Genomic DNA, 144,179 nt, shown 5'->3' with positions numbered 1-144,179 from the left:
TGGCAATGCCTTGTGTTTTGATATTGTGTATATCCCGCTGAGTATGTGTAGAGTTGAAGTGTACGGCAAATGGGTATTCTTTGTTGTTATTTTTGATTGCTCGAATATGTTCTTGTAATCTCTCTTTATAGGGTCTGATTGTTCTCCCTATATATATGTGCTTGCAGATGCAGATGAGACAGTACACCACAAATATGGTATTGCAATTCATAAAATGTTTAATGTGATACGTGACACCGGTCTTGTAACAAAAGGATTTGGTTTTATCCATAGTGTATTCACAAATGTTGCAGTGACCACATTTGTAGAAACCAGGTGGTGGTTGTGGGATCCAGTTGCTCTTGGTGAGATTGGGTAGAAAGCTGTGGCATAACTTATCTCTCAGGGTGCGACCCCTGCTGTAGATAACATTTGGTCTATCCTCTAGACCACTTTTTAAGGTGTCATCAGACAATAAGATGGGCCAGTTTTTCTTTAGGACTTTAACGACATCTGAACTGATAGTGCTATGTGGGGTGATTAAGCTTAGTCCCTTTTTCTTCTTAGTGGTCTTCCTAGGTGTGGTATTGGTTAGTAGCGTATTTCTGTCAATTGTGCGGATTCACTTATGTGTTTTGACCCACAGTTGTCCTGAGTATCCTCTGTTGAGAAATCGTTGTTTCAGTATGCCAAGTTGGTTAGTAAATTCTTGCTCCTCACAGCAGTTACGTCTCACCCTTATTGCCTCCCCGTAAGGGATCGCTCTTATTTGTGAGGAGGGATGGGAACTGGTAGCATGTAAAATGGAGTTAGTCGCTGTAGGTTTTCTATACTGTTTTGTATAGATTTTATCCTTCTTGGTATAGATGGTCAGGTCTAGGAAATCTATATTATCTGTACTTGAACAACTAGTGAATTGGATGTTAAAGTCATTAGTGTTAAGGTGACTGATAAAGAGATCCAAGGTTGCATGAGCTCCAGACCAGAACAAGAGAACGTCATCGATGTATTGTCCCCAATACATGATATGTTGCGTGAGTTCTGATGCACAGTTGCGCCAGATATGTTGTTGTTTGTAGTAACCCATGTACAAGTTAGCGAGTGAGGGTGAAAACTTAGCCCCCATCGCAACTACCTGCGTCTGTTGGTACCATGTGCCTTCATGTAGGAAGACATTGTTGTTCATGACTAGATGTATGAGATCGAGTAGCATGTCCGAGTGTCGGAGACATATGGCATCCCTCTTGTCTAAAAAGTGTCTTATGGCCGTCAGGCCAGTCTTTTTGGGTATGCATGTGTAAGGTGATGTAACATCCAGGGTGGCTAGAATGTGTCCCTCTGTCCATTGGTAGTCTGATATTAAACAAAGAAGATGTTTCGTATCCCTGATATATGATGGAAGATTTTGTACAATTGGTTGTAAGTACAGATCAATGTATTCCGAGAGTCTCTCGGTTGGGGAATTAATCCCCGAAATTATGGGTCTTCCAGGAGGGAAGATAGCTGTTTTGTGTATCTTTTGGAGTGTGTAAATACATGGGAAACTAGGTGTTGGGTTTAACAGATATTTGAACTCTAGGTCTGTGAGGAGACCCATATCCCTCCATGTGGTAAGTTTAGTCTCTATGTCCCTGGCTATAGGATTGCTGGCTAGTTTGCAGTATGCCACATTGTCCTACAGTTGTCTATTGATCTCTGTGACGTAATCCTCCCGGTTCATGACCACAATGTTGCCCCCTTTATTACAATGTCTTTGTCTTATGATAGGGTTCTAAGTGCAGCGCGCTCATTAGCAGTGATGTTCTGTGGAATAGTTCTAAATCTATTCTTGTGTCGTGATTCCAAATGGTACAAATCTTTAGTTACCTGTTTATAAAAGAGATCTATAGTGTTGTCTGTCGGTAAAGTGGGAACAAAACGTGATGTGGGTTTTAATCCACTATGACATGTATCTGTGGTCCCCCAACCAAGATCTAGTAAGATCTCATCATATGTGGGTGCATCATTGGTGTCCCTTGTGTCTTCAAAGGACAATAGTGTATGTATGTCTTTTATGTCCTTGATGAGTAATGGACAAGATATTGAATCGCTGACAGCTAAATTGGTCATACTTTGTTTGTCAGTACAGTACTTAAATAGTTCGCATTTACGTACAAACTTAAATAGGTTAATGTGTAACTCCGTGTAGTCAGGCGTAGATATCGGTACGAAACCCAGTCCTTTATTAAGAATACTCAATTGGTGTGTGTCCAAGATTTTATTAGATAAATTTGTCACACAGAAATTACTTGAAACAGTTGTCACCTCCTGGACATTATGGTCTAGTTTTTGATTTGTCGTATGGTCGATCTCGTAATGACTCCTGTCTTTGCTCTGTTTGATTCCAATGCTTTGCCTTTTTCCTCTTCTGGTTCTCTTTGGTACATAGCTGGCCCTGTGCTGGTGAATATTTGGATGTGCCGTGGTTCCTTCTGCTCTATTTATCCACTGTGGACCAGTTGGCTCACAGCCTACACACCCTGTGGCTGGGTGTGGAACTACCTTGGCACTCCTGAAATCTACATGTTTCAAGTTTCAACATAATTGGCTGTCTTTTCATATTCACAATATAAGCAAAAATCTTAGAAGTGTGCACCAGCCACAATCCGCTCTTTAAGTTACATCTTGAAATTCACTATAGCCGGGTTCTGTGAATTACTTAGATTATGTCACCTAAGTACTCCCACTGGTTCATCCTGGTAGGCACTCAGTTACCATGCTAGCTCAAAGGTTTAGCAGTTTTGGTACTGCTCTGCTTCACTGTTGACTCAGGATTCATTTAAATATTATTGGCGAATCCTCCCATTTTCAGCTACACACTTCATCTTCATCTCTTCCTTGTTTGCACTACTCTCCTAGTCCAGAGACAGTTTACACTCCCCATACCTCTGAATACCACATTTGCATTCGCAGTTGATGAATGCCCTCTGTGCACACACTAGCATTGCTTGTATTGCCTTTATAAGACAGTCTAGATAACTCCCTGTATGACTACTCATCGATTGCCATATACCTTTAACCTAAATATTACCATTTGTAGGATTGGTAGGTTACAAGTTTCATCCCTTCTGCACCAAGTCTGTTGTTACTATGGCCCAGAGCGGTGTTGATTGTATCATTGAATGTAAGTGGCCTTAAACACTACATTAAGAGGAAAAAGATGTTATATTGCCTATGATCACAACAGCCCATATAAACCTGATTCAGTAAACATCTCTTGCGTAAAGAATGTGAAAACTTAAAACATGACTGGTTGGGAAAAGGTGTATTTTGCAAGAAAAACCCAGTTGCAGCCCCTGTTCAACCCCCTTGTATCTCATGTTGAAAAGGCAGGGTTGCTATATTACTCCTGAAGATCCAGTGCTTAATTTGAGCCAGTGGTTGTTGGTCAGGCCAGCTGTATGACTTTTTGAGGCCCGACCCTTATTTTCACACACCAGACATTTACAGAGAACAAGCGAAGAAAAACACATAAGGAGAAAGGAGGAAGAGAAAGACTGAAAAACGGTCACAAAGGGAGACAGCAAAATCCAGGTTAAATTAGAGCCTCAGGTCATTAGGCTGACAGAGGCATATGCTGCCTCCACTAGGTGAGAGAGCCTGAGATCTATGACCAAAGCCAAATTTGATCTTACCATGCTCCATATATCTGAAGCTGAAAATGTGCTGTCGCTTATTAAACAGAACAATTACAAAACAGCAGTGTTTTCCTTGTTCTTTAATACTGATGTGTCAGAAGAGGGACAGGCTTTTTTCTCCCTGTAAACTCAACACACCTCAGGCATGCAGGAGGGTGACATTTCTGAGAAATCAAGTGATATGGTTATTGACAACATGTCACCATAAAAAGTCCTGGGGAAGATGGCTTCCTTGTAGAATACTACAAGACTACTAAAAATGTTTTGATATTTCTTCTCTATCAGGTGTCTGAGGAGGTAATTTTGAAGGAAGATTTCCCCTTTGAATATTTTAAATCTAAGATATCACTGATTCTGAAACCAGGTAAAGTCCACTTACAATGTGCCAGACAAAGGTCTACTTCCCTGCTGAACAATGACATGAAGATATTGCAAAAGTCCAGCAAACAGGTTAACGGTGATTACATACTTAGTGGCATATTTAACAAACTTTCAAGCAGCACAGTGTTGGGGCTCCTGAGGAGGTATTCTTTCCACTTTGGGTTCAGACACTGCAAGCACTCTGGCGTGACACCATACCTTATTGTACCACTAGAAGCCGACTGGATGTTTCAGCTCAATGAAGAGTGTAGTAGTAGTCAGATTCATTTAATCACAAATCACTGACAGAAACCATAAACACTTCTAACACCATGAACAGTTTAAACACTAAATCAAACTCTAAACTGAATACATTTTCAAAGCTTTATTACAATCCTAAAATCAACGTAATGTACATAGTGTGCAAAAGTAAGTTATAAACATACATGAAAACCATTGGCTTACCAAAACGTCTAAAAAGATTTAACCTACTAAACATCAATACTGTTAAACACACAAAAAGAATAACATAAATTAGAAAAATCACAAAATTCACAATAATTCCAGATTTTGGAGCAGATTATGGTGACATCAGTAAACCATTTAAATTCAATTATTAACATTCAGATTTCAGGGCTGGGCTGTTCCTGTCACTAACAAGAATTTGGACTTGCATGTTTGGGAACGGACTAACATATGTGGGCAAGCGCAAAAAAACCTGTCAAAAATAATTTGGAAACAAATGTAACTATGGCAACCCACTATAAAAATATGCTGGTGTAATCATCTAAGCTGAAAAGGAAACAAGAAACCACATTTAGTTATACCTTTCCTCATGGGACAGCAGACAAAAAAGTTTCATCAGATAGAACATACACATTCTCCCGACATCATTGGACAGAAGCATCAGGACGGTGCAGAACACGGGTTGCACATAAAGCAGGTCAGCAGTTCAGAATTGAATGGACATATTAGTAATAGACAGCATAAACAAGTGGGGCATCTACAAGTATGACTTTATTCATCAGAAGACAGCTAAAGGGTACAGGAATTCTGAAGAAGCAGAGAGCAGCACCATGTCTGGGAGCATCAGTGCATCAAAACTAGCCCTAGCAGAATGACTAAAAGTTTCAAAGTTCCTCACTATTTAGAATCCATGGTCCTTTGATCGGTCCTTCAGGTGGCCTCATCTTACGCACAAAATCCAGCATCCAATAGTAGCCGCTGACACCATCAAGGTTGCATCTATTCTAGGTCTTCTCAGAGAAATTCATGATCATCTAGATGACTTCATACAGTTCCGCAAAAACATTACATTTTCTAGTTAATTGTTACATCAAAATCATTTTTTATGGTACACAGGATGGGCTAAACATTTCTCACATGAGAATTATGAGTTTCCTGTCTTGTTTGACAACTAGAACAAATATTGTTACATAGTTAACATTGAAACATGTTATTTTCTTCAATACAAGAGGGCATTCTATATTACGTCAGCAACCTAGGAAAAATTCAGACAGAGGGAACAGACAAGCAAGTAATTTTCCTCTACTGCTGCAAAACAAATCTCCAGGCCCAATCTAAGAAAACCTAAATAAACATTGATACAATTCATACACTAATAAATCCTATTGCTCACCTTACAATTAAAATCAAATATGAAAAACTATTTTTTACTGCAACGGTTTAAACATGCATTTAATTTAAGCACACCTATAACTCACGTTAATTAAAATCCATGTAAAACAATATAAGCACGATTAACACATATTCATTTAATACTTCACTTCTAATTTCATCTAGTAAAATACTTCTTGCATTATTTAATGTCAGTAGGCTACTCAAATATAAGTGCACTATCTCTTCATGCTAAATTATGATGTCAAAATACGAAGGGTGGCCACACTGTCCACCATAATTCAAACATGGACATTTTACATTTCCATGTTAGTTTCTCTGTTAGGCTTTTAAACTGAAGGTCTGTAAGTCACCAGATGTTAACTTCTATGCAACTAATGTTTTAGTAAAAATTGATCTCTATCAATCTATGCCATCACAAAATAACTTTGCTCATTTAAAATGAGACAAATCAAAGGGGGTCATTCTGACCCCGGCGGGAACCGCCAGAATACCGCTGGGCGGTCAAAAGACCGCCGCGTGTATTCTGGGTTTCCCATTGGGCTGGCGGGCGATCGCCAAAAGGCCGCCCGCCATCCCAGTGGGAAACACCCCTCCATGAGGATGCCGGCTCCGAATGGAGCCGGCGGAGTGGAGGATGTGCGACGGATGCAGTGGCACCCGTCGCGTATTTCAGTGTCTGCAAAGCAGACACTGAAATACAAAGTGGGGCCCTCTTACGGGGGCCCCTGCAGTGCCCATGCCATTGGCATGGGCACTGCAGGGGCCCCCAGGGGCCCCACGACACCCCTCACCGCCATCCTGTTCCTGGCGGTCGGAACTGCCAGGAACAGGATGGCGGTGAGGGGGTCGGAATCCCCAGTGGCGGCGCAGCAAGCTGCGCCGCCATGGGGGATTCCCAGGGCAGCGGAAAACCGGCGGGACACCGCCGGTTTTCCTGTTCTGACCGCAGCCAAACCGCCGCGGTCAGAATGCCCTGCGGGGCACCGCCAGCCTGTTGGTGGTGCTCCCGCCGGCCCCGGCGGTCCTTGACCGCCGGGGTCGGAATGACCCCCAAAATCTTGTAGTCTGATAGCGCATAGGTCTTGGTCTGTGATAATTGTCAATTCTCTTCATAGTCTTGTAATATCTGTTTCCCAGATTCTCCATTTCCTTTTCTTCCTTCCTCTGTTTATTATGTACTCTCTGTCTTTTCCAGAAATTGTAAGCCTTTTAAAATCTGAGTGCACAAATTATGCACAGTGTCACAGTCAATAAAGGCTTCAGGATCATTCTCACAAATCCATTTCCCAAATCTCCAAACCAAGATCCTACCTTTGAGAATCCTTCACATATTGTCTCCCAAACATTTGTCTGAATCAGTTAATTTAAGGCATTTTTCAGACTAAAAGATTAGAAAGGTACTTTCCTATCTTTTTACTTTTATCTGGTAAGTATGTGCAGAAGTGCTATGACTTAACAACTCGACCGCCTCTGCTTTCCTTTGCTAAAAGAATGTCTAACTAAAGGCAATTCTTCAAACCATAGATCTTACCGCAACTATTTCCGTATCCATTAGGAGCATTGTACCTGAAAAATGAGTCGACATCTTATCTACAATCATTGACAACATCCTTATCTTTATGTCACTCAAGATCACACCCACAGATGGAATATATAATAGCTCCAAAAATAGCTCCTGTAATCTCTGAACCACTTGCTCCTCTTTTAAATCTTTTTTGAAGTATCTCAATCCCTCCTGGATAGCCAATGTTTTCCACTTGGTAGATTTTCAGGAAAAAACTCTCCTAAATAGTATCAACCTTTCGGTAACTTGTAGTAAGCGTTCTTTCCACAGATTTAAAATACACCAGGTACAGCAGTGTCCTGTCCATCTAGCGTAAAATCCCATACACTCTTAAACAAAAACACATGTCTGCATTCACTTCTTCCTGCAAACTTATTGTCAGTTTTCGATTGTGGCCTATATATACAAAGCTTCCCTACATGTTGCCTTCTTGTGTATCAGGTGTGTTGTGAACTGATTTTCTTGGAAACTATATCCTTATCTATCTTTTTTCATTGCTTTTTTCTGTTATCAACTTGATTATTGAACTCTTTTTCTACCTGTGTAAGAAGACGTTAAATTATTCCAGTGTGCATATGCTGTGTCAAAGGATAGTATGGGTTCAGAAAACCCGCCTACTATATCTATGTTCTTAACCTATACAATGCTGCTCAAATGCTGATTAAGTGAAGCAAAAGAGAAAACTAAATCGGAAATAGAATAGAAATACTGGGTGTACTCTTGGTTGTACAAATGTGTTAATAATAGACAGCAACTAATGACATATGTTAATGGTAAGTTATCATAGGTGATTGCCTCTTGTATTTATGAAGGAATTTGTGTACACACATAACAGTCACAGACATTCATTGTGTCCACGTATTCATACAGCAAGCTATAATAAACATTGGAAGACAAATCTTACTCTGTGTCATCTAAATGAAGCACTGCCTTATCCCTCCTGAGTAGATGTTGTCATTCTCTGAACTGGAGTTGCTGTGCTGTGCTTTGCATTTCTCCTTTCACTGAAACACTCATTCCCACAATCAATAATATGCACAGAATCATACACATTATAACCAAACTAATGCACACATATTTACATTTACTGTGTTTGCCCTGTCCTCCGTTTATTGCTTCCGTAGAATCGGAGAAGAAAAGAAAAAGAAAAATATAAAAGAAAAGGCTAGCAAAAATCAAAACCAAAGTGACTTTCAAAGTCTTTTTTGCACTATTTACAACTGTTCTTGAACTTCAAGAAAGTTCTTCAAGATTCAACTAAAAGAAAAGGTTCTCAAAAATAGTTGAAAATGTTCATCTTCAATAATGTACAGTCTGATGATCACTTAAGGTCACCAATGTCTTTGTTGATCAATTGGCAAGGCTATCTCAAAATTCAGTTCAAATGTGATTTCAAGTTCCATAATGTTTATCTGAATTCTCATGGTCAAAACAAAAGGCAATAAACTTGTTTTCTCATTCATTCGTGACCAGATAGATCCATTCAGGTGAAAAGTATCTGCAGCTTGGTTTTCTTTTCCTTTTCATTCTCCTCCCAGCACCATCTTAATTTTTAATTTTGATTCAACTCTTCAACTGCTGCCATTATTGATGGGAGTTTTTCAGCAACCAGTTCATGTGCAGCTGTAGGCCAGTGATCTCCTTTTACAGTTCATTTTCTGGGTGCAACTGTATTCACAACGTTTGCTGTGTTAGTAGGAATCAGTTGGCTTTGACTTGGCCCTCCTGCACCTTTGTCAGCATTCAGATTACTTGCACCTTCTCCTTTTTGCATGAATTCTCTTTCAGTCACTTGTCCAATCCTCATAGCTTGGTCTAGCAGAACCCCCTCTTTTTAAGTATTCACTCTTAGGGAATCATATTCTGTGTTTTCAAGAGGACATGGAACTTTGCGTGTGTGGCTTGCATGAATCCAGTGCCAAAGACAAGCACACTTCACAGCTGTGGTTGTCACCAAGATAATTTGAAACTGTCCTTTCCACCTTGGCTCCAGGTGAGTCTTCCTTACATGTTTCTTTACAAGAATTCAATCTCCAGATTTCAAGCTGTGACACTGTTCTAGAGCTATATGAACTGTTGCTACTTCAGCCTGATGAGACAAAGAGTGAACAACATCAGTCAGACCTTTGAAATATTCCAGCAGTAAGTCATCTGTTATGGTCACAAGTACATTTGCAGTTACTGCCCCATAAGGATCTTATAGGGTGACAGTCCTGTCTTCCTGTCAGGGGTGCTATGCCTGCTCATCAAAGCAAGTGGCAATTCATAAGGCCATTTTAACATTGTAGATACACAAACTTTTGCCAGTCGAGCTGTCAGTGTTCCATTCATATGTTCCACCAATCTAGATGCATCTGTTCTGTAACTGCAGTGCAACTTTTGCTCAATGTTCAGTGCTGCATACAACAATTTTATGATCTCATTATTAAAATAAGTTCCTCGACCGGAGTTCAAAGAAGTCGGGAATCTAAATCTCGGGATTATTTCCCTGAGCAGTAGTTTACCTACAGTGAGACTGTCATTCCTATGTGCTGGCTAGGCCTCTAGTCAATGGGAAAACACACACACAACAACTAACACATACTTCAATCCATTGCAAGCAGGCATCTCAATAAAAAAAAGTTGCATTCTGTTAAATGGACCTCCAGATCTGCCTATATGGCTCAAATTAACCATTGTCCGTTTCCCTACATTCATTTGTTGACAGGTAACACATCTGTGACAAACTGATTTGGTAATGAATCTAAATGTGGGTTGCACCATGTCTGTTTGAATGTGTGAATATTTGCATCTCTGCCGAGATGTACCTCACCATGATAGTAGCTAGCCATCGAGTTCAACAAGCAACCTGGCAACACAACTTTGACTTCACTTGAAATCCAAACATCATCTTCCTCTCTTTGAACACAACCTGCTCTCTTCCAACCTCTGTGTTCTTCCTCTGTTGCCTCTTCCTGCAACCTCTTTATTTCATCCCACGTATCAACCAGTGACATTAGGAAACTTTGATTTGTCTCACCAGTGTCACTTCCACCACCCAACCCTTGGTTGAAGGTGACGCAATTGAGTGCCCAATATCTGGCAGTTTGGTTAGGTACTGCTTAACAATACATAATCGTTTGACTTTTGATGGACTGTACACTTCCCAACCACAATCTTCTCAGGTAACTGCAAAGCATTTAATAAACTATGAATCCTTTCTCCATTTTGAATGGATGATCCTGAAGAGGTCATAAAACCTCTCTGGAGTCCGAAGTCATGCACAACACAAAATCCGCATTGACAATCTGTGACTTTTGTAACTTTGAGCTGCTCAGATACCTAGCACACTCTTTTAAGATAAACCAATTCAACTACTTAGGCAGAAATCACTCCTTGAAGCCATGAAGCTTTGACTACTCATGAGAGGGTGCAAACTGCATAAACAGCTCTCAGAGTACCCTTGTTGCTTCTTAAACAGGAGCCATCAACAAAAACAACTTGATCATTCTCCTCTAAAGGAGTATCTGGGTTTGGTGCACTGTTCAGCAACATTGAGGCAGTCATGTCCCATTTCATTAGCATCATTTGAATAATTAACATTAACAGGCAATAAAGAAGTACAGCACATTTCTTGATGATCACATTAGTAAAACCAAGGATCAATAACTCATAACGGGTAAGACAGGCACTGTCAAATATTGGATCTTAGTTCTTGTTAAAAGAACTTCAACTGAATGTGGTATGTAAACAGTTAACGGGGTCCCATGACAATGCCTTTGTATTCAACTATGCTCATACCTGTAGCCACCACTGCCTTTAAACAGCCAGGCAATGCAGCAGTGACAGGATCCAATGTGGCAGAAAAATATGCAACAGGTCAGTTTGTTCCTCCATGCAACTATGTCAAAAAGGAAAGAGCATAACTATCACGTTCATGACAAAACAATGAAAAGCTTTTCGTGTAATTAAGCATTCCCAAGGCTGTAGCTATGCACAAACTCTCTCTCACCCCAGTGAAGGTTTCACTAAATGTCACTGGGTCTGTAACTTCTTTTTACATTAACTTCTGCAGTAGTTTGGAGATTACTGAAAAATTTGGGATCCATTGGAGACAGAAGCTCACCATGCCCAAAAACATTCTGACATCTCTCTGTGTAACTGGGGGATTCATTTACATAATAGCTGCAATTCTCTCTCGGGACACTTCCTTGCACCAGTCTCAATTTGATAACCCAAATACTTTACTTCTTTCTGGCAACACTGTAACTTGGTAGGGGAAACCATATGTTTGTTTTCTCCCAAATGATTAATCAATTCTATGGTATCTTGTCTGCATGCTTCACATGTACTAGATGCAACCATACGATTATCAATATACTGCACTAGGGCAGACTGAGATGGCATGTTCATAGACTCTAAGTTCTTCTTCAAACTCTGATTAAAAATGAATGGAGATTCTGAAAACCCCTGTGGAGTATGGCACCACAAATACACATGATTGTCGAATCTGAATCAGAAAAGGAATTGATCATCCTTGTGTAAAAGCACCAAGAAAATGCATGTGACGAGCCAATAACAGAAAACCACTCTTCTTCACAGGGAATCTGAAATAATATTACTGCTGGATTCACTACCATAGGACAACAAGATACCACAATTTTGTTCACCTTTCTCAAATCCTGAACTGTGCGCTATTTTCCACTTGGCTTTTGCAATCTCATAATTAGAGAATTACATGGGCTGCCCATCACTTCTTTCAGAACTCCGTGCTCCACAAATTCTGCAATTACTGGAGTAATTCCCTCAATCACTTCTGGAGTCATATTATACTGGGGCATCTGGGAAGGACTGCATTTGGCTTCACAGTCATCTTGACTGGTTCAACACCTTGAATGAGTCCAATATCCTTTCCAGAGAGATCCCAAATTCTCAGTGTCAGGGTGTTTTGTAATTCATCAGGCACATCTTTAACTGTCATTACAGGAAACAATTAGATGAAAGGATGCATCTCTTAAATCTGACTGGAAGTTTCATCATCACTATTTGTTTGAATTGCTATCCATTCATGAATACAAGTGATGGAGCATGTTAATGTGCATAGCAAGTCTCTTCCTAGCAAAATCACAAGACTTGAATCGCAAACTACAAATTGGTGCAGATGCTCAAATGTTCCTATTTTGGCTGGAATGAACTCTGGAATCAGGTTTACCAAATGTTGGCTTGCTACTCCTACTACAACTGTCCTTCCAGAGAGGGGCACATTAGGGACTTCTGAAGATCTGACAGTGGAACGAGTCGCTCTAGTGTCAACCAGAAATGAAACATCATGACCCATGATACTTCCATTCACATAAGGACCACGGTGATTTACATCTAGTGAGGCAGCCAACATACATTCTTCCTCTTCTGAACTTTAACTCATATATTCTTCACTCATCTCATCACTCATCACTGAAATCTATCAATGGGTATTGTGTGATTAATTGGTTTACATTTGCATTTCTTCTTTGATGCACTTTCTGCTGATGAACCATTACCTGTTGCTGTGCCATCGGAGCTCTTGGAATCTGCATTTGCAGTAGGGCTTGAATTTATTGTTGAGGAAAGTGTACTTGTTGTTGGGGACCCTGCATTTGGACTGTTCCAGTAAGAACATTTATATTTTGATTTTGGGGCCTTTAAACTCTTTGATTTTGAAAATGAATGTTGTCAACCATCTGTGCAACCCCACTACCTTGCTCCACATTATTTACGTTATTATAGGGACACTCCCGTTTCCAATGTCTGACGTTGCTGCGTGAATGACAAGGAAGAATTTTCTTGATGTTTTGAACATGGCCACATTAACACTCAAGTCTACTCGAATTCCATGACCTCTACCTTCAAACCGAGGCATCATATTGCCCTGCTGCTGTGCTCCCTGCATTCCTCCTATGTTCATCATCCCTTGCAATCCCTGCATACCTGCTGCTTGGATGGATTTCATTTTCATCACCATTGCCTTTTACCTTAGTCACTTCCGCTTCAACTCAATTTCATCACTACAGTATTTTGCAAACTGCAATACTTCATCAATCAGCTTTCCCTGCCAGAAAATCAAATGATTCTGAATCATCATGCTAATTTTAGGATTCAATCCTTGAATGAATATGAACACAAAATGAATCATGTCGCTCGGTTCAATAATCTCTGTGCCCATGTATGGCTTGAATGCTTGCAACAATCTCTCATAGTAAGCATGAACAGGCTCAGTTATCTCCTGAGCTGTCCTGTCAATCCTTTGCCAATGAACATCACTGGGGAAACTCTAGTTTTTGAAAATGTAATCCCATTGTTATAGCTTTTTATTGCTTCTGCAGATGGCGCACCTGTTACTGCATCCTTTGGTGGCTCACGTATAGGCCAATCAACATTCTGCTTACACTCAACCCACAAGTACACAGCAACCACAATTTTAAATAATGTGTCAAAATTGTCCCACAAACACTTCACAGGCTTAATAAACCTCTATGTTTGCTGGTACCATTCCAGTGGGTTTTCCCTCAACTTTGGATAGTCATTTGTAAATGACAGGATGTCACTTCTGCTCCACGGAACATGAACAAATTTCCCTCCTGGAATTTCTCTGATTAGCATCAATTTCAAAGTTCTCTCAGCCTGCTGTACATCATTTGAAGATGCAGTCTGCTTTTTCTTCTGATCTCTTTTCTTTGCCCATCTGCCTTCCCATTTATCTAATGATCCCCATATTTGAATGCTCTGAATTAGTACTTTTCATCCCAGATGATCTCATCTTTGCAGTATCTTTTGAATCAAATTCTACTCTTTAACTCTTCTTTTGCTGTTTGGATCTATTCATTTCAATTTCATATTTCTCAACCAAATTGGATAATTTCTCATAAACCTGTCCTGCTTGAATTGTAACATTTGTTTTCTTTGTAAGAACTTAGGTGGTCCTTACAACCCTGGTGGACGGTGTTAAAGGTGCGGTAATACCGCAAACAGGCCGGCGGACAAAAAAAGGGAATCATAACCCTGGCGGAAACCGCCAACAAAGACAGCCACTTTAACACACCACCCGCCACGGCGGTACAGACAAGCAGCGTGGCGGTCACCGCCAACAGACAGGCGGAAGACAATGTACCGCCCATAGTATCACAACCCGCCAATCCGCCACCTTTTCCGGGGTGGATTCACCGTGGATAAAAACACTGCGGAAACAGTTTCTGCAATGGGAAAACGCTCACCTGAACACATCCCACGAGGAAGGAGGACACCATGGAGCCGGAATTACAAATCCTACCGGCCCTTGTATTCCTACTCATCTACGAAGACCAACGCCGGCGAAGACAACAGTGAGTACTGCACTTACGACATAGGGGAGAGGCAAAAGTCAGGGGGACACACACACGCAACACCCCCACCCCCACCCATGCATATTACAACACACACACCAATGCATTTAGAAACATCACAGTAACAACCCACAATCCCCCCCCCCCCGGAAGAATGCAAAGACAAAACGAAATCAGTTCAAACATTGTAATGTATCAATATACATGTCTCAAATATATACAGATATATTATAAAATCATTCAAAAGTATATACATTACAAGAAGTAGTGCAGATATGCACATATCAATGTCCGTGCACCACTAGTCCAAAAATGCATGGGCGAGGCCCACACAAGATACCTGTCCACAAACGGAGAGAACACTGCCAGGGCATCAGAGAGAAATACAACAGGCACCTCAGGGGGAAGGGAAGGGGGGGCACCTCAGCCGGATTACAGCACCACGCCACATCCACCACGGGGCTCCATGCCCTTTGATGTATCCTGGGGAGTGCAAAGCCACAGTCTCTCAAGTCTCTACAGTGGGTGGGTTGCCCACTGGACCATCCTGGGGAGTGCAAAGCCACAGTCTCTCAAGTCTCTACAGTGGTTGGGTTGCCCACTGGACCATCCTGGGGAATGCAAAGCCACAGTCTCTCAAGTCTCTACAGTGGGTGGGTTGCCCACTGGACCATCCTGGGGAGTGCAAAGCCACAGTCTCTCAAGTCTCTACAGTGGGTGGGTTGCCCACTGCACCATCCTGGGGAGTGCAAAGCCACAGTCTCTCAAGTCTCACAAGTGGTTGGGTTGCCCACTGGACCATCATGGGGATTGCAAAGCCACAGTCTCTCAAGTAGATCACAGCCTCCACTGGTTCTGGAGGGGTACTGGTGCCCAGAGTGCTTCATCCTGTGAAGGAGAGACAGAGTGGATGGATCTCTCCACTGGTTCTGGAGGGGGACTGGTGCCCAGTGCTTCATCCTGTGAAGGACAGACAGAGTGGATGGATCTCTCCACTGGTTCTGGAGGGGGACTGGTGCCCAGTGTGCTTCATCCTGTGAAGGACAGAGAGAGTGGATGGATCTCTCCACTGGTTCTGGAGGGGGACTGGTGCCCAGAGTGCTTCATCCTGTGAAGGACAGACAGAGTGGATGGATCTCTCCACTGGTTCTGGAGGGGGACTGGTGCCCAGACTGGATTAGTCTCCCCGTGACAGTTCCTGTCCCGTCACTGTCCCAGCTGCACATGGGATAACAATGCTTCATGTGGCGGTCTTTTCCTTCTTCAGCGGTATTTGCCCTGTTCAGCGGTGCATGCCCTGTTCAGCGGTGCTTTGCCATGGCGGTCTCTGGACTGTTCAGCGGTGCTTTGCCATGGCGGTCTCTGGACTGTTCAGCGGTGCTTTGCCATGGCGGTTCTGGACTGTTCAGCGGTGCTTTGCCATGGCGGTCTCTGGACTGTTCAGCGGTGCTTTGCCATGGCGGTTCTGGACTGTTCAGCGGTGCTTTGCCATGGCGGTTCTGGACTGGGCATTGGTGTGTGGCATGATGTTCTCTGGACTGGGCATTGGTGTGTGGCATGACGTTCTCTGGACTGGGCATTGGTGTGTGGCATGACGGTCCCTCATTGCCCAGCGGGCTGTGGCTGCCGGGGCCCTCCTGGGCAAAGACTCCGGCGATGGCGGTGGTCTCCTGACCAGTGACAATACTTGGGCCCTCCTGGGCACTGACTCCGGCGGTGGTCTCCTGACCAGTGACGATACTTGGGCCCTCCTGGGCACTGACTCCGGCGGTGGTCTCCTGACCAGTGACGATACTTGGGCCCTCCTGGGCACTGACTCCGGTGGTCTCCTGACCAGTGATGATACTTGGGCCCTCCTGGGCACTGACTATGGCAGTGGTCTCCTGACCAGTGACTATACTTGGGCCCTCCTGGGCACTGACTCCGGCGGTGGTCTCCTGACCAGTAACGATACTTGTGCCCTCCTGGGCACTGACTCCGGCGGTGGCGGTGGTCTCCTGACCAGTGACGACGGTGCTGGCGGTGGCATCCCGGCCGCCGGGAAGGATGCCGCCCTTCTCCGCCGTGAGGCTCACACTAGGCTGTGCAGACTTCTTCTGGCCCTTCCCCACCTTTAGAGGAGTAACAGCTGACTCTGCAATCCCCCTGGGACCCCTGTGAGTTGTTTTGCCTCCAGAAGTCTTCACACGGTCCCGTCAGCAACTTTCCAACTTCAGAGCCTTTACAGGGGGTGGACTGGCAGTGCCTTGGCTCCGTGTCACACTGCCTGCCCTGGTGGCCGGTGCACTCCACACACCTTGAACACGCACCACTGGTACTGGAGGCTTTTTGGCTGAGGCGCTACAACGGGACTGATGAATTGGAGGGGTGGGGGCAAAAAGATCAACTTTGCAGAGGGACAGTTTCTGACGAACACTGGGATGGGTGGAGGGGGTCTGTGAGTGGAGGAAGAGGAGGTGGTTGTAGGAGGTGTCACTTTAGGTGTTTTGGGTAAAGGTGCAGGTACTGGAGGCTGTCGTGAGGTGGATGGATGTTGGGTGTGTGGGTGCCCGCGTTTGTGTACTTTGGGAGGGGGTGTCACAGGCACACTGGAAGAGGACACAGGGGACGTGTAAATGGGAGTGGAGGTGGTGATTGCAGGTGAGCGGGGTGTGGTGCTGGGTGTTCTGGTGCGAGTCCTGGTGCCTGTAGATGTAGTGCATGCAGGTGAGAGTGTAGACGACACTAGGAGGGAGGAGGGAGACGATGAGGAGGGGGACACAGTGGAGGCAGTGGATGTTGCTGTGTCTGTATGTGGGTGATGCTTGTGTGAGTGCCGGTGGGATGTGTGGTGTCTATGTTTGCCTGAGCTACTTTTGTGTGTTGGGGTGTGTGCATGCTGGTCTGATGGTGTGCTTGGGATGGGCTGGGGTACAGGGGATTGGGTCTGGGTGGAGGAGGTTGGAGGGGGGAGGCTAGACACAGGGACAATGGCTGCCATCAGTGCTGAGGCCAGAGATTGCAGGGTTCGCTGAAGGTCAGCCTGACCAGAATGAATGTCCTCCAGGAATGCATTACCGTGTTGCAACTCCCTGTCTACACCATGGATGGCATTCACAATGGTAGACTGCCCAACAGTGAGTGACCTGAGGAGGTCAATGGCCTCCTCACTGAGGGTAGCAGGGGTGACTGGGGCAGGGCCTGAGGTGCCTGGGGCGTAGGTGATGCCCTCCCTCCTGGGTGAGCGGGCACGGGGCGAACGCTGAGGAGCTGCTGGGAGGGCGGTGCTGGTAGGTGAGGTGGCGGCTGTACCTGTAGAAGTGGGGTGCACAGATGGTGCCGCCACCACAAGGGAGCTCCCATCGGCGGACGTGTCCGTGTCGCTGGTTGGTGATCCGGTGGCCGACGTGAAGCTCCCCTCGCCCTCCGTCCCACTGGTGCCTTCTGAGTCCGTGGTGTGGCCCTCCATGGCCATGTGGGATGCAGCTCCCTCGTGCTCCGGTGCCATGTACCTCCGCCTGATGATGCTGATGCACAAAAGAACAGGGACAGCACAAAAAGGAGGGGGGGAGAGACAGAAGAAAGACAGGTTGAGTGCATGGCATACCGCTACCGTTGGCGGACAATACAGACACAGCAGCCCCCTGCACTACGCCGTGCTCCTGGCCTCTACAGATGCAATTTCTGGGATCTGGCCTACATGGCTATGGTGGACATCTGCACACATGGATGCCACAGGGCACTCTACTGTGGTGGGGTAGAGTGCCACATGGCCTGCATTACAGAGGGGCCTAGCCTACGTATTTCTGCCTGGCCTGGGTACACCCACAGCCCTCCTCCTTCACCCAGCCCCTCCACTGCGCGCCAAGTACCCAGAATTAGGTTGTACTCACCCCCTTGTGTCTGCTGTGATGCCCTCAAGCGCCCATCCAACTCCGGGTAGGCCACCGCCAGGATCCGGAACATCAGGGGGGTCATGGTGCGACGGGCACCCTCCCACGTTGGGAGGCCATCCCCAGCTGAGCCTCCGCCATCTTCTTGCTCCAGCGGCGAATGTCCTCCCATCTTTTACGGCAGTGGGTGCCCCGTCTCTGGTGGACCCCCAGGGTCCAGACGTCCTTGGCGATGGCACGCCAAATGTCCTTCTTCTGGTGGGCGCTGACCTACATGACATGCACAAGGGAAGAAGAGAAGTCATTACCAACTGCACCGTCGATGTGAGTGTCCCCCCTCCCTACCCTAGCCATGTGGCACATTCATTCACATGCATTAATGTTCCCTGAACTCTGCCCCCTTTCCTCTTACAACCAGCCCTCTCCACCCAGGCCTAGCCCATACAACGTGCTACCTGTGTACTAACCTGTTGGTCTGGAGGACCGTAGAGTAGCGTGTACTGGGGGAGGACCCCGTCTACTAGTTTCTCCAACTCCTGAACAGTGAAGGCAGGGGCCCTTTCCCCAGACGCAGCAGCCATCGTCGCTTCCAGACCGAGGTCACAGCAGCACTTGCAGTGTAGGTCCTCTCCTGTCGAAGATCAGGTATCTAGTGATTGAACAGATAGAAAATGGCGGTGACGTCCGCGGCGGTGACGTCCGCGGCGGTGCGTATCATCACCGGCGGCGCACTTGTTCATTGGCTCCTGGGACCCATAGGGTCCAATGTTAACCAATGCAGCATTGCTCCGCGGTCTACGCCCGCCTACCGCGACAGTGTGCAACGGCAGCACAGTTACCCCACAATCCCATTGTCCTAGTTTAGAGGTCAGGCAGCCGCCATTTCATGGGCCCACATGGCTTCATTTACTTCTGTGTCACACATAGCTAGGTCTACACTCAACACACATCCAGGAAGGGTTTTGTGTTTGGTGTCGTGTTCTGTGTAACTGTGGGTACATACCTAGAAAAAAATTGACTCTGTGGTCGCTGTTGTCCTTCCTAGGCACCGTCATTTGGGACAATTGAGAAGATGGCGGAATCCTCCGGTGTACCGACCGCTGGTGGACCTGTTGACAATGGAGGAGCGACATTTAATCGTCACCTATAGGTTTGACTGTGCCACTATCCAGGAACTATGTACCCAGTTGGAGCCAGACCTGATGTCACCAATCCGCCATCCCACTGGAATCCCCCCTGACGTGCAGGTGCTGTCAGTGCTCCATTTCCTTGCAAGTGGCTCTTTTCAGACAACAGTGGCCATGGCATCAAGGATGTCCCATCCTATGTTTTCCAACGTGCTGTCCAGAGTGTTGTCTGCCCTGCTGAAACACGTAAGGAGATACATAATTTTCCCTGAGGTGGAAGATTTGGCTACAGTGAAAGGTGACTTCTATGCCCTTGGACATATCCCCAACATCATAGGTGCTATTGATGGCACCCATGTAGCTCTGGTCCCCCCCCACAGGAGTGAACAGGTGTACAGGAACCGGAAGAGTTATCATTCCATGAATGTACAGATGGTATGTTTGGCAGACCAGTACATCTCTCAGGTAAATGCTATGTTTCCTGGCTCAGTGCATGACGCCTACATCCTGCGGAATAGCAGCATCCCTGATATGATGGGTCAACTCCAGAGGCACCGTGTGTGGCTATTAGGAGACTATGGTTACCCCAACCTGTCCTGGCTATTGACCCCAGTGAGGAATCCCAGGACCAGGGCAGAGGAACGCTACAATGAGGCCCATGGGCGGACTAGGAGGGTGATCGAACGCACCTTCGGCCTCCTGAAGGCCAGGTTCCGGTGCCTCCATATGACAGGTGGATCCCTATTCTACTCACCGAAGAAGGTGTGCCAGATCATCATCGCCTGCTCTATGCTTCACAATCTTGCATTGCGACGCCAGGTGCCTTTTCTGCAGGAGGATGGTCCAGATGACGGTGTTGTGGCAGCTGTGGAGCCTGTGGAGCCTGTGGACAGTGATGAGGAGGAAGCTGAGGAAGAAGACAGCGACAACAGGGAGTCAGTCATACAGCAATATTTCCAGTGACACACAGGTGAGAACATTTTCATTTTTACCATTACATTCACTGTCACACGTCTTCCTCTATTGTGTGTGTAATTTCGTAGGATTATTTGGTAACTGAGTTGTACCTTTCCATTACGGTTTCACAGGTATGCTTACCAACGCGTGTCATCTGCATGCATCCTTCAAGGACTTGTGATGTGTGACATAGGTATGTTGCCTTTACAACTAGAAACGCATTTTGACACTGTCATTGATAACACATTTTACCAAATCATAGACTGACTCCAGATTGTTTTGTGGTTCAAGGGTGTTTATTTAAGTGCTCAAAAATGGAGGGGGGTTGAAAAATTGTGAGGGGTGATGGTGGAGTAGTGTCCATGGCAGAGTCCAGTCTATTAGTCTCACAGGTGCACTAGGAAGTGGAGCTGGGGCAGTTTAAGTAGGAGCAGGGTAACAAAGTGGGACAGAGGGAGGACAATCAGGGTGGTCTCATTTCCTGGCGGGGTTCTTGCCATCTTGCTCTGTCCTGTTCCTGGATCTCAGGGACCGCTTGCGTGGTGGTTCTCAGTCTGCAGGGGGTGGGGTGCTGGTGTGGTGGTCCTGTGGCGGGGCGTCCTGTCCACTAGCGCCGGCGGAGGTGTTGGGCAGTTCATCGTCCATGCTAGTGTCAGGGGCCCCTTGGAGTGCCAGGGTGTCCCTCAAGGTCTGCTGTATGTCCTTCAGCACCCCTACGATGGTCCCAAGGCGGAGCTGATGGTCCTGAGCTCCTCCCTGAACCCCAAATACTGGTCCTGCTGCATGCGCTGGGTCTCCTGAAACTTGACCAGGACCTTCGCCATCGTCTCCTGGGAGTGGTGGTATGCTCCCATGATGGAGGAGAGGGCCTCGTGGAGAGTGGGTTCACCATGGCCTGTCCGCCTCCTGTCGCACAGCAGCCCTCCCAGTTCCCCTGTGTTCCTGTGCCTCCGTCCCCTAGACCGTGTGCCCACTACCACTGCCCCCAGGTCCCTGTTGTTGTTGGGGTGATGGGTTATCCTGGGTTCCCTGTAGTGGTGGACACACAGCTGATTGACCTGTCCTGAGTACAGAGGTTTGTGGCCGCTGGGTGGGTGCTGTGCTGGTGTTACCAGAGGGTGGAAGGTCAGTGTTGGGCTGTGCCTGTGCAAGGGGAACCGACTGTCCCGAGGCCCACGATGGTCCGGGCTGGTCATCAGGATCCAGTAGGGCAGAGCTGCTATCGTCACTGTGGGCCTCTTCTGTGGGTGGAGTGGAGTTGTCTGGACCCTCCTGTGTGGTGACGGTCCTTCGTGATCCTGAAGGGGCATAAGAGCATGATTATTGCATGTGTGTGTGTCATGGTGTGCAATGGGTGGGTGTGCGTGTACCCCAGTGCAAGCATTCCTGTGTGGGGGCTTGTGTGATGATGGTTGGGGGGGTGTTCTGGGTATGTGCAGTGAGCATGCTTTAGTGATGGGTGTCCATGCTTAGTTGTGTCATGCAGGGCTTGGTGTTGGGATGTGTGGTTTGTGTTCTTAGTACATTAGTAAGGAGTTTGGGTGATAGGGGAGGGGGTGAAGGTGGGGGTGTGTGATAGCATGCAGGTAGGGTGGGGGATATGATAGTTAAGATTTGACTTACCAGTGTCCATTCCTCCACAACTCCTCCGAGGCCCTCTGGATGCATGATGGTCAAGACTTGCTCCTCCCATGTTGTTAGTTGGGGGGGAGGAGGTGGGGGTCCGCCGCCAGTTCGCTGAACCGCGATGTTGTGCCTGGAGACCGCTGAACGCACCTTCCCCCGTAGGTCATTCCACCTCTTCCTGATGTCCTCCCGATTTCTTGGATGCTGTCCCACAGCGTTGACCCTGTCGACTATTCTGCGCCATAGCTCCATCTTACTGGCAATGGATGTGTGCTGCACCTGTGAGCCAAATAGCTGTGACTCTACCCGTAGGATTTCCTCCACCATGACCCGGAGCTCCTCCTCGGAAAACCGGGGGTGTCTTTGGCGTGACATGGGGTGGTGTGTGTGATGTGTGGGGCGGTGTCAGTGTTGATGTGTGTGGTGATGTGTAGTGGTGTGTGGTGTTTTGTGCGTGGATGTTGTGTGGGTGATGGTTTTGTGTGCCTCTGTGTGGTGGGATTGTTTATTCTGTGCTGTCTCTCTGGCCTTCATGAGTAATTTTTGGTCGTAGTTGTTTGTGGGTGATGTGGGTTTGTGTTTTATATTGTGTTGGGTGTGTGGGAGTGTTGTTTGTATGTGTATCAGGTGTGTGTTTTTGGAATTGTCCAATGTGGCGGTGTTTTGGAGATGTGTGTGTATTTTGAGCGTGGCGGTGTGTACTGCCAATGGAATACCGCGGTTGAAAGACCGCTGCGTGGATTCGTGGGTCGTAATAGCATGGGTGTGTTTCTGTTGCCGTGGAGGTTTTGGTTTCGCCAGTTTGACCTTTGGTGTGGCGGACTTGTGTTGGTGTCTGAATTTCGGCAGATTCCGTGATGTGTGTCATAATAGCTGTGGCGGAATTCCACGGCCGCAGCAGTGTATTGGCGGTATTCTGCATGGCGGTAAGTGGCTTTTACCGCCAATGTTGTAATGTCCCCCTTAGTCTGCCCAGTTCAAGCGTTCCCTCGATCATTCCGTGCTGCATATGATGCTCCATACAGATTGTCTAACCAGTCAGGTAATATTTGAGCTGTCAATCCTCATAAATTAATATTATTACTATTATCTTGGGGTTAAGGTGTGGAATATTACATGGAGCTCCTATAGCCTGCTCCTGAGCCAATCACAGATGATCCCAATGAGCATGGCGAACATGTTATATCAATCAACGGACCTACTCTATCACATGTCAGGTTTGAACCAAGCAAATTTGTAGGGGTCATGTCTGGCACCGTTGTGCTCAGTGTCTCCATCTTTGCATTAGGTCCAAAAGGGAAATTAATTACTGATATTGGATTTGGAATCTGTGAACCACGCTCAGGGCAACATTCTGTAGTGTCGTTACTGGGGAATACATAAGAATTGTATGTCTTTGGATCATAACTTATGCAGGAGTCTGTACATTGGGCATTGACTTGAACTGAGTCATTCCTGCATTCTGAATTGACTGTGGCATAACTGGAACTGTGACATTCTGGACTGTATTAAAAATTGGAACTGTTTGATAAACTGCTGGCACCTGTGCAACATTAGCAGAAGGTACATATGGAGCCATCTGAAACTGGCTTTGTGGAACTGGAGCTGTGGCCATATTTTGGACTACATTTTGATTAACTGATTCACCTGCATTGTACAGTGGAGGACGATTTTGCAACAACTGAATTATAAATTCAGCCTCGGAATCACTTCCGGTGTCTGTTACCTTTTTATTTTCACCTATGTTTGGTTCTGAACCTTCTTCTGTATTGGATTAGAGCTAACTCAGGCTGAGCAAATGCTCTCTCAACAGAGATCCTAACTGTCAGAAGAGTGCCAGGGGCAGTTTGAAAACTAAAATATTTGCCAGGGGATTGTGTAGCTATTAATTGTAGAAACCCATGGATGGTGGTTAAGCTACCTGCTGCTTTGCAACATCTGGCTGATTCCCATAGTCATATCAGGGCCGTCCTACTGAGCTTTTTCTATAATCCCCCAGAGTCTTTGAGTAGGGGGGAGAGAGGATCTCAGCAGGATAAGGTTAAGTCCATTGCCATATCCCAGGCCCCACAAATCCCTGTATGTACCCATTCCCCCCCTTAGCAACTTGCTAGAAATTGATTGACACCCATCTCTGTCTGCTTTGTGTCCACCTTTTCCTGTGTCCTAAACTGTGATTCTTCTATAAGCATGGTTGTGAATCCAGCTTAATAAGTCAATGTAAGCCCAAGTCCTTAACCAAGTTCAAATTGTGTTGACACAAATTCTAACTGATTATCTTTTAATATTGCTGGTGCTCGCTCTAACCTAGCAAACTAAGACTCATTGGGTTATATAAAGAGTTTGATCTAATCTGTTTTCGAGAGACCTAGGCTTTAGACGATTTTCACATCAATGGCTTCCTTTCATACTGCAACCCTGCTTTTCCATCAGCTTGTGAGCGGGCAAGGGGAGGTATGCATATCTTAACCTCTATTAGAATTTCTGGCATAAAGTCAAACATGTAGGATCTTCTTCTTGGTTCCAATTATTATTCCTGACCGGCAGGGCATAGCCGATTTATTCGTTGTAAACTTTTATCATAATCTCTGACCATCACTGTTTCAATATTGCGGCTAAGTTAGATGATATAATTACAAATGTGGGCTGCAAAAAACAACTTCATTGCATACTCTAGGTGGGTGATTTCAATTGTACTGTTTGTGAATTTGGTGGACTGTGGGTATGTGGTTGGAGACCATGGATGGCCAGGTGATAACACATTTCAGGTACTCTGGCTATGGGAATGCATTGAACAATAGTATATACTCTAGGAGCCTTGTGTTTGTAAAGGACTGTGCCCTGAGTACCCCAAGGTCTCGTCCAAAGTTTCACAGGAGGTAACAGGTCTAGCACTATTGATTTTATTTTAATTTCACATAAATCAACTTTTCTGATTCTTGATTTTAAAACTTCTCCAAATTGCTCCAGCATTCTTAACCCTTAATTAATCTTTCTTAAAGTGACCAAAGTGTTAACAGAACCTAAGCTGAAAGTGGCCCCTCTTACTTTCAGTTCTAACAAAGGCCTCAGATATAAATGGGAAAATGTTGAGCCGAATGGGTTTGTGGGAAACGTGATTTCTGAAACTCTAATGCAGTACATAGGTGTCTGTTATCTGATATTGCCCCTTCCTCTGTAATAGAAAGTTTTGCCATAGTCTGTCAGACAATAGCCCAAGTGTTAGCTTTGAAACATCCCTTATCCCCAACCCTTTGCCATCGAAGATTTCATGCAGCTTGCTCAAAATCAAATAATCTACTGAAGGCGACCCTGAATACCATACATAAGAAAAGGGAAACCATAATTGCTTAGCGTAAAATATATAAAGATTCTTTGAAGGCCAGGAAGGCAGACCTCAGAACTCAGGCATGGTCTCATTTACTAGTGGCTGGGAACTTGAAGAACACCAGGCAATTTTGGGAGGTCGCTAATCACCTTTTATTTAAAGAAGGGCTATCCTCTAATATAGAATGTCTGATCCCGGCTGGGTCCATGGTAGCAAATTATGTGCAAGTATTTAATCTCTCTGGTCTTGCTTGCATTTAACAGCATAACAGAATACTCCATATCAATGATATGTATTTCTCTCTGCAGCTCAGTCATTCTATCACTGTAAAGGGTGTTGCTGTAGCCATCAAGCATAGCCAGTGCAGGATGGCACTCATCCTGATGGTGACCCCATAGACCTATTTAGAGATGACACTGATCTTTGGGCTCTTTTGCTCACAAATCGCTTTAGAGCAGTCATCACTCGTCCTCTACACCCTTAGTGGAAAAAAGTCATCATAGTCCCAATCTCAAAAAAGGGCAATAGGAATAACCCCCCTCTTATCGTCCTATATGGCTACTTGACTGTACAGTGAAGATGCTGGGAAGGATTCTTTCAGCAGGATTAGAGGGTTGGGGCAATATCCTTTCCAAGGTCTACTATAGCTTTAAACAAGGGTTAGGAATGGTTAAACAGTGTCTGAATCTTTCCCTGATTATCAGTAAGTACACTAAGGCTGTGAAGGGCTCATTAGATCTAACTTTCATGTACTTGTTGTGTACTTTGAATACTGTTAACCGATCCAAATTATAAGTTATCCTGGAAAACCTGGGGTAGAAAAACCCATTATTACCCTCCTCCTCGCCTGCTTTGGGCCACCTCGGCTAAGATGTGCTTTAGTATCAAGGGCAATGTATACCATCTATTCAGTGTAATCAGGGAGTCCACAAGGGTTATATTTTAGCCCTGTATTTGTTTCCCATATACATTAATGGTCTGGAAGGCCACTTGTTACTGAAGAGGGGTGGGTACTCGTGTGCAATATTCGTTGATGCCAAAAAGGCCCATGACTGCGTAGCATAAGGGTAATTTTTTAATACCCTGCAGAGTTAGGATGAGGGACTTTATCAAGAGGTCACAAAGGCTCTATAACACGACAATGTCAGTTGTTAACTGTGCGGTCTTTAATTCAGACACCATCAACATGCTACCCTAGCTGCTTTCTCTTCACCTTGTAGTTCCTTCTAGCACTAGATAAATTGGCAGCCCGCTCAGTCAAAACACAGAGGTTCATGAAATGATTGATACTGAGGTGTATGAACCCAAAGTTATGGTATATGCTGGTGACATAATGGTAACTCAAGCAAAGCCTTCTTATGCTCCTCAACCTACCGGGTCAACTGGGGGAAGAGAGTGTCACTCTAATGAGATTTACCACTGATGGTCCTTGGTCATTGGCCCTTTTAGATGGTAGACTTTCTGTCTGAAGTATTTAGCTAAACTGGTCAATGAAGGCCTGAACTACATGATCAGGGATAATTTAACCCCATAGCTGGAGAGACTAACTGCAGACCTTCAAACCTGGTGCAAGGTGCAGCCATCTTTATGAGACCTGGTGCAGATTATTAAATGGAATTACTTACTCCAATTTAATTACATCTTTACAATGGTGCCCTTGAGGATGCCCTCTGCCTTGCTAAGCTCTTTAGGGAGGACAGTTATGGCCATCACTATGACCCTTGGGGTGAGTGATAAAGTGGCAGTAATACCAACAACAGGCTGACTGTAATTACTGCCAAAATATGACCATGAAGGTGAAAACTTCCACAGACAGTCAACACACCACACCATCCGCCAGGGTGGAAACACCACGCACGCCAGCGGTAGCTTTCAACTTATAAACAAAGTTCCACCCACCATATTAAGACCCTACAATCCACCACGTTTTCCGGGGCGGTACCAACGCCATTAAAAGCCTGGCGGAAACACATCACTGAAGAGAAAAGACTCACCATCGGAGACACAGGGAAGAACAACGCCGCCATAGAACCCGAACTGCAAGTTTTTCCGATGATCGTCTACGTTATGCTCCACCTGGAATACCAACACCGACAAAGACGACGACGGTGAGTACAGCCACCTGGCACACAAGGGAGGGAGGAGGAAAAAGAGAGTGAAAAACACATGCACAACACACACCCGACACACACACACACACCATACACACGTCCAGCTGTACACAAAAAAAATGTGCACCTGATACACGGCAGAATAATGCAAGGACAACAGGATTTCACAAAGGTGAATGTATTAATATCAACAGCTAATAAATAATCAGATTGTCCATGAAACAGATATGTACACTTGACACAAAGGGACACTGCCCAGTCCAATGTTCAAAGGGCCGGCATGGCTACAGGGCACAGTCCAAGGCCCAACTTGAATTCTGACTTCATCCGGATAGAACTCTGTAGGGACATCAGTTTGCAAGTGGGCAGGCACCTCAGGAGGATGGGGGGGAACATCAGCCAAAGTCAGGAACAAGCCCACTGGGTCTGAAGTGGCTCCATGCCCATTTCTCTGTCCTTGTGAGTGCAAGGCCACAGTCTCTGGAGTGGGTGACTTGCCCACCCGTTTTGGAGGGGGTTCCATGCCCATTTCTCTGTCCTGGGGACTGCAAGGCCACGGTATCTCAGGTGAGTGACTTGCCCACTAGTTCTGGAGGGGGCTCCATGCCCATTTCTCCATCCTGGGGAGTGCAAGGCCACAGTCTTTCAAGTGGGTTACTTGCCCACTGGTTCCTGAGGGGGCCCCTCGTACAGCCCACATGGCTTCCGCTGGTGGTGATGGCTGCAGTGTGGTGGCAGATGGAGATGCCTCCTTAGCAGCCTTTGCAGGTGGTGATGGCTGCAGTGTGGTGGCAGATGGAGTTGCCTCCTGTGCAGCCTCTGCAGGTGGTAATGGCTGCAGTGTGGTGGCAGATGAAGGTACCTCCTGGGCAGCCAATGCAGGTGATGATGGCTGCACTTCCTCAGCTGGCGGTGAGGGCCCGTGACCGCTGGTGGTGGTGTCACCCTGCCAGCCTCCACTGGAGTAGAGGGCTTCGTCTTCTCCATGACATGGGGTGTGGATTCCTTACGCTTCTTGGCAGTGTTACGACTCTGTCGTCCCATTTCTAGGGGGCGCTGTAAGGGGACTGTCGGAAGCCTGGGAATCACCTTAAACACTTATCTAGAGTCCCTTGCTGACTCCTGTTTGTTTCTCTTTTCTCCATGATACACTTGTGTAGTACTACAGTTGCTTCCTGGGACTGCAAATCCCATAATGCACAGCCTGGTAGCCAGGAAAGCCCGGATTCTGTTTCCCATTGTTTTCTATGGGAGAAGTCCAGTTGCTCCTTTTCACCGGATCCTCTGCTCCAGGACTTGCGAGTGTCTGAAACTACACACACCTGAGACCTCTCCTGTGCAGCCCAGCTTGGAACTGCTTATAAGCAGCCATTTCCTCAAGATCCCCGTTGTGCATTGGAGTTTGATTCCTTTGTGTTACAGACCCCTTGTCGGATGGTGTTCCAGTTTTGTTCCTGTGCTTTTCCAGCTTGATCCTGTTTCCTGTTTCTCTGCCCTGCTCCTGATTGTTCCAGCCAGAGTCTGCCCCCTATCTCTTAGCCTTGTACCTGTTTGTTTCTTCCAGAGCCTGCTCCCTGTTTCTCTGCCCTGCTCCTGCCTTGTTTCAGCCTGAACCTGCTCTCTTTTTCCCAGTCCTGTTTACTACTCATTCCTACTCCCTGTATTCCAGTCCTGTCCTTGCCTGTTCCAGCCAGAGCCTGCTCTCAGTTTCCCAGTCCTATCTCTGTTTGTTCCAGCCAGAAGTTTGCACCCTGTTTTCAAGTCCTAGTCCTGCCTTTACTTCAGCCTGAGCCTGTTCCCAGTTCTTGCCTCTGCCTCTTTGTTTGTTCCCTTCTGTTTCTGTTTCTTCTTGATTCTTTGTGTCTGGTAAGTGTTCTCTCAGTCTTCACCAGTGTATAAGTGTCCTCCTTTGTACTGGGGTTGGCTCCTGGTTTCCAGGAGGCAATTCAAGCGCCCATCCTTGTCTAGTGTTATACGTTGTCTTTCGTGCCTAACAGTGACAGTGTGCTATTGCTGTTTTCTCAGGAATCACCACTGTGTTTCCAGCTGGACGCACAAGAGCTTGTCCTGTGTATGTAAGTACTATCCTTGTTTGTGCTATAGGGTCTAGAGACAGAATCACTTCTGCTGCCTCCTTTCTATGGGGCTGGCAGGGTGACTATCTGTAAGAGCAAACTGCACAGAGGCATTGAGATTTCCTGTCACTGTGGAACCTTCTGCGCCTTACTCTGTGTACAACCCCAGCGTGTTTGTCCACTAGTAATCCGTTTCCTATTTGTTCACACAAGGGTTGCTCCGCTTTTACTTTCCTGTTTCCTGTGTTTGTCCATAGCTGTCCTTTCCGTGTATGCCTTTAGCTGCTCTTCTTCCCCAGTATACTACCTCTTTAGGATATTCGGTGACCTCAAGGGGTGTCCCAACCAGAGTCCTGCTCAGACCCGCCCGAAACCGTGACAGGCAGGGGATGATGGCTTCTTCCCGTTCATGGCAGGTTGGACGTGGTCCTTAGCCTTCTGGGCAGGAGTCAAGGGATTCTTCCCCTTCAAATCAGGAGGTGCAGGCTCCTTCCCCTTCTTGGCTGGAGGTGCAGGCTCCTTCTTGGCTGGAGGTGCAGGCTCCTTCCCCTTCTTGCCTGGAGGTGTGGTATGCTTCCACCAACGACCTAGGTGGTGCAACCACTGTCCCTGTGGACTATTTGGCTGAGGTGCTGGGTCGGGTCATTGGTACCCTGCTCTTACAGGCAGGACAGGAGGAGGGGAGGTCAAGTTGGGCAAGGAAAAGCTTATTAGGGACGGTGGGGTGGGAGGAGGTAGGAGTGATGGGAGTGGAGGTTGAGGGAGTGGTTGTATGAGGTGTATGTATGCTGGATTTGGGTGCAGGTGCATGGGCAGTATGCTGATGTAAAGTGGATGGCTGTTAGGTGTGTGAGTGCTTGCATTTGTGTTGTTTAGGAGGGGGGACAGACAGGGTGAGAGAGGACACAGGGGAAGAGTGCATGGATGTTGTGGAGGTGTCTGCTAGTGAGGTGTGTGTGCCGCTTGGTGTGGTGATGCTTGAGGTGGATGTTGATGTAGTGCATGCAGGTGTGAGTGTGGACGTAACTTGGAGGGAGGTGAAGGAGGAGGAGGAGGGGGAGAAAGTGAAGGCAGTGGATGTTGTCATGTCTGGTGTTTGCGTGAGTGCTTGTGGGATGAAGTGTGGTTCTTGTGTTTGCCTGTGCCGTTCTTGGGTGTTGTCTTGTGTGCATGCTTGCCAGTATGTGTGCCTAGGATGGGTTGGAGTTGAGGAGAATGGGACTTGGAAGTGGTATTTGGAGGGGGAACAGTAGAAACAGGGACAATGGCTGCCAACAGAGAGGAGGCCAGAGCCTGAATCCATCTCTGTTGGGTTGCCAATCCACCATGAATGCCGTACAGGAATGCATTGTATTGCTGCATCTGGGATGCCAGCCCCTGGAACGCATTCACAATGGTTGATTGTCCTACAGAGATGGATCTCAAGCAGTCAATAGCCTCCCCACTCAGGACAGCAGGGCTTACTGGGGCAGGGACTGAGGTGTCTAGGGTGAAGGAGATGCTCACCCTCCTGGGTGAGCAGGCACGGGCAACTCACTGAGGGTCTACTGGGAGGGCGGTGTTGTACAGGGTTGCAGCTGTACCTGCAACTGGGGTGATCACAGAGGTGTCCGCCACCACCAGGGAGCTTCCATTGGAGGAGGTATCTGAGTCTGTGTTGTCACCTCCTGTCTCTGCCGTGGTGCTCCCCTCATCCCCCCGTCCCACTGGTTCCCTCGACGTCGGTGGACTCTGCCTCCTGGGTCTTGTGGGATGCAGCTCCCTCTGTCACAGGTGCCCCTGCTCCTCTGCCAGATGATTCTAATGCACACAAGGACAGGATGACAGAACAAAAAAGGGGGGGAGAGAGACAAAGGAAACACTGGGTCAATGACTGCACCAACACTACAGTTGGCATACACAGCACCATCACACACAGGGAACAGGCTTAAGCACTATGCATTGCACTGCCAATGATATTGCTAGATGCTAAGGCAAGATGAGGGCCGCACCGCCAACTGTACCTCTCCTGGGACCCACAATACCCTGCCTGAAATGGACTACTAATGAGCTAGGTTACCTGTATTTGATATACACCCATTACCCTAAAGTTGACCCATGCTGCAATGTCCGTCCTGGCTTTAGGGGCACCCACTAACTCACATCCACCATCCAGATCCCACCACACCTCGCAAAATTTGTAATGATACCCACTGTACTCACCCCCTGATGTCTGCTGTGATTCCCTGAAGCTCCCATCGAGCTCAGGGTAGGCCATCGCCAGTATGCGGGCCATCAGGGGAGTCAGGTTCCAACAGGCACCCCTTCCTCGTTGGGAGGCCATCCCAGGCTGGGCCTCCGTGGTCTGCGATGCCCAGCATCTCAGGTCCTTCCACCGTTTCCGACAGTGGGTGCTCCGGCTGCCATAGACCCCCAGGGTTCGCACGTCCTTGGTGATGGCATGCCATAATCCCTTCTTTTGATGGGTGCTGACCTGCAGAGGCAATACAGACCATAAAACAAACAGTCCAGCCTGTCACACAAATGGCCTACCATATTCGTTTCCATCACTATTGGCACACACATTGCCTGGTGCACACCCTGTACACCACCACAAGACATTCCCACCTGGCCCCCAATGACACAATGCTTGCACACACATACCCATGCATCCTTCCCACATGCATCATGCCTAATGTGTACCCACCTGTTGATCTGGAGTCCCATACAGCAGTCTGTACTGGGGTAGGACCCCATCCACCAGTTGCTCCAAATCCTCTTTATCCGGTCACACGGGCCATGGTGGGTTCCAGACACAGGTCACAGCAGCACATGCAGTGTAGGTGTTTTCCTGTTGAAGGTCAGGAAACAAGTGAGGAATCAAATAGAAAATGGCGGTCACATCCACGCAGTGTACACCATCACCGCCGGTGCAGATCCCCATTGGCCACTGTACTCCATAGAGCCACATATTATCCAATGAGGAATTGCACGACAGTGCAAGACCGCCTTCCGCCACGAGGCCCAACATCAGCGGAATTACCTCATTTCCACCTGTCCCTACATTCAGGACAGGCAGTCACCATTTCAGAGGGGAGGAAACAGTCATATTGACATTAACTGTGTCACAGATTAGATTGGCACATACCTCGCCATTAACACTGTCCCATTACATAAGTGCACCAAGTATACTGAAGTTGTGGTCCCATGTTCCAATTATGACAGCCTACTCACTCTTGTGTCCCTTAGATACCTACTGCTGTGGATGAAGAGGAGGTGGAGACATACCCCCTGTGTACAGACCCCTTGTGCACTTAGCTACACTGGAGGACAGGCACATTATCCTCACCTATAGACTGGACAGAGCCACAATCACAGAGCTGTGTGCCCAATTGGAGCCAGGCCTGATCTCATCTATCCGTCATCCAACTGGGATCCCCCGTCTAGTGCAAGCGCTATCGGTGCTCCATTTCTTGGCAACTGGCTCTTTCCAAGTGACAGTGGGCTTGGCAGCAGAAATGTTACAGTCAATGTTCTCAATCGTACTGGCAAGAGTGTTGTCTGCCCTGGTAAAGCACAGGTTCAGCTACATTTCTTTCCCCCAGGTCGAAGAATTGGCCACTGTGAAGGCCGCATTCTATGCAATTGGACATATCCCCAATATTATTGGGGCAACTGACGGTACACATATTGTGTTTGTCCCCCCCCACCAGAATGAACAGGTGTTCAGGAATCGTAAGAGTTTCCACTCACTGAATGTGCTGATAGTGTGCCTGGTGGACCAGTACATCTCCCACGTCAATGCTAAGTATCTTGGGTTGGTGCATGATGCCTTTGTTCTGAGGTATAGGAGCATCCCAAATGTGATGGCCCAACTACAGAGGCACAGGGTGTGGCTAATAGGTGTGTCTTGGTCCCCACCCACTCTATATTAGTGTGTGCCTTCTGGAGTTAACCCCAAAGACTTGTGTGAGGCTAAATGTGCTCCCTCAATACTTGCAGGTGACTCTGGCTACCCAAACCTATCGTGGCTGCTGTTCCCTGTGAGGAATGCCAGGACAGGGGCTGAGGAACGTTATAATGAGGCACATTGGCAAACCAGACGGATCATCGAGAGGACCTTCGACCTCCTGAAGGCCAGGTTCAGGTGCCTCCATCTGACAGGTGGATCTCTGTACTACTCATCCAAGAAGGTCCGCCAAATAGCAGTGGCATGCTGCATGTTGCACAACCTGGCCCTCAGACGCAATGTACCTTTTCTGCAGGAGGAGGAGACTGGAGATGGCCCTGTGGCAGCAGTAGACCCTGAGGGCAGTGAGGATAAAGAGGCTGAGGATGATGATGAGGACAACAGAACATCCGTTATCCATCAGTACTTCCAATGACACACAGGTGAGGAACTGCAACTGCATATTCCTATGACTATTTGTGTATTCTGTGTGGCTGTAGCATGATGGCATTAACTTCCTTTGCATCTCAACTTAGAGTCACCTATGGTTTGTCATCATACAGATGTTGGTGATATAACAACTGTGTACTGATGTTCTGACTACAGAAAGCTACAGGTCATTATTTCTATGCTCTCACAGTGTACAGTTCATTTGCACTAGATATGACTGTTTCCATAAATACACATTTTCAATACATAAAACACTAGTAGTCAAGTTGTGTTCAATGGTGTTTATTGTAGTGCTCAGAAATTGAAATGCAATGGAATGGGGTGATGATGGAGGAAAGCCCAGGGTATTTTTCCAGTCTGTTTGTAGCACAGGGCAGTGTCCAAATGGCCATAGGATAGGGAGCAAAGGCAGTTCAAAGTGGACAAGGTGACTGAGTGGGACACAAGGGGGGCAATCAGGAGAGTCTCATTTCCTGGCATTGGTCTTGGCAATTGTCTCTAGCTTCTGTCTGGTTTGCAGGGAATGTTTGCGGGGTGGTTCACCTTCTGCAGGGGGAGTGGTGCCGGTGGCCTGTGGGTCCTGTGGGGGGGCTCCTGCCCACTAGCTACAGCAGAAGTGGAGGGCTGGTCAATGGACTGGCTAGTGGTAGGGGCCTGCTGGTGTGTGGTTGCCTCACTCATGATGTTAGCCATGTCTGCCAGCACCCCTGCTATGGATATCAGGGTGGTGTTAATGGCCTGCAAGTCCTACCTGATCCCCTGATACTGTCCCTCCTGCAGCCGCCTGTTCTCCTCTACGTTGTCAAGGATCTGGCCCATTGTGTCCTGGGAATGTTGGTAGGCTCTCAGGATCTCGGATAGTGCCTCCTGGAGAGTCCGTTATCTGGTCCTGTCCTCCCTCTGGCGCATAGCAGGCCTCCCAGTGTTCCGGCTGGCCTGTTCCCCTGTCCCCTGAACAGTGTGCCCACTGCCACTGACCACAGGTCCCTGATTGTCTTGTGGGCGAGGTGTGGCCTGGGGTCCCCGTATAGGTGGGCACATTGCTGATTGATGTGTCCTGGGGACAGAGGTGTGGGTACACTGGGTGGGTGCTGTTGTGTTGGATCCTGATGGGGCAGGCTCTGGGGCGGACTCTGAGTGGACTTGGGTGACCGGCTGTCCAGTGGTCCCTGATGGGCCAGGTAGGTCATCCAGATCCTGAAGGCCAGATTTACTGTCATCACTGGGGGCATCTTCCGTTGGGGGACTGGATTGTCGTGGCACCTCCTCTCTGCTGACATTGGCTGGGGTACCTGTGGGGATGTAAGTGATGTATTGTGTTTCATCTGTGTGACATATTGTACATCCCTGGATTCCCCTCTATCGTTGCTGTTGCCCTGCCACCTTTTGCTTGTGTATCGTGATGTATTGTGGCATTGTTAGTTTCCCTATGCTGTGCATGCTTTGGTGATGGGTGTCCATGCAGGCTTGGGAGGGCTGTCCATGCATTGGTATAGCATGCAGGGCTTGGCATTGTGGTTAGTCATAGGTGTAGGTGCAGTATGTGGGATGGAGTGGAGTGATGAGAGTGAGGGTGTGAGATAGCATGCAGGTATGGGAGGTGATAATTGGTAAGTGTTGACTTACCAGTGTCCAGTCCTACGGCTACTCCAGTGAGTCCCTCAGGATGCAGTATTGCCAAGATTGGCTCCTCCCATGCTGCAAACTGTGGGGGAGAAGGTGGGGGTCCAGTCCTCTGTTTGGCGAGCTAGTGCCTTGCTGCTATGGAACGTACCTTCCCCAGTAGGTCGTTCCACCTCTTCTTGATGTCGTCCCTTGTTCTTGGATGCTGTCGTACGGCATTCACCCTATCCACGAATCTCCACCACAGCTCCATCTTCCTTGCAATGGATATCTGCTGTAACTGTGCTCCAAACAGCTGTGGCTCTATCCTGACAATATCCTCCACTATGACCCTTAACTCCTCATCAGTGACACGGGTGCCTTTGTGGGGACATGGGTGTTGTGTGGTGTGTGTTGGTGGGAGTGAGTTGAGTAATGTGGTGGGGTTTGTGATGTGGGGTGTGTGAGGGATGTATGGGTGTAAGTAGTGTGTGTGTCTAGTTGTCGCAGTGGTCTTGTCAGTCTTGTGGCAATGATTTATATTGATAAAGGGTTGTGGGTAATGTGGGTGTGTGTTTTATAGTGCTGTGGATGTGTGGGTGTGGTGTGTGTATTAGTGTCAGGTGTGTGTCTTTAGTATTGGCCAATGTGGTGTTGTTTTGTATGTGGGTGTCCATTCTGAGCACTGCAGTATGTACCGCCAATGGTTTACTGCCGTTGAATGTCCGCCGTGGTGATTTGTGGGTCATAATGTGATGGCCGTTGTTTTGTTGCCGTAACAGTATGGGTTTTGTGACGTCCACTTTATCACTGACCTTTGGGCTGGCAGATTTGTGTATGTGGCTGTATTCTGTCGGATTGGTGTGTGTGTATCATATTATGGCGATCGGATATTCGCCACTGCGGCGGTATGTTGGCAGCCGTCACCGCGACAGTAAGTGGGATTTACCATCAATGTCATAATGAGGGCCTATGTCTTTTTGAGGGGGAGTTTAAGGTGGACATTTTGAAGCTACATTCATGTTCACTGTCAGAAGGCTCCTTTCTAGTATACATGGAGATTGTAAAAAAAGTGGGTTACTGGTGGAGGGGCTTGAAACCCTACTCAAGCAGTAACCACAATTTCAGTTATGCTGAGACACAAGTCAACCTAAAAATTAACCTGAGCTTGACCCTTTGATAGCTTGACATAAAAGGCTATCCTTAGAGGCAACGAGTAAAGTATTTATGCATTACTTCAAACAGTAATTGAGTGGAAACACAACACAAAAAAAGTCCCACACAAATTTAGAAAAATAGAATAAAATGTTGTAAATTATTTGAGACCAAAGCAACAAAAATCCAATCAGTAGAACCAGAGACATGCAGGTTCACATTTTTAAGTACAAAAGGTGTCTAGAAGCACAAAGCACAAGATAGGGTTATCTGGTTGCGCCAGACCCAGACAAAGTCACAAGAGCAGGCCAACCACAATGGACTGTTCACCAGACAGAGGGACCCAGTTAGGCCAGCTGAACGAAGTACCTTAGATAATGATTTGTGGAGCATTGCAAGATCCTGCATAAAGGATACATTGGGCAGGGCCCATTACAAAGAAGCTACAAGGTTGCCATGCAGAGTCCTGCATCATCATCATCAAGGATGCCATGAGAAATCCTGCTTTGAAAATGCGTTGAGCACCAGCAGTTCCAAATAAGCTGCAGTGCAAAAACCTGGAGATTTAGGAGTAGGTTTCTTGCACTCTTTGCCCTTTCTCTTTTTGGCAGGTGCCTGGGCTATTCTTCCAGTCTCCTGGCCCTCCTGACCACCCACATGGGCACACCCTCAGAGTCAAACTCAACATCTTCAAATGGGACCGTAGCTCCACCTCTATCCAGGTGGTGTGCTTCAGGTCATTACTTAGCAGACAGTCCACAGTCATGGACAAACTCACAGCTACCCTTGAGGAACCTGAGATCGCACCATTCAAAGGGGACCAGAACCGTTGAATAGTTAATCTCATGGTTGTCAGCTACTACAACCTGGTGGACTACATTAGGAGCTACCTGTTATGGGGACAGCAGACAATACCTGAAGGTCGTCATGCTGGCTCATGGGACTCTCAGATATTCCACTCTCTGCCCACTAATGGTGAGCCACTGCCTGTACTTTTTAGTGTCGCTAGGCATATGGACCCATGGCACTCCATAATCAAGGGACACTTGGGTGGCCTCTGCACTACGCCGATATTAACTGGGGAAATCTTCTTCCCGAACACTCCACTAGCCAGCACCAGTGTCTGCCCATCAGTGCGGAGCTATGTCTGCTTGGCTCACTTCTATCATCTTTGAAGTACCCAAACTGAATGATGACACTCCTAGAGCTTAGGGGTGAACGTCCCTGAGTACTTAGAGTCAGCTATCTTACTCTTCTTCTGCTCAGGTGGGGATTGCAAATCCTGCCACGTGGCACTATTTTGGGGACCTTTAGAACTCCTTGCTTTTATTTTTATCTCCCCCTTCCTTCTTCTGGTGGGGACCCTGCCCACTCTTGTGGTGATTCCCTCACCTAGATACCTTCTTATGAACCTTGGTGCAGAGCCAGTGGTCTGCCTCCCTGGCAAGCTCTTGGGGGTCAGTGAACCTGCTATCAGGTGTTGGAACAGCTCTGGAAAACAAAGAGTGAACATTTTGGGGGTCATTCTGACTCCCGCCGGGCGTGGTCACCGCGCGCCCGGCGGGAGCCGCCAAAATACCGTACCGCGGTCGGAAGACCGCGGTGGGTATTTTGAGGTTTCCCCTGGGCTGGCGGGCGGCCTCCAAAAGGCCGCCCGCCAGCCCAGGGGAAACCGTCCTTCCCACGATGAAGCCGGCTCGTAATCGAGCCGGCGGAGTGGGAAGGTGCGACGGGTGCTGTTGCACCCGTCGCGTATTTCACTGTCTGCCAAGCAGACAGTGAAATACTCGTAGGGGCCCTCTTACGGGGGCCCCTGCAGTGCCCATGACAGTGGCATGGGCACTGCAGGGGCCCCCAGGGGCCCCGCGACCCCCCCTACCGCCATCCGGTTCCCGGCGGGCGGACCGCCGGGAACTGGATGGTGGTAGGGGGGGTCGGAATCCCCTCGGCGGCGCAGCGAGCTGCGCCGCCTTGGAGGTTTCAAAGGGGCGGCGGTACACTGGCGGGAGACCGCCAGTGTTGCCGGTCTGACTGCGACCCCCTTTATCTCTTATCACCAACTTTTACGTCCACTGGTAATCATTTCCTTCACTGCCCTTTTCCCAACCATCCAGTGTCTTGCAAAAGGAATCCACACAATCTATCCAGGACTTATGGGGTAGCTTCTGACTGTCCCTAAACTTCTGGCTGTACTTTTCTGTAGTGAGGTCATACTTCATGACAACAATGTCCTTCATGGGGAGAATACCTCATCCTGTCTCCCTTCTCTAGGGCCAATAGGGCATCCCTCTCTTAACTAAGTATGTGCCTCCGGATACTGGATACCAATCCTCCTCAGGGACCCTATTTACCTCCAGAGTAACCTCACATGCTTCAAACCACTTGTCAATGTCATCTCCCCAGCCCAGTTAGGCACCAAATCCTTTGGGACATGGACTCCCTTGTCTCTAGAGTGCACTGCAGGCATGCTGCAACCATTTTTGCTGAACTTCACATTTTTAGCTCTGATGCCCAGCTCCCTGAGGCTTGGCCCATGGGCCATTCTCCTTTCTTCCATGACCAGTTTATTTTCCTCCAAGCCTGTTTCTTCGCAGCTAAGCCTCCTTCAGCCCTTCTCTCCTGTGCCTCCAACTTGAGCTTGGTCAGCTGCAGCTTGATTTCTCTCATAGCCTTCCCTGTCTTCCAGCTCCTTTGGGGATAGGCTGTTGGAAGATATGCTGCTCCATGGCCTTGGTGGGGGCACCACTCCAGTGGGTATGTTGCCCTTCCTCTGGGTGCTGCAACTCAAGGCATGTGTCAAGGTCCTTTTTCTGTCTTTCCATATCATTATCCTCAAAATCCTGGTCATCCACTGTTGCCAGTAACTGGTGAGTCTCTGCCCAGGCCCTCTAAGCTGCCTGGAGTTCCAATTTCCTGGTATCCCTCTTGACTGGAAGCCCCCTCTCCCTATAGAATTCTTTGAACTTAGCCACCGGGGAGACCTCCATATTGGCAAGCTCAAACTCCATCCTTGCAGGTGTGGTCACAGACAATCAAGTAGAATAGGAGCGAACTTGAAAAAAGCAAAAAAGCCAACCAATGAGAATTTAAAAGAAACTCAAGATGGTCCCAAAATATTTATCTGAGATTTTGGTGTAACTCAAAATCACTGCATGGTCCTGTACAAACACAAGTCCTAATCTTACCACTGAACACCAGTGTAGGAAACTAGGTTACGGATTGAGGGGGGGTAAAATCCTATTCAAGCAGCAACCAAAATTTCTGTTAGACACAAGCTAATCTCAAATTAATATGGGCTTAACCCTCTGGTACCTAGGCACAAAAATAGTCAGCCTTAATTTAGAGGCAATTTTTTAAGTATTTATGCAGAGCTCCAACCAATAATAAAATTAAAACAAAACACAAGAAAAATCCTACAGCAATTTAGATAAACAGAGTAAAATGTAATAAATTACTTCAGACTGAACCAAAAATATCCAATCAGTAAAACCGGAGAAGAACAATTTCAAAGTTTTAAGTAAAAACAGTGCCTAGAAGCGCAAAGCACCAATTGGGGTTGTTTGGTTTTGCCTGACCAGGACAAAGTCACAAGTTCAGGCTGACTGCAATGGCACATGGGGCATATACAGGGACCTATTTAGGTCCTCGGAAAGAAGAACTTTTGATTCTGGTTTGCGGGGCGTTGCGAGATCATGTGTTGAGGATGTGTCATGCAAGGCAGTTCTGAGGAAGCTGCGGGGCTATAATACAGAGTCCTCCCTTGTCGTTGAGGATGCTATCGACATGAGGCTTGCAAGGTGAAGGCTTGCATCATGCAGAGACAGTTCTGAAGCAAAGCTCAAAGGAGATACATTGATTTGCGAGCTTTTGCCCACAGAATCACAGCAACGGTGGCCCACTTCCAAGTGGGCCCACTTCCAAGGACTGAGGTGGGACTACGTGGGGGTAAGAGTTACAGCAGACAGAGCCCAGGTGCTAGGTTCAATGTTGTTGGTGCCTTTTTTAGCCCTCAGGCTTTGCTCAGAAGGACAGCCAAATAGCCCTTGCAGTCACTCTGGTGGTCCTGGGCTCAAGATGCTGGTCCAGTCCTTTCCCTTCGGCCGCAGGGCATCGTAGTAGCAGACCTCCTTGCAGAGCATCACAGCAGTCATTTTGAGTCTTCCACAGATCCACAGGTGTACTGAACAGTTGGGTCTGAGGGTCCATTATTTATTCCTGGTGTCCACTTTGAGGCAGGAGAAGGTTCTGGAAGTTTCCCCCAGAGGTGCTTAGAATTTCCTGCCTCCCTTCCCTGGGCCCAGCTTCTCTCGGGTCACAAAAACCTAGTGTCAAACCTTTTGTGAGTGTGCTCAGGCAAAGCCTTTGTAATGTGCAATTGTGGTAGGTGACAGCTCCTCCCCTTCATCAAGTCAGAGATGGCCAACCCTGCCAACACATATTTCCCTTTGTCTCACTGTATGAGAGAAATACACAAAGTTCAAATACCAGCTACACCTAGACATGTGACCCAGGAACAGGCTCCAGGCCCCAAATGGTTAAAACAAGAAAATGCTATATTCTGAAAGGGGCATTTTCAGAATTGTGGCTTAAAATACAACTTTACCATTAAAGCAGGATTTTAAGTTTCAATTCTTTAGACACCAAGCTCAAGATTCATACCTGCTCCCAATTGAAAGCTGCCACTTATTCACAATAATAAATTAACCTAATGTTATCCTATGGGAGAGGCAGGCCTTGCAGCAGTGAAAAACAAATTTAACAGATTTTTACTACCAGGACATGGAAAATGTAAAAGTACATGTCCTACTTTTTAAATACACTGCACTCTGCCGTGCTGGCTGTTTAGGGCCTACACCAGGGATGACTTATATGTATTAAAATTGAAGGTTTAGGATTGGCAAAAGGTTTATTTGGCCAGGTCAAAATGTCAGGTTTAACTGCACTCACAGGCTGCAATGGCAGGCCTGAGACATGTTTAAAAAGCTATGTAAGTGAGATGTGATGGACAAGACGTTCTGCAGCTAGTAGCAGTTAAGTTATAGGCCCTGGGTACATGTAACACCATTTTACTAGAGACCTATAAGTAAAGTATATGTGCCAATTAGGTGTAAGCCAATGTTACAATGTTTATAAGAGAAAGCACAAACACTTTAGTACTGGTTAGCAGTAGTAAAGTGTGCAGAGCTCTAAAGCCAGCAAAAACAGAAGGATGGAAGACACAAAGAGGAAAAGCCACACCAAGGATGTCAGGTCCTAAGAGGTAGACTGGCTTGCACACCAACTCTCCCAAACATGTATAAGCTTGTATAACTTGCATGTACACTGAAATACTTCACTGAGGAGCTATTAAATAATCTATTCTCAGATCTAGGGAAAGGCCAAACCTGTTTTATGCCAAAGGGCCAGAGACTATTGACTGTTGTAACCTTATTGTCCATACCTTACTATATGCTTGGAGAAAGGCCCAAGAGAAATTTGGCATGCATGATGCATTTCACAAAGCTTCTTCCATAATGGGGGAAGAACAAAGAGTTCATTGCAGGGTCGGTGATATTTTGGAAATTGTATAAGAACAAGGGCATCAATACCACTGACAATATGTTGTCAAACTGCGTCAATAAGTTATTGCCTGTCATGCAACTAAAATACAGCCCACCGTTGTCACAATTTTTGAGTCATCGGCAATGGCTGGACCCTCACCAATAACACTTCCTCCTTCATACATTCTTCATTCACAATTAAGGATTGAGGGATGCTACATTACATTTAGTTTCTCAAAGTTTTACTTTGCTGGCACTCGTTACCTCTATGATTGTAGGAGGACAAACAGTCTGCATGGTGAAGATGCACTACCACTGAATGTGATGTTGTCCACTTAGTGTGGAAGGGTGAGAAGGTTTAACAATTTTGGGATGTATGGGTTAGAGTGAGATCGGGCTTTGGCATAGGAATTCCCCTAAGTGTGCAAACCACATTATTGCATGATATCTTAGCATTACTGGAAATTACACCCCAACGTTGTAGACAGTTCTTCACGTCCATTTCAATAGCAAAGAATATGAGTTTGAGACTTTGGAATATACAGAGGGTACTGACACATGATTTCTGGTTGAAGGACATGTTTCTTATTGCATCATTTGAGAAAATTAGCTACAGAGTTACTGATCAGATGGCCAAGTTTGATAAATAAATGGGCAGATTTCTTTTAACATGAATATGTGTTTGCGGATGTTTCAAACTCATTTGTCATTGGGATATTATTGAAGGTTGAGGATGGACAGTGGGAGGGGAAAGATTCTCTTGGTACATTAGGTGGAGTGAACGATTGTTTAATTCTTGTATTTCTATACACTAAATTAATGGATGACTGCTATACTCATTCACTTTGAAAAGTCAATGGCCTCTTAAGTTAGTGATATTTTACTAAGTGGATTTATGTTAATATGATTGCCCTAAAGTAACTATAAGGTGCACCTCGATGTGCACTGTTAATTACCTCACATATTACATCACTCATGACATGTCCTGTGACATCAGTGATAACATCACTGCACCTTCTAAAATGGCATTGATAACAACACTGTGCCTGGCGGACCACAAGTTACTTTAGGACGCAAGCCATAGTTCCTTGAGATAACTATATATGGTGCATTTCAGTGGTTTTGTTCATTTAAAATTATATTCTTTAGTGGTAAGTTATAACTGGCATTTTTAACTAACTATGACATCCCTTTAACCTTTGTTTTTTCAGTGGACTTCTAGTTTTTTTTACAGTAAAGCAAGATATTATTACAATTCCCAACTATAACATCACTTTAACCTTTGTTTATATATTGTGTGTGTGTGCGTGTATTAATACTTTGCAGTTATAGTAAGTGCAGTTTCCATAGGGTGGGCATTTTTTATTTTGCTAACAACTTAGGCACCATTGTTTGAAAAGCCTACTAAAAACATTTCATAAAACATGTTCATCCGCCTTGGCTACTTCATCAAAAAGTTTCACACAGATCCATCATGCAGGGGCCAAGAAAAAAGATGTCTCAAAATGTTGATTTCCATATTAATTTCCCATAGGAAATTTTCCTCTCCAATACAGAAAAAAGAGCTGAACCTAAGAATCCAAAACTTGGCAAAAAGTTAGTACTTTACTCAGAAAGCATGCTTTTTGTCATTTATTGCAAATCTGTTCAGCCATTCATCGAGGAAGCATGCCTGGTGCCGCAGTACCAAGGGGCTGAAGCAGGAGTACCATGGTACCTGTACATATATTTAAAAAAAGATAAGGGAAGAACTTTTGGGTTTGGTGACTGTCAGGGGGTCCTGCACCTGCAGGGGGATTGTAATGTGAAGCATGTTTGTAGGGCCAGGTTCTCCAGCCAACCCCCTGCTGCGCATAGCCAACAACTGTGTGCAGTGTGGGGTTGGCTCCCCATAGTTGAGTTAGGTGCAGGGTCTGACCATAGGGTAGGCCCTACAACCAATACTTCAACTGCGCATGGCTTAAGACCTTTCGCAACAGACGGCTGGCCACCTACAACAGGGTTGGGAGGAGAGCCCGCAGTAAATTTCCTGCTGTGTACAGTGGAAGGAAAGCCATGCAAAATGAGTAGGGACGTAGTTTGTTCAGTATGATTGGAGGGGTGTGAGCTTCAGAGTGCCCAACAATCATGATAGGACATCTTGTTAAAACCCATTATAGGAGAAGCAGGATGTGTGGGGGGCTTTAGGGACAGTGAAAAAAAAGAGGAGAGCGGATTGGTAAGGGTACTTAAAATGCAACATTGTTTACATAAGCAACATTTTTAGGCCTTCAAAACAGACGAGAGAGAGTGGTTGCGTTTTTGTCAGTGTGGACAATTAACCCCTTTGCTGCAGACCTTTCCCCCTCAGGTGCCAGGCCTTTTTTTGGCTATTTGGGGAAGTTTGCGCCTAGGCCCTCATAACTTTTTCTCCACATTAGCTACCCAAGACAAATTTGCATCCTTTTTTCCAAAATCCTAGGTATTCTAGAGGTACCCAGAGTTTTTTGGGCCCCTGGCGGAGACCAAGAAATGAGCCAAAATACATGGGATAAAAGGGCTGCAGAAGAAGGCTTGTCATTTGTTCCCTGAAAATGGCATCAACAAAGGGTTTGTGGTGCTAAAATCACCATCTTCTCAGCTTTCAGGAACAGGCAGACTTGAATCAGAAAACCTAATTTTGGGCATTTTACTGGAGCATACCGCATTTTTACAATTTTTTTACAGAAATGGGTATGAAACCAATGCTGGATCCTGGGCAGATAAACATTTCTGAAAATTAGACACAATTTTGAATTCAGCAAGGGGTCATTTGTGTAGATCCTACAAGGTTTTCCTACAGAACATAACAGCTGAAATAAAAAAATACTGAAATTGAGGTTAGAAAACAGCCATTTTACTTCACGTTTTACTCTGTAACTTTTTCCTGCAATGTCAGATTTTCTAAAGCAATATACTGTTACATCTGCTGGACTCTCCTAATTGCTGGGATATATAGAGCTTGTAGGTTCATCAAGAACCCTAGGTACCCAGAGCCAATAAACAAGCTGCACCTTGCAATGGGTTTTCATTGTATACCCGGTACACAGCAATTCCTTTGGTGAAATATAGAGTGAAAAATAGGTATCAAGGAAACCTTTGTATTTACGAAATGGGGGCAAGATAAGGTGTTGAGAAGCAGTGGTTATTTGCACATCTCTGAATTCTGAGGTCCCCATACTAGCATGTGAATTACAGGGCATTTCTCAAATAGATGTCTTTTTTCACGCTGTTTTACATTTGGAAGGAAAAAATGTAGAGAAACACATTGGGCAATAATACTTGTTTTGCTATTCTGCGCTCCCCCAAGACTCCCGATAAAAATGGTACTTCACTTGTGTGGGTAGGCCTAATGCTCATGACATGGACACATCACATCTATACATTGAAATCTGATGTTTTTTTGGGAAAGTGCCTAGCTGTAGATTTTGGGCTCTAGCTCAGCCGGCACCTAGGGAAACCTACCAAACTTGTGCATTTTTCAAAACTAAACACAAAGGGGAATCCAGGATGGGGTGGCTTGTGGGGCTCCCACCAGGTTCTGTTACCCAGAATCCCTTGCAAACCTCAAAATGTGGCAAGAAAATCACTTTTTCCGCACATTTTGATGATAGAAAGTTCTGGAATCTGAGAGGAGTCACAAATTTCCTTCCACCCAGCATTTCCCCAAGTCTCATGATACAAATGGTACCCCACTTGTGTGGGTAGGCCTAGTGCCCGCGACAAGAAATACTCCAAAACACAACATGGACACAATCTGACCTGTTTTTTGCAAAGTGGCTAGCTGTGGATTTTGGCCTCTAGCTCAGCCAGCACCTAGAGACACCTACCAAACCTATACATTTTTGTAAAGTAGACACCTAGGGAAATTTAGAATGGAGTGACTTGTGGGGCTATCACCAGGTTCTGTTACCCGGTTCTGTTACCCAGAATTCTTTGCAAACCTCAAAATTTGGCAAAAAATACTTTTTCCTCACATCTCGGTGATAGAAAGTTCTGCAATCTGAGAGGAGCCACACATTTCCTTCCACCCAGCATTACCCCAAGTCTCTCAATACAAATGGTACCTCACTTGTGTGGGTAGGCTTAGTTTCCGCAAGAGGGAATGCCCCAAAACGCAACATGGACACATCATATTTTTACATTAGCAACTGGGGTGTTTTTTGGAATGTGCCTAGCTGTGGGTTTTGGTTCCTAGCTCAGCCGGGACCTAGGAAAACCTAGCAAACATGTGCATTTTTAAAAACTAGACAACTAGGAGAACCCAGGCTGGGATAACTTGTGGTGCTCTCACCAGGTTCTGTTAACTTTTGCAAACCTCAGAATTTGGCAAAAAAAACACTATTTCTCACATTTCAGTGATAGAAATTTCTGGAATCTAAGAGCAGTTACAAATTTGCTTTCCCCCAGCATTCCCCCAAGTCTCCGGATAAAAATGTTACCTCACTTGTGTGGTTAGACCTAGTGCCCGCAACAGTAAACACCCCAAAACGCAACATGAACACATTACATTTTTATATTGACAACTGATGTGTTTTTTGGAAAGTGCCTAGCTGTGGATTTTGGCCTTTAGCTCATCCGGCACCTAGGAAAACCTAGTAAACCTGGACATTTCTGAAAACTAGCCACCTAGGGGAATCCAGGATGGGGAAACGTATGGTGCTCTCACCAGGTTCTGTTACCCAGAATCCTTTGCAAACGTCAAAATTTGGCAAAAAAACACTTTTTCCTCACATTTTGGTGCTGCAAAGTTCTGGAATCTGAGGAGAGCCACAAACTTCCTTCTACTCAGCATTCCCCCACATCTCCTGATAAAATGGTACCTCACTTGTGTGGGTAGGCCTACTGCCCATGACAGGAAATCCCCAAAACTCTACGTGGACACATCAGAATGATCAAATACAAACCTACCTGTTTTTGTGGGGGGGGAACCGGCGTTTTTGGTCCTGGAGCTCAGCAGCCATCTAGGGAAACCTACCAAACCCAAACCCAAACATTTCTGAAAACTAGACACCTGAGGGAGTCCAGGGAGATGTGACTTGCGTGGATCCCCCAGTGTTTTCTTACATAGAATCTTCAGCAAACCTCATATTTAGCGAAAAAATAAACATTTTCTCAAATTTCTGTGTGGGATCACTGCACCAGCACAAATTTCCTACCACCCTTCATTCCCTCAGTCTGCCGGTAAAAATGATACCTCACTTGTGTAGGTGGGCCAAGTGCCTGTGACAGGGAAGAGCCAAAAACATTTTGAAAATGAGGGGGAACCAAAGCGGGTCCAAAAGGGCAGTTTGGAAAAGGCCGACAAGTGGGGCACACTTTTTAATGGTAAAGATGCAACAACGCTGGGTGGTAGGAATTTTGTGGATTCCTGCAGATTCTGGAAGGTTCCATCACAAAAATGTGGAAAAATATGTGATTTCAAGCAAAGTTGGAGGTTTGCAGGGCATTACGTGTGAGTAAATGGAGCACACCACCTTGGACTCACCCATATGTTTAGTTTTCAGATGTGTCTAGGTCTTGTAGATTGTTCTACCAGGCAGCGCCCCAAAGTCCAAAAAGTGCAGCCCTCACCCTTCCAAGTGGGACGATTTTGAGAGTTAGACAAGCTCTCATGGCCCAAATGTAAAACCAAAACCTCAAAAAATCAAATGTCCTCTTGCTTGCCACGGGATAAGATGTTTTAGTGTGCGGGGGACAGCTGGAAGACTGTTACCCCCTTCAGTTGGGGCTGGGGCATAACCATGCCCATACTAGTTGGTGTCCACCACCGCACTTTTTTTCATTTTTTTTTTTATTCCCTGGCATCTAGTAGGCTTATCTTGCCCAAGAGGCTGACTCCTCAGAAAAAAACCACACATACACACGCATCAATCCTAAGTGGTTTTTGGCCCCGGGGGAGATTGGCCTAATAGAACTAGGGCGATCTGCCCCCAAGGGAGGCAGAAATGGCCTAAAATAAATTTGCCCCCCACAGGAACAACCCTTGCCTCGGGAGCTGTTCCCCATCTGTAAAAAAAATAATCCCTGGTGCCTAGTGGTTTCTGCCCCCCTTAGAGGCAGATCGGCCTAATTAAAATAGGCTGATCTGCCCCCAAGAGAGGGAGAAATGGCCTGAAATAAATTTGCCCCGCAGGGGATCGACCCTAGCCTAAGAGTCCGCTCCCCTTGCGTGAAACGGATGTAAATGAAAATCCCTGGTGTCCAGTGGTTTCAGCAACCCTTAGGGGCAGATTGGTTGAGAAAAATAGGCTGGTCTGCCCCCAAGGTGGGCAGAAATGGCCTAAAATAAAATTGCCCCCCAGGGGAGCAACCCTTTCCTAAGGGGTCGCTCCCCTCCTATAAAAAATAAATAAATAAACAATCCCTGGAGTCTAGAGGTTTCTGCCCCCCCCCCCTAATTACAGTAGCTGGATCTGCCCCCAGGGGGTGCAGAAAAGGCCTTGTAATAAATAGCCCCCTTTGGGAACGACCCCTGCCAAAGGGGCCCCTCCCCCTCCCCTGATACAGAAATACAAATTTAAAAAACATCCCTGGTGTCTAGTGGGCATTTCTGCAGCCCGATTGCTTCACGATCGGGCTGCAGAAATGCTCAAAGAGACATCAAAGGAAAGGAAATGCCTCTCACCCCCCCAGTCACTGATCGGAAAGAGAAATGCAAGCATTTTTCTTTCCGATCCACGCTGGAATCACCGGGGCGGTGGTAAACGTGGGATCATGTGCTGACGTCATCTGACATCACTGGGGGGGTCGATGGTGGAAGGGGAAGCGATTCCCCTTCCATTCCTGATGGGGGTGTGGGTGGGAGGCCCATGGGGGCAGCGCTAACGCTCCCCCCATGGGCCGGATGCAGGACCAGCCGGTCTCATTCCCGGCACTCGGGAACCATGGCCGAGGACAAGGCCACCTCACCCAAGGCACCCTGGGGGTTAAAAATCCCAGGTGAAAAACACTTCACTGGAGAATACATTTTTAAGGGTGTGTAACACATCAAACATCCCCCCACTGGAGCTACACCACTGACAAAGAAAAGTTGGACAAAAGCTGTGCACAGCAGCAGAGTTGGCTAAATATTATCAAAAACTCGAGAAATTGACTGAAATAAACAAAGGTTAAAGTGACATTATAGATAGGTATGATAATAAGATAATAGCTCATATAAAACAATAGAAATTCACTAAAAAAATCATTGCTTACAATTTATAATTTACTGAGCTAACAATAAAAACCATGTTCCCAGCCATGCACTGCCTATGATTTCACATATTACATCACTCATGAAATGTTTAATGCTATAATTTTGACATCATTGTTGACATCTCAAGTGACATCATGGTAGACATCACTGATGACCTCATACAATAACTATGACATTGTCCAATAGGGCCTGAGGTAATTCAACATATGGCCCATTTTCTATTCACCTTAATGGGCTCACGTTCTTCTACACAACTTCACATAATTTTAAGTGAAGAAGTTGACAGATATTCAATTGCCTCTGAAAAGACACCTTCACACAGCCCATGTGGGAGCAGTCTGTAGTTTAGTCAAATACGCTATACAAATTCCTGAGATGGCCACAATGGCATACAACCTTAGAGCCATGCTTACAAAACCTGTATGACATAAGCCACCTCCAAGTGAGAAACAACTGCATTTTACATTATCAAAACTATGCAGTGCCTCAAAATCTTCAGGGAAGTTCTGGAAATAAACATCCACACCTTATAAATATCCACACGTCATAGAATTTATCTATACCACTATATTACAAACATTACACATGGGCAGGTGCCCAGATATGTATTGGTGGATAACTTATTGTTACATTAATTTTGGCCTTTTTCACATGTGTTTTGGAAGCGGCTTTAGCTTTACGCCACAGCCTACATTAAAACATACCTCTGCATCCCACAAGTTTTGCATAAGGGGCAATTTAGGCTGTGATATTTTTTTCTGCAGAACGATCTTGTTTCCAGAATCAGCAGCTATCATATGCTTAACTTTAACATCCACTTCTTGATTGAATATCACAGATTAAACTTTCATTGAGCCTTGATACGTTTAACAATGTAACTCACTTTGAAGCAAAAACGTGACCATGACATATTGAACCATTAACCTTTAGACTAACTGTCATCAGTGACTGTTTACTGAAATCCAGGACAATGCGACTATAAAATTCAATCTAAAAAGTGTAGTCAGTGACTGTAACATTATCTGCAGAGAGAACAAAGGTATTTTAAGATTTGGGAACTGAAATACTTAGGAGAATATGAAAAAAAAAAATATATATATGTAAATATATATATATATATATATATATATATGTATATATATATATATATATATATATAAAGCACAAAGAAGATTAACCTTTTGAGTCAATCTTGAGACTCTATTTAATGAAGCTCATTTGTGAGTAAAAACCTGACCATGGAAACAAGAAGATTTGATCAATTAACTGGCAAACTAAGAGTCCAAGACCTTAACTACTGCACCACCTACTACTCTCAATTGATGAAAGCATTTCTGTGACCTTTGTTGGAACTGACCCTCTCTACAGGGTCATCTCCAAACTTTTTGACTTCAACTAAACTGGTTTCTGAACCTGTGAAACTTTCTACTGAGTGAGCGTACAATGATGACCAAAACATCATCTTCAGAACAGAACCGAGGGATTTAAGGAGTGGAGAAGGGAGAGAGAGAGAGAAGATATTTTAGTATTAGGATTAAAATTATAAATATACATATACAAAAATACATACATATTGTTGGAAAGTGGTTTATTAGTAGCGATAAGTAGGGACCTACCACTAGTAATATGTCCACAAACACAATAAAAGGTTCAGTCAAGGTCTCAGAAAATTAATTTTTTGCTCAACCCCTGGTAGCTGGCAAGGAGTAGGAAGGCTTAACCTAGGAGACAGGGTGAAAAGCATTTCAAAACACCAAAACATTAAATCAGTCAGAAACCACACACAATTTAAATCCAACATTGATGTATACAAATAGGAAATATCCCTATCTTTAAAATGAAACTAAACCCACAAAAATCCAAAGTCGGGAATCTGAGATATGAATTTTTAAAGAATATATTAAAAAATGTGCTTTCTAGTGCTTAAAAAACAATAGCGCCAAACAGGGACATCCGATCACACTTGACTGTGACCGAGTCACAATTTATGGCCAACCATGATGGAGCCCTGCTGTGGTACACTGAGCTGGAGGCCTCAGTCAAAGTTATACCTTTGGACTTTGTCCTTTTTTTGGAGCTTTTTCTTTTGTCATCGGGTGAGGCTCCTCGTCAGGCTGGGATTTGATGCAATATCATCAGCTTGGTTCAGCGCAGGCTCCCAGTTAACTCCTGGAAGTCTTGTTGATGGGGAAAAGCTCTGGAGCTTCAGTGAGACAAAAATGAAATTCAGGCAGGGTCGCGGTTCGACATCGGCAGCTTGACTCTCGTCGATGGGTCAGTCACCTGATGGAGTTTTTCCCAAAAGTTCTACAATTTTTCCAAACTTTTGGATCTCTTTCTAAAAGTCCTCCTTTGGGTCTCATGTAGTCCTTACACCGCTCCAAGGGTCTAGAAGCTCTGAGATGGTCCTTGAGATGTTGGGACTATTCTTCAAAGAATGTATCAGGCAAACCCTCAAATGTCCAGCTGAAGGTGGTCAGGTGGGTCCTTCTTGGTGGGGATGTTGCAGGTGAACCTCTATTAACCTGCTGCTTTCAGGGAGTCCACGCCTTCACTCTCTTAAAACCAGGCAAAGTCCTTAGAGCTGTAGCTTCTCAGTGTGCAGTAGGTGCAGTCATGCAGAGTGCAGTCCTTCAGGGTGCAGACTAAGGTTTCAGCAGGGCAGCCATCCTTCTCCTTGTGGTTCAGGTAGTGATCTGAATTGCTGGGCAACTCTGTCATATTTATCCAGTGTTCTCGGGTTGGCAAGCAGGGGGCACCTGTGATAAATGGGGTACAGGGTTCCACCCTCTGGGGTGACCACTTCCTGTGAAGTGTGGCAAAAATCAATGCCAGGAATCACTATTCTTTTGAAATCCATGATGGATGAAATACCTCCTTGGAGTCTGTGACACCGCACACTACAGCGGCGTCTATTGATCAGACTGTGGTCGGGCCGGCGATCCCCATTTCGGAGCACTGGCATCGCCGGAGCCTGTTTTTCTGTCTGCATTTTTCTGCAGTGCTGCCCAGGAGGCACATTTCGTGCTCTGGGTCGCACCACAGCCCCTGCCAGCATCCCTGACTTTTCCCCTACTTACCTCCTTGTGGTTTTCCTCTTCTTTCCTCCTTTTTCTTCTGTCTTTGTTTCTTCTTTTTCTTGGTGCCCATGTTGTCTGCCTCCTTGGTGTTCTTCTTCCCAGCATGCCTTTATCCTTTTCCTTTTCTACTTGGTCTTTTTTCCTATTCTTTTCTATATGGTCTTTCCATTCCAAGATCGTGTCGTACTTTCTTCCTGTTGTGTCACTTCCTGTTTTCTGGTATATAAGCACTTCAGTTCCTTTCTTCCTTGCATTGCAAACACTTCCGCTTTGGTGGTGATCCTCGCTCCTGTTTTCCGTGTTTCCTGTATTCCTGTTTTTTCCTGCAAGATTATATTCTTTTTTTTTTCCTCTTTTTATTGTTCCTTTTTCCTCTTTTCAGGAGTTCCTGTGGTAGAGGTTTTTCCCAAATTTTTGAGTTTTTCCTCTGGGACTCCTTCTGGAGGCTACTGTCTGCCTTGGCGTCTTTTCCAGTTAGCAGCACTGGCTACTAGAAAGGGTCGCCCCTATCTTGGCCAGTCCAGAAGCAGTAAAAGACCGGATGTTCCTTCAAGTTCTTCAGCCAACGGTGGTAAGAGACTTGCAGATCATGACAGATAGCAACGCCAAAAGAATGTGTGTTGCGTGACGACCATGGAAGGACCATAGGATGATGTTGTCGAAAATGCACAATCCATGCTCCAAACTGTGCAACAACAAGCTCAAGAATTACAACAACTGCGGTCAGAGAATACTGCACTATGGCAAGCCTTGTCTTCTCGACCTGTGGATATACCTCCTGTGTCTACCTCGACACCTCGATATTCAGGAGATCCGCATAAAGTAAAGGAATTTCTGGACTCTTTGACGGTCTTATTTGTCTTTAGACTGTTAAAATTCTCATCTGACAAAGCCAAGGTGGGTTATTTGATTAGTGCCTTGTCTGGGCCCGCACTGACTTGGGTGACCCCCTTGGTCTCTGCTGAAGATCCTGTTTTTGATAATTATCCTGCCTTTCTTAAACTCTTTAAGCAGATGTTCGAGCAACCCAGGCTGGAGGCAGCTGCTGAAGAAGCATTATGTGATATGCAGCAAGGCAATCAGGATGTGTTACAACATATAACCCGGTTAAACAGCTAGCAGCTGAGACCACTTGCGTGGAACACACTTTTGTAACTCTGTTGCGCTGAGGACTTCAAGAAGAAATAAAAGATAAATTGGTGCATTCAAATCAATTTAGATCTCTGAAAGAACTGATGGATCAAGCATTGAATATAGAGTATAGATTGTGGGAATGTAAGATGGAAAGGTGAAATACTTGCTTACATTACCAGTCCGGACTACCCCGTTCCACAACCCGGCGTTCTGACGAAGTCCATCTTGAAGCAACTAAGTCTACAGAAGAAGAACCAATGCAGATTGATCTAGTCCGTGGTCCTTTATCTGACTCAGAAAGAAAGGATAGGCGGCGAAAGGGCCTTTGTCTGTATTGTGGCAAAGCTGGTCACTTCATCCAGATGTGTCCTGTCCATCCTTCAAGACCCTCGGGAAATGCCAGCTACCGCCCCCTATGAGGAGGAAACGGACGGGAGGAGTAGACTTACCTTCAATATGTTTTGCCAGAGAGAATATCTCTGCTCTGTTTATACCGTCTGTTTCAGTACAGTGTTCCCAAAGTCAAGAAGAGCAGGTCTTTGCTTTATTATATTGTGGAGCCAGCGGTATATATTTGGATGAGACCTGGGTCAAACAAAAGAGGTATTCCATGAGTTCCTAAGAAATGCTAGAACAAGTCCACACAGTTGATGGTTCTCCTTTAACCTCCGGACCAGTGGTGGATTCTACACCCACTCTCTGTCTGCGTTTTGGGAGGCACCAGAAACACATTACCTTTGATCTAATATCCTCTCCAAATCATACCATGATATTAGGAATTCCCTGGTTAAATTGGCATAGCTCACATATCAGTTGGGAGACAAGAACAATATCGTTTTCGTCACAGTTTTGCCAACAGAACTGTTATTCCACGAACTTTTATTGGTCTCCAAAACGGTTAAGTCTTTCTCCCAGAGATACAAACTGCTCTAACAATACAGTGGGTACCAAGTTGTTACCAGGAATAGGAATACTGTGATATATTCCAGAAGCTTTGCAAACCCGTTTTACCTCCTCATAGAGTCCATGACTGCACCATTCCTTTGATTCCGGGAGAAGCGGTTCCCTTTGGATAGATGTATTCGTTGACTGAACAAGAAAATAAGGTACTTAAAGAATACCTAGAGGATAATCTACAGAATGGTTTAATCGCCCCCTCTTCATCTCCTGAAAGGGCTCATCTTTTCTTCGTTCCAAAGAAAACGAAAGATCCGCGTCCCTGTGTTGACTTTCGCGGACTTAACTAAATAACCATCAAGGATCGATGTCCCTTACCCCTTATTAGGGATATACTGAATGCTGTTCAAGGTGCCAAGAGGTTTTCAACATGGGATTTGAGGGGTGTCTGTCATCTCTTATGTGTCAAAGAAAGAGATGAATGGAAAACAACCATTCGTACTCCATTTGGCCATTAGGAATACCGAGTAATGCCTTTTGGTTAAATCAAGGCACCCTCCATATTTCAACTATTCATGGATTCCGTATTTTCTGACTTATTGAATCATAGTGTGGTGATTTATCTGGATGACATCCTAGTATACTCCTGTATACCTGAACAGCATACTGAGCATGTACTTCAGGTTTTCAAAAGACTCAGACAGAATCAGTTATATTGTAAACCATAAAAATATGAATTTAACAAGACTGAAGTACAGTATCTTGGGTTCTGCATCAATCAGACTGGAATAGCCATGGATCCAGACAAGGTGCGAGCCATTTTGGATTAGCCCTCTCCGCTTCTGTTAAAGAAACCCAATGCTTCCTAGGTCTCTCAAACTTTTATCGACAATTCATACAAGACTTTGCCCATCAAACAAGTTTTACCCAGACCATCAAAGGAGAAAATCTGGAGAAAGAATTTGTCTGAACAGACAGTGCTGAAAGAACATTTCAAAATCTGAAATGGGCCTTTACCCAAGCTCCATATATTATGACACCCAGATACTAATAAGAAGTTTATAGTAGTCTCTGACACTTCTGAGAGAGCAATTGGTGCAGTCTTGCTTCAGAAACAAGAAAACGATGGTTTGGAACATCCTATCTTCTACTTATCCCACATACTCACAAGCCGAACGTAATTATTCGGTGTTAGAATGGGATTTACTTGCTCTTAAGGCTGCCTTTAAAGAATGGAGACATTTCCTAATGGGTACCAAAGAACTGTTTGAAGCAAGAACTGATCATTGTAATTTACAATTTCTCCGCAATTTACAATGTCGAAACAGCCGTCAAGCAAGACGAGCCTTCTTTTTTTTGCCAATATGACTTCTTTGTAACCTACATTCCCAGATCCCAGAACTTAGTAGCTGATGCATTATCCTGTCGCTATCCAGAAAGCACTAACACTGCCTCTTCAAATATAATCGAATCCAGTTGAATCATCTAGGTTACTCAGCCCTTTGTTGATCGTGTTAAATCAAAGTACCAGTATCTTCCACTAGAAGAATGGAATAAATTGAGTCCTCAACTACAAAAGGATCAGGACTACTTCTATTATCAAAACACCCTATTTTTGTCAGCTAAGAAAGTACAAACCGAGGCTTTACAGATGTGCCATGATTCTCCTGTAGCTGGACATCGTGGAATTAAAAAGACACAGGAGTTGCCTCTATGTTCTTTTTGGTGGCCTGCTCGGAAGAACGATGCTGAATCCTATGTAACATCATGTCCTGCATGAGCCCAACCCAAGACAACTCGGACCAGGCCAGCAGGGTTATTGATGCCCCTGCCTGTTCCCTCTGCTCCATGGCACACCCTTGCTACAGATTTCATGTGTTCATTACCGTCTTCTTCAGGGAATCATGTCATCATGGTAACTGTTGATTCTTTCACCAAGATGGCGTATTTCACAGCCTTGAAGAAATTGCCTACCGCTCAAGAAATGAGTCATATATTCATGCAAGATATTTTTCGCCTACAGGGCCTTCCACAAGGGATTATTTCAGACCGAGGACCCCAATATGTGTCACCTTTTTGGAAGGCTTTTTGTACTTTACTGCATATTGATGTCTCCCTTTCATCAGGATTTCATCCACAAACTAACAGTCAAACTGAATGCTTGAATCAGGAACTCCAACAGCATTTATGTTGTTCCTGTAATGCCACTCAAAGTAACTGGTCAGATTTCCTTTCTTTAGCTGAGTTTTCCTACAGTAATACAGTGCATAGTGCAACAGGATCAACACCTTTCTATTGCACCCATGGTTTCCATCCCAATACTTTTTCCACTATCCCTCATGTGCTGCCTTCTGTTCCTGCAGTTAAAGCATTTGCACGATGCCAAATTGAAGACTTGAGGCCAGATGTATCAAAACATTTTTGCATTCGCAAACGGTGTGAATCTCAAAATTTGGCCGCTTGCGAATGCAAAAACATGGTCTGCGATGCTTGAAAGGCATTCGCAGACCAAAAATAAGAAATCGCAAAAATTTCGATTTTTTTTGCGTTGCGACCTGGTTTTGCAAGTTGCATTTTGCGATTTGGTATTTCAAGTCAGAAATTGCAAGGCGCAAAATGCGAATCGCAAAACCAAGTCGCAATTCAATGCATCAAAAAATCTCAAATTGCGACTTTTCGTAGAGTGGCATTTTGCACATGCAAAATACCACTAAGTGAAACCAGATGGTAACCAGGTGCAACCTATATAAAGAGGCCCAGAATGCCTCAGACTCTTTTCCACAATGGCTGCATTCTACGTCATGGCGAGGAGGATGAGGGTCTTGGCAGGTTTGAGGAGAGGGAGGAGGAGACAGGAGCGCATTTTCAGAGTGTGCATTACACTTTTTGACCAGACTGAGGAGGAAATATTAGAGAGAGGTATAGGTTGAGCTCTGCCATGATACTCTATCTGATAGCTGAGCTACAACCCATACTGCAGCGCAGAACACATAGGACTCATAGCATACCCACCCATGTGCAGGTATTATGCTCCCTCCTCCTACTCGCCTCAGGTAGCTATCAAGGGGTCATAGCAGAAGCTGGAGGGGTCTCACAGAGTACCCTCTCTAGATTTTTCAATGCATTTATTAATGCCATGCTGAGCAGAATACACCAGTACATCAGATTCCCCAACACCCCACAGGAAATACAGAAGACAAAAATTTATTTTGAACAGGTAGCACAGTTCCCCCATGTCCTAGGTGCCATAGATGGGACACATGTTGCAATCTGTCCACCATCAGCCACAGAGTATGTGTACCGCAACCGTAAATAGCAACATTCAATGAATATACAGGTGATATGCAATGCCTCATACATCATAACTGATCTCGTGGCCAGGTACCCAGGGAGCACCCATGATTCATACATCTTTCGCGACAGCGGCATTCACACAAGACTGCTAGCTGGGGAGTTTGGTGAAGGATATCTACTAGGTATTGTCCCTCTGTACACTGGCGCATTGATGGCGTGCTGATGTCAGATGGCTCAGTTACTCAATATACCCTCTGTCCCTTCCAGGAGACAGTGCCTACGCAGTGCGCACCTACATGATGACGCCCTACCTAAATCCTGCAACACCAGCAGAACGGAGATACAATGCAGCACACATGGCGACCCGCAACATGGTGGAGCGCACCTTTGGCCTGCTGAAGAGTCGCTTCTGGTGCCTAAACAAAAGTGGAGGGGCACTACAGTACAGCCCAGAGACAACATGTAGAATAGTGGCTACTTGTGCAATCTTGCACAATATAGCTACCACCAGGGGCATACCTGTGGAAATATCGGATTCTGAATCAGATGAGGATGATGATCCCATACCACCCCTACAGCCAGCAGACAGGACCAGTGCAGCAGAGGGAAGGCAAAGGCGTGCTGACATCACACACAACCATTTTAGATGTAAGTATGAAAACACAAATACACTGACAAATGTACCTGTAGTGAGTAAATTTATTACCTTAATGTCAGGTAATATAAGTTCAACGAGTACCAACAAAAGTAATTGTGAAAAAAAACAATAGCAGTTCACAGTAAAGCACTATTCCTTCATAGTGTCCTCATTCCAGAAATATATACAGTCCCCTGTGGCCACTACAGTCACTTCTTTCGGCTACGCATGCCACTCGAGTGTGCAGTTGCCTCACTCACACCCCGAGTGTCTGCCTCTGTGGCAGTGCTGTGCCTGGCACTGCGACGTCTGGTGTCCATTGGGGGCACAGCTAGGCTGCTGAGGATGGATGTGTCCTCCGTGTCCCCCTGTCCAAGTTCACTAGGTGTGGCTGACCGTTTTCCCGTTATATTGTCTATCATATTAGTGATCTGTACAAGTCCTTGGGCCACATCCCTGCTGCTGTGTGCTGCCTCAACCTGTGCAGCCACAGCACGACGTGATAGTAGGGAGGTAGAATTAGCCAGCCTAGTCACAGAGCAACAAAAACCTCCAAACATGCTCATGAAGCGTCGCTCCTGCCTGCGGTGGCTTACCCTGTCGTGGCGCAGCTCCTGACATAGTTCCCTCACAGCAGTAGTCAGCTCCCTCATATCCTGCGATGCCTGGACCTGTCCCACATGCAGCTATTCAATGTTGGCATTGAGGCACTCCAGCTGGCGATGCAGGCCCCCCATGTTTGCATTATGTTGCAGCATCTGCCTTTGTAATGCCGTGATTTTTTTATTTTGCAGGTGCTGCTGCTGTAACATAGCCGATTCCAGGCCACCAGATAACGATGTTCCCTCACCTGCCTCAAAAGCCTGGGTGCCTGCATATGTAGGCATCCTGTGGGGTGCTGTGCTCTGCTGTGAACGGGGCTCCTGCATCCGAGTTCATCTGCCAGTTGGGGACAGTGTTTGTGAGTCTTCCTGCTGCTCATCAGAGTCCTGACTCAGTTCTGGCAGTGGCAGTGCCCTAGGCCTGCGTCGGAGTGTTGCAATGTTCTGAGACTCACTCGTATTGGAGTCTGAAGCAGGATGGGTGTCTGCATCCCCTGCACTGGCACATGCTGTGGCTGCTGGGCCTGGACCACCTGCAACGACAATATGCAGCATGTCAGTTATGTTTGTTACAATAAAGGTCACACAATGGTAAAAAAGGTACAGTTACTTCTCTTCACTATGTTGTGGGTGTTGTGTTCTTCTGTGTGTCGCTCTGCCTATTACATTGTATGTGCTACTTTCAGCTCTGGGTTGTGGACTACCACTCCCATAAGGCATTGTTGTGCTGCTTCTAAGATGTGGAATGGACTACTTCTCACAATGTTTTACATTACTTGCTAATTCCTACAGGGCTTTTGGGCATACACATATGGGGTTACATTCCAATATTGCACTTACCATTACTTGTACTTGGTGTGCCGGATATGTCAATGTCAGTGACCCCACTGACTGCTTCCGGGAGGAGTGTGGGCTCCACTAGGTCTTCTATTGGGGTGGAGGGTGTCTCTGTGGGTGGTCCGCCTCCTGTGCTCCTGGCCTCCTGCAGTCGTCTTGCCACCCTCTACTTGGCACGGGACCGCAGGTCTTACCACCTCTTCTTGATTTCTTCAACAGAGCGCTGCGCCACTCCAACAGCGCAGATATTTGTCTGGATATCTGCCCAGAGTCTGCGTTTTTCACTCTCAGGCACCTGGAGTGAGCTTTTGCCAAACAACCGGTCATGGCTCCTGACCACCTCCTCTGTGAGCACCTCCAGCTCTTGCTCACTAAACTTCAGCTTGCGCTTCCTTTCTCCTTTCCCTGGGCAGAGGTGTCCGTGTTTGTTCTGCTGTGCTGAACACAGCAGAGGTGTCTGTGTTTGTGCTGCTCAGTGTGGCTGGGCTGACTCTCTCTGAGTGCTGGTTTGGGTGTGGCACCTGCAAACTGCCTGGGATGACTCACTTCCTGCTTGTGATGTCATCAGGCTCCTCCAGGTGTGCATTCTCGCAATTTGCGATTTTCAATTACCGAATCGCAATTTGCGAAAATGCAAATTGCGATTCGGTATTTGGGACTCGCAAACCACAAATAGCGAATTTTAAGACATCGCTAATTCCGAATCGCAATTATGATACATGGCCTATTGCAACTCGGAAATAGCAATTTCTCAAAAATCACTATTTGCGATTCGCAAGGCCATTTAATTTTCGGCTTCCAAACAAACAATGAAAAGAAAGGCTGATTGCCAATGTCGGGTGGCACCATTTTATCAACCAGGAGACAAAGTGTGGCTTTCTTCTAAATTTCTGCCCTTTTGTTCTTCTCAAAACAAGTTAAAACCCCACTTTTAAGTACCTTTTCACATACTGCAGTTACTGAATCCTGTTGCTGTTCACTACGTTTACCACAGACTTGGAAGGTTTACCCACTTTTTCATGTCTCACCACTTAAACCTTTTGTTCCTGATGCATACCATAGGTGTTTCCAGTGTCCTCCTCCCCTTTATGTGGAAGGCTATCCTGAATATGAGGTACAAAAGATCTGTGATTCACAAATCTTTCGGAACAAACTACAATTTCTGATCAACTGGAAAGTTTATCCCCTCAGTGACTGTTCAAGGGAAGATGCTTCCTCAGTTCATGCACCCCGTTTGGTTCGCACTTCTCTCTTTTTCCTGACAAGCCTGGGGCCTCGGGAAGGGGGCCTACTGTGACGCTGCGCACTACGGCGGCGTCTCTTCATCGGACAGCGGTCGGGCCGGCGGTCCATGTTTCGGAGCCCGCAGCCCATTTTTCTGTCTGCATTTTTCTGCAGTGCAGCCCAGGAGGCACATTTCGAGCGCTGGGTCATGCCACAGTCCCTGCCAGCCTCCCTGATTGTTCCCCCTACTTACCTCCTTGGATTTTTCCGCTTCTTTCCTCCTTTTTCTTTTTCTTTTTCTTTTTCTTCTGTCTTCATTTCTTATTTTACTTGGTGTCCATGTTGTCTTCCTGCTTGTTGTTCTTTTTCACAGTATGGTTTTTTCCTTTTCTTGTTTCCTATTCTTTTCTATATGGTCTTTCCCAATCCAAGATGGTGTTGTACTTTCTTTTCCTGTTGTGTCACTTCCTGTTGTCTGGTATATAAGTACTTCAGTTCCTTTTTTCCTTGCGTAGCAAATACTTCCGCTTTGGTGGTGATTCTCACTCCTGTTTTCCATGTTTCCTGTGTTCCTGTTTTTTCCTGCAAGATTATATTCTATTTTTTCCTCTTTTTATTGTTTTTTCCCCCTCTTTTTCATGAGTTCCCAAATTTCTGGGGTTTTCCTCTGAGACTCCTTCTGGAGGGTACGGTCTGCCTTGGCGTCTTTTCCAGTCAGCAGCACTGTGGCTACTAGAAAGGGTCGCCCCTATCTGGTCAGTCCAGAACCAGTTAAAGACCGGGTGTTCCTTCAAGTTCTTCAGCCAACGGTGGTAAGAGACGTGCAGACCATGACAGAGTTAAGATCTGGCTACTCATTCCACTGGTGTGGCTTATTTCCCTTTACACTCCCCCTCTAGCCCCTCTTCTAATCTAATCCCTGGGGCTCCCATCTGGCTGGGGTGGCAGAAAGAGGGAGTGAGCCTGTGTCCTGTCCTAAGTGTCATGTTCCCTTTGAAGACTACTTTGGACACCCAGCCCCGTTTTCTGCCTTTTGCTTTGTAGCTTGCAGATTTCCCCTCACCAGATGTCCCATTGTCTCATTGCAGGCCACATACCTCATTAAGGCAGCTTGGCTCAGCTCGAAGAGGCTGGCCAATCAGAGACGAGCAGCTGGAGACATGGATTTTGTCTTAATGGAAAAGCAAGTTCTATAACTTCTTTTCTGTGATAGTTATAATAAATCTAACAGTAGCAAATTGTTTATTCTATTATTATAAGTCCAAGAGTGGAAATTGTAGCCCATTTCTAGCAAAACGTATACGTTAATAGTTTCCCAGTGTTAGCCTATGAAGCTAAACTAAACTGGCAGTTTTTCCCTCACCAAAGCATATAAAACGTCTTTCATACTGTCACTGCTTATAGTTACAAGGCAACCTACCCCCTGGGAGGATCCTAGGGGTGACTTATATGTAAAAATAAGGTTGTTGGAGACTTTGGAAGTACCTTTAATTCCAAAGTTGAATTTGCATATAACTTACTCTCAACAGCCTGCAAAGCCAGGCTGCCTTTGTAGTGACAACAGGCACCACAGCAGTGCACACCTAAGTGTATTAAATCCACTGGGCCTATAACCCCTCATGCTCTGTTATATACTAGGGACTTATGAAAGAAGAAGGACTTGTTCTGTAGCCATTTTAGCTACAGTTTTATATATGTTACTTTAGTAAACTAGGCCTGCTGCTGTGTACTTTAACTTAGATATATTTTATTTAGCTTCGCTTTATTATTATAGCCTCGTTTGCAGTCTTGTTTTATTTTCTCTATCTAGCTGTTCTTTGCCTAGGTCCGCACTATGTTCTTAAACAAGACATTTATTTCACTCTGTGCTTTTCTCAAGGCTTCCGGCAAAAGTGGTACGCTTTGTCTCCAATGTTCACGGAAACACACACACTCTTACGTGGGGATCTTTTCTTGGAACATCAGCTGTTTTATTATAAAAACACTACTTTGACCCATGTATGTTAGAGAGAGATTCCAGCCAGATGGCCACGACTGTATGCTGATTGCTGATTGCTTTGCTGCAGCTGCTTATGTAGATTAGAGGCCTTTTGCTCAGGTATGTGGGATGATGTCTTCCCAGGATGAACCTGAAGGGCAGAATTAGAGCTTTACATGCTATGCTCTAACATGGTCTAGGTAGGAACTATCTTTACAAATCCTAGTGACAATATGGTAGTGTTATTCTTCTGTTTTACTCTCCTTGTCACAATTTTAATCTTATTGTGCTTCATCATCCTAGTTATTGCAATTCATGCTTTATTATCTAAGATGCAGTTACTTCAATAAATCGCTATTGAACTTTACTGTGCCTCTTATTGTCCTTGCTTATGTGAGACTAATGTAACTGACTGAAACAGAGGATATCTGAGTGACCACGATTCCCCTGAGGAGTCATTGATGTCATGCACACGGTTGCCCTAATCATCCCTGCTCTTGGATGGAGATGAGGCACTGCTAGTTAGCTGAAACAAACCCAGATTAGGCAGACAGGTGTCACTTGGTGCAGGATCCGGATCGGTCCCCCGCAGTACAGGTGATTCTGCCACCCGAAACCAGTAGACTCATTAGGATAATGAGAACCTACACAATAGACTGTACAGCTGTTCCCTGAACCCAGCAAAGAGAGGCTGTACTAAAGACTAAATTGCACCTACTGCACCTTGGACTAGCAAAGAAAGACTATGGATGTGGTGTACCACTTGTGGAAAAATTTAATTTGTCCAAGAGCCCAAGGCAAAGAAGGTGATCCAAGAGTTAGTCAGCTCACTCTCTGTTGCAGCCACAGGGCTATTAAGGCTAAAACACCTGCACACTTGGGGCAAGAAGCCTGACCACCGTTGGACACCAAGGTGTAACCTGAGAGACAAAATCCTGGCCCTCAAATGTTTTACCTGAGTCTGCTGGACTTGGGAGATTACTTATATGCCTTGCATCAGGGCCACTCCATTGACTTCTAAGGTGGTTCTCCATTAGAACCTGGAGCTGTCCAACTAGAGTAGACTGGTCCTTGTGACTAGCTTTTTAATTGGAGTTTAACCACACAAGAGTGCCCTTATAGCTTCTTTGAAGTAGGCTGTTGTGACTAACCATAAACCCTGAGTCACAGTATACTACAGAGATTTATTGCATTTAGTGAAAGCAGTGGCTTGTGGTTTCTTTGAAAAGTCATATCTCTGGAACCCTCCAGTAGATTTTTGGTGTTGCGATGTCTCTTTAAAGATAAAATTGCAAACTATTTCTATTAATTGGTGTCACATTTTTATTGTGTGGTGTTTTCTTCTTATTTAACTGTTTTGGTACGTCTTAATGCTGTATACTTGTTCCTTTCATAAAGCCTGACTGCTCTGCATCTCACCTACCCAGGATTGAGCTAAGGTTTTACAAGCGAACCTAACTGGATCTGATAGAGGTTTGTGTCATTGTTACATGGTGAGATCAAACAACCACGCTGCATAATATTCCACATTTCCTCACAAGCTGGAATGCTGTAGAAAATAAATCTAACAGGAAGGGAACAATTCTGGAGACCAGATAAAACCTTCCAGCTGACCAAACCAAACAGCAAAGTGAAGAATAGGAGAATAAGAGATACTGGAGAATACAGTGTCCACAGAGTCCAGTGAGCGAACAATGATTTTGAAACAATTGTGATGCAACTGGACTCAAGATGGACCTCCTTTTTATAGTGCCAAACATGATGGGACACCATTAAGGTGATGGTTCAGGCAACTTGGACTGGGAAGTCAAAAGGAATATAATTCCAATACACAGTCATCAAATAATATCTAGAAGGACATAAATAAAACAAATGTAATACTGGCAATCATTCTCATAAAAAATATCTTGCCAATGTTCCATGGAAATCATATTTTTCCTGCATGTGGCCTCATCACCAAGTTGGCATGCAGGAGGATGCACCCCAGAATGCTATGCAGACAGCCAAGCAAACCAAATTGCTTCTGAAGGGAAATCAACACAGATCACTGCATGGACAGAAGGCCACAGAAATGAGAAGCCATGGCCAAAACCGTGCTTCGCCTTGGAAAAAATGTTATGGAAAAACCTAATAACGACTTCACTGTCTGACTAGGGGTAGTGGATGTATGGCTCTTGCTTCACTCCATCATTAAAGTATACACCTTCTCAGGCGCCCATAATTCCTTTTTCAGACTAGACTACTTCTTCTTGACCACAGCAGATCCTCAACTCCATCAATAATATTGCAGCCCTAGAGACATGTTTTCGTAACCTTGAACACAAGTACTGGAGCTCTTGTGATCATGAAACATTGATTGTCATAGAAGAGACCCAAATATTTTTGAACCAATACTTGACTGAAAAGGCTAGAAACAATGATTTGCATCCCAGAGCTGTACCTCCGACCCAAGGATAAAAGGGCCAAAAAATAAGGACATTTAGGCCCTCATTATGACATTTTCGGTAAATCCTGCGCACCGCCACAGTGACAGCCGTCAACATACCGCAGCGGTGGCAAATATCCATTCACCATATTATGACACACACACAGCAATCCAACAAAATACAGCCACATACACAAATCTGCCAGCCCAAAGTTCAGTGATAAAGTGGCGGACCCAACACCCATACCGTTACGCCAACAAAACAACACCCATCGCATTATGACCCACAAATCACTACGGTGGACATTCAACGGCGGTAAACCATTGGCGGTACATACCACCGTGCTCAGAATGGACACACACATACAAAACAACACCATATTGGGCAATACTAAAAACACACACCTGACACTCATACACACACCACACTCAAACGCCCATAGCACTATAAAACACCCACCCACATCACCCACCACCCTTTACAAATACAAATCATTGCCACCAGACTGACACCAAGACCACTGTGACAGCTAGACACACACACCACTTACACCCATACATCACTCATGCACACCAAATGTTTTTGAACCAATACTTGACTGACAAGGCTAGAAACAATGGTTTGCATCCCAGAGCTGTACCTCCGACCCCAAGGGTATAACAGGTATTAGCTTTTACTGCTTATGTCATCGGGATGATCTGTCTCACCATGTTTGGGAGGTACACTCAGATAATGGATCTCTCTTCATTAATGCCTTGCAGTGTCTAATGTGGTTCATCATTTGTATGGCAATGAACCACTCTTTAAAATGACCTAGATTCCTTTCTGAGTAATCTCCCACTGTCCTTACTGCACACAGAGGATTCCAAATAATGTTGCTAGGAAGTGTCCGTAGAAGATGTCAGTTAAGCCATCTCCCATCTTGCCTCTAGCAAAATCCCTTACCCTCTACCTACCAATAGAAGTTTTTACCTTTCTAAGGGTAGTCCCAATTGTGTTTGACCTGTTTTCTGGTGCAATCGAGGATCAGACCCTTCCCCTTGACTGGAGAGAAGCAGTCCATATGTTTCTCCTAAGCAGGGTAAACTATTGCATATTATTGGATTTTTTTTCTCCTGTAAGGTCATATCCCTTACCAACATAGAGGCCTATGATCCTTGACAAGGGCCTCACTAATCACCTACTTTTGTGCATTCAGTCCCTCGTATATTATGGTCAGAATGTGTTCATGCCAAGCCATTCCACTCAAATGTTTTGCTTTATCTTCTCACCTGTCAGCATCACTAGCGCTCTTACTAGATGATTGTGAGAAGGATGTTCACTCTGTGGGCTGGGTCTATCTCTTCACTCTGTGCACAAGGATGGGCATTGGGCCGCGGTTCTTATATTATTAGTGCCTTCTCTACACATGACCAAACAACAACATAAGAATGAACAGCTTGTTGTCTTTCCCATTTCCAATTGAGAAGGGTGCATGTGGGGTGTTTCCTTTGCCCTTGTTATTGAGCTTCTGGCCTGACTGCTAAGGGCCAATAATAAGATGCTGAATTTTCAGTGAGAGGCATTTATAATGGAACAGACCATAGTACATGTAGATGATCTGCTCATATATATGATTTCTGGCCCTTATGTGATGCTGTAGGTAAACCCAATTAGCATGACCTTCAGCTTACAAATCAAGTGTTTCATGTCGGTCATCTGCCCATTGTAAGGTGCTGCATGTGACGTGCTCTGGAATATGGAGCTCAAGATGGAAAAAAATAGCTTAAACTCTGTGGGCAGCCACATTGCAAATTCAGCTACTCAATGTTGGGATGGAAATATCTAGTCTATTGTTGGATTATTCTGAAGAGATCTATACCACTGGCCCTCACTCCCATTTTCCCTAATGAGGAATGTCAGCATTACAAAAATGGTTTGTGTACCAATTGGTTTATTCTATTCAGAAGTACCCCCTCCTCATGCCTTCCCTCTTTTCTGCACTCTCAATCTCTTGCTTGGAGGTTTCCTGTTGGAGGACAAAACCAATGTTTCCAATGGTATATGTTGTAAGTCTCCTTAAGATTATGGGGTTGACATGCAGTAAAAAGCCATCTATCACCGCACGTCCCATCTCTAAGTAATCAATTACTAACTTTTAGACATGCAATTAGATCTGGTTTTCCTGATTAACATATAGATTCAGGATGACTGCTCACCTCTGCATTACTTACATGTCTGTGTAAATACCCTTTGAGTTCTCTCAGCAACCAAACTATTTTTTGACTTAAGGAGAGACTCCTTAAGTATGATTCCATGGGAAGACACGATGACCAGTGGAACACACTTATGCGTGGGCCAGACAGTAGCCCATGTTCCCTCCCAGTGGAGCTTTGCAGAATGGGACCTGACAGGCATTTCTCAGCTGAGGTGCATACTTTCACATTCTAATTCTCAGTCATTATCCTAAATCCCAGTTGTTCTATTATCTTCAACAGCGCCCTACTACTTTATCTATCTAAAATATGTTGATGATATTGCAGATTTCCACCTACAAGAGACCAGGATTATGCTAGGAGCATTGTAAGGCAAGAATATTCCACAAATGTACTCATCCCTAATTTTTAACCCCCAAGACCTATTTTCTGCATTACAGGTGGCCTGGGAGAGTGATATGGGTGATCTATCAGAAGTGGGATGGTGATGTTGCTTATGTACCCACAAGAGGTAGCCATATCTGACTAATAGCACCTTATTCTATCTAAATACTTTCACAGCATGTTCTATACATTGATGATGCCGTTTTCCATAAAATTAAGGAAATAATGCATTTAACATTTATGTGCAGAATTAACATGTAGGCCTTATAAGAAAAATGAACACTTCTAAATTGAAAGAGAAAAACCATACTAGACAACCATAGTTACACATATTACACTTGAATAACTGATGCAGCATTTTCTAACAAACTGACCTAGTTCAATAATGTGAAATGTTATGTTTTCTAACATTCCCACAGACATATTTTTTTCAGAATATTCAGTGAATAAAATGTTGTTTTTAACCCTGCAAACATGTCTAACTGCACAAAGAATACTGCAGAACACTGGATATGCCGTCTATATTTTAGTGAGGTAATATAGAAGCTTATACTTTATAATGCAATTTCTAGAAGCAAACGCTTAGTGAAAATCAGAAGTTAAAAAAAAAGTTTATTAATAAATATTCGTTTTTCTACTAAGACAAGGATCGCTGTTTACAGACGAATAGAGTAGTTATTTAGAAGGTTAGACATGAGCGTCCCCACTGGCAAAATGTGTAATTCTAAATAAATGACTGATTCATGCAACATAAAAAATAAGGACATTTAGGCCCTCATTATGTCATTTTTGGTAAATCCTGCGCACCGCCACAGTGACAGCCACCAACATACCGCAGCGGTGGCAAATATCCATTCACCATATTATGACATACACACACAGCAATCCGACAGAATACAGCCACATACACAAACCTGCCAGCCCAAAGTGCAGTGATAAAGTGGCGTACCCAACACCCATACCGTTACGCTAACAAAACAACGCCCATCGCATTATGACCCACAAATCACTACGGCGGACATTCAACGGCGGTAAACCATTGGCGGTACATACCGCCGCGCCCAGAATGGACACACACATACAAAACAACACCACATTGGACAATACTAAAAACACACACCTGACACTCATACACACACCACACTCAAACACCCATAGCACTATAAAACACACACACACATTACCCACCACCCTTTACAAATACAAATCATTGCCACCAGACTGACACCAAGACCACTGCGACAGCTAGACACACACACCACTTACACCCATACATCCCTCATGCACACCACATCACACACCCCAGCACATTACTCAACACACTCTCACCAACACACACCACACAACACCCATGTCCCCACAAAGAAACCCCCGTTTCACGGTTGAGGAGTTAAGGGTCATGGCGGAGGAAATTGTCAGGGTAGAGCCACAGCTGGTTGGACACAGGTACAACAGATATCCATTGCAAAGAAGATGGAGCTATGGTGGAGAATCGTGGACAGGGTGAACGCCACGGGACAGCATCCAAGAACAAGGGACGAAATCAGGAAGAGGTGGAACGACCTATGGGGGAAGGTACGTTCCATTGCAGCAAGGCACCAGATCGCTATCCAGAGGACTGGCAGTGGACCTCCACCTCCTCCCCCACAGCTCACAGCATGGGAGAAGCAAGTCTTTGCATTACTGCATCCTGAGGGACTCACTGGAGTTGCCAGAGAACTGGACACTGGTGAGTCAGCATTTACTACTTATAACCCCCCCATATCTGCATGCCAGAACACCCCCTCACCCTCACTCCCATCACTCCACTCCATCTCATACACTGTACCTACACATATGACTAACCACAATGCCAAGCCCTGCATGCCATACCAATTTATGGACAGCCCTCCCAGCCCTGCATGGACATCCATCACAAAAGCATGCACAGCATAGGGAAACTAACAATGCCACAATACATCACAATACACAAGCAAAAGGTGGCAGGGCAACAGCAACAAAAGAGGGGAAGCCAGGGATGTACAATATGTCACACACATGAAACATAATACATCACTTACATCCCCACAGGTACCCCAGCCAATGTCAGCGTAGAGGAGGTGCCATGACCATCCAGTCCCCCAACAGAAGATGCCCCCAGTGATTACAGTAACTCTGGACTTCAGGGTCTGGATGACCCACCTGGCCCATCAGGGACCACTGGACAGCCGGTAACAGAAGCCCATTCATAGTCCACCACAGAGCCTCTCCCATCAGTATCCAACACAACAGCACCCACCAAGCGTACCAACACCTCTGTCCCCAGGACACGTCAATCAGCAGTATGCCCACCTGTACAGGGACCCCAGGCCACACCTAATACCCAAGACAATCAGGGACCTGGGGTCAGTGGCAGTGGGCACACCGTTCAGGGGACAGAGACACAGGCCAACAGGGAAACTGGGAGGACTGCAGTGCACCAGGGGGAGGACAGGACCAGAGGACCGACTCTCCAGGAGGCACTCTCCGAGATCTTCGGAGCATAGCACTGGCCCCTACCACTAGCCAGTCCATTGATCAGTCCTCCACTTCCGCTGCAGATAGTGGTCAGGAGGCCCTGCCACAGAACCCACAGGCCACCAGCACTCTTCCCTCTTAAGAAGGTGAACCACCTCGCAAACGTTCCCTGCAAACCAGACAGCCAGAGACACTTGTCAAGACCACTGCCAGGAAATGAGACTCTCCTGATTGTCCCCCTTGTGTCCCACTCAGTCACCTTGTCCACTTTGAACTGCTCTTGCTCCCCTTCCTATGGCCCCTTGGACACTGCACCTGTGCTACAAACAGACTGGAACAATACCCTGGACTTTCCTCCATCATCACCCCATTCCATTGCACTTTTCCCTCAATTTCTTAGCAATACAATAAACACCATTGAACACAACTTGACTACTAGTATTTCATGTTTTGAAAATGTGTATTTATGGAAACAGTCACATCTAGTGCAAATGAACTGTACACTGTGGGAGCATAGAAATAATGACCTGTAAATGTCTGTAGTCATCACATCAGTACACAGTTGTTATAGCACCAACATCTGTAAAATGACAAACCATAGGTGTCAGTAAGTTGAGATGCAAAGGAAGTTAATGCCATCATGGTACAGCCACACAGAATACACCTATAGTCATAGGATTGTGCAGTTGCACTGTCTCATTGGAAGTACTGACAGATAACTGATGTTCTGTTGTCCTCATCTTCAGCCTCTTCATCCTCACTGTCCTCAGGGTTTACTGCTGCCACAGGGGCATCTCCAATCTCCTCCTCCTGCAGAAAAGGTACATGGCGTCTGAGGGCCAGGTTGTGCAACATGTAGCATGCCACTCCTATCTTGCAGACCTACTCGGGTAAGTAGCACAGGGATCACCCTGTCAGATGGAGGAACCTGAAACTGGCTTTCAGAAGGCCGAAGGTCCTCTCGATTATCCATCTGGTTCGCCCATGTGCCTCATTATAATGTTCCTCAGCCCCTGTCCTGGCATTCCTCACAGGGGTCAGTAGCCATGAGAGGTTTGGGTAGCCAGAGTCACCTGCAAGTACTGAGGGAGCACATTTAGCCTCACACAATCCTATGGGGTTAACACTGGAAGGCATACACTAACACAAAGTGGGTGGGAACCAAGGCTCACCTATTAGCCACACCCTATGCCTCTGTAATTGGGCCATCATATTGAGGATGCTGCTATTCTTCAGAACAAAGGCATCATGCACCAACACAGAATACTTAGCATTGATGTGGGAGATGTACTGGGCCGCAAGGTACACCATCTGCACATTCAGTGAGTGGAAACTCTTACAATTCCTGAACACCTGTTCATTCTGGCAGGGGGGTTACAAATGCAATATGTGTACCATCAATCGCCCCAATGATATTGGGGATATGTCCCATTGCATAGAATCCAGCCTTCACAGTGGCCAATTCTTCCACCTGGGGAAAAGAAATGTAGCTGCACACCAGGGAAGACCACACTCTTGCCAGCACAATTGAGAACATTGGCTGTGACATTCCTGCTGCCAAGCCAACTGTCAGTTGGAAAGAACCAGTTGCCAAGAAATGGAGCACTTATAGCACTTGCACAAGAGGGGGGGATCCCAGTGGGATGACGGATAGATGAGATCAGGTCTGGCTCCAATCGGACACACAGCTCTGGGATTGTGGCTCTGAACAGTCTATAGGTGAGGATAATGTGCCTGTTTTTCAGTGTACCCAAGTTCACAAGGGGTCTGTACACTGGGGTGTGTCTCCACCTCCTATTTATCAGCAGCGGTAGACATCTAAGGGACACAAGAGTGAATAGACTGTCACAATTGGAACAATTGAAGCACAACTTCAGTATACTTGGTGCACTTATGTAATGGGACAGTGTTCATGGCGAGGTATGTGTGCAGTTAATGTCGATATGACTGCCCCCCGCCCGAAATGCAGACCGACTGTCCTGTATGTAGAGACAGGTGGAAGTGAGATAATTCTGCCGACTTTGGGCGTCGTGACGGAAGGCAGTTTTGCACTGCTGTGCAATTACTCATTGGAGAATATGGGGCTCTATGGAGTATAGCGGCCAATGGGGATCTGCATTGGTGGTGACGGTGTACACCGCCGCAGACGTGACAGCGATTTTCTATCTGGTTCCTCACTTGTTTCCTGACCTTCAACAGGAGAACACCTACACTGCGTGGGCTGCTGTGACTTGTGTCTGGAACCTACCATGGTCCGTGTGACTGGAAAAAGGGCCCCTGCCTTGACTTTAGAGGAGTTGGAGTGACTGGTGGAAGGGGTCCTACCCAGTACAGACTGCTGTATGGGCCTCCAGACCAACAGGCAAGAGGTGAGTACACATTGGGCATGATGCATGTGGGAAGGTTGCATGGGGATGTGTGTGCAAGCATTGTGTGCTCGGGGTGCAGGGAAATGTCTTGTTGTGGTGTACATGGTGTGCGCCGGGCGATGTGTGTGCCAATGGTGATGGAAACGGGTATGGTCGGCCATTTGTGTGACAGGCTGGACTGTTTGTTTAATGGTGTTCTCCTGTCTGTATTGCCTCTGCAGGCCAATGCCCATCAAAAGAAGGGATTATGGCGTGCCATCGCCAAGGATGTGTGGACTCTGGGGGTCTATGGCAGGCGGAGCACCCACTGTCGGAAACGGTGGGAGGACCTGAGACCCTGGGCACGGAAGACCATGGAGGCCCAGCTGGTGGATGACCTACCAACGAGGAAGGGGTGCCCGTCAGAATCTAACGCCCCCTGATGGCCCACATACTGCTGGTGGCCTACCCTGAGCTGGATGGGCGTTTGAGGGAATTACAGAAGCCACAAGGGGGTGAGTACAGTGGGTCTCATTACAAATTGTGGAAGGTGGGATCCTGGTGGTGGATGTGAGTTAGTAGGTGCCCCTAAGGCCAGGCCAGACATTGCAGCGTGGATCAACTCTAGGGTAATGGGTGTAGCCTAGCTTCCCCTGTGTCCTCCCCAACCCTGTCTGTCCCTGCTAAAGAACACAAATGCAAGCACTCACACACCCAACAGCCATTCACCTCACATCAGCATACTGCCAATGCACCTGCACCCAAATTCAGCAGATATACACCTCCTACATCCACTCCCTCAAACTCCACTCCCACCACTCCTCCCTCCTCCTGCCCCCTGTTCCTAAGAAGCTTTTCCTTGCCCAACTTGACCTCTTCCCTCCCCTTATGTCCCGTCCTGCCCGTAAGAGCAGGATACCAATGACCGAGCCCAGCACCTCACCTAAGCAGTCCACAGGGACAGTGGTGGCACCACCTAGTTGTAGTGGGAAGGATACCACACCTCGAGGCAAGAAGGGGAAGGAGCCTGCACATCTAGCCAAGAAGGGAAAGGAGCCTGCACATCCAGCCAAGTAGGGGAAGGGGCCTGCACCTCCTGATTTGAAGTGTAAGAAGCCCTCATCTCCTGCCCGGAAGGCTAAGGACCACGTAGAAGCTGCCATGAAGGGGAAGAAGCCATCAACCCTTTGCCAAGAAGGGTTAGGAATCCACGCTCCATGTCATGGAGAGGATGTAGTTCTCCACTCCAGCGGAGCCTGTCAGGGTGACACCACCACCAGCGGTCATGGGGCCACCACTGCCAGCTGAGGAGGTGCAGTCATCACCACCTGCAGAGGCTGCCCAGGAGACACCTTCATCTGCCAACACACTGCAGCCATCACCATCTGCAGAGGCTGCCCAGGAGGCACCTCTATCTGCCACCACACTGCAGCAATCACCACCTGACGAGGCTTCCCAGGAGGCACCTCCATATGCCACCACACTGAAGCCATCACCACCTGCAGAGGCTGCCCAGGAGGCACCTTTATCTGCCACCACACTGCAGCCATCACCACCAGCAGAAGCCATGTAGGCCTGCCTCCAGGGGCTGCTGTATGAGGGGGGCCCTCCAGAAACAGTGAGCAGGTCACCCACTCCAGAGACCGTGGCCTTAAACTCCCTATGACAGAGTAATGGGCATGAAGCCCCCTCAAGAACCAGTGGGCAAGTCACCCACTCCAGAGACTTTGGCTTTTTATTTCCCAGGACAGAGCAATGGGCATGGACCCCCCTCCAGAACCAGTGGGCAAGTCACCCACTCCAGAGACTGTGGCCTTGCACTCCCCAGGACACAACAATGTGCATTGAGCCCCCTCCAGAACCAGTGGGGAAAGGCACCCACTCCAGAGACTGTGGCCTTGCACTCCCCAGAACAGAGCAATGGGCATGGAGCCTCCTCCAGAACCAGTGGGCAAGTCACGCACTCTAGAGACTGTTGCATTGCACTCCCCAGGACAGAGCAATGTGCATGGAGCCCCCTCCAGAACCAGTGGGAAAGACACAGAGCAGTGGGCATGGAGCCCTCTCCAGAACCAGTGGGCAAGTCACCCACTCCAGAGACAGTGGCCTTGCACTCCCCAGGACAGAGCAATGGGCATGGAACCCCCTCCAGAACCAATGGGCAAGTCACCCACTCCTGAGACTGTGGCCTTGCACTCCCCAGCAAAGAGAAATGGGCATGGAGCCCCCTCCAGAACCAGTGGGCTTCTTCCCGACTTCGTCTGAGGTTCCCTCCCATCCCTCTGAGGGGCCTGCCCACTTGCAAACTGATGACCCTGCAGAGTTCTATCCGGATGATGTCAGGATTCGAGTTGGGCCTTGGACTGTGCCCTGTGGCCATGTGGGCCCTTTGAACATTGGACTGGGCAGTGTCCCTTTGTGTACATGTGTACATATCTGTTTCACAGACAATTAGATTATTTATTAGCTGTTGATATTAATACATTCACCTTCGTGCATTCCTGTTGTCCTTGCATTATTCTGCCGTGTATCGGGTGGAAATTGTTTTTCGTGTGCAGCTGGTTGTGAATATGGTGTGTGTGTGTTGGGTGTGTGTTGTGCGTGTGTGTGTCACTCTCGTTTTCCTCCCTCCTCCCCTTGTGTACTAGGCGGCTGTACTCACAGTTATCGTCTTTGTCGGCATTGGTGTTCCAGGTGGAGCATAACGTAGAAGATCATCGGAAAGATTTGCAGTTCGGGTTCCATGGCGGTGAGGTTCTTCCCTGTGTCTCTGATGGTGAGTCTTTTCTGTTCAGTGGTGTGTTTTTGCCAGGCTTTTGATGGCATTGGTACCACCCTGGAAAACATGGCGGTGTACTGTGTCATAATATCGTGGGCTGTACTTTGTCTCCCGCCTGGCTGTTGATAGTGACCACTGGCGTGCGTGGTGTTTCCGCCATGGTGGATGGTGTGGTATATTGGCTATCTATGGAAGTTATCACCGCCATGGTCATAATTTGTCCGTAATTACCGCCACTCTGTTGGCGGTATTACCGCCACTTTATCACTCACTGCCAGCGTCATAAAGAGGGCCTTAGTGATAAGAAGTGACTGCAGGCACTTGATGTGGCCATCTGTGGTTTCGTGTCCCAATGAGAAGAAGAACGAGTGTTCCTGTTCCCATAAAGGCATTGAAAGCGGATTGCCTGACTGAAAAATGAAGGAGCAAGATGTTGCAAAACTTAGATTACATCGTCTGTAATAGAGTGTTCCTAGAGTAGGTCGGACTCATTGCAGATCATTGCACTTGCCACTTTTCCTGCCCGAAGCTGTGCTGGTCAGCTGAAACTCTACTGAGTTTCTTGAACCTCTCTCTATGGAACGTTCTGTTTTGATTGATTCTGACATTTGACACTGGAGATTCATGCTTTAATCTCTGGATGTGGAACTCTTTATTGGTTCTGGCTGACATCTTTTCTCTGCTTCCTTAACTATCCTCAATCTTAGGACAGGGATTATTTCCTTTATGTAACATGCTTTATGCAGTGATTATGAATTTATTGATTGCTTAGAATTTGATGATTGACTAAATTGATGATTTACATTGATAAAATTTATACTGACTCAATAAAGATGAGCTACTGAAAGATTGATTAATAAAGCTTTTAAACCCACATCAGCTCTCATTATTAACTGAAAATAATTTGTAACTGTGCTGGTAATTTAATTGATGTATGGCTCCTGGTTAATCTCATTTAACATCAAAGATCCATTGGCCTAGCAGCTGGGATGTCACCCCAATGAGTTGATAAGACTTTCTTGTAAATTGATAACTGTAAACCAATATCCCAGCATTCCAGTAACATGAACCTCATGCTATGAAATGAGGCATGATTATTTCTTTGATATCACTCCCTAACAACTACCTTTCTAAAGACCACCTGAGAGTGTTAGATTACATGGAACGAAGTCCTCAAAACATATTAGGTTGGCAAAACCCTTCCACTCTGATGTTAATTTTCCTCTCCACCTTTGAGGATATCAATAATAACCTTTATGCAAAGATCTTCAGACACTCAGGTTTGGTGATAACTCAGCATGACAAAGCTCAACAGTTAGGAGCTGCAGCCCTTCATCTTTGCATAGTTGGGTACATGGCATGAATAAAGGTATCAATCCACAGGATAGTACTACCTAGTCCTACTAACAGTTGATGGGAAGCTGAGAATTACATCAACAACAAATTGTTCAATTAATTTTATATTTTAAACTGCACACAGCACTAATATGCTAATAAAATCTATATTTACATACTTTAATAATTAAACATAATTCCCAAACTATTTTTGAAAATTTGAAGTCTTTCTTGTAACCTATATAGTTTTACACAAATGCAGCAAATCAAATGCTTAGAATATTCAGATTTCTCATCATCATTGAATTTAATTCAAGCTGTTAAGAGCCAACATGTTTCAAGTTTTCATAATTCCTCTTATTCAGAGCTCGAACAAAACAAATGTAGGAATGGTCCTTCACCTTTAACAGTGCTTAGATAGCACCACTGTGATGTTGCCTATTTTTACTTAGTCATTTTTCTATAGTATCTTTTTCTGAGATAAATGTTTTGGAACTTTCCGACATATGTACTATTGGTACCTTTTTATTCAGTAATAAATCTATAACAAGGCTTTAATTGGCTCGTAATAGGGTTGAGGCTGAGCCTCCCTGCCACTTGTAATAGTGGAATCTGGTCATTGATTGCATCATGAACGAATTCACTGTTACTTACTAACAACAAATGGTGAGATGGGAACTGCGTGCTGAATGGGCACTTCTAGGTTACTTTGTCAAGATGTGTTCATTTAACCCCATGTTTACTCAGAATTCTCATGTGAGGTACAGTTTAGGCTGTATAATATTCTGTTTTCTGCTTGTATTGTCTTACCCATGCTCTGTGATGTCCTTTTCCCTTTTTTCCAGATTGTAATTCTGTATTTTCATTCCAATTATTGTTTTATGATATGTTTTCCGTTTCATGTTTATGGATCCCTGAAAGGGCTTTTTTTCATGTTAAATGTTTTTTCATTACACCCACCTTAACATGTAAACATGCACATGGTATTAACTGTGTGTTGGAAATGGCCCTTTTTGCAGGGTCATCCCCAGTCTTTTTGCCTCCTGCGCCTCCTGCTAACCAGTGCTAAAGTACATATGCTCTCTGTGTAAAATTGTATGTGATTGGTTTATCCATGATTGGCATATTTGATTTACTAGTAAGTCCCTTGTAAAGTGCACTAGAGGTGCCATAGCCTGTAAATCAAATGCTACTAGGGGGCCTCCAGCACTGGTTGTGCCACCCTCATACGTAGCTCTGTAATCATGTCTCAGACCTGCCACTGCAGTGTCTGTGTGTGCAGTTTTAACTGTAAATTCGACTTGGCAAGTGTACCCACTTGCCAGGCCTAAACCTTCCCTTTTCTTACATGTAAGACAGCCCTAAGGTAGGCCTGAGGTAGCCCCAAGGGCAGGGTGCAGTGTATGGTTAAGGTAGGACATATAGGGGGTCATTACAACATTGGCGGTAAAAGCCGCTTACCGCCGTGCAGAAGACTGCCAACACACCGCCGCGGCCACGGAATTCCGCCACGGTCATTATGACCCACAGCTCGGAATCTGCCAAAATACAGACACCAACACAAGTCCGCCACACCAAAGGTCAGTAATAAACTGGCGATAACAAAACCTCCACCGTCACGCCAACAGGAATACGCCCACACTATCACGACCCACAAATCCACACGGCGGTCTTTCAAACACGGTATTCCATTGGCAGTACACACCACTGCGCTCAAAATAAACACACTTTTACAAAACACTACCACATTGGGCAAATCGAAATACACACACCTGATACACATACACACACCACTCCCACACACCCAATACAATATAAAACACACACCCTCATCACCCACAAACCCTTATGACAACAATTGCAACTGAGGGCCAGAGAGAGACACCACCATCTACAAACTATCATCCACAGGCACTCAACACCATCACTCACACAACATCCACGCACAAAACACCACACACCTCTAAATATCACCCCACACATCACAACACACACTACCCCACACATCACCCACACCACCCCATGGCCCCACAAAGACACCCCAGGTTCTCTGAGGAGGAGCTCAGGGTCATGGTGGAGGAAATCATCCGGGAAGAACCACAGCTATTCGGTTCACAGGTGCAGCACACCACCATAGCTAGGAAGATGGAGCTATGGCACAGAATCGTGGACAGGGTCAACGCAGTGGGACAGCACCCAAGAATTAGGGATGGCATCAGGAAGGGGTGGAACGACCTACGGGGGAAGGTGCGTTCCGTGGTCTCAAGACACCACATTGCGGTTCAGAGGACTGGCGGCGGACCCCCACCTTCTCCCCCACAACTAACAACGTGGGAGGAGCAGGTCTTGGCTATACTGCATCCTGAGGGCCTCGCAGGAGTAGCTGGAGGAATGGACTCTGGTAAGTCAAATTTTAACTATTACATCCCCCACCCACCTGCATGCTATCACATACCCCCACCCTCGCCCGCACCCCCATCACTCCAACTCCTCACGTATGTCCCAATATCACAAACCACCCATCCCAACACCAAGCCCTGCATGCAACACCCAAGCATGGACACCCATCACCAATGCATGGCCACTACACATACCAATATACCCCCTAAACCATTATCACACAAGGTCCTTCACAGGAATGCAAGCACTGGGGTACACGGTCACCCACCCATTGCACACCATGGCACACACAGATGTAATAATCATGCCTTTACACCCCTGCAGGACCCCTACCAAACGTCACCGGACAGGAGGGTCCAGATATGTCCACTCCACCCAAAGAAGAGGCCCAAAGTGATGACAGCAGCTCTGTCCAACTGGATCTAGATGACCAGCCCGGCCCATCTGGGACCTCGGGACAGTCGGTTCCCCTCACTCTGGCACAGTCCACTACAGAGCTTGCCCCCTTTGGAAACACCAGCACAGCACCCACCCAGCGGGCCCATACATCTGTCCCCAGGACATGTCAATCAGCAGTGTGTCCACCACTACAGGGAACCCAGGCTAACCGACCACCCCAACAACAACAGGGACCTGGGGGCAGTGGTAGTGGCCACACAGTTCATGGGACAGAGGCCCAGGAACACAGGGGAACTGGGAGGGCTGCTGTGCGACAGGGGGAGGACAGGCCCATGGAACCCACTCTCCTCGAGGCCCTCTCCAACATCATGGGAGCCTACCACCATTCCCAGGAGACAATGGCAACGGTACTGGCCAAGTTTCAGGAGACCCAGTGGTTACAGGAGGAACAGTATTTGGGCTTCAGGGAGGAACTCAAATCCATCAATTCCACCCTGGGCACCATTGTAGGGGTGCTGAAGGAACTCATCAACACCAGGAGGGACACTGTGGCACAACAAGGGACCCCTGACACTAGCCTGGACGATGAACTGCCCACCACCTCGGCCGGCGCTAGTGGACAGGAGACACTGCCACAGGACGACCACACCAGCAACCCACCCCCTGCAGATGGAGAACAACCCCGCAAACCGTCCCTGAGATCAAGGACAAAGACAGAGAACAATGCCAAGACCCCTGCCAAGAAATGAGACCACCCTGATTGTCATCCTTCTGTCCCACTTTGTCACCCTGTCCATACTTAAACTGCCCCAGCTCCACTGCCTATGCCCCTTTGGACAATGCACCTGTGAGACTAATAGACTGGACTCTGCCATGGACATTCCTCCACCATCACCCCTGACCATTTTACACCCCCCTCCACTATTGAGCACTTAAATAAACACCCTTAAATCAAAAAACAATCTGGAGTCAGTCTGTGCTTTTGAAAATGTGTATTTGCAATAACAGTGGCAAAATGCTATATCAAATTTAATGTCAACATACCTATGTCACAGCACTAGTCCATGCGGAAGCAAAGCAGATGTCACACAGTGGGACCCACATCTGTGAAATCGTAAGGGAAAGTGACAACTCAGTGACCATACACTGGGTGAAAATGATAAGAAGATGAGAGGTATTAGAATTAAATCAGATGTAGCAGGCTGTGTTGTCTTCTCACCTGTGTCTCACTGGAAGTATTGCAGGACTCACCGTGTTCATGTTGTCTGTGTCCTCTTCTTCAGCTTTCTCATCTTCACTGTCCACAGGCTCCACAGCTGCCACAACACCTCCACCTGGACCATCCTCCTGCAGAAAAGGCACCTGTCGTCGCAAAGCCAAGTTGTGCAGCATACAGTAGGCCACGATGATCTGGCACACCTTCTTTGGTGAGTAGAATAGGGAACCACTTGTCATATGGAGGCACCGGAACCTGGCCTTCAGGAGGCCGAAGGTCCTCTCTATAACCCTCCTAGTTCGCCCATGGGCCTCATTGCAGCATTCCTCTGCCCTTGTCCTGGGATTCCTCACTGGGGTCAGTAGCCATAACAGGTTGGGGTAGCCAGAGTCACCTGCAAATGTCGAGGGACAACTGTTAGACACACACTAACCCATAGGGACAACCCCAGACACCTATTCACACTGTATTGGGTCCATCTCCTCACCTAATAGCTACACACGGCGCCTCTGGAATTGCCCCATCACATAAGGGATGCTGCTATTTCTCAAAATGTAAGTGTCATGCACTAAGCCTGGGAATTTGGCGTTCACATGGGAGATGCACTGGTCTGCCAAACACACCATCTGCACATTCATCGAATGGTAACTCTTCCGGTTTCTGTACACCTGTTCACTCCTGCGCGGGGGGACCAAGGCCACATGTGTCCCATCAATGGCACCTATGATGTTGGGGATATGTCCCAGGGCATAGAAATCACCTTTCACTGTAGGCAAATCCTCCACCTGAGGGAAAACGATGTAGCTCTGCATGTGTTTCAGCAGGGCAGACAACACTCTGGACAACACGTTGGAAAACATAGGCTGGGACATCCCTGATGCAATGGCCACTGTGGTTTGAAATTACCCACTTGCTACGAAATGGAGTACTGACAGCAACTGCACTTGAGGGTGGATTCCTGTGGGATGGCGGATAGCTGACATCAGGTCTGGCTCCCACTGGGCACACTGTTCCTGGATTGTGGCACGATCAAGTCTGTAGGTGATGATCACATGTTGTTCCTCCATTGTCGACAGGTCCACCAGTGGTCTGTACACCGGAGTATGCAGCCATCTCCTCACATGCCCCAGCGGACGGTGCCTATGGAGGAGAACAGCAAGCAGAGAGTCAACCAACTCTGAGGTACGTAAACACAGCATACTCCGAAATATTAGCAAATCGACATATGCCTGTATGAGTGTTTAGGCAAGGCCTAGATATGTGTGACGCATTTAAAATGAATGCCATGTGGCCCCGTGAAATGTTGGCTGCCTGACCTGTAATGTGGGACAAGGGGATAGGAGGTAACTGCGCTGGCGTTGTACACCGTCGTGGTAGGCGGTCAAAGACCGCAGCGCAATCCTGAATTGGTTAACATTGGACCCTATGGGTCCCAGGAGCCAATGACGATGTATGCTGGCGGTGACTGTGCGCACCGCTGCGGACGTGACCGCCATTTTCTATCTGTTCAATCACTTGACACCTGATCTTCGACAGGAGAGGACCTACACTGCAAGTGCTGCTGTGACCTCAGTCTGGCAGAGACAATGGCTTGTGTGTCTGGGGAAAGGGCCCCTGCCTTCAGCACGGAGGAGTTGGAGAAACTCGTGGATGGGGTCCTCCCACAGTACACACTACTCTATGGTCCTCCAGACAAGCAGGTAAGTACACTGTGAGCATGCTGTATGGGCAATGCCTGTGTGGAGTGGTGTGGTTGAAAGATAGGGGCGGAGAGAATGAGGCGTACATGAAACGACGGTGAGTGCATGTGCGTCATGGCAAGGGTAGGGATGCGGGCCAATGACTGTGACGGTGCGGATGGTAATAACTTATCTTTTTCCCCTGTACCATTCCTGTAGGTCAGCGCCCACCAGAAGAAGGACATTTGGCGTGCCATCGCCATGGAAGTCCGGACCCTGGAGGTCTACCACAGACGGAGCACCCACTGCCAGAAAAGATGGGAGGACATTCGCCGCTGGGGCAAGAAGACGGCGGAGGCCCAGCTGGAGATGGCCTCCCAAAGTGAGAGGGGTGGCCGTCGCACCATGACCCCCCTGATGTTCAGGATCCTTGCGGTGGTGTATCCGGACTTGGATGGGCGCTTGAGGGCATCACAGCAGACACAAGGTGGTGAGTACACTCTCATTCTGCTGATTCAGCGCGCATTGAAGGAGTCTGGGTGGGGAGGTGGGCTGTGGGTTCCCCTAGGCCAGGGCGAGTTTAGTAGGCAAGAACCCTTCTTAAGGCAGGCCCTGTGGCACCCCACCTGTGTACAGTGCCAACTACACCTAGTCAGGCTCCTGTGACATCCATGTGTCCAGCAATCGGGCATAGCCTTGTAACCCGTGTCCCTGGGATTGAATAGGGAACTCCAAGTGCACGGCGTAGTGCAGGGGGCTTCTGTGTCTCTAGTGTCCACCAACAGTAGCCGTATTGCATGCACTCAACATGTCTTTCTTCTGTCTTCCCCCCTTTTTGTGGTCTCCCTGTTCTTGTGTGCATTAGCATCATCAGGCGGAGGAGCAGTGGCACTGGAGCAGGAGGGAGCTGCATCCCACATGGCCCTGGAGGGCGACACAACGGAGTCTGAATTTACCAGTGGGACGGAGGGCGAGGGGAGCTCCATGGTGGGGACAGGAGCTGACACCAGCGATACAGACTCCTCCTCTGATGGGAGCTCCCTTGCAATGGCGGGCCCATCTGTGCCCACCGCATCTACAGGTACAGCCATCACCCCCCTACCAGCACCGCCCTCCTAGCAGCCCCTCAGCGTTTGCCCCGTGCCCGCTCACCCAGGAGGGTGGGCATCACCTTCGCCCCGGCACCTCGGCCCCTGCCCCTGTCACCCCTCCTGCCCTCAGTGAGGAGGCCATTGACCTCCTCAGGTCCCTCACTGTTGGGCAGTCTACCATTTTGAATGCCATCCAGGGTGTAGAGAGGCAGTTGCAACAAACCAATGCATACCTGGAGGGCATTCACTCTGGTCAGGCAGCCCATCAGCGAGCTTTTCAGACTCTGGCCTCAGCACTGATGGCAGCCATTGTCCCTGTCTCTAGCCTCCCCCCTCCAACTTCCTCCACCCAGACCCAAACCCCTGTACCTCAGCCTATCCCAAGCACACCATCAGACCAGCATGCACACACATCAACACACAAGGGAAGCTCTGGCAAACATAAGCACCACACATCCCACAGGCACTCATGCATGCATCACACACATGCAGACACACCAACATCCACTGCCTGCACTGTGTCCCCCTCCTCCTCGTCTCCCTCATCCCTCCCTGTCTCGTCTATACTCACACCTGCATGCACTACATCTTCAGCCACTACCTCCATCACCAGCACACCCACCACCACACCCCGCTCATGTGCAGTCACCACCCCCACTACCGTTCCCATGTCCCCTGTGTCCTCTCCCAGTGTGTCTGTGAGGCCACCTCCCAAAGTACACAAACGCAGCCACACACCCACCCAACAGCCATCCACCTCATGACAGCCTCCAGCCCATGAACCTTCACCCAAAGTCACCAAAAGTACACCTCCTACAACCACTACCTCTTCCTCCACTTCCAAACCCCCTCCATCTACCCATCCCAGTGTTCCCAAGAAACGTTTCCTGTCCAACCTTGACCTCTTTCCCTCACCTCCCCCACCCCTTTAGTCTCCTAGGGCCCGACTCCCCAGGTCCCAACCCAGCACCTCAGCCACAACATCTGCGGGACCAGTGGTGCTAGTAATAACCAGCTTATGGAGTACACCAGGCAGCAGGGCAGCCAGTGTGGCAAGGAGCCAGAGCACGGACAGTTCTCCACCTGTAAAGCATAAAAAGTTGGCCAGTGCCCGGCGGGAGAGGGGAAAGAAATCAACCACCAAAGCCGCACCCAGGGGTACAGTTGGGGGTGTGGAGACAGCTGCGCCACCATCCAATGTGGGGAAGGGGCACAGTAAAACCAACAAGTCAGGGAAGATCTGCACGGCAGACAAGACTGCCAGCAGCACCGCTGCCCAGGACACCGCCGCCACCATCCCCGCTGCCCAGGACACCGCAGCCACCATCCCCGCTGCCCAGGACACCGCTGCCCAGGACATGGCCGCCACCATCCCCGCTACCCAGGACACCGCCGCCACCAACTCCGCTGCCCAGGACACTGCATCCAGCAGCACCGTTGCCCAGGACACCGCCGCCACCATCCCCGCTGCCCAGGACACCGCCACCAGCAGCACCGCTGCCCAGGACACCGCCGCCAGCAGCACCGTAGGCCAATGAGCCCCATAGCTTCCGATGCTACTGAGGCCGCCACAGGCAGAATGAAGCACTCTGGGCACCATGCCCCCTCCAGAACCAGTGGAGAGATACATCCACTACCTCAGTCCTTGGCAGGATGAAGCACTCTGGGCACAAAGCCCCCTCCAGAGCCAGTGAAGAGATACATCCACTACCTCAGTCCTTGGTAGGATTAAGCACTCTGGGCACAAAGCCCCCTCCAGAACCAGTGGAGAGATACATCCACTACCTCAGTCCTTGGCAGGATGAAGCACTATGGGCACAAAACCCCCTCCAGAACCAGTGGAGAGATACATCCACTACCTCAGTCCTTTGCAGGATGAAGCACTCTGGGCACAAAGCCCCCTCCAGAACCAGTGGAGAATGTTATCCACTTGAGAGACTGTGGCTTTGCACTCCCCAGGATGCAGCAGTGGGCAAACCACCCACTGGAGAGACTTGAGAGACTGTGGCTTTGCACTCCCCAGGATAAGGCAGTGGGCAAACCACCCACTGGAGAGACTTGAGAGACTGTGGCTTTGCACTCCCCAGGATTGAACAGTGGGCATGGAGCCCCCCGTGGATCTGGCATCGTGCACTCATCTGGCTGACGTGCCCACCCTTCCCTTCCCCCTGAGGTGCCTGTTTTATTTCTATCTGATGCCCCTGCAGTGTTCTCTCCGTCTTGTTCGGGTATTGAGTGTGGGCCTCGCCCATGCCTTTTGGGCCCAGTGGTCCACGGACTATGATAGTGGAATACCTTGGACTTGTATTCTTGGTGTATATATTTGTTTATACTGTGAATATCTTAATATATGTATATATTTTTGATTACTGTCTTCGTATATATTACAAACATTCGACTCATTTCCTTTTGTCCTTGCATTCTTTCAGGGGGGGTTGGGGGTGTAACTGTGATGTATCATGATGTATTAGTGTGTGTGTTGTTGTGGGTGAGGGTGGGGGTGGGAGTGTTGCGTGTTGCGTGTCACTGTTTTTTCCCTCCCCTGTGTCGTAGGTGCAGTACTCACTGTGGTCTTCTCCACCGGCGTTTGTGCTCCTGGTAGAGGAGCAGGAAGATAAGGGCTGGAAGTATCTGAAGTTCCGGTTCCATGGCATCCTGGTTCCTCGTGGGATGTGTAGAGGTGAGCGTTTTCCCTTCCAAGTCCTGTTTCCGCCGTGTTTTTGTTTGCCGTGTATCCGCCCCGGAAAAGGTGGTGGATTGGTGGCTTGTAATAATGTGGGCGGTACATTGTCTTCCGCCTTTCTGTTGGCAGTTACTGCCGCGGTGTTTGTTTGTACCGCCTTGGCAGTCAGACTGTTAAAGTGTCTGTCTATGTTGGCGGTTTCCGCCACGGTCGTAATTCAATTTTTTTCCGCCGGCCTGTTGGCGGTTTTACCGCCCCTTTAACACCGACCGCCAGGGTTGTAATGAGGGCCATAGTAATGTGTTTTATATGTCCTGACAGTGAAATATTGCTAAATTCATTTTTCACTGTTGCAAGGCCTGTCCCTATCATAGGTTAACATGAGGGCTACCTTTAAATCTGATTAAAGTGTAGATTCCATTTGGGAGCGGATGGACATGTGGAGTTTGGGGTCTCTGAGCTCACAATTTAAAAATACATTTTTTAGTAAAGTTGATTTTAAGATTGTGTGTTTGAAAATGCCAGTTTTAGAAAGTGAGCATTTTCTTGCTTATACCATTTCTGTGACTCTGCCTGTTTGTGGATTCCCTGTCTGGGTCAGTTTGACAGTTGGGCTGGTTGCACCTCACACTAGACAGTGACACAAAGGGGGCTGGGGTGTAGCCTGCATATCCTGATTAGCCATCTGTGGTAGTAGGGAGGGTAGGAGTGGTCACTCACACCTGAAAGGGCTGTGCCTACCCTCACACAATGCTATCTCCGACCCCCTGGTGAGTGTCTGGGGCCTGGCCTGGGCAAGGCAGGATTTCACATTCAAAAGAGACTTTACTTTTAAGTAGGCCTACTTCAAAGGAGATATTGGGTATAAGAAGGGCACCCAAAACCACAGACTTTAGAAACACTTCTGGAACCACGAGGAACCTCTGCCTGGAGAAGAGCTGAATAGCTGAGGAACAAGAGCTGCCCTGCCTGTGACTGTGCTTTGTGGAGCTATCCTGCAGTTGCTGCTTCTGCCAGAGTAAGAGGGTAAAGACTGGACTTTGTGTCCCTTCCATCTTGAGAAGAAATCTCCAAGGGCTTAATCTAGAGCTTGCCTCCTGTTGTTTGAAGTCTCAGGGACAGCAAAGACTTCTCTCTGCCGGCACCTGGAGTCTCTGGAGGGACTCCTACTCTGCTCTGTGGTGCACATCCAGTTCCTGGGACCCTGAAAGGAGAAGCTGGCAGCCTAAAGACAAGGAAATCCACACACAGAGCGCCGTGCAGGGAAAAGATTGACGCGACTCCGATCTGAGGCTGAAAAAATGACGCACCGCCGGCTCCGCATCTGAGAAAACTACGCTCGCAGGAAACACGACCGAAGAATCGACACACGGAGCAGGCGAAATGACGCGCAGCTTCGCTGACGGAGGCTGGGAGATCACAACCTGCGCTGCGGGGATTTTGGATCATCGTGCAGCTGGATTTCCGACTCACGTACCGCCGTGCTGAGTTATTTTTGATGCACACCCGCCCGTGCGGGGTTATTTTTGACACGCACCAGGTACATTTTCACGCTAGCAGCCTAGTGTGTGTTTAAAACTACTGAAAGTCTCTTTTTGCATTTGTATTGATAACTTGACTTGTGTATTGTGGTTTTTTGTCGTTTTGGTCTTGTTTTGTTTAGATAAATATTTCCTATTTTTCTAAACCTGTGTTGTGTCATTTTGTAGTGTTTTCATTAAGTTGCTGTGTGTGTTGGTACAAATACTTTACACCTAGCACTCTGAAGTTAAGCCTACTGCTCTGCCAAGCTACCAAGGGGGTAAGCAGGGGTTAGCTGAGGGTGATTCTCTTTTACCCTGACTAGAGTAAGGGTCCTTGTTTGAACAGGGGGTAACCTGACTGTCAACCAAAGACCCCATTTCTAACACTGTGCATTATACACATTTATATTGAACATGATTAATGTGAACCTGCATTTCAAAATGGCCAAAGTTAGTTGTCAACTTGCTTCATGACAGATGAGCTTTTATGCTAGGAAAGGTGAAATTCATATTAACATACTTGATGGTCCTTGCTTTCTTTCTCACCTGAAATATTTTCTTTTACCAGGATAATCATGATATGTTATAATTAGTTGCAGCAGTACACCTGCCGAGTACATGTTTGTCCAAATAACTATTTGTTGCAGATAAATGTGGGTTTGAAGAATGCTTAAAGGAGCTGTATTGCGGAGGATCTTGAGAAACAAATGAGCTCAAGACTGTCCCTTTTCACTCTTCCCTGATTGAAATGTCCTATGAGAACTTTGTGTAGGCATAGCAAATGATAGAATCGTGCGATTTAAGATAGTGCACAGTAGATTTCTGTTCAGAAATGCTTTATCCTTTTTCTGATGCAGGGTAGAACACAGTAGGGTACTCTCCAAATGGGAGAACTGTTTTTACTTTCTTTTTACTATCAGACGACTCTGCGCTAGTTCGTCTTCCTACTTATATAACTTTGATTGATTTGAAGTGCATGATCACTCATGCATTCATATATTGATTATTAATTGACACGCCATGATTTTGACTTTCTCTAAACATTTTAACTTTTAATAAACCTTTAGGGTTTCAAACCGTAATCTATTTCTGTCTTCCTTGTGAGCCTGCTGTGCTTCACATTATTTGAATATATTGATTTGTTGACCAGCCTCGATGCAAGCTTCGGTTAATCAGATAGCACTTTAAGCTCCCCAAATTTGCACAGAGAAAAGCGCTAACAACCCAAAAAAGAAAAACAGTTCTTAGATTAGAAAGTTGTGATGCCTGCTTTTTGTAACTTGATTTATCTGTTGGATAGTTTCTCAGTATTTGAACTTTGGGTTTTCTATAAGGAGAGGTTTCTGAGAGCCCGCATTGCACTCATTTTGACTTTTCAGAAATATACCTCCAAAGCCTGGATTTTTTTCTGAAAAGGAAAAAAAAAACACGATCCCTAGTGCTGGGGTCATTTTCCTACTTTCCTGGACGAAAAATCAGTGGTGGATGAAATTGTTTAACATGGATGGGGCTTTAGTCACTGTGGTGGAGGAGCTGCCGAGTCAAGGGTTGCAGACGGCAAAGCCAGCTGAGGTGGGGAACCTGGTGGTTCCTCTCTACGCCTAAATGATGCACAGGAACCATTAAAGTTGGAAGTGGGAGGCTACTGAACCGCAGCTCTGTAAAACCCATCTGATGGCCTGAAATGGTTGTTTTTAAGGGCAGGGGCCAACCGCGATAATGCAATAAGTGGTGCCCAATCCAAACTGTGGTGAGGAGCCCCTGAGATTTCCCCTACTTGCAGGGTACCTATATCACTGTCAACACTGACACCACCTCACAAATATACAAAGGCCTTACGTGAAAGTGGAGACCCCCAGAAAGTGGAAGGTTACCACCCCACAAATGCTACAGGGCCTGAGGGACTGATTGTCTTCGACTTAGCTTTTACAGGTTCCTACCCAACTAGCTGAGTTATATCACAAGCACCCAAAGAAGGCTCACTAGCAAAGGGTTTATCCACATTTACAATTACTTGGGAGGTGTGCAGAGGGCCCAATGAGAGGAATGAACTCAAAACTAACCAAGAAGAGTTTGGTGTGTGAAGGAAAATTAAAGAAAAAGTCAAAAGCAAAAATGTAATATACTTTCAAGTGATAGATTTAAAAAATATGTAACATATAAATACCATCAACTCAAAGTGCTGAAAATGTCAGTGTAAAAGTTCACTGGTGTTACCTGAGTCTCCTTTTGGTGAAGATAAGAGCTGTTATTTCTCTCCACCACTGCAAAATCCACTGCAAAATCCAGAATAAATCACGTGGCTTGTTTGGCCTGTGTAAGATTAAGAACAGAGACTTTATTAAATGCGGGTCCTCATAGGAACCCTAGAAAACAGGCAGAAAAACCCCATTGGCTGGTAATAAGATATTCAGTTTGTATACTGGTTGTTAAATGACAGGAAAGTGGGCAGTAGAAAACAATAATAACTCAGGTTGACAATAAGTACTCAAGGCAGGAGTGCGACAAGCCTGTAGCATAGCAAGCCTGTTGTGAGGCAGGACCATCACCAAGGGTCTCCAGAATGAGCAATAAGCTAAAGAGAGGAGGAGAGCTGAAAAACAATAAATGACCAGGTCCAGCCTGCTCTCATTCCCAAGAAAGACGCATGACCTCGAAATTGAAAGACAAAGAAAGAGGAAATACTTTTTAATTATAGAAATACAGTTAGGGTGGTAGAACCTTGCCTCAAAAAAGAACTACTTCCCGGGGTAATTTCTGGAACTGCAATTTAGGGAACATGAATAGAAGATTTCCAAAGTGGCAATAAGGAGGAACATTAAGTGAATTGACCCAAACTAAAATGGTGTCTCACTGCATTGTGATTTATGATCAAAATGGCAAAAAAGGCTTGTTGTTATGTCTTTTGATTCCTGCCCAAACCAAGGTGGTACTGTTTGCTGGCATTACCACACATATAACAAAGTGCTGCCCCAAATCCAAATTAAAAACTCATTCCATGTAGACATTGGTTTTAAGACAATTACAGGACGGGAATGCCAAAGCGACGTAAGCTCCACCTCTGAGCGACTCCACTTCCGAGCAGACGTCCATGAAATGGTGACACACACTGAGAGCAACAGTGCAGCCTCGCTCTCCATAGCCTAAGACAGGTCGGCAACATTCGTCCAGATGAGGGATGACCATGCGCCCATTCAGACCTCAGCCTCGCTGAAATGGATGCTTGGGATAACCCAGTTGAGGATCTTCCTGAGCTCAGTGCTAACCTGCCGACGTGGGAGTAGCCTACTTATCACCAAAATGTGGTGTACGCCATATACAAACTCCAATACACCAACCAGCAAGTGAAAGGTAAAGGTAACTTTATTCATGGACTTCCCAGGGCAACTTTCCTGGCCACGGTCTAGCTGCCAAATGCCCCCCTCCCCGTTGAACATCTATAATTCCAATGTTCTGTGTTCTATGATCCATACACAGGACATTGGCACGATATCAGAACATAACACATTTGATAATAATATATCAAACAGCTCTGTGAGCGGACATTCTGGGAGCTACAAGAAATATGGTCATTTTCTGAAACTTTCTAGCTGTGTGTTTATGTATGTTGTGTGCCACTCTAAGAAGGAAACCTGTCGACCATGTCGATCTTGCAAAAGTATTTCCCATTACCTATAATTTAATCTATTTAAGATTTAACGTGGCAAGACCTAGATACAGAAAATGTTGTGCGATAGATGCTGCTGCAGGAGGCCTTTAGTTTCTAGATAAAAATAGTTACGTAAATGTTAAACAGATGATAATTCACCTGAAGCAGTTTGAATAATCTGAGACTTTCATTTGTTAAACATATGCGGGCTTAATGGACGTTTTTTGCGTCGTTTTTTTCGACGCAAATTCGGCGCAAAACTAACGCCATATTTATACTTTGGCGTTAGACGCGTCTAGCGCCAAAGTATGGGCAAATAGCGTCATTTTTTTGCGTGAACGCCTTCCTTGCGTTAATGAGATGCAAGGAAGGCGTTCCCGTCTAAAAAAATGACGGCGACGCAAATGCGTCGTATTTATACTCCCGGGCAAAAATCACGCCCGGGAGTGGTCGGGTCAAAAAACCCCGCATTTGCGCCACTTTTTAACGCCTGGGTCAGGGTAGGCGTTAAGGGGCCTGTGGGCTCAAAATGAGCCTACAGGTGCCCTCCCCTGCCCCCAGGGACCCCCCCTGCCACCCTTGCCCACCCCAGGAGGACACCCAAGGATGGAGGGACCCATCCCAGGGACATTCAGGTAAGTTCAGGTAAGTATAATTTTTTATTTTTTTAAAACATTTTTGGTGGCATAGGGGGGCCTTATTTGTGCCCCCCTACATGCCACTATGCCCAATGCCCATGCCCAGGGGACATAAGTCCCCTGGGCATGGCCATTGGGCAAGGGGGCATGACTTCTGTCTTTACTAAGACAGGAGTCATTTAAATGGCGTCTGGGCGAAGAAAAAAATGGCACAAATCGGGTTGAGGCGATTTTTTTGCCTCAACCTGACTTGCCCCATTTTAAGATGCCCTAATGCCATTTTCCCCCTACGCCGGCGCTGCCTGGTCTACGTGGTTTTTTTCCACGCACACCAGGCAGCGCCGGTCTGCTAGCGCCGGCTAACGCCATTCCATAAATACGGCGCCCGCATGGCGCTTCAGAATGGCGTTAGACGGCGCTAAATTTTTTGACGCTAAACTGCGTTAGCGCAGTTTAGCGTCAAAAAGTATAAATATGGGCCTGCGTGCGCAATTTTCTTGTTATCTGCTTTTGACATGGAGCTGGATTTAAAGCGGGGCAGCTCAATTTGTCTTTTGCGCAGCGGATCTGTTCAACATGAACATAACTTATGGTCTGACAGGAGGGATCTTTGAAACCACTTCTTTACTTGAAAGGAACATTGTTTACCTGTGGATTTCAGCTGTCGCTGCTCATTTGAAGACACAGATTGCCGTCCCTTCAGGACTCCACAGTAGCTCAAATGTCATGCAAAATTCGTTGTCATTTGTCACAGTAATGCAATGTAGCAACACCTCATGGAAATGGTGATAGAAAGGTCTCTCATATGATTACACCGCGCCATGATGAATGTTAACAATCCGACTTCTCCAGGAGAGAAAGTGCGCCACTGGAGGAAGCAGCCACGCGCATACCTCAAGGTTAATGATTTTCGAAAGGGATTTTCCACAATATACCTGATGGACAGCATTATCTTTTTATCCATCACGGGGGAAGGGAGGGTGCCTTGGCTTAACACACGTCCACCTTTGACTCTATACGTTTTTATAATGTAGTACTTGTTTTTTCTCGATAATTCATAAAATGCAACATTGCACGAATGGAGTCGACTTGATTTATATTTATGGCCACTTAGTCTGCTTTCCCGGGAGAAGTTTTTAATGAGAGCAGCAGTGTTTTTTGCTTTAACTCTCACTCATAATTTCTTCCCTGAAAACTGTCCCAGGCCAACACGTAATTACTGCCAGTCTCCCAACATATATTCCGTATCAGGTATCAGAGCCAGAAATAAATCACATGGGTCTTTTCAGTTAACCTTTCCTTGGTCATAAAATGTAAGTGCTTTGGAGATGCAGCTTCAAGCAGACGTGCTCTCCCCACTTCCAAGAAATATGTGCTTTGACGCGCTGGACCCGTTCTTAATGGTCCCGAATATGCATTAAGTGCTGCGCTGTGATTAGAAAAGACGCCCTTCATTAGACCCACAGGTCTTACGTGATATAAAGGTGACAATGTGTTATTTGGAAAAGCTAACAAGCTCGCTGCATTGTAATCCAAGAAGCCGTGTGACACGTCACAAGGGGGTGATATCGGTATGATTTATAAGCTATAACTGCAGGTTTGCATAAAAGTTTACTGTTAGCAGATTTGTATTTTCAAGATATGAAAATAATTTTCGAGTGCCTATAACGGCTCGATTACCTGCCTGCAGGGCTTAACTGTTAATAATAATAATAATAATAATAATAATAATAAAGTAATGGCCCAAAGTTTTTGTAGTTCAGTCTGTTGCGAATACCAAGGTTGCCTTAAACAGGTTTCTGTAAGGACACTTTGGATCATCATCTCGTGGCTTGACCTAAACAGTAACAGGTTCTTTGAGAAAATAGGTGTGGATACCCAGTCAAAACTCTGTAAACCTAAGATAAAGAAAACTTCATTGTAGAGGACCAACATAGTTTAAAAGGTAAAAGTTAAAAAAGCAAGTGAAATCGCACACTAAAATGGGTAAAAAAACATGCATTGCACCACTTTGTAAATATGACGTGGGGAAAAGGCCACCTTAGCGTGAAAAAATGATGATAAGGCGGCGCTAAAGTGACTCAAGGGGCTCTTGAATCTGCCCCTATGTTCATTATCGTTTAATTTCCGGGGACGGGTCCATGATGGTGACAGGAAAAAGGGTGAGTGGTAGGTGCACTCCCCTCAGTGTGCATATGTGTTTGGCCAGCAGTCTCAGAATGGCCAGACACACATGCGCACTGAGCTGTCTCCAACCCGGGACTGTGTTGCTGGGTTGGAAAGAGCAGGCACAGGTTCCCTGCCTGGGAGCACAAATCAAGAGCTCTCAAGCCAATACTGATGCTGCTCTCATGATACCAGCAGCATGAGAGCAGCGTTAAGATTGGCTGAAGTGCCAGCTGGTAGCCTCTGCCTCCAGCGAGGGACCAGGAAGAGCGGCAAACTGGCAGTGTGAGAAGGTAGCCTCTTTCTAGCCTTGTTACCCCCACTTTTGGCCTGTTTGTGAGTGTATGTCAGGGTGTTTGTCACTGTTTTCACTGTCTCACTGAGATCCTGATAGCCAGGCCTCAGTGCTCATAGTGAAAACACTATGTTTTCAGTATGTTTGTTATGTGTCACTGGGATCCTGCTGGTCAGGACCCCAGTGCTCATAGGTTTGTGGCCTATATGTATGTGTCACTGGGACCCTGTCACACAGGGCCCCAGTGCTCATAGGTGTGCATGTATATGTTCCCTGTGTGGTGCCTAACTGTCTCACTGAGGCTCTGCTAACCAGAACCTCAGTGGTTATGCTCTCTCATTACTTTCAAATTGTCACTAACAGGCTAGTGACCAATTTTACCAATTTACATTGGCTTACTGGAACACCCTTATAATTCCCTAGTATATGGTACTGAGGTACCCAGGGTATTAGGGTTCCAGGAGATCCCTATGGGCTGCAGCATTTCTTTTGCCACCCATAGGGAGCTCTGACAATTCTTACACAGGCCTGCCACTGCAGCCTGAGTGAAATAACGTCCACGTTATTTCACAGCCATTTTACACTGCACTTAAGTAACTTATAAGTCACCTATATGTCTAACCTTTACCTGGTAAAGGTTAGGTGCAAAGTTACTTAGTGTGAGGGCACCCTGGCACTAGCCAAGGTGCCCCCACATTGTTCAGAACCAATTCCCTGAACTTTGTGAGTGCGGGGACACCATTACACGCGTGCACTACATATAGGTCACTACCTATATGTAGCTTCACCATGGTAACTCCGAATATGGCCATGTAACATGTCTATGATCATGGAATTGCCCCCTCTATACCATCCTGGCATAGTTGGCACAATCCCATGATCCCAGTGGTCTGTAGCACAGACCCTGGTACTGCCAAACTGCCCTTCCTGGGGTTTCACTGCAGCTGCTGCTGCTGCCAACCCCTCAGACAGGCAGCTGCCCTCCTGGGGTCCAGCCAGGCCTGGCCCAGGATGGCAGAACAAAGAACTTCCTCTGAGAGAGGGTGTGACACCCTCTCCCTTTGGAAAATGGTGTGAAGGCAGGGGAGGAGTAGCCTCCCCCAGCCTCTGGAAATGCTTTGTTGGGCACAGAGGTGCCCAATTCTGCATAAGCCAGTCTACACCGGTTCAGGGACCCCTTAGCCCCTGCTCTGGCGCGAAACTGGACAAAGGAAAGGGGAGTGACCACTCCCCTGACCTACACCTCCCCTGGGAGGTGTCCAGAGCTCCTCCAGTGTGCTCCAGACCTCTGCCATCTTGGAAACAGAGGTGCTGCTGGCACACTGGACTGCTCTGAGTGGCCAGTGCCACCAGGTGACGTCAGAGACTCCTGCTGATAGGCTCCTTCAGGTGTTAGTAGCCTTTCCTCTCTCCTAGGTAGCCAAACCCTCTTTTCTGGCTATTTAGGGTCTCTGTCTCTGGGGAAACTTTAGATAACGAATGCAAGAGCTCATCCGAGTTCCTCTGCATCTCCCTCTTCACCTTCTGATAAGGAAACGACCGCTGACCGCGCTGGAAGCCTGCAAACCTGCAACATAGTAGCAAAGACGACTACTGCAACTCTGTAACGCTGATCCTGCCGCCTTCTCGACTGTTTTCCTGCTTGTGCATGCTGTGGGGGTAGCCTGCCTCCTCTCTGCACCAGAAGCTCCGAAGAAATCTCCCGTGGGTCGACGGAATCTTCCCCCTGCAACCGCAGGCACCAAAAAGCTGCATTACCGGTCCCTTGGGTCTCCTCTCAGCACGACGAGCGAGGTCCCTCGAATCCAGCGACACTGTCCAAGTGACCCCCACAGTCCAGTGACTCTTCAGCCCAAGTTTGGTGGAGGTAAGTCCTTGCCTCACCTCGCTGGGCTGCATTGCTGGGAACCGCAACTTTGCAGCTACTCCGGCCCCTGTGCACTTCCGGCAGAAATCCTTCGTGCACAGCCAAGCCTGGGTCCACGGCACTCTAACCTGCATTGCACGACTTTCTAAGTTGGTCTCCGGCGACGTGGGACTCTGTGCAACTTCGGCGAGCACCATTTCACGCATCCTTGTAGTGCATGTTTCTGGCACTTCTCCGGGTGCTACCTGCTTCAGTGAGGGCTCCTTGTCTTGCTCGACGTCCCCTCTCTCTGCAGGTCCAATTTGCGACCTCCTGGTCCCTCCTGGGCCCCAGCAGCGTCCAAAAACGCCAAACGCACGATTTGCGTGTAGCAAGGCTTGTTGGCGTCCTTCCGGCGGGAAAACACTTCTGCACGACTCTCCAAGGCGAGAAGGATCCGTCCACCAAAGGGGAAGTCTCTAGCCCTTTTCGTTCCTGCAGAAACCTCAGCTTCTTCTGTCCAGTTGAAGCTTCTTTGCACCCGCAGCTGGCATTTCCTGGGCATCTGCCCATCTACGACTTGCTTGTGACTTTTGGACTTGGTCCCCTTGTTCCACAGGTACCCTAGATTGGAAATCCACAGTTGTTGCATTGCTGGTTTGTGTCTTTCCTGCATTATTCCTCTAACACGACTCTTTTGTCCTTAGGGGAACTTTAGTGCACTTTGCACTCACTTTTCAGGGTCTTGGGGAGGGTTATTTTTCTAACTCTCACTATTTTCTAATAGTCCCAGCGACCCTCTACAAGGTCACATAGGTTTGGGGTCCATTCGTGGTTCGCATTCCACTTTTGGAGTATATGGTTTGTGTTGCCCCTATCCCTATGTTTCCCCATTGCATCCTATTGTAACTATACATTGTTTGCACTGTTTTCTAAGACTATACTGCATATTTTTGCTATTGTGTATATATATCTTGTGTATATTTCCTATCCTCTCACTGAGGGTACACTCTAAGATACTTTGGCATATTGTCATAAAAATAAAGTACCTTTATTTTTAGTATAACTGTGTATTGTGTTTTCTTATGATATTGTGCATATGACACTAAGTGGTACTGTAGTAGCTTCACACGTCTCCTAGTTCAGCCTAAGCTGCTCTGCTAAGCTACCATTATCTATCAGCCTAAGCTGCTAGACACCCTATACACTAATAAGGGATAACTGGGCCTGGTGCAAGGTGCAAGTACCCCTTGGTACTCACTACAAGCCAGTCCAGCCTCCTACATTGGTTGTGCAGTGGTGGGATAAGTGCTTGAGACTACTTACCACTCTTGTCATTGTACTTTTCATAAGAGAAAAATATACAAAACAAGGTCAGTGTATATACACATAGCCAAAAAGTTTTGCATTTCCTCTTTTCACTCTTTTCTAAGTGCTGAAAAGTACTTCTAAAACTTTCAAAAAGTTCTTAAAAGTTTAAAAAGTTTTTTCTGTCTTTCCAAAAAGTTCTGAAAACTTTTTTCTCTTTTTCTATCACTTTAACTCTCTCTAAAAATGTCTGGCACAGGCCAAAGTGTTGAACTGTCCAAACTTGCATATGGTCACCTTAGCTGGAAAGGAGCAAGGAGTCTCTGCATAGAGAGAGGTTTGAGTGTAGGGAAGAATCCTTCCTTAGAACTGTTAATTAACATGCTTAGAGTACAGGATAAGGCCATAAGTGCCCAATCTGGTGAAAAAGTAGCTAATGGTTCTCAATCTGATCCAGGGACTCCCCCAGGAAAAGATTCAGGAAAGAAACTTCTCAGCCTGCCCATTACTAGACAGTCTAGCATAGTTGGTACAGAGGTTGAATCACACCATACTGATGGTGTGCTCTCACATTATACTGTTAGCCAAGCTGTTAGGGTGCCCTCTGTAAGGGACAGGTCTCCTTATGTTCATTCCCATCATACCTCTGTATCTAGAAATGTCCCTCCCACCCACCCTGATGACAGATTGTTAGAAAGGGAGCTCAATAGATTGAGAGTGGAACAAACCAGACTGAAGCTCAAGAAGCAACAGCTGGATTTGGATAGACAGTCTTTAGAATTAGAGAAGGAAAGACAGAAGTTGGGTTTAGATACCCATGGTGGCAGCAGCAGTATTCCCCATAGTCATCCTGCAAAAGAGCATGATTCCAGGAATCTGCACAAGATAGTTCCCCCTTATAAGGAGGGGGATGACATTAACAAGTGGTTTGCTGCACTTGAGAGGGCCTGTGCTGTACAGGATGTCCCTCAAAAGCAGTGGGCTGCTATCCTATAGCTATCATTTAGTGGAAAGGGTAGGGATAGACTCCTTACTGTGAAAGAAAGTGATGCCAATAATTTTACAGTTCTTAAGAATGCACTCCTGGATGGTTATGGCTTAACCACTGAACAGTACAGGATAAAGTTCAGAGAGACCAAAAAGGAGTCTTCACAAGACTGGGTTGATTTCATTGACCAGGCAGTGAAGGCCTTGGAGGGGTGGTTACATGGCAGTAAAGTTACTGATTATGAAAGCCTGTATAACACAATCCTGAGAGAGCATATACTTAATAATTGTGTGTCTGATTTGTTGCACCAGTACCTGGTAGACTCAGATCTGACCTCTCCCCAAGAATTGGGAAAGAAGGCAGACAAATGGGTCAGAACAAGGGTGAACAGAAAAGTTCATACAGGGGGTGACAAAGATGGCAATAAGAAGAAAGATGGTGAAAAATCTCAAGATAAGCATGGGGATAAGGGTAAAACCAAAGATCCCACTTCAATTCTTAAACACTCTTCAGAGGGTGGGGATAAAACAAATTCTTCCTCTTCTTCCCAACCTGCACACATTAAAAAGCCTTGGTGCTTTGTGTGTAAAAACAGAGGCCATAGGCCAGGGGATAAGTCCTGTCCAGGTAAACCCCCTGAGCCTACCACCACTAATACATCAAGCTCTAGTGCCCCTAGCAGTAGTGGTACTAGTGGTGGGACTGCTGGCAACAGTCAAGCAAAGGGTGTAGTTGGGTTCACTTATGGGTCCATAGTGGAAACTGATGTAATCAGTCCCAAGACAGTTTCTGTCACACCTAGTGGCATTGGCCTTGCCACACTGGCTGCTTGTCCCCTTACAATGGATAAGTACAGGCAGACAGTTTCAATAAATGGTGTTGAGGCCTTGGCCTACAGGGACACAGGTGCCAGTTTCACTTTGGTGACTGAAAACCTAGTGCCTCCTGAACAACACATCATTGGACAACAGTATAAGATTATTGATGTCCATAACTCCACTAAGTTTCTTCCCTTAGCTATAATTCAGTTTAGTTGGGGTGGAGTTACTGGCCCTAAGCAGGTGGTGGTATCACCTAGCTTACCTGTAGACTGTCTCTTAGGTAATGACCTAGAGGCCTCAGGTTGGGCTGATGTAGAGTTTTATGCCCATGCAGCCATGCTGGGCATCCCTGAGGAATTGTTCCCTCTCATTTCTACTGAAATGAAAAAGCAAAGGAGAGAAGGCCTGAAAACTCAGGAACCCTCTCCATCAACAGGTAAAAAGGGTATCACAGTATCCCCTAACCACCCTACCATTCAGGATACCATTCCTGTGGTGGGAGAAACCTCTCCTGGGGTGGCACCTGTTCCAAGGGAATCATCAGTTGGCAAAACTGTACTCCCTGAGGTGGAAGTACCTCTCTGTGGGATAACTAACATTGGTGAGAAAAAGAGCACCATTTTAGTTAACATGGAGCATCCCTCCAACCCTCCCAGAGAAACTTTAGTGCAGAAACTCTGCACTGCCTCACAACACTTAGGACAGCATCCCTGCCCTAGTGTGGAGCTGATAGGACAGCATCCCTGCCCTGCTCCAACCCAAGAGAAACAGCATCCCTGTTCTCTCTTCCAGCCATATGGACAAAGTTTTTGCCCAGCTATGGCTTTTCTGAGACAGCATCCCTGTCTGGCATTTCCATCACTACAAATAGGTTCAGTGGACAATGCCCACTGCTCTAAACTAAAACTTACTGATAGAAACTCTGAAAATACATCTTCACATTGTTGCTTAGCTAAAAAACTTCAAACAGGGTGGTTTACATCCCCACAGGGAAGTAACCATATAGTGGATGATAAAGGGAGTAACCAGTCTATTGCAGAGCTACTCTCTACTTATCACCACTTAGACAATAAAGTCTCAACTGGCCAAGGTTAGCCTTATTGTCCTTCGTTTGGGGGGGGGGGGTGTGTGAGAAGGTAGCCTCTTTCTAGCCTTGTTACCCCCACTTTTGGCCTGTTTGTGAGTGTATGTCAGGGTGTTTGTCACTGTTTTCACTGTCTCACTGAGATCCTGATAGCCAGGCCTCAGTGCTCATAGTGAAAACACTATGTTTTCAGTATGTTTGTTATGTGTCACTGGGATCCTGCTGGTCAGGACCCCAGTGCTCATAGGTTTGTGGCCTGTATGTATGTGTCACTGGGACCCTGTCTGTGGAAGTTACAGAAGAAGGACTGCTCTTCTGCCAGAGGGCTGCCCTGCTGCTCTGCAGACTACCTTGCTGTTATAAATTGGGTCTCTAGTTGGCAGAGGTCTACACCCTTGCCTCTTAGTCAGGGTAAGTCACAATATAACCCAAATTATCCTGTGCTCACCCTCTGGTAACTTGACACAGAGTAGGCAGGCTTGACTTAGAGGGCAATGTGTAAAGTATTTGTGCAATAACTCATACAATAACACAGTGAAAACACCACAAAAAATACACCACACAGGTTTAAAAAAACTAGATAATATTTATCTGAATAAAATAAGATCAAAAATGCATAAATCCAATATGCTTAAGTTGAGATATCACTTTTTAAAGGGTTAAAAGAGACTCAATCCTTAAGAATCAGGTGTTGTAACTTTGTAACACACAGTTCCTGGGATGCCTCAAAAATACGACGCACAAGGGCCGCAGAGGAGGAGATGTGTTGAACAATATGGTGCTGCGTCGGATTTTCCGGCACAACACAGATGATGCGTCTTTTTTTTCCACACTGGAAGGTGATGCATCAATTTCCAGGAGCACAGCTTTGGTTCCACATTGCGATGCAGGGATATTTTGACACCCAGGGACGATGGACTGAAAATCCTCGATGAGCTGGTAGAAAAGAGCAGCTGCTTTATCGATTCGATAGGCGCTGCAGTGATCTTTCAGCCACGCTGCAGGCATCGTGCCAGATTTCCAATTGCATGTCCAGTACTGTGTTGTTCCAGTCGGCGGTGCAGGATTTTCCAGCCGTGATGCAGGTGCTACGTCGATTTTGGCAGGCGTTGTCGGTTTTCTGACGCACAAGGATTTTGAGAAGGTGTGAAGTCTTTGTTGGTCCTGAGACTTCAGAAACAAGAGGCAAGCTCAACTCAAGCCCTTGAAGAGCATTTTAGGAGGCCTGTGCCTTCTCTAACCCATTTTTTTTAAGACAGCTGGGTTAGAGATGTTTAAAGTGCGCATGTGTGGCTGGCCATTGCAAGACAGCCTGTCAAAAGGATATGCGCACTTTTAACAAGTGCACAGATCCCTGCTGCCATTCGGCAGCAATTTCCACACCCCTTCCTGACACTCGGTTCAGTACCGGATGCTGAAAATAAAATGGTAATAAACAAAATTTATTACCATTTTATTTTTCCTTTCTGGGGGCATTTTTTTAGGTAGGGCGACACTCCTCTGCCCACGTGGAGGAGCCACACATGGTGTAACAAAGGAACAACTGTTCATTTCTAAGGACTGAGGCTCTTTTAAACCTTTTAAAAATGATATTTCAACTTGTGCTTGTTGTATTTTTGTCGTTTTGACGTTCTTTTTTTTCAGATGAATATTATCCATTTTTTTAAACCTGTGTGGTGTAATGTTTGTGGTGTTCTCACTGTGTTACTGTATGATTTATTGCACAAATACTTCACACAATGCCTTCTAAATTATGCCGGACTGCTCAGTGCCAAACTACCAGAGGGTGGGCACAGGGTATTTTGGATTGTGTTGTGACTTACCCTGACTAGGACTGTGGTCCCTATTAGGACAAGGGTTTATACCTCTACCAACTATAGACCCCATTTATAGCATTACACATATGTTCTTTTTCAACAGCTAGTTTTGCACTTTTTGTAAGTGGTTAATATTTGCTATTTTGGGGGATTTAATCTCTTTGCAGTATGTGGGGGAAACAGGTTTGAAACACACAACCGAACCAGAATCTGATATATTTCTGAAAACTGATGAAAATTCTGAATTCAGCAATTATGAGAAATGCTGACAGTTTCTCCAAAGAAGAATTCTAGAATTTGCAAAATAGTGAATGTATTTACATTCTAAAGACCGCCAGATCAAGGAAATACTTGGCTTCTGGAATTTGTCCAAAAACCTTGGCTGCCAAGAGGGCACAACTGAGTACGCAATACGCGGCAATAAAAATGAAAGAGGCATATTTAAACCTTTTGGTGCAAAACTGTGCTAATGTAGTTTTGCACCAAAACGTTTACAGCCGGCTTGCGCCATTCCTGAGCACTAGCCAGGCTCCATATTTATGGAATGGCGCGAGCCGGCACTAAGTATGGGCTAGTATCATCAAAAATTACGCTTGCCGGGTGGCGGTGGCGGTATGGGAATACAAGGTTGTGCGTCAAAAAATTACGTTAGGCTGGTTAGTGGCCAAAAAATGCCGCTAACCAGCCTTGCGTCATTTCCAGGCGCACAACCTTCCTCAAACATGACTCCTGTCTTAGAAAAGACAGGAGTCATGCCCACCACCCCAATGGCCAGCACAGGGGACCAGTGTCCCCTAGGCATGGCCATTGCACCCAGTGCCATTCAGGGGGCCCATTATTAGGGCCCCCAATGGCACGTCAAAAAAATGACAAAAATACTTAGCTATACTTACCCTACTTACCTGGGATGGGGTCCCCCATCCTCTGGTGTCAGTGTTCCTGGGGAGGGCACCTGTGTACCCATTCTATGGTCTTTGACCATGGAAATGGGTCCACAGGTCCCCTAATGCCTGGTCTGACCAAGGCGTTAAATAATGGCGCTAAGTAGTTTTCAGGATAATAAAGGAAAACCAAATTTTTACATCTGGAGGCATGAAGACTTCACAATTCCTTCTGATGTTTGTGCAAAGATCTAATTGACTGCCAACACTTCAAACTTGGAAGTGTTGGCAGCCATTTTGAGACTCTGCATCAGTTGAGTCTCAAAATCTAATGAAAAAAAAAAGGAAAGAGGGCAGGGTACATTTAATCTAACCACCTAGCCTTGGGCCGGGGTCCCTCCGGGACTCTGCCAGGCCAAAAAGCATTTTTATAAAATTCATGGCAAAAAGTTCAGGTCCCGGAGGCATAATTAGTATAATAATGAAGCAGGGGGTGCATGGAGTCCCCCCTCCTAGGGGTTTGAAAAGCCCCAGGGACCACCACATCTTTGCACAGACCCCCTCAGGCCCTGGGGACTGCAACCTCGTCGTGACAAAAAACAAGGAAAGATGTGGGGGCTGTGTGGAGACCCCCTGGGCCCCGTGGATAGCCACCTCCCAAGGGCAATACTTTTTAAAAGTGATGGGGGGGCCACATGAACCACCCCCACCCCAAGGTCCGTCACCTCCCTTGTGCTAAGTTAGTAAAATTATGCAGGGGGGCCGCGCGAACCCCCAGGGCTCCAGGCACCAGCACCTCCTCAGAGCTATAATGGAAAATGATGGGGGGGCCTGGGGACCACCACCTCCCCGGGGCCAATTCATATTTTAAAAGAGAAGGAGGGGGGCACACAGACTGCCCACTCCTGGGCCATATACAGCCCCGGAACCACCACCTCCCAGGGGCCGGCCCGTGAAAATCAAAGGACGGGGCCCCCATTCTTGGAGCCATATATGGCCCTGGCAACCACCACCCCCCAGGGCTGGTTCCTCCTACCTCCTGACGTGTCCACTCTTGGGAGGTAGCTGTTTGCTTTTGCTTGATAGGAGCTGTGACAGCTCCTGCCAAGCAAAAGCAAACACTCCGCTTTCAGCAAGCATGAGTTTTAAAAATACTGAAAGCGGAGATTTAATCTCTTTCCCTGCCCACAGACATGCAGGCAGGGAAAGAGATGTAAATATTGCTCCCACACACAGGGAGCTGCGTTTACAGCAGCTCTCTGCATGCTGGAGCAGTGAGGCGTAGAGTCGGCTGGGTCCGCTGGGGTCTTGAGGCTCCCCTGCGGTCCTTCGATTAAAATAAAACAGACACACTTGCTTCTGAAAAGTAAATATCATCCAAGTGCGTTTTATATATGGGTCTACCTTGTAAAGTTATATGACGAAGACTCTTGTGGAAGAATCACAATGGCAAAGTAACAGACACTCAACTTAACTGGACAAATTACCTCAACATCCTTTCAGCAGCTGTTGTGTAGGAGATGCACTATACATATACCCAATTAGGTAGCACTTACTGATTAGCTAGTAGAAAGTACTCCAACTGGGTAAACATTCCATAGAAAACGGTGGTCTCTTCTTGAATAAATACGAGGGCAGGACTCATTCTGGCATGGTGCTCATCACACAAATAAAACATCAACAAGAAGCATTTACATATATAAAGGAAGCAGGTGCTCAAGTTGAAGTGTTACTTCTGTATTGTACTAATCATCCAAATTTCTTGCTGAAATGGTGAAGGCAAAGCAAGTGTTTTTTCTCTTCATTTCGACCTTGACATGTTATCTGTATAGATTGATGAAGGTGTTTTCACCAAAGGTTACACAGGCTTTATAGTTAGGCTCACATTTTAAATGTACAAAATCATAGAACTTCACCTGTTATAGTTAGAGTTATTTCAAGTAACTATAACTTATGTACTAAGGTCACTACAGCTTGCCCCCGCCTTGCATAACTTTTTTATGAATAATTTTACAACAAATGTTACAGTGATAGTATCAATGATGTTATAAAAGATGTCATTATTGCTGTAGTATCTAGAGGAATTAGCACTGCATGGCAAGAGGGCAAGTTGTAGTTACCTTAGGGCACGAGTTATAGTTACTTGAAATAATTCTAACCAATACAGGTGAATTTCTATGGTTTTGTACTTTTAAAATCTGAGCCTAACTATAACGACTCTGACACTTTGTTTTAAAAAAAATTTAATTCTATGTTTTTTAAATTCTATTCCCTAACCATAACATCACTGTAGCCTTTCTTTTTTAAAGTGAGTTTCTAGGCATTTCTAAATTAAAGTAATTTTAATTACTATACCTTAATCCAACCACCACCGCGCACAGCCTTGGGCCGTGTGCAGCGGGGCTTCGCCGCAGGGGTTGGCCGCAGGGTATGTCCTCAGGCTAGGCCATGCGGCCAACGCCCTAGAACCACCAAGTCCTATATCATGCATGGCCTTTGGCCATGCATGATGGGGGTTGGCTGCAGGGCCAGGCCTGCACCCAAGCCCTGCAGCCAACCCCCCATAACCACCTAACCCCTCGACGTGCACAGCCAAAGGGTTGGGTCTCAGCAGCAGTTAACAAGAAAGAGCCCACTCGTCACAGTCACTACATGAGATATTGCACTCGAAAAAAGAAAGGATGCAAATATCTCCATCAAGGATTACAGATAAATTTACAAGGTGAAAATGTGGACAAAATACACTTTTGTTGCGCTGCCCATGCGCAAGAAATTCGAATAATTAGTACCTTGCAGCACTGGACCTTGAACTTGGGACCTGCTTTGTTTATATCTGTAAGTGCTACCCGTTGAGATTTGATTTCTGCCAAATGAGTATCATGCTAGATTGAATCCTGCCATGCATATTTATCCAAGAAGAGGCCACCGTTTTGTGCAGAATGTCAACCCAACTGGGGTACTTTCCACTAGGTAATTAGTAAGTGCTTCTGCTTTGGGTATATGTATATTGCAACTACTACACCACAGCTGCATATAAGATGCTGTGGTAATGCCTACAGTGACCTTGTGTGTCTGTATCTTTGCCAATGTTGTTATTGTACCTCAAGCGTCTTTATCAGATAACATTTCAAGAGGAACTGCAAACGTTCAGTTCCACCTTGAAACTTTTTTTTTTTATCTCGGGGACCATGGGGGGAGCCTCAAGGCCCCCACGGTCCCAGTCGTCTCTGATCTCCTGCAGCAATTGGCATTGCTCCTGCATGCAGGGCACTGATTTAAATAGCAGCTTCCTGCTTGCAGGAGCACTGTTTTCATCTCTTTCCTCGCACGTGTATTTGGATGCAGAGAGAAAGATGAAAACTCGGCTTCCAGCAAGTGAGAGCTGTTTGACAGCTCCTGCTTGCTGAAAGCAGAGTTATGTTTGCTTTTGCTAGGCAGGAGCAGTCAGCTCCTGCAAAGCAAAAGCAAACAGCTACCTCTCGAGGGTGGGCACCTTGGGGGGGTAGCAGGAGTCGGCACTGGGGCATGGGGGTTCCCAGGGCCATAAATGTCTCCTTACATTGTATTTGCTCTGGGGAGGTGGTGGTCCCTGGGGCGCAGAGGGTTCGCATGGTCCCCCCCACAAACAATACAGTGCATTTGCCCCAGAGAGGTGACGCTCCACAGGACATTGGGGGCTGCTCAGGCCCCCTGCATACATAAAAGTGCATTTGCCCTGGGAGATGGCGGTCTCCATGATGCGGGGGCCACGTGGGCCCCCACACACACTAAAGGGAGCATTTGCCTTGGGGAGGTGGTGGTCCTTGGGGTGCGACAGCTGAGCAGGGCCCCCACATACATCAAAGAGCATTTGCCCGGGAAGGTGGTAGCCCTCGGGCCATGGGGGACTGCACAGGGCCCCATTACATCAAAGAGCATTTGCCCCAGGGAGGTGACAGTCCCTGGGTGCAGGGGCTGTGCAGGCCACCTTTGCATACATGACATTTATTGCCCTGGAGAGGTGGAATCCCCAGGGTGTGGGAGCCACACGAGCCCCCCCCTTCATGCATAACAATTGATTGCCCTGGGGAGGTGGCGGGCCCCAGGGCACAGGGGATGCAGCATGGGCCCCCATGCATACATTATTTGCATTGCACTAGGGAGGTGGTGGTCCCTGGACTTTGATAAGCCCTAGGAGGGGGGCCCTTCTGTCCCCTCCTATACTTAGTAAATGGTCCTGAGACCTGGTCCACCGGAGGCAAAATCAAAAGCAAGCGCAGGAGATCGCACTTGCTTTTTTTTTAATACAGCACGAAATTTGCGAATATTTGCAATTTGACCCGTGAATTTCAATAAAACGCTTTTAGTCCTAGGAGTACCCTGGGGGACCCCTGGGCCAAGGTAAGGAAATTAGGGTAACAGTAACCTGCCCCCTTTTCTTTTTTTTTCTTTTTTTTTAAGACTCAGCTGAGTTTGAGCCTCAAAATGGCTGCCAAAACTTCCTGGTTGAAATATTTTCAGCCAATCTGATCTCTGCACGAGATCTGGAGGATTTGCGAAGCCTTCATGCCTCTAGATATAGAAATTTGGTATCCCTTTAATTTCTCTTAAACTACTGAACGGATTTACACCAAATAACAAAAAGCGTAATCTGCATACCAAAAGCTACCTTCCTGCCAAATGTGGTGTCATTTCGTTCAGTGGTTCGGGCTGTAGTAGTGTTCAAACCTCCAATGGGAATTGCCATGGGAAATGCACTTTTTTTGACCCCCCCCCTCTCCCCCCCTCCCCATTTTCTCAGCCTCCACTTGATGGATCACCCCAAACCTCCCATGCAGAACAAGATTATTGGGCACTTTGTTTGGAAAATTTTGTGAAGATTCGTCAAACTGTGCCAAAGATATAGGCAAGCAAAAAACACAAATATATATATTTATATATATATATATATATATATATATATATATATATATATATATATATATATATATATATATATATATATATATGTCCATATATATATCCATACCTCTTTCTCTCTATATATATATAAATATATATAGAGAGAGATATATATCTATATCTATATATATATACATATAGATATATATATATATATATATAAATATATATATATATAAATACTCGAACTTGGCGTTTCCTTTCGGCACCAGAACATCAAAGGTGCTATTCTCGATATGCGCGCCACTGTGTATTGTATCAGCACATTTCTCCCACACTTATAAGGAAAGACAGCACTCCATGAGCACAGCAAGTTTTTATTTTAATCGCCTACAGGGACGCGTTTCGGCTTTGCCGCCTTCTTCAACCTGTAGATCGCCATATTGGCTCAGTTTAAATACTCCCATGGTAAAGTGTTCAATCAACCAACATACACATTGAAAGAACCGCGTTTGTTAATATTATAAAATGCATACCCCATATATTCAAAAAAACCTTATTAATTACCAGATCTTATGATGAAAATATACATTAAATATGTGATTTTAAATTTTTAAACATTATTAACTGCTGACATCTTGTACCTAATAATACAAATGGGTTATATAATACTTGTCCTCTATTCAATACACATTGTTTTTGGTTCAACGTGTGTGACACACTATTTCAAATTTCATCTTCAATTTTTCAAAATTCATCTTCAATTTTTGGGTATTATTCAATTTATTTATTATCCATTTTGGGATTTTTAAATTTTTTACCGGACCTTCATATCCTAAACCTTACAATTAATTAAGGGTTGCGTTGCCACGTCACATAAGCATGACAATCATGCTTTCAACCAAGTACCCTGGTAAATCAATGGAATCAAGAAAGATATCCGAGGAGGAGACAGAGAAAAGAAGTTAAGAAAATTAGAATCTAAATACATATTGACATTTGATACCAAAGAAACGAAGGGGTTAAATAGTAGTGAAGAGATGTACATACATTTACATTGATTTATCAGGGTACTTCTTTGATAGCATGATTGTCATGCTTATGTGACGTGGCAACGCAACCCTTAATTAATTGTAAGGTTTAGGATATGAAGGTCCGGTAAAAAATGCAAAAATCCAAAAATGGATAATAAATAAATTGAATAATACCCAAAAATTGAAGATGAATTTTGAAAAATTTAAGATGAAATTTGAAATAGTGTGTCACACACGTTGAACCAAAAACAATGTGTATTGAATAGAGGACAAGTATTATATAACCCATTTGTATTATTAGGTACAAGAAGTCAACAGTTAATAATGTTTAAAAATTTAAAATCACATATTTAATGTATATTTTCATGATAAGATCTGGTAATTAATAACGTTTTTTTGATTATATGGAGTGTGCATTTTATAATGTTAACAAACGTGGTTCTTTCAAAGTGTATGTTGGTTGATTGAACACTTTACCATGGGAGTATTTCAACTGAGCCAATATGGCAATCTACAGGTTGAAGAAGGCGGCAACGCCGAAACGTGTCCCTGTAGGCGATTCAAATAACAAACTTGCTGTGCTCGTGGAGTGCTGTCTTTCCTTATAAGTGTGGGAGAAATGTGCTGATATATATATATATACACATATATATATATATATATATATATAGATAGATAGATAGATAGATAGATAGATAGATAGATAGATAGATAGATATAGATATATATATATGTATATATATATATATATGTATATATATATATATATCCTACTGGCGATAGCCAGTAGGTAGTTATAGTTAGGACCAACTTTTTCCATAGACAGAACATTTTTTGTTTTGCCAATAACATTGGCATCGTTTGAGGCATCTTCACAAAACTAATACAGCAGTTAGTTCAGATGCTGTGTTAATAATTTTGGGGTGATCCGTTAAGCTGGGGCAGAGAAAAAGGGGCTCTCAAAACAGTTTTCCCCCTTTACATACGTATGGGATTTTTTAAATTTTAAACATGACTACAGACCGAACCGCTGAAATTTGGCAGGAATCTAGATCTTGGTACAGAAAGTGTGATTTTTATACTTTGGTGTAAATCTAAAAAATGAAAAAGAAATGGGGATATCTAGTGGCATGGATCCTCGTCGGATCCAGAGGAAAAGCAAGGTCCTGACTGGCTGGCCGCAACCTGACAGAAAAGTTGCGGCTGCCGTTTTGTTTCTCGCATTGGCTGGGGGTGGGAAAAACAGTGTAAAAATATAAAAGGGGTCAGGAGACAGGTAGTCTGACCCCAATGGACAAGCCAAGCGCGCCAGTCCAGACATAATAAGTCCAGCATGGTTGCCAAAAATATATTAGGTAAACATGGGGCCCATAAAACAAACCAAGCCCGTTTCCATGCTACAACAACTGGGCCCCAGTCCCAAAACAATGCAGAAAAAAAGCAAAAGGGTGCAGGGTAAGAATTCCCTGACCCCTAGGCATGGTGGTGGAAACCTGGGCCAAAAGCTATTTTTGTTTTTGTTTGCCTCAAATTTACAGAGGACCTGCCAATCTGCCAAAAAAAATAAAAAAACAGAAATGTTGTCTCCGCGCTTGTTTCTTTTAACCCCTTCGCTGCCAGGCCTTTTCCCCCTCTTGTGCCGAGCCTTTTTTTGGCTATTTGGAGCAGTTCGCGCTTAGGCCCTCATAACTTTTTGTTCACATAAGCTACCCATGCCAAATTTGCGTCCTTTTTTTCCAACATCCTAGGGATTCTAGAGGTACCCAGACTTTGTGGGTTCCCCAGAAGGAGGCCAAGAAATTAGCCAAAAAACAGTGAAAATTTCATTTTTTTAAAAAAAATTGGAAAAATGGGCTGCAGAAGAAGGCTTGTGGTTTTTTCCCTGAAAAGGGCATCAACAAAGGGTTTGCGGTGATAAAATCACCAGCTTCCCAGCTTTCAGGAACAGGCAGACTTGAATCAGAAAACCCAATTTTTCAACCCAATTTTGGCATTTTACTGGGACATACCCCATTTTTACGATTTTTTGTGCTTTCAGCCTCCTTCCAGTCAGTGACAGAAATGGGCATGAAACCAACGCTGGATCCCATAAACCGCAACATTTCTGAAAAGTAGACAAAATTCTGAATTCAGCAAGGGGTAATTTGTGTAGATCCTACAAGGGTTTCCTACAGAAAATAGCAACTGAAAAAGAAAAATATTGAAATTGAGGTGAAAAAAACATCAATTTTTCTCTAAGTTTTACTCTGTAACTTTTTCCTGCAATGTCAGATTTTCGAAAGCAATATACCGTTACGTCTGCTGGACTCTTCTGGTTGCGGGGATATATAGGGCTTGTAGGTTCATCAAGAACTCTAGGTACCCAGAGCCAATAAATGACCTGCACCCTGCAGTGGGTTTTCATTCTATGCCGGGTATACAGCAATTCATTTGCTGAAATATAAAGAGTAAAAAATAGCTATCAAGAAAACCTTTGTATTTCCAAAATGGGCACAAGATAAGGTGTTGAGAAGCAGTGGTTATTTGCACATCTCTGAATTCCGGGGTGCCCATACTAGCATGTGAATTACAGGGCATTTCTAAAATAGACGTCTTTTTTACACACTGTCTTACATTTGGAACGGAAAAATGTAGAGAAAGACAAGGGGCAATAACACTTGTTTTGCTATTCTATGTTCCCCCAAGTCTCCCGATAAAAATGATACCTCACTTGTGTGGGTAGGCCTAGCGCCCGCGACAGGAAACGCACCAAAGCGCAACGTGGACACATCACAGAAAACAGACCTGTTTTTAGCAAAGTGCCTACCTGTAGATTTTGGCCTCTAGCTCAGCCGCCACCTAGGGAAACCTACCAAACCTGTGCATTTCTGAAAACTAGAGACCTAGGGGAATCCAAGATGGGGTGATTTGTGTGGCTCGGACCAGGTTCTGTTACCCAGAATCCTTTGCAAAGCTCAAAAATTGGCTAAAAAAACACATGTTCCTCACATTTCTGTGGCAGAAAGTGCTGGAATCTGAGAGGAGCCACAAATGTCCTTCCACCCAGCGTTCCCCCACGTCTCCCGATAAAAATGATACCTCACTTGTGTGGGTAGGCCTAGCGCCCGCGACAGGAAACGCCCCAAAGCGCAACGTGGACACATCACAGAAAACAGACCTGTTTTTAGCAAAGTGCCTACCTGTAGATTTTGGCCTCTAGCTCAGCCGCCACCTAGGGAAACCTACCAAACCTGTGCATTTCTGAAAACTAGAGACCTAGGGGAATCCAAGATGGGGTGATTTGTGTGGCTCGGACCAGGTTCTGTTACCCAGAATCCTTTGCAAACCTCAAAATTTGGCTAAAAAAACACATGTTCCTCACATTTCTGTGGCAGAAAGTTCTGGAATCTGAGAGGAGCCACAAATTTCCTTCCACCCAGCGTTCCCCCACGTCTCCCGATAAAAATGATACCTCACTTGTGTGGGTAGGCCTAGCGCCCGCGACAGGAAACACCCCAAAGCGCAATGTGGACACATCACAGAAAACAGACCTGTTTTTAGCAAAGTGCCTACCTGTAGATTTTGGCCTCTAGCTCAGCCGCCACCTAGGGAAACTTACCAAACCTGTGCATTTCTGAAAACTAGAGACCTAGGGGAATCCAAGATGGGGTGATTTGTGTGGCTCGGACCAGGTTCTGTTACCCAGAATCCTTTGCAAAGCTCAAAAATTAGCTAAAAAAACACATGTTCGTCACATTTCTGTGGCAGAAAGTTCTGGAATCTGAGAGGAGCCACAAATTTCCTTCCACCCAGCGTTCCCCCACGTCTCCCGATAAAAATGATACCTCACTTGTGTGGGTAGGCCTAGCGCCCGCGACAGGAAACGCCCCAAAGCGCAACGTGGACACCACCAAAATTTTGGAAGAAAACAGAGGTGTTTTTTGCGAAGTGACTACCTGTAGATTTTGGCCTCTAGCTCAGCCGCCACCTAGGGAAACCTACCAAACCTGTACATTTCTGAAAACTAGAGACCTAGGGGAATCCAAGGAGGGGTGACTGGCGGGTCTCGGACCAGGTTCTGTTACCCAGAATCCTTTGCAAAGCTCAAAAATTGGCTAAAAAAACACATGTTCCTCACATTTCTGTGGCAGAAAGTTCTGGAATCTGAGAGGAGCCACAAATTTCCTTCCACCCAGCGTTCCCCCAAGTCTCCCGATAAAAATGATACCTCACTTGCGTGGGTAGGCCTAGCGCCCGCGACAGGAAACGCCCCAAAGCGCAACGTGGACACCGCCAAAATTTTGGAAGAAAACAGAGGTGTTTTTTGCGAAGTGACTACCTGTAGATTTTGGCCTCTAGCTCAGCCGGCACCTAGGGAAACCTACCAAACCTGTACATTTCTGAAAACTAGAGACCTAGGGGAATCCAAGGAGGGGTGACTGGCGGGGCTCGGACCAGGTTCTGTTACCCAGAATCCTTTGCAAAGCTCAAAAATTGGCTAAAAAAACACATGTTCCTCACATTTCTGTGGCAGAAAGTTCTGGAATCCGAGAGGAGCCACAAATTTCCTTCCACCCAGCGTTCCCCCACGTCTCCCGATAAAAATGATACCTCACTTGTGTGGGTAGGCCTAGCGCCCGCGACAGGAAACGCCCCAAAGCGCAACGTGGACACATCACAGAAAACAGACCTGTTTTTAGCAAAGTGCCTACCTGTAGATTTTGGCCTCTAGCTCAGCCGCCACCTAGGGAAACCTACCAAACCTGTGCATTTCTGAAAACTAGAGACCTAGGGGAATCCAAGGAGGGGTGACTGGCGGGGCTCGGACCAGGTTCTGTTACCCAGAATCCTTTGCAAACCTCATATTTTGGCTAAAAAAACGCATTTTCCTCACATTTGAGTGACAGAAAGTTCTGGAATCTGAGAGGAGCCACAAATTTCCTTCCACCCAGTGTTCCCCCAAGTCTCCCGATAAAAATGATACCTCACTTGCGTGGGTAGGCCTAGCGCCCGCGACAGGAAACGCCCCAAAGCGCAACGTGGACACCACCAAAATTTTGGAAGAAAACAGAGGTGTTTTTTGCGAAGTGACTACCTGTAGATTTTGGCCTCTAGCTCAGCCGGCACCTAGGGAAACCTACCAAACCTGTACATTTCTGAAAACTAGAGACCTAGGGGAATCCAAGGAGGGGTGACTGGCGGGGCTCGGACCAGGTTCTGTTACCCAGAATCCTTTGCAAAGCTCAAAAATTGGCTAAAAAAACACATGTTCCTCACATTTCTGTGGCAGAAAGTTCTGGAATCTGGGATTAGCCACAAATTTCCTTCCACCCAGCGTTCCCCCAAGTCTCCCGATAAAAATGATACCTCACTTGCGTGGGTAGGCCTAGCGCCCGCGACAGGAAACGCCCCAAAGCGCAACGTGGACACCACCAAAATTTTGGAAGAAAACAGACCTGTTTTTAGCGAAGTGCCTACCTGTAGATTTTGGCCTGTAGCTCAGCCGCCACCTAGGGAAACCTACCAAACCTGTGCATTTCTGAAAACTAGAGACCTAGGGGAATCCAAGGAGGGGTGACTGGCGGGGCTCGGACCAGGTTCTGTTACCCAGAATCCTTTGCAAAGCTCAAAAATTGGCTAAAAAAACACATGTTCCTCACATTTCTGTGGCAGAAAGTTCTGGAATCTGGGAGGAGCCACAAATTTCCTTCCACCCAGCGTTCCCCCAAGTCTCCCGATAAAAATGATACCTCACTTGCGTGGGTAGGCCTAGCGCCCGCGACAGGAAACGCCCCAAAGCGCAACGTGGACACCACCAAAATTTTGGAAGAAAACAGACCTGTTTTTAGCGAAGTGCCTACCTGTAGATTTTGGCCTGTAGCTCAGCCGCCACCTAGGGAAACCTACCAAACCTGTGCATTTCTGAAAACTAGAGACCTAGGGGAATCCAAGGAGGGGTGACTGGCGGGGCTCGGACCAGGTTCTGTTACCCAGAATCCTTTGCAAAGCTCAAAAATTGGCTAAAAAAACACATGTTCCTCACATTTCTGTGGCAGAAAGTTCTGGAATCTGGGAGGAGCCACAAATTTCCTTCCACCCAGCGTTCCCCCAAGTCTCCCGATAAAAATGATACCTCACTTGCGTGGGTAGGCCTAGCGCCCGCGACAGGAAACGCCCCAAAGCGCAACGTGGACACCACCAAAATTTTGAAAGAAAACAGACCTGTTTTTAGTGAAGTGCCTACCTGTAGATTTTGGCCTGTAGCTCAGCCGCCACCTAGGGAAACCTACCAAACCTGTGCATTTCTGAAAACTAGAGACCTAGGGGAATCCAAGGAGGGGTGACTGGCGGGGCTCGGACCAGGTTCTGTTACCCAGAATCCTTTGCAAAGCTCAAAAATTGGCTAAAAAAACACATGTTCCTCACATTTCTGTGGCAGAAAGTTCTGGAATCTGAGAGGAGCCACAAATTTCCTTCCACCCAGCGTTCCCCCACGTCTCCCGATAAAAATGATACCTCACTTGTGTGGGTAGGCCTAGCGCCCGCGACAGGAAACGCCCCAAAGCGCAACGTGGACACATCACAGAAAACAGACCTGTTTTTAGCAAAGTGCCTACCTGTAGATTTTGGCCTGTACCTCAGCCGCCACCTAGGGAAACCTACCAAACCTGTGCATTTCTGAAAACTAGAGACCTAGGGGAATCCAAGGAGGGGTGACTGGCGGGGCTCGGACCAGGTTCTGTTACCCAGAATCCTTTGCAAAGCTCAAAAATTGGCTAAAAAAACACATGTTCCTCACATTTCTGTGGCAGAAAGTTCTGGAATCTGGGAGGAGCCACAAATTTCCTTCCACCCAGCGTTCCCCCAAGTCTCCCGATAAAAATGATACCTCACTTGCGTGGGTAGGCCTAGCGCCCGCGACAGGAAACGCCCCAAAGCGCAACGTGGACACCACCAAAATTTTGGAAGAAAACAGAGGTGTTTTTTGCGAAGTGACTACCTGTAGATTTTGGCCTCTAGCTCAGCCGGCACCTAGGGAAACCTACCAAACCTGTACATTTCTGAAAACTAGAGACCTAGGGGAATCCAAGGAGGGGTGACTGGCGGGTCTCGGACCAGGTTCTGTTACCCAGAATCCTTTGCAAAGCTCAAAAATTGGCTAAAAAAACACATGTTCCTCACATTTCTGTGGCAGAAAGTTCTGGAATCTGAGAGGAGCCACAAATTTCCTTCCACCCAGCGTTCCCCCACGTCTCCCGATAAAAATGATACCTCACTTGTGTGGGTAGGCCTAGCGCCCGCGACAGGAAACGCCCCAAAGCGCAACGTGGACACATCACAGAAAACAGACCTGTTTTTAGCAAAGTGCCTACCTGTAGATTTTGGCCTGTAGCTCAGCCGCCACCTAGGGAAACCTACCAAACCTGTGCATTTCTGAAAACTAGAGACCTAGGGGAATCCAAGATGGGGTGATTTGTGTGGCTCGGACCAGGTTCTGTTACCCAGAATCCTTTGCAAACCTCAAAATTTGGCTAAAAAAACACATGTTCCTCACATTTCTGTGGCAGAAAGTTCTGGAATCTGAGAGGGGCCACAAATTTCCTTCCACCCAGCGTTCCCCCACGTCTCCCGATAAAAATGATATCTCACTTGTGTGGGTAGGCCTAGCGCCCGCGACAGGAAACGCCCCAAAGCGCAGCGTGGACACATCACATTTTTTCATTGAAAACAGTGCCTACCTGTAGTTTTTGGCCTGTAGCTCAGCCAGCACCTAGGGAAACCTACCAAACCTGTGCATTTCTGAAAACTAGAGACCTAGGGGAATCCAAGATGGGGTGACTTGAGGGGCTCTGACCAGGTTCTGTTACCCAGAATCCTTTCCAAACCTCAAATATTGGCTAAAAAAACGCATTTTTCACACATTTCGGTGACAGAAAGTTCTGGAATCTGAGTGGAGCCACAAATTTCCTTCCACCCAGCTTTCCCCAAAGTCTCCCGATAAAAATGATACCTCAGTTGTGTGGGTGGGCCAGGTGCCTCCAACAGAATAAGGCCCAAAACTTGTAGAGATACAGGGGATAGTACTGCGAGTTTATAAGGACATATTCTTTTATACATCTTTAGACTGACTCTGCTTTGGGGACCCACATACGTGAGGTGTCATTTTATTTGGGAGACTGAGGGGAACACTGGGGAGTAGGAATTTTGTGCTGGAGTGGTGATCGTACGAAGAAAAGTCAGGAAAATATGCTTTTTTTAAGCACATTTTGAGGTTTACAGAGGAGTCTGGGTAAGAAAATGTTGGGGGATCCACGCAAGCCACTCCTCCCTAGACTCCTTGGGGTGTCTAGTTTTAAAAAATGTCTGGGTTTGGTAGGTTTCCCTAGATGAAGGCCGCACACAGGACCAAAAACATAGGTGCCCTCTCCCCCCCCCAAACACAGGTAGTTTTGTAATATATCGTTTTGATGTGCCCACATACGTCCGTGATGTGCCAAACACTAAAATTTTGAAAAGAAACACACTTAGGTTATGTGAAAAAGACCCCTCACCCACCAACCAAGTTGGTGGCATGCTTCATCATCGGGGTCCCACCTGAGGCACCTAGCGTGTCATAGGTGTGCTGCGACGCCTGATTACAGCGGAGCAGGTTTGGTCATTTTTACCACACATACTGGTTGGATTTGGCACGAGGGTGAGTGATGGTTCAGTGGATCAAATTTTACTAACAAGAGCTTTCACAAAAATGAAAAGCACTGTTAGTAACTGAAAGGCAAAAAACTGAACCAATGACTCACAGCTCGTGAGCTGTAAAGCCGCGACAAGGCACCAACCGCTTTACAGTCCATTCACACAACTTTCATACATGACACACACAAGGCCATTCACACCGCCAGCCACGGGCCCAGCACATTACAACACTCACATCGACAGACAGCGCCACTCAAGGGCCCATCACTTACATACGCCCACATGCCTGATACAACAATCACACCAGCTGATGGGAGTGTGTGGACTGGTGTTTGGCTTGCAGTGTGTTGCAGTAGCCAACATCAAGTCAATATGTACAGTCTCAGCCAAGCCCCACTCCACACACAATGGCATCATATTTTTTTTTTTTTTAACAGAGGAACCCCTAACTAAGTAGAAAGAATTACAAAACAACAAACACAAAAGCTCTAACTAACAACATGACAGAAATGCTAACCATGAAACTAAACACATGAAAATACAAAACAGACATGAGTTTACACTCATGGTTGTTCCCAGAAATTCTTCTGGGTGTGGTAATTCTTAAAACAAGCACCGACACACAGCCCAGGCTTTGAAGGACAATCTGGGCAGTACATTTGAGTCTCCCTCCGGATACCTCTTCGAAAACACACTCTACATTTCTTAGCTGGAAAGTCTTTTTTGGGTGTGGGAGGAATGTGCTCAGCAAAGTGGCGATCTTTCAATCTAGCCACATCCTCCACCACTGCTTCTCTAGGAACTCTGGCCTGTTCCACCACAATAAGGCTCTCTATCACTGACTCCTGAAATTTCACAAATGTCATCTTTGAGTCTGGAGACCTATCCCTAAACACAATAAAAGCATTGAAGGTTGCTAAGTGGAAGAGGTGAAGTGCTAACTTCTTATACCAAACATAAGACTTACGAATAGCAGTATAAGGTTCCAACCTCTGGTCAACTCTATCTACACCTCCCATGTGCTTATTATAATCTAAAATGCACACAGGTTTGCGCACTTCAGCAACCTGGCCCCAAACAGTCACAGGGGAAGTACTCTCATCATGGATGGTACTTAGCATGTAGACATCCCTCTTGTCTGAAAATTTCAAAGCTAGCAGCTCCTCGTTCCGCAAGGCACAGCACTGTCCCCTCTCAAGTTTTTTACAGACAAGCTCCCTTGGATAGCATTTCCGGTTAGAACGGATTGTGCCACAAGCAACTGTGTCCACTCTAAACAATTCCTTGAACAACTGCACACCAGTGTAGAAGTTATCTACATACAAATGGTGACCTTTGTTGAACAGTCGTCTACCAAGATCCCACACTATTTTCTCAGTAACTCCAAAAGTGGGAGGACAACCAGGGGGGTCAATATTGGAATCCCTACCAGTGTACACACGGAAACTATACACATATCCTGTCCTACTTTCAGACAGCATATACAATTTAATTCCATATCGTGCCCTTTTGCTAGGAATGTACTGCCTAAAAACCAAACGACCCTTGAAGAGGACCAAAGACTCGTCCACACTTATCTCTTTGCCTGGAACATAGACCTCCGAAAACCGATCTACAAAATGATCAAGGACAGGCCTAATTTTAAAAAGACGGTCAGAATCTGGGTGATCTCGTGGCAAGGCTAATGCATTGTCAACAAAATGCAGCATCCTAAGAAGAAGCAAATACCGATTACGACTCATGGTAGCTGGAAATATAGCTGTTGCCATCAAGGGACTAGTAGACCAATAAGAAGCCAGTGACGGCTTCCTTATCAACCCCATCAAAAAAGTCAAACCCCAAAACTTTTTTAGCTCCTCCAAATTTGTGGGAATCCACTGGGCAGCTCTAGAGTGTGGCCTAAGTCTAGCAGCGTTGTCCCTCAAATGCTGCTCCGCATACAAATTAGTCTGCTCAACAATCTCTTCCAAAAACACATCATCCATGAATAACTCAAAGAAATTGATAGGCATAAAGTTCTCTGTATTGGCGTTACACCCCGGGAGACCAGTAAAGGCAGGCAACTCTGGCTGCTCCATGTTTGGGGCAACCCAGACATCAGGTCTTCTAACGGGAAACCTTTCAGCCCCAGGTTGCTGCACTATTGGCACATCAATGTCCTCCTCTAAAACAGAACCTTCATCTGCACTGAGTGTGGCTTCATCATCAGAAGATTCCCCTCCAACAGAAACATCACTGCCAGAATCTCTGACTTCCTCCTCTGCCTCAGATGCAGAGTCCGTCTCATAGTCATGATCAGACTGTGACTCAAAAAGCATACCAACCACCTGCTGAGCGGTCATCCTGCGGCTAGCCATGATCTCTCCTGCTAAAATTAACTGGACAAATTCACCACCAACAACCAGCACTGTGTAAGACAAGTAACAAAGTGTAGCTTTGTTAGTAAGAGTTACAAACTCAAAAACTATACCGCTCACTTGCCTGAAAAAGCTTGATTCACCAGCAACTACACAGCAATCACCAATGATATCCCACTAAAAAGAAAGAAAGAAAGGCAAATTAGAAATAAGACAAAACAAATATCATTGTGCACAAACCTAAGGACAATTTCACACACAATCCTGCATTTAGTACACCCCCTACAAACATGTCATTCATGCATGGCAACAATACTCCTTTGGAGTAAATTGTTTTTACTTACCTAAAACATGCAACTGTGCAAACTGCAGGTCAACCACCGCCAAAACCGCAAGGAGCCACAGCAAATAAAGCAAAAGCTTTGAACTAGAACAAAAAGGAGGAATTTTTTTTTTATCACAAATGCAAAGACTTCTTCAGTTGACAAACACCCCACCATCAAACATTTTAGAAATTGGTGCCTAAGTGGATTCTGTCATAGGGGCAGATGGGCCTACTAAAAAAATAGGCCTGTCTGCCCCAAGGAAGCCAGAAAATACCTTTAGTACTGTGTCCCCATGGAGAGCGACCCTTGCCAAAGGGGACAGCCCTCAAACAAAAAAAAACAAAAAAAACACACACAGCACTATCCCTGGTGCCTAAGTGGCTTCTGCCCCCTTGGGGGCAGGTGGGCCTAAGAAAATAGGCCCATCTGCCCCCAGGGGGTGTAGAAATGGCCAACAGGTCAATGCCCCCCTTGGGGGGGCGCCCCGTGACCAAGGGGACGCCCCACCACAAAAATAAACAAATAAAAAAAAATCCCTGGCGTTCTAGTGGTTTCTGCCCCCCTTGGGGGCAGATCAGCCTAAAAATAATAGGCTGATCTGTCTCCAAGGGGTGCAGAAATGGCCTGGGTACATGTGCCCCCAAAGTGGGGGGCGACCCTTGCCCAAGCCCCCCCCCCATCCACTAACACACACACACACTATCCCTGGTGTCTACGTGGCTTCTGCCCCCATTGGGGGCAGGTGGGTCTAGAAAAATAGGCCCATCTGCCCCCAGGGGGGGCAGAAATGGCCAACAGGTCAATGCCCCCCTTGGGGGGGCGCCCCGTGCCCAAGGGGACGCCCCCCCACAAAAATAAACACATAAAAAAAAATCCCTGGCGTTCTAGTGGTTTCTGCCCCCCTTGGGGGCAGATCAGCCTAAAAATAATAGGCTGATCTGTCTCCAAGGGGTGCAGAAATGGCCTGGGTACATGTGCCCCCAAAGTGGGGGGCGACCCTTGCCCAAGCCCCCCCCCATCCACTAACACACACACACACACACACACACACTATCCCTGGTGTCTACGTGGCTTCTGCCCCCCTTGGGGGCAGGTGGGTCTAGAAAAATAGGCCCATCTGCCCCCAGGGGGGGCAGAAATGGCCAACAAGTCAATGCCCCCCTTGGGGGGGCGCCCCGTGCCCAAGGGGACACCCCCCACAAAAATAAACACATAAAAAAAAATCCCTGGCGTTCTAGTGGTTTCTGCCCCCCTTGGGGGCAGATCAGCCTAAAAATAATAGGCTGATCTGTCTCCAAGGGGTGCAGAAATGGCCTGGGTACATGTGCCCCCAAAGTGGGGGGCGACCCTTGCCCAAGCCCCCCCCCATCCACTAACACACACACACACACACACTATCCCTGGTGTCTACGTGGCTTCTGCCCCCCTTGGGGGCAGGTGGGTGTAGAAAAATAGGCCCATCTGCCCCCAGGGGGGGCAGAAATGGCCAACAGGTCAATGCCCCCCTTGGGGGGGCGCCCCGTGCCCGAGGGGACGCCCCCCCACAAAAATAAACACATAAAAAAAAATCCCTGGCGTTCTAGTGGTTTCTGCCCCCCCTTGGGGGCAGATCAGCCTAAAAATAATAGGCTGATCTGTCTCCAAGGGGTGCAGAAATGGCCTGGGTACATGTGCCCCCAAAGTGGGGGGCGACCCTTGCCCAAGCCCCCCCCCATCCACTAACACACACACACACACACACTATCCCTGGTGTCTACGTGGCTTCTGCCCCCCTTGGGGGCAGGTGGGTCTAGAAAAATAGGCCCATCTGCCCCCAGGGGGGGCAGAAATGGCCAACAGGTCAATGCCCCCCTTGGGGGGGCGCCCCGTGCCCGAGGGGACGCCCCCCCACAAAAATAAACACATAAAAAAAAATCCCTGGCGTTCTAGTGGTTTCTGCCCCCCTTGGGGGCAGATCAGCCTAAAAATAATAGGCTGATCTGTCTCCAAGGGGTGCAGAAATGGCCTGGGTACATGTGCCCCCAAAGTGGGGGGCGACCCTTGCCCAAGCCCCCCCCCATCCACTAACACACACACACACACACACTATCCCTGGTGTCTACGTGGCTTCTGCCCCCCTTGGGGGCAAGTGGGTCTAGAAAAATAGGCCCATCTGCCCCCAGGGGGGGCAGAAATGGCCAACAGGTCAATGCCCCCCTTGGGGGGGCGCCCCGTGCCCAAGGGGACACCCCCCCACAAAAATAAACACATAAAAAAAAATCCCTGGCGTTCTAGTGGTTTCTGCCCCCCTTGGGGGCAGATCAGCCTAAAAATAATAGGCTGATCTGTCTCCAAGGGGTGCAGAAATGGCCTGGGTACATGTGCCCCCAAAGTGGGGGGCGACCCTTGCCCAAGCCCCCCCCCATCCACTAACACACACACACACACACACTATCCCTGGTGTCTACGTGGCTTCTGCCCCCCTTGGGGGCAAGTGGGTCTAGAAAAATAGGCCCATCTGCCCCCAGGGGGGGCAGAAATGGCCAACAGGTCAATGCCCCCCTTGGGGGGGCGCCCCGTGCCCAAGGGGACACCCCCCCACAAAAATAAACACATAAAAAAAATCCCTGGCGTTCTAGTGGTTTCTGCCCCCCTTGGGGGCAGATCAGCCTAAAAATAATAGGCTGATCTGTCTCCAAGGGGTGCAGAAATGGCCTGGGTACATGTGCCCCCAAAGTGGGGGGCGACCCTTGCCCAAGCCCCCCCCCATCCACTAACACACACACACACACACACTATCCCTGGTGTCTAAGTGGCTTCTGCCCCCCTTGGGGGCAGGTGGGTCTAGAAAAATAGGCCCATCTGCCCCCAGGGGGGGCAGAAATGGCCAACAGGTCAATGCCCCCCTTGGGGGGGCGGTCCGTGCCCAAGGGGACGCCCCCCCACAAAAATAAACACATAAAAAAACATCCCTGGCGTTCTAGTGGTTTCTGCCCCCCTTGGGGCAGATCAACCTAAAAATAATAGGCTGATCTGCCCTCAAGGGGGGCAGAAATGGCCCTAAAAGACATGCCCCCCAAAGGGGAGCGACCCTTGCCCAAGGGGGCGCCCCCCCATCCACTACACACACAATCCCTGGTGCCTAAGTGGCTTCTGCCCCCCTTGGGGGCAGATGGACCTAAAAAAAATAGGCCGATCTGCCCCCAAGGGGGGCAGAAATGGCCAGCAGTTCTCTGCCCCCTTGGGGGGGGCGCCCCTTGCCCAAGGGGGCACCCCCTCCCAACATACCTGCACAGAAAATATAAATCCCTGGTGATCCAGTGGTTTCTGCCCCCCTTGGGGGCAGATCCGCCTAAAAAGTAGGCCAATCTGCCCCCAAGGGGGGCAGAAATGGCCGTAACTAATTGCCCCCACAAGGGGAGCGACCCTTGCCCAAGGGGCCGCTCCCCGCCAGCAAGAAACACGAGCAAACAACAAAAAAAACAAATCCCTGGTGTCTAGTGGGCATTCCTGCTGCCCGATCGCAATGCGATCGGGCAGCAGGAATGCTCAAAGAGACACCGGGGGAAAGGAAAAGCCTTTCCTTTCCCCCGGTGCCTCTTTAGCCCAAACCCCCCACCCACCGGGAAGAGGAACTCACCTCTTTCCTCGTCGCCGCACAGGAAGCAAATGGCTTCCTGTGCGGCGAAATCCCCATAATGAAGTCAGCGCGCGATCGCGCGCTGACGTCATTATGTGGGGGTGGGGGGGTCGGGGGTGGAAGGGGAAGGGCTTCCCCTTCCATCCCTGACTTTGGGGGGGTGGGGGGAAGCACACAGAGGGAGCGAGAGCGCTCCCTCTGGGCTGTGTGCCGAGGACGTAGTGGTTACGTCCTCGGCACAGCAGCACTGTGCCGCGGGACGTAACCACTACGTCCGCGGCACAGAAGGGGTTAAAGCCCACCTCGGTGGTCCAGGTCCCTTGAGGTCAGGGGGGCAAGAAACAGTCAGATATTAGGGGATGGGGTACCAATTGCCCCCCTCCCAGGCCACTCCCAAGCCCCTCCTGTGCTGCCCAGCCACCCTCACAATGCTCATCGCCCTTTGGGATCCCATCCCACAGACCCCATCCATGAAAAAACTAGGGAAACCTTCTGAGCAATCTTCTCGAGCTCAGAACCTTTCACCTGCAGGCTGCATACACAACTTCACAGCAAATGCATTAATGCATCTGTGACCTACAGGTTGCCTGCACATCGTAGATGTTTTAAACCACCGAGAACTCTGATTGGGAGGACTGGAATGCCTGAGGTACATGTTGGACATTTCCTTTTGCAAAATATGCACTGATCCAGTTCACTTTCATACTAGAAATTGAACATGGCTCTTGAGTTTTGCAGACAAATTTTCCACCTGGTGCACGGAACCTACTGAGCTACCTTTCACAGAGGATGGTAGTTTTGGAACACTTACTTTTGGGGTCTGGCCTGGGTCCAAAAATCTTCCACCATACTTGGCCTGGTTCATTGTGCTGTTGTCATGGTTCCCACCATGGGGCTGCGCAGGGTCTAGCGAAGGAGCAGCATTGCCTTCCTGCTCTGGGTTGTACTCCATGGTGTCCTACTTGATAGCTAGCCAATCATGCAGAGCACTGACCTAGCGGAGCAGTCTACAAAGCGCAGCCAGGGAGACGTGCATGGCAGCGGTGGAGCTCATGATGTGAGCCTTCTCTGCACTCTACTCCCCAGATCTTAAGTCCTGGTCCAGGACCGGCAAAGACCCCTTTTAAAATTCCCCGAGCGGCAGGAGCAGCCAATGGCTACGCAGGGTGGAAAAGACCTGTCCTGAGCTTCATTCAACCCTGTTCATTTGGGGCTTGGGAAGAGTAAGGCCTTTCCCGATCTCCCCCCAGGCTGATCGGGCATCGGTGGTTGTGGGCACTTGGGGGAGGGATTAAAGGTGGGTTTATAAGTAGTAGTCAGAGTGTGGATGGCCTCTTTGGCCTCTGTCACACCAAATGGTAAGGGTGTGGTTAGAGTTTTTGAGTAATTAATTGAGGTAGGCCAAAGTGATAGTTTAGTGGTTTCGGTTTCAGTGGTTTGGTATTGTTACTCGATATTATGGAGAAAGCGAGTTGTGTTGTTCAAGCATTAAAAAATTTGCAGGATGAGGGGCAGGAAGATTTGCTGCAGGAAGAGGGTCTTAGAGCAAGCATGGGTGGCGCTCAAACGGCCAAAAAAGGCATCTGCCGAAGATGTCTCTGCAGCGGTAATGTCTTGTGCTTCTCTGGCAGCAAGCACAAAAAATTCAGACAGAGTAGTGTAGCGGGGAGGAGGGCGCACATTTCAGCCGAGCCTGAGTTGTTTCATGACATGGCAGGGGAATGATCAATTGCCTTACCTGATCGGACTGCACAGGTACACCGAGGTGGTCCTAAACTGGTGCTTTTTTCGGGCGCTTCAATGCACGAGTGGGTGGGCAGATGCAGTAGAGGTCTGAGAGGTGTGGCTATAGTGACTCATGCTCACCCCCTGGGGGCCGATGTTAAAGGGGCGCTGCGCAGGATGTATCAGGCATCACCAGGGAGACTGCTGTGCAAGCCCAACTCCCTTGGATTTCGAACATGTCACAGTTCTGAATGACGCTTTAGAGGAAAAATCATTAGATGTGGCTCCTAAAATGGCGGCGGCCCTTGGAGATTGGACATCAGATAATTGTGTTGGATCCAGAGAAGGATAATGAGCCACAACAGGATTTTTCTCTACAAGAAAGTAACTTGGATATATTGAATATGCCTGTAATGATGCAGGATGGGGGAAACATCCTTTTTTCCGACTTTTTTATTACGAAAGTCGTGGTTAACGAAAGCGTAACAACGCTTTTTTTAACCACGACTTCGTATTTTTGTGCCTTAACTACGTATGTTCTGAACAACGAACATGCGTGGTTAAGGTACAAAGAAGGGAGTTGGCGAAGGTAAGTGGTGGGTTTAGGTTTTGGGGTGGGGTTGGGGCGTTTTTGGTTTTGGGGAGGGGGTGGGGGGTCAGGGGGTTTTAGGTTTTGGGGTGGTGGGGCGTTTTTTGGTTTTGGGGAGGGGGTGGGGGTTAGGGGGTTTTAGGGTGGGGTTGGGGGGTGGGGCATTTTTGGTTTTGGGGAGTGGGTGGGGGTCAGGGGGTTTTAGGTTTTGGGGTGGGGTTGGGGGGGTGGGGTGAGGGATGTAGGATGAATGGTGCCTATTGCTAATGATTTTATCAGGAATGCCTTTACAACGAAATATCGTTGTTAAGGCATTCGTGGTAAAATCATTAGTAGTAAGGACGAGGTCGGTGTTCCGACCTCGTTGTTAAGGTTAGTAGTTGTTTTTAATTCGGAGTTCCGTCATATAATCGCAGGATGGCAGATTATCACAGTTTCTTCCAAGGATTAACAGTCCTATGATCTATTAAGTTCAGAAGTGGGATGTGGCAAAACAGGTGTTGTTACAGGCAGTGCAGTAATTAAGTGTTAGGGAGGAGGAAGGTTTTCAATTACGAGGTAAGTTGTATGGTGAGCTTGACATAAGTAGGACTTAGGTTTAGTTCAAGATAGTGTGGGTTTCCTACAGCCCCTGACTGCTGGTCGTCAGGCTGGGTGTGATAGCTTTTCTGCCCTGGGTGTGGTAGATGAACAGGCTTCATCTTCGTGGCTTTAAGGGGCTGCGGAGAAGTTGAAGTTTCCAGTGGTGGTTGGAGCACCCTGAGTGCACCCGCCCAAAGAGATAGCGATATCCGGAGCAGCTTGATTGACTTCGAGGGAGCAAGCTTGTCGGTCAGCTGAAGTTTTGGGAAGAGGACATTTCTTTGAAGAGGCATCTACCAGCCAGAGCGCTGACAGTTTTGTACACATTCCTGGATTGGAGGCGGAGAATTTGGATTACAAAGAGGGGGGAGAATGTGGAGGAAGGTGAAAGTGTGGAAGATCACATGGGTAGAAGAGAGGAGAAGAAACAGGAGGAGTGCAAGTTCCTCGAGGTGAGAATAAGGGTGTTTCTGGTGAGGGTGCTGCTGTTATTCACTGTGCTTATGTAGCTGTTGGTAATACTCCGGCGAATGTCAACATTCAGATAAAAAGTTTGGGAGGTGAAGACATGTATTCAGGCGGACATAGGAGGTGACAAACAGGCTTGGGGATGGTTACGAAGCTGGTTGAGGCATGCACGTCTAAGCCAGCGGGTAGGTTGGTTTCTGAGGAGATTTGGGGCTCTGTACCAGACAAAACAGGTAAGTAGGAGAATGAGTCATCGGGGAGTAGCATTAAGAACAAAAAATTACCATACATGGGAGTGTTGATGCAGTTGGCGGAGCATCTCACTCAAAATATGAAGAACAGAATTTGCAAGTGTGAGTTTGTAGACATTTTTAAATCCTTCAAGGGGAGGTTCAGGCAAAAGAAGTTTCAAAAGAATGGGCGTTAGCTCGCAGGCCGAAGGTGTAAAGGACTATTGAAAATTGAACCTTAGATTTTTTAATTTATACAGATACTGTGAACGGCACCCTGAGCAGTATCTGGCTCTCTTTAAATACATAGACTTCGTCGGCAGAGCCCAGATGGATTATGGGGCTTTTGCCTGTGGAATTTAGGGCTAGGATGGCTATCTACCCAGATAGGGAGTGGGGCAAGATTGATATACAGTTGTGGATGCAATGGCTCCGTACAGGAAAGAATGCCCTGGTGGTGCGCACTGCTAGTGGATGGATTGCCATTGCAATACAAGCCCTTTCAGGGTCATCTCACCCGAGTTGGGGTGGGGAGTTTTCCAAGAGGACAAGTGCCATAGAACAGAGCATGCTGGTCCTTTAACAGTGGATCATTCACAAGACCTCAATGTAAATTCAGGCACGATTGCTCTAGCTGTGGGGGCAGACACCCAGTTTTCAGTGCTTCAGTAGAGTGCAGTGGAGATGGCAGGGCAATCACGATAGAGGTGATGACAGGGGCAGGGTATGTACACAGCAAGTGGTGGGTGAAGAGCCCTACTCCTATTAAATTGGAGACTCTGAAATACTGGTTAAGGTTGTATTCTCAAGAGTCAGATGCTAGCTCTTTGTTTTGGGGTTTGGATGAAGGTTTTTTGTTTGTGCTAACAAGGTCCCAGGGTGAGGAGTTGGGCGAGGAATTTGAAATCAGCAATAGAACAACCTCATGTGGTGTGAGACAAGCTTCATAAGGAATTGGAGTTGGGCAGAATTGTGGGTCTTTTTGATTACTGGATGCTGCCAAATTTAATAATTTCACTATTGGGCGTGGTGCCTAAGAAGCAGGTGGGGGAATTCCGGCCTATCCACCATCTATCTTGGCCTTTGGGTACATCCATCAATGGTTTTATTGCTCAGGAGGACTCCATGGTGCATTATGTGTCGGTGAATGAAGCCACTGCTTTGGTGAGGGATTTGTGCTAGCTACGGGGATGGAAAAATCTGAAATTCAGTCTGTTTTCCGTCTGCTTCCGATTCATCCAGATGATTTCTCATTGTTAGGTTTGCATTTTTATGATATTAACTATGTAGATAGGATGTTGCCTATGGGTTGCTCTGTGTCTTGCTCTCTGTTTGAAACATCAAGGGCCAGATGTAGGTATATTCCAATTTGCGACTTGCAAATTGCGAGTCGGAAATTGGAATGTAGGATGGTGTCCCTGACACCATCTGTGACTCACAAGAAGGTCGCAAAGGCCCACCTCATTAATATTAATGAGGTGGGTCGCAATTTGCGACCCCCTTGAGACTCGCGGCACTCACAGGGTTGGTGGCCTGCTGGAGACAGCAGACCACCATGTCTGTGACTGCTTTTAAATAAAGCAGTTTTTTTTTTTTGTAATGCAGCCCGTTTTCCTTAAAGGAAAACGAGATGCATTACAAAACTAAAAAATGAAACGTTTTCGTTTCATTTTTTCAGAGCAGGCAGTGGTCCATAGGACCACTGCCTGCTCTGGAAAAATGTTTTTAATGCTATTCACAAAGGGGAAGGGGTCCCAATGGAAACCCTTCCCTTTTGCGAATGGGTTAGCACCCATTTGAAATGGGTGCTAACTGCGATTGCTTTGCGATCGCGTTCGCGGTCACAAAGCAATCTGGCATTGCACTGCGACTCGCAATTAGGAAGGGGACTCCTCTTCCTAATTGTGACTCGCAAACCCGTTTTGCGATTTGGTAACCAGGTTACCAAATCGCAAAAGGGGTTTTGTGCATTGCCAAGTGCAGTTTGCACATCGCAAACAGTGAAATTTGCTATTTGCAACATGTAAACTGTTTGCTACATCTGGCCCCCAGTTCCTTTTTGCAATGGTTCTATCAATTACAGAGTGGTTTTCATCATGTGGCTCATTATTTGGATGATTTCTTTTTGATGGGGCAAGCAAGTACAGTTGAATGTCAGAGAGCCTTGGAGAGTGTTCAGTATGCCATGGAGGCTTTGGGGGTTCCTTTAGTGCCTGAGAAAACTGAAGGGCCTACCACGTGTATTAGTTTTCTGGGCATTGAGCTAGATTCAAGGAGGATGGTGTGTTTACCTCCAGATAAAGTGATGGCATTGATTACCTTGTTGGAAGAAGCAGTATGCAAACCCAAGTTGGAACTGAGGCATGTGCAATCGCTACTGGGTCATTTGAATTTTGCCTGTCGAGTGGTGAGAGTAGTCGGGCTTTTTGCAGAAGATTGGGTTTTGAAGTCCAAGGAGCAGTGTTGCCACACCATCGAATACGGCTCTGTGCCAGTGTGAAGGCCGATCTGAGAATGTGGATTTCTTTTTTACAGGATTTCAATGGTGTGACTATGTTTTCAGAGGATGAGGAATGGTTCTGGAAGGTTCAGATTTTTTCGGATGCTTCAGGTGCACATGAATTAGGCCTTTTTAGGGATGGACATTGCACAGCGGAAGACTGGCCTGATTCTTGGAAAGCAGCATGGCATAGTATTGCATTTTTTGAATTTTTTCCTTTGGCTTTGGCGTTGACATTATGGGGCAGCGTCTTGGTTAATAGGCATGTTGTCTTTAATGTGGATAACCAGGCAGTGCTTAATCTGGTGAATTTTCAGAAAGCAAAAGATGAGAAGGTGTTGCGGTTGTTGAGAGTCTTTTTGCATAATTGTTTGAAATTTAACATATTGTTTAAAGCCAGGCATCCCAGGTGTAAATAATGATATCGCTGATGCGCTATCTCATTCACAGTGGCTGAGATTCCGTGGGCTGGTGCCGGGAGCAGATGCACTGAAGACGGTTCTACTTCGGGCACTCTGGGACCTGGGAGTTTGAGGAGTTTGCAGTTGATTCAACAGTCCATAGCTCTGTCTACTCACAGGAGTTATGATCAGGCATGGTCATAATTTATGCAGTCAGGTGCAGCTAGGTGGGTGGATAGTCCATTGGTTTTGTCAGACAGGCGCAAAGACGTAGTTCGCTTCATTATGAAGCAGATTGATGCAGGACTTTCTGCTGTAACGATATCGGGTATGATGTTGGGTATCTCCTTTTATGGTAAGTATTTTCAGGAATATGATCTAGTGGAGGGAGAGGTTTGTAGAAGAATTGTTGCAGGTTGGGCTAAGAAGGGGAGTGCAAGGATTCATCGAAGGCACACTGTCACCACTGATAAGTTATTATGGGGCCTCATTCTCATTTTATCTGGAGTTTGTTTTTCACCTGGGAGGTTGCATTAATTTCATTATGCAAGTCTTGGCTTTATCATGGGGCTTTTAGGGTTTATGAATTGTTGGGTTCAAAAGGTAAGGTTGGTATTTTACTTTCTAATGTTAATTCAAGGGAATGGGTTATTAAACTGTGGCTTGCCACGTCAAAAAATTATAATCTAGGTAGGGGGTAGGAGGTGATTTTGTCAGAGTTTGTTCCCCCAGTTTGTCTATTACCATGTTGGGCTTCATTAGTTCCTTTTTTACCTACTGACGTGAAGTATGTATTCATCCATCAGTATGGTTCACCCCTCACTTCATTTCAGCTACCCTCAGTGCTAAATAAGGCCCTTGGTAAATTGGGTATTTCATCCCAGTATTATGGGACTCATTGATTTCAGATTGGAGCCGCTACAGAAGCCAAAAGGTTGCGGAAATCATATAAAGCCATTATGAACATGTATAGATGGAGATCACAGTGTTTTAAATGTTATAGTAGGCTGGGTCCTCCTCAGCTTTGGTAGGTTGCTATCTGTTTATGCTCTGTTGTTTTCTAGGGTTAATTCTGTTTTTACATTTCAGGTTGTGGGGCGGGCCCCGACAGCACGTCCTCTGCAGTATGGATAGTCGGACACTCCTTCATTCGTTGGGAAGTGAAGCATGCTGATTCTCGACATTTTGGCTGCCAATTGGGTTTGGATGGGCCTCGGGTCAAAATATGGCAGGGTGGGAAGAGCTGGATGAGATGGGGAGAGTTGTTGAGTGTGCTTTTTAAGAGACTAGCTAAAGATTTTTGCCCAAATTTGTTGGTGTTGCATCTCGGGGAGAATGATTTGGTGTCTCTATTGGGTGTAGGTTTGTTGAAGGTTATGAAGCTTAATTTGCTTAGAATTAAGGAGAGGTGGTCAGGGACTGATAGATTATGGTCGGAGCTGGTGCCCAGACGGTTTTGGCGTGGTGCACAAAACTTCTTTGGGGTGAAGAAGCAACGCAGGGAAGTTAATAGAGATGATGAGTTTTTGTACAGCAAATGAGATTTCCGTTTTACAGCACATTGAGATAGTGCATGATGATGGGTCCTTGTTTCGATTGGATGGTATCCATTTATCTTTTTTTGGGTAATGAACACTATTTGGTGGAACTCAGGCTGAAGATCACTGATCTTTTAGGAGGGAGGCTTCGGGATCATTTACTGGTTGGACAGTAGGTTTCACCTTTCCGGGTTGGGTGGGGCAGGAAAACACCTGCGGGTTTTCCTGTGTGGAAGATTTTATTGACCTTTCTTGTGGGGTAGGGGTTACGGATGCACAACTATAAGAGGTCAGGGATATTTGAGAAGGACGAAAGGGAGGGAAGGACAGGGGGAACTACGTAAGGTGGATATCAGGGCAGATGGGTACTGGATTTTTGGGTTCAAGGTGGGGACGGGAAGGGGCATTGCTGGGGGGAAGTTTTATTAGAGGGTGGGGTTCAGGACGAGCCACTGTATTAGTGAGGTCTGTTTCAGTTGTGCAAGGCTTAATGCCAAGATTTTGTTGTTTTTGCCAAACCTGTTCTATTAAAGTGGACTTTTGAACCTGTTAATTTCGTGTGAGCGATGTGTTTTGTGTGAGATTTTCACCAAATGGGAGCTGGGGGGAGTAAGGGCGTCAGTGGTACAACCCACGATGCGAGTCAAATTTATTGCTTGTGGACACTTAGGGGAAAGGATTATAGGTGGGGTTATAAGTAGTGGTCAGGGTGTGGCCGGACATTTTGGCTGCTGTCACACCCAAGGGTAAGGGCATGGTTAGAGTTTTTGAGCCCACTCGCCCCACCCCTTTCTGTCTTGTTTTCCTGGTTTTCTTATTGTCGGTATCTTTTTAGTTGTTGTTATCTGGGTTAGTTGGGTCAGTTCACATGGCATATGGGAGAATTGTTTTCCTGGCTTTAGTAGGGCAGGTCTTTGTTTTTGTTATGTTAAGCTATCGCTGGTAGGAGGGTCTGGCATTAGGTGGATTTTATTGATATTTCTTGGGGTGGAGTGGGGTACGAATGCACAACAATGAGAGGTCAGGGATTTTTGAGAAGGACCAAAGGGAGGGAAGGGCAAGTGGAACTACATAAGGTGAACAGCACTGCAGATGGGCACTGGGTTTTTGGGGTCAAGGTGGGAATGGGAAAGGGCATTGCTGGGGAGAAATGTTATCAGAGGGTGGGGGTGGGGTTTAGGAAGGGCCACTGTATTAGAGAGAGGTCTGTTTCAATGCCAAGGTTTTGTTGTTTTGCCAGACCTTTTCTATTAAAGCAGCCTTTTACACCTGTTAAGTTGGTGTGAGGGATCAGTTGCCAGAGGATGTGGAGACAGGGGAGGTTGTGGTCAAACCACATGACTCCACAACACTGTTTACCCTCCCAGGTTACAAGCTTCGAACATACTGCATTCTGGCAGCTGCACCAAGAGGCAATTAGTTTTGTAATGAGAGCTATATAAATCTCCCAAATGGTACCCAAAGACAGACAGGTGAATATTTTGTGAAAGTTATTACTTTCCCAGTCTGTTTGTGCTTCCAAAGGATAGGCTAGTAGGTCAATATTAAGACAGGCTCAGGAGCAACCCAAGCTGTCTTCTAAAGATATTACTTTGAGTGATTTGTCTATATATCGCTCTCCCGGTGCTCTACATATGCTTTGTCTCAGCCTGACATGTATGACTGACCACGCCCCTCCAACACTGGCTTTTCAAAGGAGCACATACAAGTTGGGAAATTTGCATTTCCCGAAAGTCCAGTGTGCCTTTGTTCGTTTTGTGCCTAGCCTGGCATGGAGTCACCTACTTCACTGGCCTCTAGGCGGTACATATTTACTGGCCTCTAAGCGGTACATATTTGTTGGGATATTTGCCCACACCCCGATCCACCTCTTCTCCATGTAGACTAGAAATTTACTCCCGCACATCGCGCCTCGCCGACCACCTTTGAATGTTTCATACCGACTGGCTGCAACCAAAGAACATTCCCTGTGAAAATGTAAACACGCGGCGGCCCACTTCGACCAGTCTATTCGGGAACATAACAAATAGAAGTTATTTTGTGCATAGCTTGAATAAAGAGTGCCGCGCCTCCAAGAAAAAGCTCGTCATTTCGTAGTCACGAGTCAATGTATCTTTAAACGTGGCGTTGTCCGATAAGGACAGATATGTCTGCGGTGCAACAATCTTAGGCACACTTCCATTGCTTTAGAGATGTAAATCAGTGATGCACTTTGACATGCTTTGAGAGTGATGGGTGACAGGTGTGTGATCACCGACCGCAGCCAATGTTAGCGCGAGTAAACAAGGAGCGTGCATAGTGCTGCTCCTGTGATTTATTGTAGAACATATACTCCCCACCACTAATCTGCACAGCACACAGCCGCCCTGTAACATTACTTTGAAAGATTTCACCCAAGAAAGATTTCACCCCGGAATCCAGACACAGGCACGATTTGGATTGTGAAACATGTACTCTTGTTTTACCCACCTGGATCACAGCAAACACAAAAAATATAATATGATGTAAAATGGGTGTCTTGTATTTTTAAATACGTGCCACTGTAATGGAGCCTTTGTCAGCCGAAAGCCGGCATTGCTCAAAGATGCTAAACAACCGTAGTTGTTTGTGTCTGAGTTGCCCTGTCTAAGTTCATCAGTGTGTGGTGTTGTCCTACTTTGAGAATAATGAAGGGCAAGGAGGATCACTCCGAAATCAAGTTAATGCTATAACGAGTGGAACGGAGGGGAGAAGGCCTTTTTAATACTAAGTAGACAAGATGCATATCCCAAGAAAGTTTATATACCCTATCACATTTCCCAACGTACCCTCGTATTGTTCCCGCTATTTCACCCCAGAATCATTGCGGACGATATGGGTAAGCAATTTTCACAGGGAAATATCGACTTCTTAGCTCCAAGAACTCTAACCAAAACACTAAACTCATATATTAATGTGAAGACAGTAGAATTGTTGAATATGAGATGTGCTCTCAACAACGTTTGAAAATCATGGCCAACTTTTGCCGCACGTTTTTTTAAATGCCTTTTACTCATCATGAAATACAGACTGTGCGCTATGGTGGACTGTCTCCAAACTCTGTTCGAAAATCCAGCTAAAGCTGCGGTCTTTTTGTGCACTTTATTATAGTTGGAATATAGTTACAATATAGAACATAGTATAGTTGGCATCTTTCCAAATTTTTCCATTACTTGCTGCCATTAACAAAACCTATTACTTGCCTTATTTGAAAAGTCTCCTCTACACTTTCGGGTTATACTGCATTTTTATTTTATTTTAAGTTTGGGTTTATTGTGAAACTGCAAAAGTAACGTTTTAGTACATAGGATAAAATGCAAAAACTGATAAAGCAAGAATAATAAACACTGGATATGATAGAAATAGTGAAAATATAAGATAAATATATGAATAGAAATGTAAATGCACTTATGCTGTGTTTTTTATTTTATATGTTTTGTTATGTTGGAGATTTCCCTAGTACTTTAAGCCATCCTAAGTTCGCCCCATGAAGCAGAGGACACCAACTCACAGACCCATACAGCCACTCACACACCCATTCATTGACCCACAAAACCACTCACAAACCCACTTACACACCCTCAAAACTAGTCACACACCCACTCATATGCCAATACATCCACTCACACAGTGTCACCGACCCATACAGCTACTCACACACCCACTCACAGACCCATACAGTTACTCACATGCCCACTCACAGACCCATACAGCCACTCCCACACCCATTCACAGACCCATAAAGCCACTCACATCCCCACTCACACACCCATGCATCCACTCACACACCCACACACACACACTAAACCATTTATGCATCCACTCACGGACACATACAGCCACTCACACACCCACTCAAAGACCCATACAGCCAATCAAACATGCCCTCACTGACTTAGACAGCCACTCACATACCCACTCTCAAAGGTTACAGGATACAGTTAGGAATCAAAAATTACAGGGATGTTATTGTTAGGAAATAATATAAAAAAACAGTAGAAATTCACACAAAAAAAACAAAGGTTACAGGGACATTATAGTTAGGAAATAGCAGTAAACAACCTTTGAAATTCAAAGAAAAAAACTAAGTTTAAAGGGATGTTATAGTTAGGTTCAGATTTCACACACACATAACCATAGACATTCAGTAGTTATAGTTACCTGAGCTAACTACAACTTACGCCTCAGCAATGCACTACTTACAACCTCATATATTACATCATTCATGAAAGTCAGTGACATCACTGATAACATCATTTATACCTTTCAAATGATATCACTGATAACATCACTGATCAGTGATGGAGAAGGATTATGGCTCTCAGCAACAAGTTGGGTATGTTCCAGCTGGCCAGTTTGTTACACAGCTTCCCTCTGTCTACTCGGATCGAATGCAGCTTTGTGGTTCATACACAAGAGGTAAAAGGGTTGCTTGGATGCCCTACTTTGATCAATAATGTCATAGAAGATGTCAGAACTGATCTTATATGTGGGCTAATTAGCAGTGTATAGCAAAGGCACAAGTCATAGTTTCCTTAGTGCATGAGTTATAGCTAATTGATTTAACTCTAACTGCTGAATTTCTATGGTTTTGGTGTGTGTAAAATCTGAACCTAACTATTATGGTCCTGTAACTGTTGGTTTATAGTGAATTTCTAAAGTAAAAAAAAAATATTTCCTAACTATAACATCCATGTAAGCTTTGTTTTTTTCTGTGAATTTCTAAGATTTCTGTAATGGAAAGTAATATTCAGTTAGCATATGTTAATTCAACCGCCACTGCGCAGAACCTTCGGCTGTGTGCTGCCGCATGCAGCCAACCCCGTGCCACACACAGCCAACCCTTCCAAATGCAGCTAACCCCATGTTGTGGGCCTGTGAGTGGGTGTGTGAGTGGCTCTAGGAGGGTGTGAGTGGTTAGGTGGGTGTGTGAGTGGCTGTATGGGTTTGTGAGTGGTTTTATGGGTCTGTGAGTAGGTGTGTGATTGGTTGTGTGGGTGTGTAAGTGGGTGTGTTAGTGGGTGTGCGGGTCTTTGACTGGGTGTGGTAGTATTTTTTTCAGGCTTTGACTAAGTGTGGCTGCCTGAATCTGTGAGTGGGTATGGGAGTGGGAGTGGGCGTGTGATTGGCTGCATGGGTGTGTGAGTGGTTGTGTGGGTCTGTAAGTAGGTGTATTTTAAATTGGGGCATGGATCCACAGATCCATTGTGGATTCACACGGGGGCCACGCTGAGCGCTGTAAAGGATCTGCAGACCCTCAACCGCACAAAAAAAAGATTGGACCAATTTCTTTCCCACGAGGGGTCCCTCACAGACCCTTCCATCAGACCTATGGTGTACCAAAATCCTGACCCCTCATATCTTATTTTATGTTTATTTTCCCCCACTCTGCACCATGCCAATAGACAAAATGGTGGCCACAACTTTCTTCGGGTTGCAGGAAGTCAATCACAGCTTTGCTAGCGGTGTGCGAATCCACGGATCCACAGCAGTGGATCCGCCTCCCTAGATATACTAAATCTTTTTTTTTCAATAACTCCAAATATACTGAACAGATTTTGACCAAATTAACACACCTTTTGGACCATAATCTAGCTTTTTGCCGAATTTAGTCTAATTCTATCTAGAGATTCAGGCTGTAGTCATGTCTACAAACCCATTTGGGAAATTGCATGGAGAAAACACATTTTGGTATACCCCTTTTTTCTCTTCCCCAGCTTGAAAAATCACCCTGAAACTTTTTAGGCAGCAGCTGAAGTGTGTGGCAAACTAGTTTTGAAAATTTTGTGGATTCCTCAAACTGTGCCAAAGTTATCAGCAAAACAAAAAACATTTTTGCTATGGAAACTAGGTCCTAATTATAACTACCTACTGGCAACCACCAGTAGGATAGATGTATGCATGTATGTGTGTATATATATATATATATATATATATATATATATATATATATATATATATGTGTTTTTTTATGAGCCCCCGGGTTGGCCAGGTCCCGGGGGCATGCAGCTTATGAAAAAAGGGAAGTGGTGGAAGCATGCACCACCAGCCCCTGCCTCAGGCTCCTTTGAGTCCCGGGGACCACCACCTCTTTGGGGGTTTATGTAAATAGAGGAGCAGGGTTGGCTGCCACCCCCCCTCCTTGTGCTTGTAGGAGCCTCGGTAAGCACCACCTCCCTGGTGCTTTGTCTAAATAAAGGAGGAGAGTGACGCGGACCCCCCTCCGGTTTTTGGAGATTGCTCCAGGGAACACCACATGCCTGGAGTGTACTTGATTGATTTGGAGGGGGCAGCACAGACTCCCTCCATAGCTCTACAGGGCCCGAGGTCCAAAATAGATAATGAAGGTGGAGGGGGTTGCGTGGCCCCCCTCCTCGCCATATACGGACCCAGGGACAGCCATCTCCCAGGGCTGGCTTCCTATCTTCCGAGGTTACCCCCCACAGGAGATAGAAGTTTGCTTCCTCTGTGCAGGAGCTTTGACAGCTCCTGACAAGCAAGAGCAAATTGGAAGTCCTCTCCCAGGGGACAGGGAGCAGGAAAACTGCTCCTGCTCACTGGGAATAGACTTTTCATCTGTTTTTCCTGCTCCCTGACAAGAAAAGAAAGGATTGCTCTTTATGCAAGGAGAAGCATTTTTAGCTGCTCCCTGCATGTGGGAGCAACCCCAGCGGCACCTTGGCCCCCCCACATACAACTTAGTGAAATCAACTATTTCCCACCAGTTACCAGGATGATGGACAGTTTACTAAAAAGCCCCAGAGCGCATTTTCCTGCCAATTTTGGAGATGCATTCTTTATGCAGAGGAATAAGAGCATATCACCACCAAACAAAGAAGCACTTAATACATTTAATTAAGGGGAAGTATCCTTATTTGGTAGAAATTCAACTGAAATTCAACTGTTTGTAGTCTTGTTGTCTTTTCCACACCAGGAGTCACGTTATAAGTATGAAGACACTCAAGGAACAATCACATTGCCAAAATTACAGACATCCAAGATCAGTGGAGACATTACTTCGGGTCCTTTATGCAACTGTAGTGTGGAATTTATGCTATACATTTACCCAAAGAGGTAGCACTTACTAATTAGCCAGTAGAAGGTACTCCATTTGGGGAGTCATTTTCTGCAAAACTTTGGCCTCTTCTTTGTGAAATAAGCAGGTCTGGATGCATTTTGGCACCAATGGTAATTTTACAGAAATTATACCTCAACCCCCCTAGGGTACCTAGGAGGGTTGGCCGTGCATCCCACAGAGTTTGATGTATGTGGGGAGGAGGGGTTGGCTGCAGGGCTTGGGCTGCAGGATAGGCCATGTGGCCAACCCCGTTGCGCTCAGCCAAAGGCTATGCATGACACAGGGTTGGATGTCTGCAGCCAACCACCGCTGCGCATGGCCGAAGATCATGCTTAGCACAGGGTTGGATGCCTGCGAGGGTAGGCCACAGGCCAGGCCCAGCGGCCAACCCCTGCAACATTAAAAAAATCTAAATTCACTGAAAAAAACAAAGGTTACAGGGACGTTACAGTTAGGTTCTTAATCTATATGCACAAAACCATAGAACTTCAACTGTTATAGTTTGAGTTATTTTAATTGACTATAACTCACGCCCTCACCATGTACTGTTAATTACCCCAATATTACACCATTGATGACATTTTCTATGGCATCATTGATATTACCATTACAAAATTTGCAATAAAATTGTTGATGAGAAAACTGTGCATGAGTTATAGTTACTTTAGGGCACAGGTTATAGTTACTTGAAATAACCTCAACTATAACAGTTTAATTTCTGAGGTTTTGGCGTGTAAATTTAGAACCTAACTATATCGTCCCTTTAACCTTTGTGTTTTTTTAGTGTATATATATATATATATATATATATATATATATATACAAGTATATATATATATATATCCTGCTGCTTCCTCCGTTACCAGAAAAAACGTCTCCGTCACTCAATGTCCTCTTTCAAAATAATTTAATATGGCAAAAAACTAAAATTCACCCAACGCATTTCCGGAGATGCAGCTCCCTTTTTCACGAGAGGACATTGAGTGATGGAGACGTGTTTTCTGGTAACGGAGGAAGCAGCAGGATTTACATTAAAGGGATTCGCAATGCCGTCTCAGTCTGCTGTGAGGGCGCAGACCTACGCGTGACGGAAGAGTTCATTATATAGATAGATAAATACTTATACTTGATTCATTCTACGGTGCCCTCTCCTGTCATACAGGGTTGCTAATTCATTCTGGCAAACGAGCATTGGCCCGAATGTGTGGGTAGTGGGATGCTCCCACCGCGATCCCAAGTTCAGTTCATGGCAGCTCCTCCTGGCACAAAGGGTTGCCAACTCAGTCTAGCACATTTGCTATGGCCCAATTGGTGTGGGGAGCAGGTTTCCCCCACTGCACTCCTAAGTTCAGTTCACGGCAGCCGCTCCTGGCATACGGGGTCTCTGACTCAGTCCAGCACACCGTCTATGGCCCGATCCACATGGGGATGGTTTCCTCTCAATGTGCACAGGGAGTCCTCAGGTCAGGGCTCCCTTCCGGACTTTGCTCTTTCCAAAACTCTCCTCTTCTTCACAGTGACATTGGTCTTGGCAAACAGGCAGGCGCTATTCCCCCAGGCTTTACAGCAGGTGATCATCTTGCTTTCCCTGAGTGATGTCCCATCACCCAGCAGGGAGACTAGAGGGCATGGGTCCCTAGACCTGACCACAGGAAGAAGTCTTGTAGAGCTTCCCCTTCTCACACAGCTTGATTGGCTGCTCAACAGATGGCAACGTTTTGGGGTCTCAGACTTCCCTACTTACAGTTTTTTAAAAAACTTTTATGTTGGAATTCTGCTTCTTTGAAATGTACATCTTTTCCCTTTCTTCTGAACAATGTCTCTCCCAGCAGGCAAGACTCCGAAGCTGATTAACCGACAGCAAGATTCATGAGAGTTACCAGAGTTCAGACCTGGATATAAGGCACAGCGATATATGCATCAAAAGGCGAATCCTCGGCTCCCAGCCCTAAACTTTATGATTCCCTTATCAGCTCCCTTTCCCTCCTCATGAGATGCATCCAGGCCCCTTCCTTGTAATCTGTCACTGAAACAAAGAGCACTTTGAAATGCACAGGGAGAGCCTGCTTCTTCCCTCTTGCGGCGCATATCTCACCCAGCTTACAGATATATTGATAGTTGATCCGCAGGGGGGTCCTACAGGACTGAAAAAAATTAGATCGATCTGATTGGTTGTGAATTATTTTTTTTCCACCAGCTGGCTCATGTCCCTAGAATTCAGGCCCGTATTTATACTTTTTTACGCAAACGAGCGCTGGCACTGGTTTGCGTAATTTTTTTTACCGCCGGCTAACACCATTCCTACGCACCATGCGTGCGCCTTATTTAAGGAATGATGTTAGCCGGTGCTGCGCACTAGTCAGAGTAAAAAAAAAAAGACTCAAACCACGCAGCGCCGGCGTAGGGGAAAATGGGGGTTGTGCGTCAAAAAATGGTGCAAGTCAGTTTGAGGCAAAAATCATGCCTCAAACCGGACTTGCGCCATTTTTTGAAGCACAACCCCCATTGAAATGACTCCTGTCTTAGCAAAGACAGGAGTCATGCCCCCTTGCCCAATGGCCATGCCCAGGGGACTTCTGTCCCCTGGGCATGGCCATTGGGCACAGTGGCATGTAGGGGGGCCCAAATTAGCCCTCCCATGCCACTTTAAAAAAAGAAAATACTTACTTCAACTTACATGTACTTACCTGGGATGGGTCCCCCCATTCATGGGTGTCCTCCAGGAGTGGGCGAGGGTGGCAGAGGGTGTCCCTGGGGGTAGGGAAGGTAGCCTCTGGACTCTTTCCATGGTCAGAGACCATGGAAGTGAGCCCACAGGTCCCTTAACGCCTGCCCCGACCCAGGCATTAAAAAACGGCGCACATCAGGCTAGGCACCGTTTTTTAAGGCCCGCCCCCTCCTGTGCGTCAAAATGACGCTGGAGTATAAATAAGGCGCACAGGCCTTAAAGTAATTTTTCCAGCGGGAACGCCTACCTTGCATGTCATTAACGCAAGGCAGTTTCCCGCATCCAAAAAATGATGCACACGGAGGAATTTTGACGTCCGCGGGCTCGGGCGTTAAAGTTTAAATATGGTGCACGGTCTGCGCTGAATGTGCGTCAAAATTGTTGACGCACATTCGGCACAAACAGAGTATAAATATGCCCCTCAGAGTCCTGGGGGAGAGAAAAAATTGCTTTGGCTGGCTGCACCATGAAAGAAAATGTTGCAGTCCTTGTTTCCAGAAGAAAAACAAACAATAGGATAGCAGGGGACATGTCAGGGTAGGGAAGTGGAACCCTGAATCCTCAGCCACTATAGCCCCCATGGGACCATGTTTTTTGGCCTCTCCACAATCTGTGTGAATCCCATGGAATCATAGGCAGGCCCCCTGTGTTCCCTTGGGACTCCTTCAGGACACAAAACCTTTTTAAAAAAGAGGGGGGTGCTGTTGCAGGATGACTGAAAGCTGTGTGTGGCAGGGGTTGGCAGCTTGTGTGGGTTTGTGAGATTTTTCTAACCTTAGGCCAGGCTGTGCACCCAACCCTCCCCATTCCCCGCTGTGCACGGCTGCAGGGCGCCAATGCCCAAAGATAAGAATAACGCAGTTGCGAAACACATTGAAACAACCCATTCTAGTAAGTGGAAACCGTTCACATTCTATGCAATAGAAAAAGTTGAACAATCGGAACGAGGCGATGACAGAGAAAAGAAATTGAGACAGAAAGAATCACAATACATATTATTATTCCAGACATTAGCCCAGAAATGCTTGATTCAGGATAAGAACTCCACGTTCACTTAGGTTCATAAACACAAAAAGAAGAAGGGATGGAAGTGTAACATCAGGTAGCAGTGATGTAAAGAATCATGTAATCCTAAAGGGTAAAAAGCTCACACAGACAGATTTGGGTGATTGAATGGGGACAGGCATTTGAATGCCCATGACAGAAAATTGCCCTCCCAATAGAAATATGAAATCTGGTGCAACACACCAAGAAATTGAGAAAAGCAAGAGTGAAAAAAGCATATGAGAAAAAACATAGCGTGGAGTGTTATCACTCAGGTAGTAATTGCGACCGACGACCAGACGTCTATGAATGAAGTATAAACACAATAAGGATCTTTGTTATGAGTAGAAAACTAGACTAATAAGTGATGAATTCGGGAAACATCGGGTAATAGACTAGTGACCACGTGTTCCACACATTGATTTGTTGAAGGAAGAAGGTGGATTGTGAACTGAAAAATAGTCCACGTCCATGGAAACCAGATGTACCATAGCAGTGAGGAAAATGGCAGTGGTGAATGCTCTGGTTCAAACGTAAATACAAATGCCAAAGGAGCCACTATGGAGAAGGGAAAGCGAAAAACATTGCCAGAGACTCCTAAGGAATTGAAAGAAAACACGGCGAGGAGCACCGGCACATATGCCCTCATTACAACCCTGGCGGTCAGTGGTAAAGCGGCGGTAAAACCGCCAACAGGCCGGCGAAAAAAAAAATTG

This window comes from Pleurodeles waltl, chromosome 2_2, assembly GCF_031143425.1.
Source record: "Pleurodeles waltl isolate 20211129_DDA chromosome 2_2, aPleWal1.hap1.20221129, whole genome shotgun sequence".
NCBI classification, from domain to species: Eukaryota; Metazoa; Chordata; class Amphibia; order Caudata; family Salamandridae; genus Pleurodeles; species Pleurodeles waltl.
This window is presented reverse-complemented; position numbering follows the sequence as displayed.